The sequence below is a fragment of the Mauremys reevesii genome, linkage group 1 (genome assembly GCF_016161935.1).
Source record: "Mauremys reevesii isolate NIE-2019 linkage group 1, ASM1616193v1, whole genome shotgun sequence".
Classification (NCBI taxonomy): Eukaryota; Metazoa; Chordata; order Testudines; family Geoemydidae; genus Mauremys; species Mauremys reevesii.
The window spans coordinates 154383948-154522229 of record NC_052623.1 but is presented as its reverse complement, the minus strand read 5'-3'; the positions used below and the strand labels follow the sequence as shown (position 1 = coordinate 154522229).

The 138282-nt window shown below is 43.8% G+C and overlaps 2 protein-coding genes and 1 long non-coding RNA gene across 8 annotated transcripts; 2 read left to right on the top strand and 1 right to left on the bottom strand.

Annotated features, from left to right (window-relative positions):
* Positions 1 to 34113: 34113 nt before the first annotated feature.
* Positions 34114 to 135765, top strand: LOC120391992 (X-linked retinitis pigmentosa GTPase regulator-like). Of its 6 annotated transcripts, XM_039516271.1 has the most exons (18): positions 34159 to 34209; positions 42055 to 42180; positions 49712 to 49804; positions 59453 to 59515; positions 64154 to 64312; positions 65520 to 65669; positions 74219 to 74377; positions 81215 to 81370; positions 81887 to 82011; positions 83173 to 83271; positions 83305 to 83355; positions 90921 to 91107; positions 91953 to 92062; positions 96239 to 96304; positions 126881 to 127084; positions 127541 to 127580; positions 131283 to 131386; positions 135271 to 135765. In XM_039516271.1, the coding sequence occupies exons 1-18, from the start codon at positions 34182 to 34184 to the stop codon at positions 135496 to 135498; spliced, it is 2148 nt and encodes a 715-aa protein (XP_039372205.1). In that variant the 5' UTR covers positions 34159 to 34181; the 3' UTR covers positions 135499 to 135765. The 6 variants fall into 6 exon arrangements, with proteins under 6 accessions (XP_039372240.1, XP_039372205.1, XP_039372198.1 ...); XM_039516306.1 differs by lacking the exon at positions 34159 to 34209 and adding an exon at positions 34114 to 34129 and having other exon boundaries at positions 83173 to 83355; XM_039516264.1 differs by having other exon boundaries at positions 83173 to 83355.
* Positions 97697 to 99864, top strand: LOC120392019 (spore wall protein 2-like). The gene has a single exon (XM_039516322.1). The coding sequence runs from the start codon at positions 97932 to 97934 to the stop codon at positions 99252 to 99254; it is 1323 nt and encodes a 440-aa protein (XP_039372256.1). The 5' UTR covers positions 97697 to 97931; the 3' UTR covers positions 99255 to 99864.
* LOC120392026 lies at positions 109920 to 130130 on the bottom strand. Its single transcript, XR_005591547.1, has 4 exons — positions 130001 to 130130; positions 129558 to 129689; positions 116496 to 116635; positions 109920 to 110436 (listed from the first exon to the last, which is right to left on the bottom strand). It is a non-coding gene; the product is annotated as an uncharacterized LOC120392026 (long non-coding RNA).
* Positions 135766 to 138282: the final 2517 nt, after the last annotated feature.

Sequence of the window (138282 nt, the reverse complement as noted above, 5' to 3'; positions counted from 1 at the left end):
AGTTCAGGGCTCAGGTCCTTGGCGGGAGCTGAGCACACAGCAATAGTTCAGGGCTCAGGTCCTTGGCGGGAGCTGAGCACACAGCAATAGTTCAGGGCTCAGGTCCTTGGCGGGAGCTGAGCACACAGCAATAGTTCAGGGCTCAGGTCCTTGGCGGGAGCTGAGCGACAGCAATAGTTCAGGGCTCAGGTCCTTGGCGGGAGCTGAGCACACAGCAATAGTTCAGGGCTCAGGTCCTTGGCGGGAGCTGAGCACACAGCAATAGTTCAGGCTCAGGTCCTTGGCGGGAGCTGAGCACACAGCAATAGTTCAGGGCTCAGGTCCTTGGCGGGAGCTGAGCACACAGCAATAGTTCAGGGCTCAGGTCCTTGGCGGGAGCTGAGCGACAGCAATAGTTCAGGGCTCAGGTCCTTGGCGGGAGCTGAGCGACAGCAATAGTTCAGGGCTCAGGTCCTTGGCGGGAGCTGAGCACACAGCAATAGTTCAGGGCTCAGGTCCTTGGCGGGAGCTGAGCACACAGCAATAGTTCAGGGCTCAGGTCCTTGGCGGGAGCTGAGCGACAGCAATAGTTCAGGGCTCAGGTCCTTGGCGGGAGCTGAGCACACAGCAATAGTTCAGGGCTCAGGTCCTTGGCGGGAGCTGAGCACACAGCAATAGTTCAGGGCTCAGGTCCTTGGCGGGAGCTGAGCACACAGCAATAGTTCAGGGCTCAGGTCCTTGGCGGGAGCTGCGACAGCAATAGTTCAGGGCTCAGGTCCTTGGCGGGAGCTGAGCGACAGCAATAGTTCAGGGCTCAGGTCCTTGGCGGGAGCTGAGCACACAGCAATAGTTCAGGGCTCAGGTCCTTGGCGGGAGCTGAGCACACAGCAATAGTTCAGGGCTCAGGTCCTTGGCGGGAGCGGAGCACACAGCAATAGTTCAGGGCTCAGGTCCTTGGCGGGAGCTGAGCGACAGCAATAGTTCAGGGCTCAGGTCCTTGGCGGGAGCTGAGCACACAGCAATAGTTCAGGGCTCAGGTCCTTGGCGGGAGCTGAGCGACAGCAATAGTTCAGGGCTCAGGTCCTTGGCGGGAGCTGAGCACACAGCAATAGTTCAGGGCTCAGGTCCTTGGCGGGAGCTGAGCACACAGCAATAGTTCAGGGCTCAGGTCCTTGGCGGGAGCTGAGCACACAGCAATAGTTCAGGGCTCAGGTCCTTGGCGGGAGCTGAGCACACAGCAAGAGGTCAGGGCTCAGGTCCTTGGCGGGAGCTGAGCAGACAGCAATAGTTCAGGCTCAGGTCCTTGGCGGGAGCTGAGCGACAGCAATAGTTCAGGGCTCAGGTCCTTGGCGGAGCTGAGCACACAGCAATAGTTCAGGGCTCAGGTCCTTGGCGGAGCTGAGCACACAGCAATAGTTCAGGGCTCAGGTCCTTGGCGGGAGCTGAGCACACAGCAATAGTTCAGGGCTCAGGTCCTTGGCGGGAGCTGAGCACACAGCAATAGTTCAGGGCTCAGGTCCTTGGCGGGAGCTGAGCACACAGCAATAGTTCAGGGCTCAGGTGCTTGCCGGGAGCTGAGCACACAGAAATAGTACAGGGCTCAGGTCCTTGGCGGGAGCTGCGCACACCGCAATAGTTCCGGGCTCAGGTCCTTGGCGGGAGCTGAGCGACAGCAATAGTTCAGGGCTCAGGTCCTTGGCGGGAGCTGAGCGACAGCAATAGTTCAGGGCTCAGGTCCTTGGCGGGAGCTGAGCACACAGCAATAGTTCAGGGCTCAGGTCCTTGGCGGGAGCTGAGCACACAGCAATAGTTCAGGGATCAGGTCGGTGGCGGGAGCGGAGCACACAGCAATAGTTAAGGGCTCAGGTCCTTGGCGGGAGCTGAGCGACAGCAATAGTTCAGGGCTCAGGTCCTTGGCGGAGCTGAGCACACAGCAATAGTTCAGGCTCAGGTCTTTGGCGGGAGCTGAGCACACAGCAATAGTTCAGGGCTCAGGTCCTTGGCGGGAGCTGAGCACACAGCAATAGTTCAGGGCTCAGGTCCTTGGCGGGAGCTGAGCACACAGCAATAGTTCAGGGCTCAGGTCCTTGGCGGGAGCTGAGCGACAGCAATAGTTCAGGGCTCAGGTCCTTGGCGGGAGCTGAGCACACAGCAATAGTTCAGGGCTCAGGTCCTTGGCGGGAGCTGATCACACAGCAATATTTCTGGGCTCAGTTCGTTGGTGGAGCTGACCACACAGCAATAGTTCAGGGCTCAGGTCCTTGGCGGGAGCTGAGCACACAGCAATAGTTCAGGGCTCAGGTCCTTGGCGGGAGCTGAGCGACAGCAATAGTTCAGGGCTCAGGTCCTTGGCGGGAGCTGAGCACACAGCAATAGTTCAGGGCTGAGGTCCTTGGCGGAGCTGAGCACACAGCAATAGTTCAGGGCTCAGATCCTTGGCGGGAGTTGAGCACACAGCAATAGTTCAGGGCTCAGGTCCTTGGCGGGAGCTGAGCACACAGCAATAGTTCAGGGCTCAGGTCCTTGGCGGGAGCTGAGCGACAGCAATAGTTCAGGGCTCAGGTCCTTGGCGGGAGCTGAGCACACAGCAATAGTTCAGGGCTCAGGTCCTTGGCGGGAGCTGAGCACACAGCAATAGTTCAGGGCTCAGGACCTTGGCGGGAGATGAGCACACAGCAATAGTTCAGGGCTCAGGTCCTTGGCGGGAGCTGAGCACACAGCAATAGTTCAGGGCTCAGGTCCTTGGCGGGATCTGAGCACACAGCAATTGTTCAGGGCTCAGGTCCTTGGCGGGAGCTGAGCACACAGCAATAGTTCAGGGCTCAGGTCCTTGGCGGGAGCTGAGCGACAGCAATAGTTCAGGGCTCAGGTCCTTGGCGGGAGCTGAGCACACAGCAATAGTTCAGGGCTCAGGTCCTTGGCGGGAGCTGAGCACACAGCAATAGTTCAGGGCTCAGGTCCTTGGCGGGAGCTGAGCACACAGCAATAGTTCAGGGCTCAGGTCCTTGGCGGGAGCTGAGCACACAGCAATAGTTCAGGGCTCAGGTCCTTGGCGGGAGCTGAGCGACAGCAATAGTTCAGGCCTCAGGTCCTTGGCGGGAGCTGAGCGACAGCAATAGTTCAGGGCTCAGGTCCTTGGCGAGAGCTGAGCACACAGCAATAGTTCAGGGCTCAGGTCCTTGGCGGGAGCTGAGCACACAGCAATAGTTCAGGGCTCAGGTCCTTGGCGGGAGCTGAGCACAAAGCAATAGTTCAGGGCTCAGGTCCTTGGCGGGAGCTGAGCACACAGCAATAGTTCAGGGCTCAGGTCCTTGGCGTGAGCTGAGCACACAGCAATAGTTCAGGGCTGAGGTCCTTGGCGGGAGATGAGCACAGAGCCATAGTTCAGGGCTCATTTCCTTGGCGGGAGCTGAGCACAGAGCAATATTTCAGGGCTCAGGTCCTTGGCGGGAGCTGAGCACATAGCAATAGTTCAGGGCTCAGGTCCTTGGTGGGAGCTGAGCGACAGCAATAGTTCAGGGCTCAGGTCCTTGGCGGGAGCTGAGCACAAAGCAATAGTTCAGGGCTCAGGTCCTTGGCGGAAGCTGATCACACAGCAATCGTTCAGGGCTCAGGTGCTTGGCGGGAGCTGAGAGACAGCAATAGTTCAGGGCTCAGGTCCTTGGCGGAGCCGAGCACACAGCAATAGTTCAGGGCTCAGGTCCTTGGCCGGAGCCGAGCACACAGCAATAGTTCAGGGCTCAGGTCCTTGGCGGGAGCTGAGCACACAGCAATAGTTCAGGGCTCAGGTCCTTGGCGGGAGCTGAGCGACAGCAATAGTTCAGGGCTCAGGTCCTTGGCGGGAGCTGAGCACACAGCAATAGTTCAGGGCTCAGGTCCTTGGCGGAGCTGAGCACACAGCAATAGTTCAGGGCTCAGGACCTTGGCGGGAGCTGAGAACACAGCAATAGTTCAGGGCTCAGGTCCTTGGCGGAGCTGAGCACACAGCAATAGTTCAGGCTCAGGTCCTTGGCGGTAGCGTAGCGACAGCAATAGTTCAGGGCTCAGGTCCTGGGCGGGAGCTGAGCACACAGCAATAGTTCAGGGCTCAGGTCCTTGGCGGGAGCTGAGCGACAGCAATAGTTCAGGGCTCAGGTCCTTGGCGGGAGCTGAGCGACAGCAATAGTTCAGGGCTCAGGTGCTTGGCGGGAGCTGAGCGACAGCAATAGTTCAGGGCTCAGGTCCTTGGCGGGAGCTGAGCGACAGCAATAGTTCAGGGCTCAGGTCCTTGGCGGGAGCTGAGCACACAGCAATAGTTCAGGGCTCAGGTCCTTGGCGGGAGCTGAGCACACAGCAATAGTTCAGGGCTCAGGTCCTTGGCGGGAGCTGAGCACACAGCAATAGTTCAGGGCTCAGGTCCTTGGCGGGAGCTGAGCACACAGCAATAGTTCAGGGCTCAGGTCCTTGGCGGGAGCTGAGCGACAGCAATAGTTCAGGGCTCAGGTCCTTGGCGGGAGCTGAGCGACAGCAATAGTTCAGGGCTCAGGTCCTTGGCGGGAGCTGAGCGACAGCAATAGTTCAGGGCTCAGGTCCTTGGCGGGAGCTGAGCACACAGCAATAGTTCAGGGCTCAGGTCCTTGGCGGGAGCTGAGCACACAGCAATAGTTCAGGGCTCAGGTCCTTGGCAGGAGCTGAGCGACAGCAATAGTTCAGGGCTCAGGTCCTTGCGGGAGCTGAGCACACAGCAATAGTTCAGGGCTCAGGTCCTTGGCGGGAGCTGAGCGACAGCAATAGTTCAGGGCTCAGGTCCTTGGCAGGAGCTGTGCACAGAGCAATAGTTCAGGGCTCAGGTCCTTGGCGGGAGCTGAGCACACAGCAATAGTTCAGGGCTCAGGTCCTTGGCGGGAGCTGAGCACACAGCAATAGTTCAGGGCTCAGGTCCTTGGCGGGAGCTGAGCACACAGCAATAGTTCAGGGCTCAGGTCCTTGGCGGGAGCTGAGCGACAGCAATAGTTCAGGGCTCAGGTCCTTGGCGGGAGCTGAGCACACAGCAATAGTTCAGGGCTCAGGTCCTTGGCCGGAGCTGAGCACACAGCAATAGTTCAGGGCTCAGGTCCTTGGCGGGAGCTGAGCACACAGCAATAGTTCAGGGCTCACGTCCTTGGCGGGAGCTGAGCACACTGCAATAGTTCAGGGCTGAGGTCCTTGGCGGGAGCTGAGCGACAGCAATAGTTCATGGCTCAGGTCCTTGGCGGGAGCTGAGCACACAGCAATAGTTCAGGGCTCAGGTCCTTGGCGGGAGCTGAGCACACAGCAATAGTTCAGGGCTCAGGTCCTTGGCGGGAGCTGAGCACACAGCAATAGTTCAGGGCTCAGGTCCTTGGCGGGAGCTGAGCACACAGCAATACTTCAGGGCTCAGGTCCTTGGCGGGAGCTGAGCACACAGCAATAGTTCAGGGCTCAGGTCATTGGCGGGAGCTGAGCGACAGCAATAGTTCAGGGCTCAGGTCCTTGGCAGGAGCTGTGCACACAGCAATAGTTCAGGGCTCAGGTCCTTGGCGGGAGCTGAGTGACAGCAATAGTTCAGGGCTCAGGTCCTTGGCGGGAGCTGAGCACACAGCAATACTTCAGGGCTCAGGTCCTTGGCGGGAGCTGAGCACACAGCAATAGTTCAGGGCTCAGGTCCTTGGCGGGAGCTGAGCACACAGCAATAGTTCAGGGCTCAGGTCCTTGGCGGGAGCTGAGCACACAGCAATAGTTCAGGGCTCAGGTCCTTGGCGGGAGCTGAGCACACAGCAATAGTTCAGGGCTCAGGTCCTTGGCGGGAGCTGAGCACACAGCAATAGTTCAGGGCTCAGGTCCTTGGCGGGTGCTGAGCACACAGCAATAGTTCATGGCTCAGGTGCTTGGCGGGAGCTGAGCGACAGCAATAGTTCAGGGCTCAGGTCCTTGGCGGGTGCTGAGCACACAGCAATAGTTCAGGGCTCAGGTGCTTGGCGGGAGCTGAGCGACAGCAATAGTTCAGGGCTCAGGTCCTTGGCGGGAGCTGAGCGACACCAATAGTTCAGGGCTCAGGTCCTTGGCGGGAGCTGAGCGACAGCAATAGTTCAGGGCTCAGGTCCTTGGCGGGAGCTGGGCGACAGCAATAGTTCAGGGCTCAGGTCCTTGGCGGGAGCTGAGCGACAGCAATAGTTCAGGGCTCAGGTCCTTGGCAGGAGTTGAGCGACAGCAAAAGTTCAGGGCTCAGGTGCTTGGCGGGAGCTGAGCGACAGCAATAGTTCATGGCTCAGGTCCTTGGCGGGAGCTCAGCGACAGCAATAGTTTAGGGCTCAGGTCCTTGGCGGGAGCTGGGCGACAGCAGTAGTTCAGGGCTCAGGTCCTTGGCGGGAGCTGAGCGACAGCAATAGTTCAGGCTCAGGTCCTTGGCGGGAGCTGAGCGACAGCAATCGTTCAGGGCTCAGGTCCTTGGCGGGAGCTGAGCACACAGCAATCGTTCAGGGCTCAGGTCCTTGGCGGGAGCTGAGCACACAGCAATAGTTCAGGGCTCAGGTCCTTGGCGGGAGCTGAGCTACAGCAATAGTTCAGGGCTCAGGTCCTTGGCGGGATCTGAGCACACAGCAATAGTTCAGGGCTCAGGTCGTTGGCGGGAGCTGAGCGACAGCTATAGTTCAGGGCTCAGGTCCTTGGCGGGAGCTGAGCGACAGCAATAGTTCAGGGCTCAGGTCCTTGGCGGGAGCTGAGCGACAGCAATCGTTCAGGGCTCAGGTCCTTGGCGGGAGCTGAGCACACAGCAATAGTTCAGGGCTCAGGTCCTTGGCTGGAGCTGAGTTACAGCAATAGTTCAGGGCTCAGGTCCTTGGCGGGAGCTGAGCACACAGCAATAGTTCAGGGCTCAGGTCCTTGGCGGGAGCTGAGCACACAGCAATAGTTCAGGGCTCAGGTCCTTGGCCGGACCTGAGCACGCAGCAATCGTTCAGGGCTTAGGTCCTTGGCGGGAGCTGAGCACACAGCAATAGTTCAGGGCTCAGTTCCTTGGCGGGAGCTGATCAACCACAATAGTTCAGGGGCTCTGGTCCTTGGGCAGGAGCTGAGCAACAACAATAGTTCAGGGGCTCAGGTCCTTGGGCAGGAGCTGAGCAACAACAGTTAGTTCACAGGCTCAGACCCTCAGGCAGGGGCTGAGTCAACAGCAACAGTTCAGGGGCTCAGACCCTCAGTCAGGGGCTGAGCAAACAGCATGGTAAGTCCAGACTTCTCTGTCTGAGCGCTGGGGTGAGGGGGAGACTGCCACCCGTGAGTGGGGTGGCAGGGGGGACACAGGCCCACCCACTCCACTGTGTCCCAACCTGGGGCCCTAACAGCAGCAGTTAGTCTGCTGCTGGGTCGGTGGGGTCCTGACCGCAACACACCGACATTGGCTCAACGTCTGCTGTAGCCAGACTGGGGTCAGCTACCCCCGGGCTACTTTCCATTTCCCCCTCCATGGGTACCTGCTCAGTACCGGTGTCCGGCGCTGGGTCCCACACCATGGGCTCCTCGTCATGCTGAGTGTCGGCTAGCTCGGGCTGCTCCTCAGCACGCGGGTCCGGGTTACGCTCAGGTAGCTCCTCGGTGTACCGGGCCTGGGGAAGGCTCGGCCAGTCCTCCTCGGGGTACCGTGCCCGGGGAAGGCTCGGCCAGTCCACTTCAGGATACCGGGCTCGGGGAAGGCTCGGCCAGTCCACTTCAGGATACCGGGCTCGGGGCAGGCTCGGTCCAGCAGGAGCTCGGTCAGGAGCGTCTGTCCTCTCCGGCCGCCGGGCTGCAACTGAGCGCTGGGCCGGGGCTTTTATACTACCTGTCCCGCCCCTTGACTTCCGGGGGGCGGGTACAGGCGGCAATGGCTCCCCCCACTGTGGCGGCTGTTCTGGCTCCTCCCTCTCAGGTGCGGCCGGGAGCCAGACCGCCTCACTACAGGCCTGTCTACTGCAGCCAGGTGTTGAGTATGTGCAGGCACATCCGGAGCCAGAGTCCATATCTGCGCCGGAGGTCAAAGCTGGGTGGTCGAAATTGCCGGTGTTGGGGAAGTTCAGGAGGAGGAGGAGGCAGGTCTGGAGCGGGTGGCTGGAGGGCCTGGAGCGAGGCTAGAGAAAGGCAAGGAGAATACTGAGCCGGGTTCAGAACCCAAATCTGGAGCCAAGAAGGGTCACACCAAAGTCATAGCCAGAGACCGGAGTCAAGAGTCCAGCCAGAGTCAACAGTGAGAAACCGGAGGGCAGGGCAGGGCAGGGCAGGGGGTACATGTGGGCGGGAATGTGGATGACTTACTGGAGCCCTGGAGACCCCTCATCGGGGGACTCCCTTCCTAGCAATAACCGAAGGACAGCGGGATGACAAAGATGTCTCTGAGCCTGGGGTCCAAGACAAGGGGAGCTCCCATCCAGGCTGTGTGCCAGGACCCCGTCACCCTCCCTGTTCATTTCACACTCTCAGACCCCCTAGCTGGAGGGGAGAATAAAGGGGCAGAAGCGAAGGTGCCCCTGGGGGAAAGGCTCTTGGCCGGGACCCAGTCCACTTCCCACATCTACACCCAGGATTGTGTGACCAGGCCCACAGCCCTTCCTCTGCATCTCAGTTCCCACCTGCCAGATGGGGAGGCTGCTCCCCTGCCCCAGGGTGTTCGGGGGGAGTTTCCTTCCTGGCTGGGAAGGGCTCAGATACCGGGTGGGTGGATTGTGGCCCGGCTGGGGGATGGTCGGATGGGCACAGGGTGTTACTAGTCCCCACCGCCCCAGTCCTCCTCCCTTTCCCCTGGGTCTCCCCTCACCTCCAAAGAGGGAGCCTTGAAACACAGGGCTCCCAGACCCCACAGAGGAGCTGCTGGACCCGCAGGAGAATACAGAGCTGGTGCTGTCACTGAACTCCTGCTCTGGGCTGGGAGGAGGCGCCACAAGTGCCAGGCTGGGGCTGGCGGGAGGCTTCTGAGTTGCCAGGCTGGGGCTGGCAGGAGGCTCCTCCGTGGCCAGGCTGGGGCTGGCAGGAGGCTCCTCCGTGGCCAGGGTGGTGCCGGCGGGAGGCTCCTCCGTGGCCAGGGTAGTGCTGGCAGGAGGCTTCTCAGTCACCAGGATGGTGCCGGCAGGAGGCTTCTCCAGGGCTAGGGTGGTGCCGACGGGAGGCTCTTCCGTGGCCAGGGTGGTGCTGGCGGGAGGCTCTTCAGTGGCCAGGGTGGTGCCGGCGGGAGGCTCTTCCGTGGCCAGGGTGGTGCCGGCGGGAGGCTTTTCCGGGGCCAGAGTGGTGCCAGCGGGAGGCTCCTCTGGGCCCAGGGTCGGGCTGGCGCAGGGCCCCTCAGCTGCCACGATGGTTGGCGTCTCCTGCTGGGCCCTGGGGCACAGCTCCTGGATCCTTGGCTTCCTGAAAAGGAAGCCCCAGAGCTGCCGTCCCCGGCTCCTGCCATCCCCTGGCTCTCTGCTCCACGGCTGAACCCGGGGACACCTCCGTTTCGGCCCAGAAGGTGCCTCCGGGTCAGCTAGAGGAGCTGCTGTCTTCCGCCTCCTCCAGCAGGCGAAGCAGCTCCTCCCTTTCCCCTGGCCATGAGCCTCTTCCCCGCCTGCGGGGACAGAGGGGCCGCTCTCCACCTGGGCAGGCTGGCTGATGTCTTCTTCTGGCTGTGGAGCCACCTGCCCGGCCTTCCTCCTGAGCATCTGCCTGATTCACCTCATCCTGGAAGTGAGTGGGGAGCAGCCATGAGTCTGGCTTCAAAGCAGCCTCTCATTAACGAGCCTGCCTGCTCCCCTGCCCACCTCCCCTCTGCTGAGGCAATTTCTCCTCCCGACACATCCCACCGCAGGGCACAGGAACCCTTAACCTGGGGAACAAACCCTGACAAGGGACGGGCTGGGAGCCCTAGTGGTGGGATATTCCCACCACACTGGGGAGGCTCTGGAGAACTCCACTTACTTACTCTAGATCAGATGATGCTGAATGGCAGATGCTCGGGGTTGCTCCTCCCTTCACCCTCCTCGCTCTCCGCACCCAGGTGGCCGGCAACGGGTGCCGCTCAATGCCCTGCCAGCAGGGCAAGGGGTAGAAACCAGAGCTCTAAACTGGCTGTGAAAACAATACAATGCCACTAGCGGAACGCTCCTGGGACACTCCATAGCTGTACCCGGGGCCACCTCCATTTGGGCCCAGAAGGTGCCTCAGGGTCAGCTAGGGGAGCTGGGGGCTTCCTCCTCCTCCAGAAAGCCAGAGCTGGCAGTGCCAGCAGGACTCGATTCCCAGTCTCCCTGGCTCCGAGTGGGACCTGTTGTAGTGACTGACGGATTTGCTCCTTGTCCCCCATCCAAAGCCAATAACACATCTCTGGGTTGGCAGTCATGAGTTAGACCTTCTCAGCACCCCTCTGTCTCCTGCAGCCCTCAGCTGTTCCTTGGACTGCGGTGGCTTGGACGGTAACAGGAGTGAATATTGTTACTGGCTCACTGGGTGGTTCTAGCCAATGAGGGTCTCAGTCTAGCCTCAGAGGCCCACACCCCCAGACACTACAGGTCAGGGTGGATTGATTTCATTCCAAATGTTTTGTAGTTGTATTTTTGAGTTATTTTCCTAATGAGAGATTGATTCTCATGAAATTCTTAGTGGTGGCCGATGACAGAACACGGAGCAACGGTCTCAAGTTGCACTGTGGAAGGCTTAGCTTGGCTATTAGGAAACACTAGTTCACTAGGAGGGTGGTGAAGCCCTGGAATGGGTTCCCTAGGGAGGTGGTGGAATCTCCATCCTTACAAGTTTTTAAAGGTCAGCTTGACAAAGCCCTGGTTGGGATGATGAAGTTGGGGTTGGTCCTGCCTGCAGCAGGTGGGTTGGACTATATACCTCCTGAGGTCTGTTCCAGCCCTAGTCTTCTATGATGCTAGGAATAGGGATTCATTGAAACATGCTGACTTGCTGGTTTTGCAGGATACAGAAAAACAAAAAGGTTGACTGAACCATTTGTTTTCATTTCAAACAAACTGAGGTAAAGAAGTATCTCTAGTTCGTGCACTGAACTGATTGTTCCTGCTCATAACGTCCTTCCAGATTTTAGAAGTAGTAGCTCACACCTCCTCCTCTCTAGCCTTTATTCATATTTTACAAGGGGAAAAGAAGCCTTCATCCTTTTTCAACTCCCAATCAGTTTCTTACATTTGAATGAAGTAGCTGCATCAACTGGAATGAAGACAATATTCTTTCTGCACCCGCAGAAGAGGCTAGTGCTGCCAAAATCTGGCTGAGTGTTTCAATAACTTCTGGACCCCCAGGTGCTTAGGCAATGACTTCCAACAGTTCAGTGCTTTGACTTCCCCTGACACTTGGCAGCAAACATGGACTTCTTCATATATGTAGTTATTTAAGCAGCAAAGAATCCTGTGGCACCTTATAGACTAACAGATGTTTTGTAGCATGAGCTTTCGTGGGTGAACACCCACTTCTTCGGATGCAAGCAAGCTCATGCTACAAAACATCTGTTAGTCTATAAGGTGCCACAGGATTCTTTGCTGCTTCTATTCTTTGCTGCTTCTACAGAACCAGACTAACACGGCTACCCCTCTGGTAGTTATTTAAATTATTTTAATAGGCTGGAGCAACTAGAGTCCTTAACATCACTTGTCATCATTTCAAATTTTATACTGGATAAGTTTAAAAGAAAGCCTTTTCAATATAATTTTAAAAAACCCAGTTTAAATAAAAATAAAATCTCTTTTGGGGAGGGGGTTAGGTTGTGAAAAAGCCACTGACTGGTCTTGCCCTTGATTTTAGAAGAACTACTTCATCTGAGAGAATCAGAAACTGCTTGTATTCTAGTCAAGGAGAGGAGGCAGCAAAATTCATCCTAGCAGTAATTTGTTGGGCCTTATTTGCTCAGTCTCAAACAAACAAGTGTGCAAAACTCTAGCTAGTCTCTTTTATGTAGGCCCAGCTAAGAGGTGGTTGGAAGGGCAGGAATGCTGTCTCCATCCCAGATCCAGTAGCAATTGCACAGGATATTGCCACAAAACCTACATTTTACTGCCAAACTCTCTAAGCCAGTCCTCTCCTGCGCTTCCTGGTTTCTAAGTTTCAAATCCACAAAACCTTCCCCTTGACAGTCACTGCCCAGGTGGTGCAGCAGGCAGAGGAACCTGAGCAGTAACATTGTGACACCAGAGGTAACTCAGCCACCTGTCGCTCCCTGACTCCACTAACCCGGAGCGTAAACCCGAAGCCTGAGCCCAGCCTTGGGCATCGCTCCCACGGAAACCTGCAGGCTCATTTACTGACTTATGCAAATCACCTGTGGAGAGTTAGCACTGACTGGCTGAATTCATTCTCAAGTCACAATGCCCTTCAGCTTACAGCACGAATGGAAGGGGCACAGGGTGGAAATCAGGCTTTTCTGGTGGCCCGTTTTCCAGTTTAGAAGAAGGGACAAGAGGGAAGCAAAATGGCCATATTTCAAACGCTCCCAGCGAGTCACAGATTAATTCCAAGCCCAGAGGAAACCACTGTCGTCTGACTTTCTCTTTCACTTCGGCCATAGAATGTGCCTCAAAATAATTCCCATAGGAATTAGAGCAGGTTTTTAATAAAACACCCAAGCTTGATTTTAAAAGAGGCCAGTTGTGGAAAATCCAGCACAACCCTCAGTGAATTGCTCCAAACTCTAATGTTAAAAATGCTCCTCGCCTTCTTTCCAGTGTGTATTGGTCTAGCTTCAGCTTCCAGCCATTGTCTGCTCATAACCTTTCTCTGGTAAAGGGAAGATGGAGGCTTGCTGCAGCAGGGCTCCAGGGCTCTGCGAGGTTCCCCCTGCCCCACATCCCTGTCCTGCCTGGCTGTTGGCAAGGGAGCTCTGTGAGGTCACAGACGTCTCACTCATAGAATCATAGACTATCAGGGTTGGAAGGGACCTCAGGAGGTGTCTAGTCCAACCCCCTGCTCAAAGCAGGACCAATTCCCAACTAATTGTCTTTGCTCAATGGGCTGAGTTCCTGCCAAAAGCTTTTGTGAAGTCACTGCCACACCCATCTTTCCCTGGCAGGCCTGACCTCTGCCCCTGGCCAGCCCCGCTGGATGTTTGAGCTGCACCCCGGATCACCCCACTTGCTCATTATTGATTCTGGGGAGCAAGCAGGCTACCCAGTAAAACAGCAGAGTCTGTTCCGCACCCCACACTGAGTTTTTCATAGAGGCATCAGTTGTGAAACAATTCAGTCTCCTAATCTGGCCTCTATTTCACGGGCTATGAAATTTCACACTCTTAGCGCCTTATTGAGCCCAATTGCTTGTAATTCACTAAAAGGCACCTTCCCAACCAGTTATGATGGTAGGACCCCAGGAAACAGAGACTCCACCTCTCCCCTGGGTAATTTCTTCCAGTGGCTAGTCTCCCTCACTGTCATAATTATATTGGAAATTGACAACCTCTGATAAGGGCCCAATTTATGACAATCTTTTAAATAATTTAAATAGAAGAGAAAAAATAACATTCAGTAGAACATGTTCACTGCCAAGCTTTTCAGACAGTCGCACCACTGATGTGATAGCTAAGGCCCTGGAAGCAAAGCTAGCTGAAATGCTAACTCAACTTCGGGCATCAGTAGCTTCCTTGAAAGGTGCAGAAAATATTGTCTTCCTTTCAGTTTATTCAAATCGTTCATTTCAATCGACTAGTTTGCTGAAATTCAAGAAAGCCATTGGGAATTCACGAAACAGGCAAACTTGTTTTCCTCCCTCATCTATGGGTAAAAACTAAGGGGTAGATCTACTGGTTCGTCAGTCTAGAAACATGTGGAGACTAAAATGTATCATTTCAGTTCACGAACCACACATCAAATTGCCTTTGTTTAAGAAATCGGTTAGTTTGAAATGCAAAACATTTTGATACAACTTCTTTCTTATGCTTCTCTTTCTAGCTCTGGCATGGCCTTGCTGTGTGACCAAAGAGAGGTCACTTCTTTTCTCTTTCCCTCGGTATCATGGGGGATGGAGAAAATTCTCTCAGCCCTAGCAGGAGAGAGATTTGAGCAAGTCAGGCGCGTTAGGGCCCTCGTGCTCTAAAGGACAATGGGCGATTATTGTTTGGGGTAAGAATCCCGACAGATTTGTTACTTGTCCCCCAACCAAAGCCAATAACACATCTCTGTATTTTTAGTCATGAGTTAGACATTCTCAGCACCCCTCTGTCTCCCGCAGCTCTTAGGTGTTCCTTGGATTAGGGATGCCTGGATGCTAAGAGAACTGGAATTATTTTACTGGCTTCTTGGCTGTTACTAGCCCATGAGGGTCTCAGTCTGGTCCCCAAGGCCCGCACCGCAGACACTAAAGATCAGGAGGGGTTGATTTCACTCAAAGTGTTTTGTATTTGCATTTTTGAATTATTTTCCTAATGAAAGATTGATTCTCATGAAATCTTAGAGCTGGCAGATGACAGAACAAGGAGCAATGCTCTCAAGTTGCAGTGTGGAAGGCTCAGATATCAGGACAAACTTTTTCCCTAGGAGGGTGGTGATGCCTTTGAATCTGCTAGGATAGAGTCCCCTATCTTGTATCTATATCTAGAACCTATATTTTTTCTTACCTTCTACACAGATGACAACGTCTTTGAAACAAATGAATGTTTGGAATGAAAAACACACACACTGAATGTCCTGCACACCAACGTCTCTTGGTCCTGAGTGAGAGACCGCGAGCTGGAGGCTTGCTGCAGCAAGGCTACAGGGCTCTCCGAGGTTCCCCCTGCCCCGCATCCCTGTCCTGCCTGGCTGTTGGCAAGGGAGCTCTGTGAGGTCACATACGCCTCATCATCTTTGCCCAATAGGCTGAGTTCCTGCCAAAGGCCTTTGTGAAGTCACTGCCACACCCACCTTTCCCTGGCAGGCCTGATGTCTGCCCCTGGCCAGCCCAGCTGGATGTTTGAGCTGCACCCCAGATCACCCCACTTGCTCATTATTGATTCTGGGGAGCAAGCAGGCCACCCAGTAAAACAGCAGAGTCTGTTCCTCACTGAGCTTTTCATAGAGGTTATGAAACAATTTGATCTCCTAATCTGGCCTCTATTTCACAGGCTATGAAATTTCACACACTTTGCACCATATGAAGCCCAATTGCTTGTAAGTCACTAAAAGGCACCTTCCCAACCAGTTATGATGGTAGGACACCAGGAAACAGAGACTCCACCTCTCCCCTGGGTAATTTCTTCCAGTGGCTAGTCTCCCTCACTGTCAGAAATGTGTGCCTACGTCTCATTTGAATTTCTCGGGCTTCAGCTGGCAGCTGTTGGTTCTTGTTGTGCCTTTTTTGGCTAGATTGAATTAGCCCTGCCCCGTAAAATCCGATCTCCCCATCCTGCTGGACCCCCCAGCCAGGAGAACCCAGTAGGGGCCTCCTAGCTGTTTCTCTGCCCGGCTGGGGACAGGACTTCCTCTCCGTGGGGATATCAGACACACCTGCAGAGGAAATGCAGAAGTGAGCGCGCTGCATCAGCCTGGCATTGGGCTCAGGGCTTTGGCCTTGGCAGCTTCTGCTCCACTCACGTCTCTGGGTGCCCTGACTCAGAGCTTCTGACCCCCTGTGGCTGCAGCCAGTGCTGGGGCACTGGGCTCAGGACTTCCATGCCCCTCCCCACTCCTGCCGGCGCTCTGGGTGCCTGGGCTCGGAGCTTCTGCCCGGCATCTGCAGCGGCGGCTCAGGGCTTCCCTTGCAGGTCCTTCTGGGGCTCAGGGGTCCATTTCTCTGGATGCCCCGAAAATGGTAGGAGCCGAGGTGCTCCCAAGTAGTCGGTAGGAGCTGAGGTGCTCCCAACAGCAGGGACCCACCTGCACATCTGGGAACCTCCTCTAGCTTCAGAAAGGTTGCTGGCTGCTGCCCTTGCAGCCAGGTCTGAAGGCAGTACGGAAGTGAGGGTGGCAATGCTGTGACCCCCCCCCACAACAACCTCTGAACTCCCCCATTCTCCCAGGTTGGTGGGGACCCCCATGGTTACAATACCAGGAAATGTCAGGTGGAAACATCGAAATGATGACGTTGGTCAATTTCAAGGCCAGAGGGTTTGTAAATTAGTCAAAGTGAGCCCTGAATTTGGTAGGGACCTGGCTATTATGGAGGTCCGAGCAGGTTTGCACTCCCAGTTCTCTTGAAAGGCCATGGAGAATTCCTGCTGCCTGAGAAACTTCCCAGAATAAGCTACCAGGACTGGGGGGAAACGAAGGAAACCAACCAAAGCCTGAGCTAGGATGGAGAGCATTGATCCAAGCCGTGTTTGAACCCCTCCACCCCCACCTGCCTGCCTGCGGTGAAACGGACAGAGGGGCACTGATTTCTAGTCGTGAACTTGCTACGGACCGTGGGCTTCAGCAAAAGCCGTACAGCCCATACTCTGAACTCTTGGATAAACAGCAAAGCTGGCTTTTCCGAAACCTTTCCCTCCAGTGCCCTGCATCCACTTGGGATTGTGTCCAGCAGAGGCTGGTGGAGGGGAGGGGAAGGGAGAGGAGGCCATGCAAATGTTGTGGCGTCTGCACTACCTCCCAGACACACACTACAATGCAGGGCGTAATATCCAGGACAGTAAATTATTTGGCCATAACCTACCAAATCCTCAGTGTTGAAAGTCCAATTTCTCTAGAAAACAATGGGAGGGAGGGGTTAGAGAGCTGCAGTAACCACCTGGACTTCCAGTCTCTGGCCAGGCACAGCCCCCCTCTGCAGAGTTTTCACTGCTATCGTCTCCAAACTGGTCCTCCTGATCTAATGTGAGGTCACATCCTGGCCTTTAGGGACATTGGCAGGATCTTCCCTGTTCCCAGCTGCAGCATCACCCTCGTTATCCTGCCTGATAAGGATCCCACCAGGGCTCAGCTAAATGGCATGTGGCAGGACAGGCTCTTTGCTGGAGGCCCTTGGCAGCGCTCATTCGAGATCTGAATCGGACGGGCATGTGCAGCTGCATTTCCTGACTTTTTACTGGACTCCTGGACCCTCTCATGCTGCTGCTGCAAATGTTCCTTCTCGCTCAGCGCTGAGCAGCAGAATGCTCCTTGCCCTTTGGCTGAGCGACACACAGACGTCTAGTCCTGCTGCTCTGAAAGAAACCGTCTTCACAGCTTTAATCCTGGCAGATATTGATTAAAATCTTGCCGTGCTCCTCTAAGTGTATTTGTGATTGGATGTGCTTCTTGCTAGGGGGAATTTTTAGATACATGAACTGCATGAAACAGAGGGAAAGGCAAAGAGAAGCATCAACACGTCTAAGAACTTGAACAATATTTGAAGACCATATATTGGTGTATAACGACGCAACTAGTATTTTAATGAGACACATACCCCACCTGTGCCTGACCTGAGATTCAGCACCCTGAGGAGGAATAGCTCAGTGGTTTAAGAATTGGCCTGTTAAATCCAGGCTTCTGAGTTCAATCCTTGAGGAGGCCATCAAGGGAATTGGGGTAAAATTCTGTTTGGGGATGGGTCCTGCCTTGAGCAAGGATCTAGACTAGATACCTCCTCAGGTCCCTTCTAACCCTGCTATTCTGTCCTCTTGTGTTGGCAGAACAAATAAACCCCACCTCCAATTACCCCTTATACAATCCATTTGAGTTCAAGAAAGAGAGATCTGTCTTGCAACAAGTATTAACATTACAAGGCAAAGACTAAGGTGAGTGGTCTCTTTTCCTTTCAGTTCTAATACCTGATGAAAGCTTCAAAATCCATTCCGTCGACCAAGAGAAAAGATTGTTTTTCTGCTCTCAATGTGCTGATGCTTTTGACCCCAAAATGTTGTCTTCATTTTCTCTCACAAAATAACTTGCAGTGAAATGGGACCAACTGCCTAAACTATCCTGAACGCTGCATGTCAGAGTTTGGGAATATCAGGACATATCATCACCTGGCGTCAGTTGTCACGGATCCATCAGCATCAGCAGAGCTACGGTGATTTATACCAACTGAGTGTCTGGTCCATTGTGCTGTACTGAGTTAAAAGATTTTATACGCTGTGCGTATGGAGATGAAAATAGTCTGTTTAAAATTACCCCTTTGGATTCAAAGAATCTTGTTTAATTGAGGGTTTTTTTCTTTTTTTTTTTTCCTAAAAATGTGCTTCATTTATTTGCATATCAAACATTTTTTCATTTAAAATTTCCCAGAGTGGGTTTTGTGCTGGTGAAATATTCCCAGTTGACAGCCCTGGAGAGAGAAGCTTGTGAAAAAAGACAGTACAGTATGGAATGGGCTTCCCCAGTGCACCATTTTCTGCCCCCATGGAAGGTCTCATGGGTTCGGGGTGGATACACACCGACAATGGAATGAAATCTCTCTTGCATAGTTGAGTTTTCTTCTTAGTTTGAAGCGGGAGAAGGAACAGGAACTTCTGGACCCACGTAGCTTCCAAGGGAACCATCTTTCTTGATGCTGTTTGACCAGCAATTCATTGTGGCCCTTTAGGTGGAGATCAGTGGGTATTCTCTAGGAAGCTGCTTTATGACACTGCTAAAGTAATATCTTCTAAGGACAGGCTGGTCCTCCCACTGCCTCCACTCACTCACGATAAATTATAGAGATTTGTAGCCGTAGGTTGTACAGGATGATAAGATACTGCATGTGAGCACGGGAGAGAAGGAGATGTTTTACTTAGTATTCATTGGGGTCCTTTCCTTTGGAGGTGGAAGCTTTTCCAAACTCACTTGCTGCCTCTGCTTCCCCACTGCAGAACTCCAGTTGTAGGCTGTGCAATAAGCCAGAGCAGGCATGAGGGTCTCACCCATAGTTTTAATTCAGCTCTCGCTGCTTAACTTTGCTCTTCATTCATATCTCCTCAGTTAATATACAGTGAACCAGTGTGAACGTAATCTTATTGATTTCAACAAGAATGCTGGTTATTGAACTTATCAGAGTTTATTCCTACTTTGTGGTTTTAATTGACTTCTTATAAATAGCATAGCTCCGGGTTTAGTTATGGAAAGGTGCTAGAGTGCTACTATGAGGCTTAAATCTACCACTCCAAGCACCCCTCGCCATAGATCAGGTGGCTGTGGTGACACCTGGCCTTTTAGTTTCATAACAAGAAAGTTATATTGTTGACTTTGCATTGTTTGTGGTTGGCATTTCTAAAATGCTGACTTGGGGGGGGGACATTTGCAATTGTCAATTGCTTCGAAGCAAGCAGCCTTTGGAAATTCCACAATGCTCACCTCCTTCTTTTTAAAGTAATTCTTTTTCTCTGCCATTGTCATTCAGTTCACTTTCTCGAAATAGCAACAGTATTTGTGGGATTCACTTAGAGATTAAATATTTTAACTTTACTAGCAACTTTGGCTCTTTCTACCTGAAAATGATTCTTGAATCAATTTCTTTTCTATCCCACATTACATCACAGTTAGGAGGGAACACGGCATTTGAAAGTGTTCTTGATATTGTTTTGTTACAACAAGGTAAGAGTTGATGATGTTTTAGGAGCAGTTCTGAAACCTGGAAATGATAACGGATATAATAATATATTAATATTCCTTTTGGTGGAAAAAATCCTTTATTTTTCAATTGTCTGTTTAATATAATGTTTTTTTCTCTTGATGTTTTCTGATGGGTTCCTATTATGGTGAAACATGATTAGTCCCAACAGGACAATTGAAACGTGTGTGCGTGTGTGTGTGTGTGCGTGTGTGTGCGCGCTCACATGCGTTTTAATTTTTCACATTGATAAGATAAAGAATTGTAGAAATCTAGTACCAAAATAGCCCCCTTACTAGGAAATGGGGCTTCCAGATGAGTGTGACTTTATGCTTCCACTTCCATATGGAAATTTTGATTCCTATCTTTGGTGTTTCTTTGTCTCATGGAGAAATGCAAGAACTTTGTTACTGGTGACCTTGTTCATAACCATAGATGGGCAAATCTGAAAAAAACTAGGAGCTGTAATAAAAAGCAACGAAAGAAGACCAGTTTGTGCAGAAGATGCATATCTCAGGGAAATGACTGAATATTCATGCAAATATATTGTTCACCATGTTTTTATTTGCAAGACTTTAACCCAAAATGATCTCAAAGTATTAAAGAATCCTGTGGCACCTTATAGACTAACAGACGTTTTGCAGCATGAGCTTTCGTGGGTGAATACCCACTTACGTCTGTTAGTCTATAAGGTGCCACAGGATTCTTTGCTGCTTTTACAGAACCAGACTAACACGGCTACCCCTCTGATACTCAAAGTATTAAAGTGCTTGAATGAAAAGTCCACCAGCTATTCCAGTTTATAGCTACTCAGGATCGGGCTCCATAACTTTACCTTTAAAGAGATTTCAGGTAGGAGCCCACGTAGAGAGAGATGGTTGGGTGGGCCTGGCTGCATTTTGCATTGGCTGAGTTGGCCAGTGGACTGGTCATGCAATTTTGTTATGGATGTTGTTTCATTAATGATCTGGAGGATAGCACGGACTGCACTCTCAGCAAGTTTGCAGATGACACTAAACTGGGAGGAGTGGTAGATACGCTGGAGGGTAGGGATAGGATACAGAGGGACCTAGACAAATTAGAGGATTGGGCCAAAAGAAACCTGATGAGGTTCAACAAGGACAAGTGCAGAGTCCTGCACTTAGCACGGAAGAATCCCATTCACTGTTACAGACTAGGGACCGAATGGCTAGGAAGCAGTTCTGCAGAAAAGGACCTAGGGGTTACAGTGGACGAGAAGCTGGATATGAGTCAGCAGTGTGCCCTTGTTGCCAAGAAGGCTAATGGCATTTTGGACTATATAAGTAGGGGCATTGCCAGCAAATGGAGGGATGTGATCATTCCCCTCTATTCGACATTGGTGAGGCCTCATCTGGAGTACTGTGTCCAGTTTGGGGCCCCACACTACAAGAAGGATGTGGAAAAATTGGAAAGAGTCCAGCGGAGGGCAACCAAAATGATTAGGGGGCTGGAGCACATGACTTATGAGGAGAGGCTGAGGGAACTGGGATTGTTTAGTCTGCAGAAGAGAAGAATGAGGGGGGATTTGATAGCTGCTTCCAACTACCTGAAGGGAGGTTCCACTTCCCCTCCTCCCACAAAAACAAACAAATCTCTTTTGCATTGAACTTTTCCATGGAAATGTCAGTGTTTTTACAACAAATAAAATAAAATAATAATAATCAATACAAATATTGTTATTCAGGAGTCCTAGCAATGTAGGGTGGAAGGGACCTCATGGAGTCAAGTCAGGCTCCCCATGCTGGGGCAAGACCAAGTAACACCAAGGAAAGATCCCGATGGGTGTTTCTCTGACCTGTTTTCAAACACCTTCAGCACTGAGCTGTCCACATGCTGATCTGTCCAGCTGAAGCGCCTCAGGCTTCCATTCTCCTTTATAGGCCAGTCTTGTTGGTTCGACTACATCTCCCAGTTGCTCCATTTCAAAACCAAAATACTTCAGATTTCAGCCAAAATAGACCAGCCCCAAAATAGTTTGGATTTGGGGTTTTATTCATAAAAGCTCAACACTTTCCAAGGGGACAGGTGGGAATTTTGACCAGCTCGACATAAAAAGCTTCTCTTAACAGGGAGGGTAATTAACTCTTGGGATGATTTACCAAGGGTTGTGGTGGATACTCAGTTTACGGACGATTTTTAATTCAAGATTGGATGATTGTTTAAAAGACATGCTCTACTTTACAATGAAAACTATTGGAAAAAAATTAGGACCTGTGTTATACCAGCAATTGGACTAGACTGGGGGGGTTGAATTTATCGTCTGCGAACACCGTGGGATACACAGACTGTATCTAAGGGCTCCTCCAGAGGTGGTTGTTACCATAGCACAAGGCTTGTCAACCTGTGGGCCGTGGATTCCTAGGGCTCCACAGATTGTGTCTACAATTTCCACCTCCATTCAAAATTTTGGATTCATCCACAAATGAGAAAAAAATCCACTGGTCTAGATAATCAAAATGGGCTTTGGAATCTCTGATGAAATTGAATTTCCGTTGTTTCGGCATCTCTTAAGAGAGAACACGAGCCTCCACTGTACATCAGATTGATTGTTGTGGGACCCATTGCTTCTATCCCCTCCTCTGCCTCTTCTTTGGCACAGAGCACAGTGACAGGAGAAATGGCTCCCGGAAACTGCACCAGAGTGACTGGCTTCATTTTCCGGGGAATCACTGACAGTCTAAAGCTGCAAAACATCCTCTTTGTGTTCTTCTTTGCCATTTATTTCTGCAGGCTGGTGGGGAATGTCGGGATGATTGTGCTGATTAGCGTTGACTCCCAACTCCACAGCTCCATGTACTTTTTCCTCAGCAACTTGTCCCTCTTAGATGTTGTCTCCTCCTCTGTGATTGCCCCCAAGGCGATGCTCAGTTCCCTAGTGATGAGTAAAGACATTTCTTTCCCTGGGGGTGTGGTTCAGTTTTCCTCTTCTCCTTCTGTGCCAACAATGAGCTTTGCCTCCTGGCTGTGACGGCCTACAATCGCTTTGTGGCCATCTGACACCCATTGCTTTATTATGTCATCCTGTCCAAGAGAGTCTGCTTCCAGGTGGTGGCTGGCTCTTCCCTAAGCGCCTGTGTCAATGTATTCAGTCTGTCCTTTGGCCACTCCAATGTCCTCGATCATTTCTTCTGCAATATTCGCCCACTCCAAGAAATCTCCTGCTCTGACTTTCGTATCAATAAGCGAGTGCATTTCATCTTTGCAGCCATAGAAACAATAGGCACCATTTTCACCATCCTCATCTCCTACACTTACATCATCTTTGCTATCCTGAGGATCCGCTCCACGGCAGGAAGGCACAAAGCCTTCTCCACCTGCACCTCCCACCTGACTGTCGTTTCCTTCTTATATGGGACCCTGATCTTTACGACCCTCATCTGGCAGCTCAGTGGACTGGGAGAAAATGGTGGCCGTGTCCGATACCCTTGTGATCCCCCTGCTGAACCCCCTGATCTACAGCCTGAGGAACAAGGAGGTGAAGGACACCCTGAGGAGGACAATACACCAGAAAATTATTCCTCGCTGTATGTAAATATGGGGACTGGTTTTTCTGATCAGTACTGGAGTGCAGATATGAGCTAGTTCTCACTCATTAAGTCATTATGCAGAAATTTCTGCATATCATCATATGATTTACAGGACAAAACAATATGGAAATGGAACTTGAGCCCGATAATGAAGGAAGGCGCCATGTCACTTGAAAAACAGTGTCCAGTAACTGTGTTACAGCTTCTCCTTTATGCACTGATATGTGATTTCTGCAATATAGACACCTCCCCCTGCGTGTTCCACTACCTTCTGAACTACGTTGGTTAATTTAGCAGATGATATAAAGAGGAGATGCTCAGACTGTAATTATTTCCGTTTGCCAGCACTATTATCTCAGTTCCCACAGCCCCCACCTGAAATCCCTGTACAATTAAATAAAGGGAGGTGCACATGGAGAGGTGTTTTTATAGCTAGATAGTCAGACAGGTGGTTCTGTTGAAGGACAGACAGGTAGACACTAGACAGACGGATGTTTTTCTCTGGGGCTAGATAGACAGAGACATGGTTATGTCTGGGGTTAGATAGACAGAAACACGTCATTAGACACACGCAGGAGAAAGGAAGGATGCCAGAGGTTATTGCACTCGCCTAAGACTTGAGGGGTCTGAGTTTAAATTCCGCCCCCGCTGCAGACTTCCTTTGTGATCTTGAGCAAATCACTTTGGGCCCGATTTTTAAAGGGATTTCAGTTCCTAATTCCCATTGAAATCCATGGGATTTATGTGGCCTAAATACCTTTAAAACCCCTGGGTTTAGTCTTCCTTTCCTCTGTTTGCCACTTGTAATATGGAGGTAAGAGAAGGAGTGTTGTAAGCAGGCTTGCCATCTCCTTATGAACTTGCTGCCGCAATGTACCAGTTCTGTGGGATGCTTTGCTGGGTGCAGGTTGTGATCCCACAGTGTTCATTTTAGGCAACTTTTCTGAGTCAGGCCGGCCTGCTTGATCATACCTGCCAGTCACTTTGCAGACCAGCCATGACCTCTGTCTTTTCACTTAGGGTGACCCCTTCACACACCTCAATGCTCTCGAGTGGGATATCCCTATGGCATTCAGGCCTCAGATCAGGAACAGGGGCTGTCTTACAATCCTCTGCACAGAATAGCATCTTGACAATGGCTTCACTGTTGTGATGCACTTTTAAGCTGTTTATATGCACAGTCCGAGTTGCGTCCCTGCTGTGGGGCCTGTGTACATTGCAGGTAACAGCGTGATCCCTCCCTACCACCTCAGAAGGCCCCTCCCATCAGTTTTGCAATCTGTACTTTTCCACAAGGAATAACACCAGCAGCAGATCCCCTGCATCAAATGATCGCTCACAAGAAGAGCGGAACCCCCTTTATCCCATCAAGTTGGGACCAGGGCCAGATTGGTTAACCAAAACATCGATAATGGGATGAATGGGAACGTGCCAGGCTGCATCGCCATCTAGTGACCATAGGAGAGATTGCCCACTTCTGGACCGATGTGCGCTGGTTGTTGGGTTAATACGGAGAACCGGATAATGGAGGGTTAGATAAACAGGGTTCTACTATATTGCGATCATCCCATTCTTTCCGAGCTGCTTGGCTTCTAGTGAGGCTTTGCATCACTATTCCAATCATGGATTTAGGGAAACCTAATTTAGGCTCCTCCCTGTGAAAGGGAAAGGAAAAGTGAAGTGCTTCAGTAAGATCAACCTGACCAGAATGAAATGGTTCCATTTTTTGTTTCAAAAGGACATTTGGCTTCATAAGTGTATTTTATTTTGGATGAGATTGTGCCTTTCACGGTTTGTGGCACACAAGCAGACAAGTTAAAGAAAATATAAAATACTCTTGCTGGACGTTCGCAAAGTCTTGCTAATTTGTTTCTTAGGAGCCAGAACAACAACACGTAAGAACCCAAAACTCAGAGGAAGACAACGCAGGCTACTGCCTATAACAGAGAGGCACAACTCACTGGGTACCTGCTGACTGGCTGCTGCTACACTCCGATTGTGTGCTGCCCTATATATAGAGAGAGTTCTTTAAAGGGGTCAACAAACATGTGGACAAGGGGGATCCGGTGGACATAGTGTACTTAGATTTCCAGAACGCCTTTGACAAGGTCCCTCACCAAAGGTGGTGTTCCCCAAGGGCCAGTCCGAGGACCAATCCTATTCAATTTATTCATAAATGATCTGGAAAAAGGGGTAAACAGTGAGGTGGCAAAGTTTGCAGATGATACTAAACTGCTCAAGATAGTTAAGACCAAAGCAGATTGTGAAGAACTTCAAAAAGATCTCACAAAACTAAGTGATTGGGCAACAAAATGGCAAATGAAATTTAATGTGGATAAATGTAAAGTAATGCACATTGGAAAACATAACCCCAACTATACATACAACATGATGGGGGCTAATTTAGCTACAACGAGTCAGGAAAAAGATCTTGGAGTCATCGTGGATAGTTCTCTGAAGATGTCCACGCAGTGTGCAGAGGCGGTCAAAAAACCAACAGGATGTTAGGAATCATTAAAAAGGGGATAGAGAATAAGACGGAGAATATCTTATTGCCCTTATATAAATCCATGGTACGCCCACATCTCGAATACTGTGTACAGATGTGGTCTCCTCACCTCAAAAAAGATATTCTAGCACTAGAAAAGGTTCAGAAAAGGGCAACTAAAATGATTAGGGGTTTAGAGAGGGTCCCATACGAGGAAAGATTAAAGAGGCTAGGACTCTTCAGCATGGAAAAGAGGAGACTAAGGGGGGATACGATAGAGGTATATAAAATCATGAGTGATGTTGAGAAAGTGGATAAGGAAAAGTTATTTACTTATTCCCATAATACAAGAACTAGGGGTCACCAAATGAAATTAATGGGCAGCAGGTTTAAAACAAATAAAAGGAAGTTCTTCTTCACGCAGCGCACAGTCAACTTGTGGAACTCCTTACCTGAGGAGGTTGTGAGGCTAGGACTATAACAATGTTTAAAAGGGGACTGGATAAATTCATGGTGGCTAAGTCCATAAATGGCTATTATCTAGGATGGGTAAGAATGGTGTCCCTAGCCTCTGTTCGTCAGAGGATGGAGATGGATGGCAGGAGAGAGATGACTTGATCATTGCCTGTTAGGTTCACTCCCTCTGGGACACCTGGCATTGGCCACTGTCGGTAGACAGATACTAGGCTAGATGGACCTTTGGTCTGACCCGGTGCAGCCGTTCTTATGTTCTTATGCCCTACCGAGCTCCCTAGCATGCAAGTACGCCCAGGAACTCTGCCCAACATTTAAAGTTACAGTATTCAATTTTAACACAACCACAAATGCATCAGAGCATCAACATTTTCTGTTTAATGAGGTCTCTCCTTTTTTTGGAACCCTTGTTTCTAAACATGCCATGCGGGATTTGAATCAAATTTCAGCAACTAATTATCATGTGGGTGGAATCATCATTAATGTGTATTCTGGGTAGATATGTTGTTGGCTTCTTTAGGAAATGTTATAGCTGAGAACTTTCACTGACCCTGAAGTTGCATGAAATGAGTTTTGTTTTAATGCAGTTTAATTTAATGACTTTCAATACTCTGATCAGCACAGCACTGAGTGGTGAAACGGGGATTTTCACCAAGATAACAATGGCAATAAAATATAGACTGAAGCAACGCATGAGTAAGAGCGTCCTCGTTTAAACAGCCTGTAGAGGTGCAGACTCACCCCTGCAGCGCCTCCTGCTGGTGACTTCTGGGAATTAGCTCATTCCAGTTCCAGAGCACCCTCTGCAGGCCGGTGATCTACCTGTCCTCTGGTCCCCGTGCCCCTCCCTGGACCCGGTGCCCCTTTAGCTGGGGTGCTGCCCCCTGGCAGCAGGGGCGGCTCTAGGATTTCCGTCGCCCCAAGCAGGGCGGCGTGCCGCGGGGGGCGCTCTGGCAGTCAGTGGTTCCGCGGCGCCGGTGGACCTCCTGCAGACGTGCCTGTGGAGGGGCCGCTGGTCCCGCAGCCCCTCCGCAGGCACGTCTGCAGGAGGTCCACCGGCGCCGCGCGACCAGCGGACCTCCCGCAGGCATGCCTGTGGGAGGTCCGCCAGAGCTGCCTGCCGCTCTCCCGCGGGACCCCGCGCCAAGCGCGCGCTTGGCGCGCTGGGGTCTAGAGCCGGCCCTGCCTGCAACCCCGCTGTTCTGCTCCCCCGGCGGAGCCCATGGTCCCCGCGGACCCACTCTCCCAGCCGGAAGCCCTGCAACTCCGCAGTCCTGCTCTCCCAGCTGGAACCCCGCAACCCTACGGTACCGCTCCCCTGTCCGAGCGCTGCAAGTCCCGTGGCCCCGCTACCGCGGCCCGAGGCCCGCAACCCTGCTCTTCCAGGCGGAGCCCCGCAACCCCCCGGTCACAGTCTCCCGCCCAAGCGCCGCAACTCCCGCTGTCCCACTACCCCAGCCAGAACCCCGCAACCCGGCGGTCCCACTCCCCCAGTCGAACGCGGCAACACTCGCTGCCCCGCTCTCACGGCCGGACCCCCCGCAATCCCGTGGCCCCGCTCCTCTGGCCGGTGCCCCGCAACCCGCCGTCCCGCTTCCCCTGGCCGGAGCCCAGAGACCCCACGGTCCCTCTCCCTTGGCCGGAGCACCTCAACCCCATGGTCTCGCTCTCCCAGCCGGAGTTCCGCAACCCTGCGGTCGCACTTCCCCGGCCGAGCGCGGCAACTCCCGCAGCCCTGCCACCTCGGCCGGAGCCCTCCAGCCCTGCTTTTCCAGCTGGAGCCCCGCAAACCTGCGGTCCCGCTACCCCGGCCAGAACCCCACAACCTCGCAGCGCCGCTCTCCCGGCCGGAGCACCTTAACTCCGCGGTCCCGCTTTCCTGGCTGGAGCCCCGCAACTCCGCCCTCCCGCTTCCCCGGCCAGAGCCCAGGGACCCCGCGGTCCCACTCCCCATACTGGAGCACCGCATGTCCCACGGCCCCGCTACTCCGGCCGGAGCCCTGCAATCCCGCGGTCCCCCTCTCCCGGCCGGAGCACCGCAACCCCGCGGTCCAGTTCCCCCGGCGGAGCGCATCAAGTCCCGCGTCCCCGCTACCTCGGCCGGAACCCCGCAAATTCAAAGTGCCACCCGGAGAGTACATGCCCCAAGAATCGGGCCCCGCACTGGCTTAAGCCCGCCCTGACTGCAAAACTCCCATTGACTTCAGTGGCGCATGAATTGGCTTTATGGGTCTGCTCCAAAGCCCACTGAATCAAAGGGAATCTTTCCCTGGGCTTTGGATTCAGCTTTATGTGGGAAAGTGACCTCTAGAGTAATCACCACATCACACCAGCATTGGTCCTTTTTTTTGTTTTAATGTGACTGGTCTGATTTGGAGCTTATGTTGGCGAGAGCTTTTTCCCCTCACGCTAAGACTATGCCCCCATTTGTGTCACATACTCATGGCCAAGAACCCACCTATGCGTTGATGGAAACAGGTATAACACTGTGTACATGCATAGCCCTGTGGCCACACTGCCACTGTAAGTACACAGCAATAGCCCTGCCACTTCAGGGGTGGTATCTCAGGGCTCTGTGTGTCACAGGGAGATACTACAAGAACCGCTTTGCTGTGGGATATTGGTACTGTCCTCCACCTTCACATGCTTGCCTGTGGCAGTTCTTGATCATGTCACTCTCTGATTGTTACTCCCCACAGAACTGGGTAGAAGACATGGAGCAATTGGATGATGATCTGGTTTGTCTCCCATTCCTTACTGAGGGATAAATGGTTATGCAGTGAAGTGGGTGCTTAGCAAGCTGCTGGATGGAATTCTGCCCCAGCATTTTCTGACACATTGAAGATGGCTGACCCTGTGGGGCACTGACAAGTCAATTCTGCCCACACGGTAGAGTTATGTGAATGCCTGTATTGTCACGGTGCGTCCTTCTAGTGACTGTCACATCTGGTGAAGGAGAACCAGCACCCTATGGTAGGGTGTAAGTTGTGTGCCGAATGAGGCAATAGACCTACATGGAGCTCTGTGATGAGCTTGTGCCAACTCTCCAGCACCAGAACTCTTGATTCAGGGAAGCCGCACCAGTTCAGAAGTGGGTGGCTATTACCTTGTGTAAAAGCAGCAAAGAATCCTGTGGCACCTTATAGACTAACAGACGTTTTGCAGCATGAGCTTTCGTGGGTGAATACCCACTTCGTCGGATACCCACGAAAGCTCATGCTGCAAAATGTCTGTTAGTCTATAAGGTGCCACAGGATTCTTTGCTGCTCTTACAGATCCAGACTAACACGGCTACCCCTCTGATACTATTACCTTGTGGACGCTGGCTACACCAGACAGCTATAGGTCCATTGTAAACCACTTTGGGGTTGACCCATCCACTGTCGGGGTTGTGGCTGTGCAGGTTTGTGAGGCAGTGAACACTGATGTACCCACAGGTGGGTGTCATAAGAAAAGGTTCCAGCACTACTAATTGGTTTTCAGAGAATGGGGTTTCCGAACTGTGCAGGGCCATCGATGGCACCCATAGCCCAATACTTTGTCCCTCGCGCTGGGCAGGCGAGTCAGTGAACTGAAAAGTTTACTAGCCAATCGTCCTGCAAGGCCCAGTGGATCACATACTGCTGAATGGAGGGATTTGGTCATCTATGAAGGTGGAGGAAGCAGATTTGCACTGCCGGTGACCCTGAAGAACCAGCTGGAGTTTTTGCTGCAATAAGGAGGAAAAGTCAGCGCACAGTATTTTAAATGCCCTGGATCTTAAAACTGAGAATTAAGCACCAGAGCAAGAAGTGATATTGGTGAGGAGGCATTGTAGCTGACAAGCCTCAGATTCTGGTTCCTGACACAGCTCGGGGAGGTCTTCCTCAGTTTGTCATGGGGGGCAGTGGTTTCCCCAGGAATTGAAATTAGGGGGGGTGTTCGAATTTACAGGGTGGGGTGTCAGGACTAATGAGATATATAAAAGAGATATGAATAAAGTAAATGTTTTGTTAGGATTATGCAAATTTAACATAAGAATAATGCAAGTTACACCAAAACACATAACAGGTCTAGATTTCTAAAAAAATATACATTTAAAAAAAAGTATTTAATTTAAATTGACTTTTGAAAAGTAAGCCATCATGGGGTAAGAGGAAAGTCCTCTCATGGATCAGTAACTGGTTAAAAGATGGGAAACAAAGGATAGGAATAAATTACCAGTTTTCAGAATGGAGAGAGATAAATAGTGGTATCCCTGAGGGGTCGGTACTGGGACCAGTGCTGTTCAACATATTCTTAAATGATCTGGAAAAATGGGTAAACAGTGAGGTGGCAAAATTTGCAGATGATACAAATCTATTCAAGATAGTTAAGTCCCAGGCAGACTGTGAAGAATTACAAAGGGATCTCATAAAACTGGGTGACTGGGCAACAAAAATGGCAGATGAAATTTAATGTTGATAAATGCAAAGTAATGTACACTGGAAAACAATCTCAGCTATACATACAAAATGAAGGAGTCTGAATTAGCTGTTAACACTCAAGAAAGATCTTGCAGTCATTGTGGATAGTTCTCTGAAAACATCCACTCAGTGTACAGCCGCAGTCAGTGATTCCCAACATTCTATTTGCTTTTTTAAAAAGAACAGGAGCAGGGGTGAGCTGGAGCCGGTTCGCACCGGTTCGTGCGGACCCGTTGTTAAATTTAGAAGCGGTTTTAGAACCGCTTGTTAACTAGCTTCCCTGCGAGGGAAGCTTTGATGGGCTCTGCCTGGGAAGCCTGTAATTCCTCCTCCCGGCCGCCGGGGGGCGCTGCGCTGCTCTGAGGGAGCCATGTGAGCTGCCTCCTGGCCCTGTTGCTGCTCCTGCTCTTTGGACCTCTGGCCCTGGGGCTCCTGCTGCTGCCTGGTGAGTCCCCGGCTGCCTCCTGCTGCTCCCAGCCCCCCCCCGTGTGAGTGTCTGCGCCCCTCCCCCGCCTGCACCTCCCTGCCACAGCCACCCCCTGCCCCACCCCCTGCCCCCAGCCCACAGCCGCCCGCAGCCACCCCCTGCCCACAGCCACCCGCAGCCCGCCCGTCTGCATCACCTGCCCACAGCCAGCCCGTGTCACTCCCTGCCTCCAGCTAGCCCTGCCCCACGCCCCTATCTGCAGCCAGCCCCACATCCACTGGTGCCCTGCAGTTCCCAGGGCAGTAACCCTGCACACCTGCTTCAATGAGGGGGTGGGGGCAGGGAGCAGCTGGGACCCACACATGTGCACAGCCTAGAGTGACCAGACAGCAAGTGTGAAAAATCGGGACGGGGGTGAGGGGTAATAGGAGCCTATATAAGAAAAAGACCCAAAAATTGAGACTGTCCCTGATCACCACCCACACATGTGAAACGGAGCTCATTTCTAGTTCAGCCCCATCTTTTTAAAAAAGAACTTTAGGGTAGGGTTAAAATACATCTGTATTTTCCTGGACCTGTCAGGCTTTTCGGTTCTTAATCACCTCCTGGGAAAATATGGATGTATGGTAACCCTATTGGTACAAAAAATACATGCTGTCGCACATCCCTTAAATCAGAACTTTTTATAGGGAACCCGTTGTTAAATCAGAACTTTTTATAGGGAACCCGTTGTTAAGATTTTGGCAGCTCATCACTGTCTACAGCTGTCATACATGTCAGGGGGAAGCTGATGATTGAAGAATGTGGGCAACTCTGAAAGTGTTCAGAGACTCTTCTGATGCATGTGATGGAGCTATTTAACTAAAATCAAAAGTGGGAGAGAGTATTTGTTAAAAATGTAAGTGTGGAAAAAACCCCTATCATAACCTATTCTGCTACAAGTTGTCTCTAAAGTACCTTTCCATTTTGTTTTCACTCAATTTTTAGTGTTGCTGAGACTGAAAATTGACATCTTAACAGTTGGAAAAGTAAATCTTTCTCACTTAATGTACAAGCTTAATATTTGAGAATAACGGGAAAATAAAGCTTCAAATGAGCGATCTGGCTAGATTGGAAACACCTTTTATAAAATATGAGCTCAGAACCAATGGGCAAAACTAAGGCTACGTCTTCATTGTACACCTTACAGCAGCAGAGGAGAGCTCTAAATAAAACCATCCCCAATGAGGGGTAGTAGCTTTGTTGGCAGGAGAACGTCTCCCGCTGACATACCGCTGTCCACACCGATGCTTTTTGTCAGTAAAACTTCTGTCAGTCAGGAGTGTGTTTTTTCACACCCTTGACCGACAAAAGTTTTACTGACGAAAGTGCAGCGTAGACATAGCCTCAGATGCATCTAGCTACTACAACCTGAAAACATGTTTGGTTAGTGTTAGTGATTGGACTAGCAATTTATTATGATTTGGTAGTGCTTTGTGCTCACTTTGCATAAGGACGAAATAACTGCTCAGGCTGCAAAACTGTGGAGAATCAGGCCCAATGATTCCAAATTAAGCCATTGACCCAGCAATAACTTATATGCACATGAGCATTCAATTGAATTCAAAGGGTTTACTCATATGCGTAAAGAAGTTAAGCATGTGTGTAAACTTTACAGGGTTGGACCTATGACTGTGAAAAATACTTATTGTGAATCCAAAACCTATGGAAATCTGAAACATTTGTGAAATGTCAGGGAAGGAGAGGGGAGCGAAGCATTCTATAAATGTGACCAAAACCTGTCCTTGTGTTTGAGCAAAACCTTCACATTTGTGAAATTTCAAATGCTGAAATTTCCTCACAAAGAAGATCAAATGATTGGACAAAAGTGTGCAATTATGCATGTGCCAGAATGGCTATATTGCAAATGTTTTTTCAAAAAGGAACTTATGACATGCAACCCATAAATTTTACAAGTACTTTTTTGAAAGACTGAAAATCGTTGGCTATTTTCACTTAGCCCTCCTGTCTTCAAATTCTGTTTCTCCAGTACCAGGCCTTGAATTGGGCCAAGCCATGCAAGGTTGGCAACTGCATTTTTCCTTTTTGGGGGGTAACCTCTTACTTACTGTTTTTTATAAAATGAAAGCTGGAAAATGTTATTAGTCCATACGGTTGCAGAGAAATGATGCAGTGAAATCTGCCTACAGCTCCAGAGATACCGAAACACTAGCTATGAGAGTTGTAAACTACTAAATGAGATGTCAACTCAGGTGCCCAAGCTTGAAGACGTAAATGTCCACATGCTTAACTCTTCCACTGCTGTCCAAGCATACATGAAAGGAGAGGGAGGATCATATTATGAATCTACTATGGCTCAGTTTGGTGCCAAAAATGGTGGGTGTGTGGGAGAATACCACCAGCCTTTTTATACCAATCTGACTAGACGTGTGAAAAAAGCCATATGGGAAGGATAAAACCAAGGAGCGCATCCCATCAGTGTGAGATAATCTCTTAGGATTTGTCTACACAGCAAAGAAAAACCCAGAGCTGCCACGACTTGGGCTCAGGCTGTGGGGCTGTTTCATTGCTGTGTAGACTTCTTGACTGGTGGGAGAGTCCCAGAGCTCAGGACCCAGCCTGGAAATCTATACAGTAATGAAACTGCCCAAACCCTGTTAGCCCAAGTTGGCTGACACGGCATGGGCCAGCTGCGGGTTTTTCTTTGCTGCTCTGCACAGTTAATATGGGTGATGGTACCTGGGTCTGATCACCTGGTAACATGTGTTACTGTGCCATCCCTGTTTCTGCACTGCCCCAGTGTGTGGCTGGGGCCATGTGCCAGGGCTCTGTGTACAGAGATGTTCTGAGTGGGATTCTTTCCCAGTTGATAACCCCCCCTTTTTTTTTGCTCCGCCAGCAGATCCCTCCCTCCATGTGTCCCGATATTTGTGCCCTCTGATCTGGTCACCCTAATCAGCCCTGGCGTTATCCCCCGGCACGCATACAGCACAAGGGCAGGCCGCAGTCCCAGTTAAAGTGGAGCCCGGCTCCTAACTCCCCTGCGGGGTGACGGAGCCAGCCAGGGCTGCACCGCTGTAGCTCAGGGCCGGGGGCTGCTGTGTGCAGCCCGGAGCGAGGTTTGGGCAGGCACGTGGCTGGGAGCCGGGGCTCACGGGGCAGCCAAGACCTCCCCTCAGAGCCCAGCACGGCAGAAAACCCTGCAGCCGGCCCCGCCCCCAGCCCCCGGGCCGGTGCCAAAAGCCGGACAGGCCGGGAGCCCCCGGCCGGAGCCCAGCGCCGGCCGGCAGGGGGCGCGCGCGGCTCTCCGTGGCCGGGCCCCGCCTCCCGTTGCTAGTGGCAGGAGGTTTGTTTACTTCCGGGACCCCCCCCCCCCCAGCGCCGGAGCCCGAGCCGCCATGGGGGAGGCGGAGGAGCCGGTGCCCGGTGTGTCGCCCGGGTCCTCGCCCGCCCGCCCGCTCGCTGTGCCCCAGCCGGGGGGGGGGGCGCGGGCTGAGCGTGTCCCCCGGCGGGGCAGGGGCGAGCTGCCCCCCCCCCCCGAACACGGGCAGCCTCCGGCTGAACAAAGTGCCCGGGCCCCGGATTTCTCCTGCAGGCGGGGCTGCTCCGTCCCGTGCCCGGCGTGTGTGTCGCGCCCCTCCCGCCCGGCTGCCTGCGCCGCTGGGCTTCAACCTCCCCCCCAACCCCCCCCCCCGGCTTCCCCGGGGCTGCGGTGTCTGAGTATTTCCGCGGGAGGATCCCGACTCCCGTGTACGGGCTGCCCGGGGGCTGCGGGGCGGGTACAACAATGACACCCCCGGGGCGCTGCGGGGAGAGCCCGGCTCAGGCCCAGCTGTTCTCCCGCCCGGGGCGTTCGCGGGTGGAACGCTGGTACTTTTCTTTGGCCAGCCTGCTGCAGGCTGTTGTTAGAAGTTAGTGATACCTCATTGCTGCATGTTTGGTTTTTACCTTTTGCAATTTGGGCCATACAGTGTCGTCTTGAGAGCTAGTAAGAATTGCAGCCCCTATTATAGGTGGTTCATTTTTATCCTAACTAGTGATATCTGTCTAGGTTTATCGGTTTTCATGCTACAGATCCTAAGATAACTTCTGGCTGAGGTTACATGCAAGTGCCCCTTCCCCCATCATAGTAGCACACAATTATATGGATTTAGTTTTCTAATGCTTTTTTCTGAGATGCATCACACTCACCTCTGTTGAAGAAAAGTATCAGCCCCGGCTGACCATTGGGCCCTCCGGGTATGGTGTTCCTTATGTAATTCCATATAAAGCTGTTTATTCTATGGTTTTTTCCCCCCGGGTAAATAAAATAAAGTGTCTGTTGCAGAGCAACTGCTGTCCTACAAAATGTGTTTAGAAAAGAAAAACATAATTTAGGCAAAGAAAATGTTGTCCCTGGAAACTAATAAAACATATTTAAAATCTTATCATGGCAATTTTCCAGCTGGTAAAGAATGTGGCTTAGTCTATGACATTTTATAATAATGTCAATTGGAGCTAAAATATCTGAGTAATCTTGCTATGTGTTAAGAACATAAGAACGGCCGTACTGGGTCAGACCAATGGTCCATCTAGCCCAGTATCTGTCTACCGACAGTGTCCAATGCCAGGTGCCCCAGAGGGAATGAACAGAACAGGTGTGACAGAGCGATTCTGGCGGGACCAAACAGAGTGCCAAATCAGGACCAGTTGCTTAAACAGGGCAGTTACAGCCCTAGGCTGGGGTTTTTCCACCTCTAAGGCAAACCAAACAGAGAAAGAAAAAAGGACTTTCTCTCACCCCACTGGCACACCACAACACACACAAGCAATTTTAGACAGACCAGTCTCCTCCCAGTCACCACCACCACTCGTCGTCCTGGGGATGAATGGTTATGAAAAAAACACCCCCATAAAAAAAAAAGGTCGATCCCAAAGGAGCCCCAGCCCCCAGACCCAGGTCAATATACACATCAGATCTTACCCACAAATCACGCTGTTGCCAATCCATTTTAGAATAAAATCTAAAATTTAAGGTTTAAGGAAAAAGGTAGAGAAGAGAGGTAGAATTAAATAAATTAAATGGATTACACATACATACAGTAGTTCAGGCTTCTAGTTCAGCAGTGTGATGATGGAAGTAAACTGCAGGTCAATTTAAAGTCTCTGGAATGCATCCGGTGTCCTCGATCCCAGTCCAGTCCCTGTCAGTCAGTCAGTTTGTCCAGTTCCTCTCCAGAGAAAGAGGAAGAGAGACAGATGAGGATGGAGATGAGGCATTAGCTTTATATAGACTTCCAGGTGTAAGAATCTTCACTGTTCAAAAATTTAAAAAAAATGGCCTGGGAGCCTGAGTGGGCCAGTCCTGCATACTTTGCTGAGTCACAAGGCGTGTCTGCCTTCTCTCCATGGGTTCAGTGTGTGGCATGTAGCCCTGTAATGGGCAGCAGGCAGGGCAGGGGAGCTAACACCAGCTTGTCTGGGAGGACCCCTGGCCAAGCACAGCAACAACATACAAACAGCATAATACAGACATTCATAACAACATTCATAATTCAACTAAAATAATACAGACAACATATATATATATATATTCCATAATCTGGTCTTCATTACTTAGACACCTTACAAGACTTAGATAACCCCCTCTTTTGCTACCAGGGTTGCACATGTTGCCACCCATGTTATATAGTCCCAATATACAACAGGTAATCATCAATTGTTCCATCCCCTGTTGCCCATTCCCAGCTTCTGTCAAACACGTCAGAGCATAGTTTTGCATCCCTGCCCATGCTGCCTAATAGCCATTGATGGACTTATCCTCAATGAACTCATCTAGTTATTTCTGAACCCTGTTTTAGTATTACAAGTTGTATTGTTATCCTGGGACATATTATGAAGATATTTACTAAATTGCTAAATTTAGCATTGAATAAGTTTTCAAAGTATGTGTTTTATGATGCGATTACCTGATGCAGTGCAAATTGTGACTACCTCTGCTTTTTTTGTGTGTAGTGAATTGAGAATACAGTAAAAGCTGTTTTATCTGGTGCGATGCCTCCTTCAAGGAGCAGCCAGGACAGGTTGCCACTTGCGGGAAGCCGCCCGAGATGAGCACCCCCCTGGATCCAGCACCCTGCATCCTCTCCCGTATCCCAACCTGCTGTCCCGAGCCCCCTTCTGCACCCAAACTCCCTCCCAGAGCCTGTGCCCCGCACCCCCGCTTGCACCCAAACTCCCTTCCTCTTAGTTAACCATCATTTTTCACTTACTGGCACCACCCGTTCCCCCAAGATGCTGGGGAAAAAAAACCTTTTACTGTATATATATATTTTCAGCCATAGGGCTCTTAACAGAACAAAATATGCTACTATTCAGCTAGGCAAACACCTCTGCCCTGATATTAATGTCAAGGGAATCACTCTAAGCCAGGGGTGGCCAACCTGTGGTTCTTCAGATGTTAATATGCGTCTCCTTGTATAGGCACTGACTCTGGGGCTGGTGCTACAGGCACCAGCTTTCCAGTGTGCCGGGGAGTGCTCACTGCTCAACCCCTGGCTCTGCCACAGGCCCTGCCCCCACTCCACCCCTTCCCATCCCCTCTCCTGAGCCTGCCATGCCTTCTCTCCTCCCGAGTCCTGCACACAAGGAAACAGCTGACCGGGAGGTGCCGGGAGGGAGGGGGAGGCGCTAATTGGCAGGGCTGCTGGTGGGTGGGAGGCGCTGGGAGCGGGAGGGCAGGGAGCTGATGGGGGGGCTGCTGACATATTACTGTGGCTCTTTGGCAATGTACATTGGTAAATTCTGGCTCCTTCTCAGGCTTGGTTGGCCGCCCCTGGTCTAAGCATATCCAAATGACATGGAAAATGGACACCTCTCTGTAGGGGGACAAAGGCAAAAATTAAGACCACACTTTTGGTTAATATTTATTAGTTTAAGAGTAGCATTGTGGATATAGTAAAAAAAGACACTTTTAATAGATTCCAAGGCCAGAAGGGGCCATTGTGATCATCTCGTCTGACTTCCTGTATAACACACACTACAGAACTTTCCCAAAATAGTTCCTAGAGCAGGGGTCGGCAACCTTTCAGAAGTGGTGTGCCGAGTCTTCATTTATTCACTCTTTCTTTAAGGTTTCGCATGCCAGTAATACATTTTAACATTTTTAGAAGGTCTCTTTTTATAAGTCTATAATGTATAACTAACTATTGTTGTATGTAAAGTAAATATGGTTTTTAAAATGTTTAAGAAGCTTCATTTAAAATTAAATTAAAATGCAGAGCCCCCTGGACTGGTGGCCAGGACCCAGGCAGTGTGAGTGCCACTGAAAATCAACTTGTGTGCCACCTTTGGCACTCATGCCATAGGTTGCCTACCCCTGTCCTAGAGCATATCTTTTAGAAAAACATTCAGTCTTGATTTAAAAACGGCAAGTGATGGAGAGTCCACCAGGACCCTGGGTGAATTGTTTCAATGGTTAATTACTCTCACTGTTAAATTTATTCCAGTTTGAATTTGTCTAGCTTCGACTTCCAACCATTAATCATGTTATCCCTTTCTCTGCTAGATTGAAGAGCCCATTATAAAATGTTTATTCCCCAGGTAGATACTTATTGACTGTAATCAAATCACCCTTAGCCTTTTCTTTGTTAAGTTGAACAGAGTGAGCTCTTTGAGTCTATCACTATAAGGCATGATTTCTGATCCTTTAATCATTCTTGTGGTTCTTCTCAAAACCCTCTCCAATTCATCAACATCCTTCTTGAATTGTGGGCACCAGAAATGGATATACTATTCCAGCAGCAGTCGAACCAGTGCCAAATATAGAGGTAAAATAACCTCTCTGTTCCTACTCAAAATTCCCTTATTTATGCATTCTAAAATTGCATTAGCCATTTTGGACACATCATCACCCTGGGAGCTCACATTCTGCTGGTTGTCCACCAGAACCCCCCCATCTTTTTCAGAGTCATTGCTTCCCAGGATAGAGCCCCCCATTCTGTACCTGTGGCCTACATTCTTTGTTCCTGGGGATATACTTTAGTTGTATTAAAATGCTTATTGTTTGCTTGTCCCCAGTTGACCAAGCGCTCCAGATTGCTCAGAATCAGTGACCTGTCTTCTTCATTATTTACCATCCAATTGTTGTGTCATCTGTATACTTACCAGTGGTGATTTTATGGTTTCTTCCAGGTCATTGATACAAATGTTAAATAGCACAAGGCCAAGAACTGATCCCGCTAGAACCACACCCGCTCTATGATGATTCCCCGTTTACAATCAGATTTTGAGACCTAGTAGTTAGCCATTTTTAATCCATTTAATCTGTCTTGTTAATTTTATATCACTCTAGTTTTTTAATCAAAATTTTGTGTTGTACCAAGTCAAACACCTTACAGAAATCTGTCTGTTACACCAAAACTATGTTTATCAACCAAATTTGTAATCTCATAAAGAAAATCTCAAATTAGTCTGACAGGATCTGTTTTCCATAAACCTATATTGATTTGCATTAAGTATGTTACCCTCCTTATTTCTTTATTAGAGACTTGTATCAGCCATTTCACTGTCATGCCTGGGATTGATGTCATGTTGACAGGCCTATAATTACTTGGGTAATCCCGTTTATGTTTTTAAAATCTGACATATTAACTTTCTTCCAGTCTTCTGGAACTTCCCCAGAGCTCCAAGATGTATTAAAAATCAACATTAACAGTTCAGCAAGCTTCTCAGCCAACTCTTGGATACAAGTTATCTAGACCTGCTGTTTTAAAAATGTATGATTTTAGTAGGTTCTGGCTAACATCCTCCAGATATACTAGTGGAATGGGGAAAGTGTTGTCATGATACGATGAAACTATATCATCTGTTTTTTCCTCAAATACAGAGCAGAAATATTTATTGAACACTTCTGTCTTTTTTGCATTATTGATAATTCTACTGTTTCCATCTTGTAATGGACCAATACCATTGTCAGAATTCTTTTTGTTCCTAATATATTTAAAAAAAACCTCCTCCTTATTAGCCTTAACTCTGCAGGCCATAGATTTCTCCTTGTGTACCTTTGCTTCCCTTATCAGTTTTATGCAGTTCCTTACTTCTGATTTATATTTATTACCATCAGCTTCCCAGTTCTTCCATTTGATTTATACTTAAATCTTTTTTTTTATAGCTGTCTAAACCTGGTCATTTTTTAAATCAGTATGGCCCTCTTCCTCAATTGGTGGCTTTTTTGGGCCTCTTGTAAAGTGTTCTTAAATGATTCCCAATTATCATTCACATTTTTTTGATTAAATTCATCCTCCCAATTGATTTGGCTCATAATTGTTTTCAACTTTGTGAAACTGGCCCTATTAAAGCACCAAGTGTATATATTACTGGTCTGGACTTTATTCTGTTGGAACATTATCATTGTGATCAAGTCATGATCACTTGTATCTAAGCTACCATAAATTTTTAGTTCTGTGATCAGTTCCTCTTTATTCTATTTAGACAAAGTCTAATAAAGAATTCCCCCATGTTGGGTGCAACAGTTTTTGAATCAGGAAATTGTCATCTATAATTAAGGCTAAGATTATGTCACGGAAGTCAGGTATTCTGTGACATTTTCTGCTTCTGTCCCGGGGCGGTTGGGGCTGAAGATGTCAGCTGGTGGGGGCCCTGGCGCTCTGAGCCGCTATGGGTGGTGGTGGGGCCCCTGCAGATCCCAGCTGTCAGGGGACGGGACTCAGAGCTCCAATCTGCTGCAGGTAATGGGGCCACTGGAGCTCTGAGCTGCCAGCGGTGGTGGAGCTGTCAGTTGCAGTGGAGGTGGGTACTGGACCCCCTTCCCCCTTTTTTCATTCTCTGCACTAATGCTAGTTTTCAGTAGAGAAAGCTATGAAAATCTCAAAGCTCTGTGGGCAGCAGATGCAGTTCTGGAATGTATCCTGAACAAACTGATGTGTAAAATAAGCACATTCTTCCTAAATGCAGGGAAAACTTCTTTAAGAAGACTTTAAATGTTGAGCATTAGAAATTGAAGCTAAGAAACAAAGTTGGGAATGTTGGGGGGGAAATAGCACAATAGAAAGAAATGCAGCATTACAGTTGTTTATTAATTTTCAATGTAACCAATATCTCTAGAACTATATGACAGTATTTTACAGGAACAGTCATGAATATTACTTCATCCATTACTGTATGTATATGTGTGTATAGGCATGAGGGGTGTGTGGTTTTGTATGTATAGTGCTTTCACCTTTCAAATCAATGAAAATTCTTTTTGCGGAAGAATGGTATAATGGTTAAAGCACAGGACTCACAGTTAGGAGATCTGAGTTCTGGTCCTGGTTCTTGGCTTTGTCACAGTCTTCCTGCATGATGTTGGGCAAATCCTTCAATTTAAATGTCCATTTCCCCATCTGTACTATGAGGATAATGTATTTATTTCAAATTCAAAGGTTATGGTAAGAGCTTAATTCATAACTGTTTATAAAGCATTTTGAGATACTCTAATATATTGCACTTTGAGAGTGCCTTCTATTTATTTAAAAGGTTTAAAAAAGCTACATGATTTTAACACAATAAACTTGAGACTTTTGCTCTTCGAAGTGGGAAGAATTGTGAGTGTTAGAAATAAAGATATCTAGGGTTGGATTTTTTAAGATCATAATTTTAAAATGCAAGTGGGTTTTGGCAGCCCTTGTTTTCAAGGGCTGAGAGTCTTGCTTTTAGGGGGCAATTTTTAGAGCAAATGTATCTTTTCAGATGAGTGAGGAAGAGTGGTCAGATTTGGAGCCTGTCAACCTTTTCAGTCTCTCTGTCTAATCCAATTTGGAAAACCTGTTTGAATTCAAGTGTAAACGTAAGTGAGATTTTTTTTTGTTTTTTTTTTGGTCTCAACCTGCTTTCAGGATGAGCTTTTTGTGTTTTACTTTTTTGTGTCAAATTTTTCGTTTTTTTTAAGCCCTCTTACATGTGGCAATATTGCTGTATTTCTTAGAGGATAGTGGTAAAGGACAAAAGAACTTGGTTATAGTCTTAAAGCAAAATATATCTACATCTGTATCTAATCTATTAGCAAAGCCCATGAGACTAGGAAGGAATGGAGGGAAGAAAATGTGATCCTAAAAATGGTAGCCTTGAGGAAGCTGACTGAGAGAAACCACAAGAGCTTGAAGAGAATTAAAGAAATATAAAAAGACAGTGGAAAATAAAAAGGATGCTTAAATTAATGGGAAGTTACTATTTTGGATAAATGAGGTATAACTAATTTGCACTAATACTGAAACTGTCTTATTTATGTTTTAGAATCAGGTGCTGTTTTCACATTTGGAAAAAGCAAATTTGCAGAAAATATTCCTAGCAAGTTTTGGTTTAAAAATGACAAGCCTTTGTATATATCATGTGGAGATGAACATACTGCTATTGTTACAGGTTAGTATCAACACAGCTTAAAGAACATGTTTTGTAATACATGGCTTGCAAATGTATGGTTTAGTATCATGTCTGTGGTAGTATTATAAACAAACAATCCCCTCCTCCCGTTCTTTGAAGGAGTGCCTTCATTTCCATTGAAGTCACTGGGAATTAAATTCTGAGCACACTAAACAGGAGATGCCTGGTGCCCCATGTGAGTGCGTCTTTAGTGCAAAATGACAGCATTGGATCAAAATAAGAACATAAGAATGACCATACTGGGTCAGTCCAATGTTCCATCTAGCCTGGTATCCTGAGCAGATGTTTTCGGAGAACTATCCACAGTGGTCCCAAGATCTCTTTCATGGGCGGTAACAACTGATTTATACCCCCTTATTTTGTATGTATAGCTGGGATTATGTTTTCCAATATGCATTATTTTGCATTTATCAACATTGAATTTCATCTGCCATTTTGTTTCCCGGTCACCCATTTAATGAGATCTTTGTAACTCTTTGGTCAACTTTGGACTTAACTATCTTGAGTAATTCTGTATCGTCTGCAAACTTTGCCATCTCACTGTTTACCCCTTTTTCCAGATCAATTATGCATATGTTGAACAGCACAGGTCCCAGTATGTATCCTTGAGGGACCAGCTGTTTATCTCTCTCCACCATGAAAACATACCATTTATTCCGACCCTTTGTATCCTGACTTTTAACCAGTTACTGATCAGTGAGAAGACCTTCCCCCCAGCTATCAAAATGATTTTGATCAACTTGAAAAAGAACACTGAGACTGACAGTATCTAATAACTATTCTTAAATAGAGAAAATTTATGTAGTGGAAATAATCAGGACTTGAAATGAAAATGAACCTGGAGGGTTCTTATTTATTTGAGAAGCAATGCTGAATGCAACTAGCAAAGGTCAATAGGAATCCTTGTCTGAAACTTAATGTTCAAGATGCTATATGTCTAAAATTAAAACTTTTTGGATTTATAAATTGTGTGAATGAAAAATAGCCCTACAAATCAACTCCAAAACATTTTAATAAATGCTACTACTGTACAGTAAATTACAACAACCACACAGAAGAAGTTTTGATGAAGCATAGTAAACACACTTTTAATAAAAATCTCATTTTTGTTTCTTTGAAATGCTAGTAGCAGTAACCAAAAAAGAACTAGAGTCCTGTTTGAACTAATGCAAAAGAGACTAGTTTAGTTGGTGATCATGTCATTAAATATATTGGCAGTTCATCTCATGTAAATGCCAGCATTAAAAAAAATAGGAAATGGAATTTTGATACAAAAAGTCCATGATGTATTTTCAGAGTGGGTTTTTATTCTGAGGTAGAATTCTCCCCATCTGCCACTCTAGGACATTTGAAATAGGTGTTCCCCCTTTTTACTTCTGTGTTGCTTAAATGTTTACTTGTTATATAGGTCTTTGAGGATATCCTGTCTGTCCCCATGCTAGACTGCTTATAGTTTGCATGTGGGGAAATTGGGATTTGTGAAAAACAAGTGTTTTAACAATTAAAATGCTTTTATGCTTTTATAACAGACTGCAAAATGTGTTGTGGTGAAAAATAAAAGCGTTTACTGCACAGCAGGGTTTTTCCAGTCTAACTTGAGAGAAAGTGATACTGCAATTTAATTATACTTGACCAAAACTTCAAAGTATTTTTTCAGGTTGTGGAAGTTTTATTAAATAGTTTCTATTTACCACTTAACATTTCTGATAAGCTAAACTTTTATTTTTATTCTTCTCTAACTTTATTGGCAAGACATTACATTAGGAAAGGGTGGCCATTACCAAAAAAAAAATCCCTTCCCAACAGTTGTTTTTGGAGTTTGTATGTTAAGAATTATGTAGGTTTTAAAACTCTACAGTGATGTTACAAACATTTAGTTTTTTAAATTTTTTTAATATAGAATAAGTGCTTTTGCTATGGTATTTCAAAAATGAAAACTGACCGACTTATGCACTTTGAAATAGTCAGAGTTTCTGTAACCCGAACATAAGAATGGCCGTACCGGGTCAGACCAAAGGTCCATCTAGCCCAGTATCTGTCTACCGACAGTGGCCAATGCCAGGTGCCCCAGAGGGAGTGAACCTAACAGGCAATGATCAAGTGATCTCTCTCCTGCCATCCATCTCCATCCTCTGACGAACAGAGGCTAGGGACACCATTCTTACCCATCCTAGCTAATAGCCATTTATGGACTTAGCCATCATGAATTTATCCAGTCCCCTTTTAAACATTGTTATAGTCCTAGCCTTCACAACCTCCTCAGGTAAGGAGTTCCACAAATTGACTGTGCGCTGCGTGAAGAACTTCCTTTTATTTGTTTTAAACCTGTTGCCTATTAATTTCATTTGGTGACCCCTAGTTCTTGTATTGTGGGAATAAGTAAATAACTTTTCCTTATCCACTTTCTCAACATCACTCATGATTTTATATACCTCTATCATATCCCCCCTTAGTCTTCTCTTTTCCAAGCTGAAGAGTCCTAGCCTCTTTAATCTTTCCTTGTATGGGACCCTCTCCAAACCCCTAATCATTTTAGTTGCCCTTTTCTGAACCTTTTCTAGTGCTAGAATATCTTTTTTGAGGTGAGGAGACCACATCTGTACACAGTATTCGAGATGTGGGCGTACCATGGATTTATATAAGGGAAATAATATATTCTCAGTCTTATTTTCTATCCCCTTTTAATGATTCCTAACATCCTGTTTGCTTTTTTGACCGCCTCTGCACACTGTGTGGACATCTTCAGAGAACTATCCACGATGACTCCAAGATCTTTTTCCTGACTCGTTGTAGCTAAATTAGCCCCCATCATGTTGTATGTATAGTTGGGGTTATTTTTTCCAATGTGCATTACTTTACATTTATCCACATTAAATTTCATTTGCCATTTTGTTGCCCAATCACTTAGTTTTGTGAGATCTTTTTGAAGTTCTTCACAGTCTGCTTTGGTCTTAACTATCTTGAGCAGTTTAGTATCATCTGTAAACTTTGCCACCTCACTGTTTACCCCTTTCTCCAGATCATTTATGAATAAATTGAATAGGATTGGTCCTAGGACTGACTCCTGGGGAACACCGCTAGTTACCCCTCTCCATTCTGAGAATTTACCGTTAATTCCTACCCTTTGTTCCCTGTCTTTTAACCAGTTCTCAATCCATGAAAGGACCTTCCCTTTTATCCCATGACAGCTTAATTTACATAAGAGCCTTTGGTGAGGGACCTTGTCAAAGGCTTTCTGGAAATCTAAGTACACTATGTCCACCGGATCCCCCTTGTCCACATGTTTGTTGACCCCTTCAAAGAACTCTAATAGATTAGTAAGACACGATTTCCCTTTACAGAAACCATGTTGACTATTGCTCAACAGTTTGTTTTTCTACGTGTCTGACAATTTTATTCTTAACTATTGTTTCGAATAATTTGCCCGGTACCGACGTTAGACTTACCGGTCTGTAATTGCCGGGATCACCCCTAGAGCCCTTTTTAAATATTGGCGTTACATTAGCTAACTTCCAGTCATTGGGTACCGAAGCCGATTTAAAGGACAGGTTACAAACCTTAGTTAATAGTTCCGCAACTTCACATTTGAGTTCTTTCAGAACTCTTGGGTGAATGCCATCTGGTCCCGGTGACTTGTTAATGTTGAGTTTATCAATTAATTCCCAAACCTCCTCTAGTGACACTTCAATCTGTGACAGTTCCTCAGATCTGTCACCTACAAAAGACAGCTCAGGTTTGGGAATCTCCCTAACATCCTCAGCCGTGAAGACTGAAGCAAAGAATCCATTTAGTTTCTCCGCAATGACTTTATCGTCTTTAAGCGCTCCTTTTGTTTTTTGATCGTCAAGGGGCCCCATTGGTTGTTTAGCAGGCTTCCTGCTTCTGATGTACTTAAAAAACATTTTGTTATTACCTTTAGAGTTTTTGGCTAGTCATTCTTCAAACTCCTCTTTGGCTTTTCTTATTACACTCTTGCACTTAAGTTGGCAGCGTTTGTGTTCCTTTCTATTTGCCTCATTAGGATTTGACTTCCACCTTTTAAAGGAAGTCTTTTTATCTCTCACTGCTTCTTTTACATGGTTGTTAAGCCACGGTGGCTCTTTTTTAGTTCTTTTACTGTTTTTCTTAATTTGGGGTATACATTGAAGTTGGGCCTCTATTATGGTGTCTTTAAAAAGGGCCCATGCAATTTGCAGGGATTTCACTTTAGTCACTGTACCTTTTAACTTTTGCCTAACTAACCCCCTCATTTTTTTATAGTTCCCCCTTTTGAAATTAAATGCCACAGTGTTGGGCAGTTGAGGTGTTCTTCCCACCATAGGGATGTTGAATGTTATTGTATTATGGTCACTATTTCCAAGCGGTCCTGCTATAGTTACCTCTTGGACCAGCTCCTGCGCTTCACTCAGGATTAAATCTAGAGTTGCCTCTCCCCTTGTGGGTTCCCGTACCAGCTGCTCCATGAAGCAGTAATTTAAAGTATCGAGAAATTTTATCTCTGCATTTCGTCCTGAAGTGAAATGTTCCCAGTCAATATGGGGATAATTGAAATCCCCCACTTTTATTGGGTTCTTAATTTTGATAGCCTCTCTAATTTCCCTTAGCATTTCATCATCACTATTACTGCCCTGGTCAGGTGGTCGATAATAGATCCCTAATGTTATATTTTTACTAGAGCATGAAATTTCTATCCACAGAGATTCTATGGAACTTGTAGATTCGCTTAAGATTTTTACTTCATTTGAATCTACACTTTCTTTCACATATAGTGCCACTCCTCCCCCTGCACGACCTGTTCTGTCCTTCCGATATATTTTGTACCCCGGAATGATTGTGTTCCATTGATTGTTCTCAGTCCACCAGGTTTTTGTGATGCCTATTATATCAATATCCTCCTTTATCACAAGGCACTCTAGTTCACCCATCTTATTATTTAGACTTCTGGCATTTGTGTACAAGCACTTTAAAAACGTGTCCCTGTTTATTAGCCTGCCTTTTTCTGATGTGCCAGATTCTTTTTTATGTGACTGTTTATCATCTGATCCGGCCCTTACATTATAATTTTCAGTCCTCTGCTCCTGACTATAACCTGGAGATTCTCTATCATCAGACTCTCCCCTAAGAAAAGTCTGTGTCCGATCCACACGCTCCTCTGCAGCGGTCGGCTTTCCCCCATCTCCTAGTTTAAAAACTGCTCTACAACCTTCTTAATGTTTAGTGCCAGCAGTCTGGTTCCACTTTGGTTCTGGTGGAGCCCATCTCTCCTGTATAGGCTCCTCCCATCCCAGAAGTTTCCCCAGTTCCTAATGAACGTGAACCCCTCCTCTCTACACCATCGTCTCATCCACGCATTCAGACTCTGAAGCTCTGCCTGCCTACCTGGCCCTGCGCGTGGAACTGGGAGCATTTCTGAGAATGCCACCAAACTCAGAACCTTGACTGGGGAACCAGATTGTTGAAGCACAAAACAGCTACAAGTTAGGTGGGTGTACATGCGGGATCATGGGTGTGTGCAGTGCTGGTTTTAACAGTCAAGGCGGCTAAGGCAGCTGAAAAGTCAGTTGACCTGGCCATTCTCTGATGAACCCCCTGCTGTAAGAGCTTTGTGGAGCTTCAGCAGGGGAGTGCACTCTGCTCCTCCTATTGGGAAGTACTGTGAATGAGTTGTGGAAGCACTGCCTTTTCCTCATTGGAGTGAACTTCTTCTGGAGGGTATGTCTACACAGCAGCTAGAAGGTATGATTCGCAGCTCAAATAGACATACATTCACTAGCTCTGCTTGAGCCAGCATGCTAAAAATAGCACTGTGGCTGCAGTGGCAAGGGTAGCAGCTTGGTCTAGCCACCTGATTACAGTCCTCCCTGACCCCTGGATATGTACTCATGCAGCTAGCAAGAGCCACTGTCGGTGCCATCAGAGCCACGCTGCTATTCTAAGCATGCTAGCTCCAGCAGAGCTTGTACATGTATGTCCACTTGAGAGGACATACATGCTGTGTAAACATACCCTCGCAGCTCCTGTGTAGACATACCCTCGTATACAAGGAACTTTGCTAGAGCAGGTGTTGCAATTTACACCTTGCTATGCCAGCTTAGCTAAATTTGGTCGATGGTATTACACAAGATCACCATTTAAAAAAAATAAATGTTATAAGCACTGAGAAAACAGTCAAATGCAGCTGTTTGATCTTCTATGTGTCTGAAAAGGATGATGTTAGGTTTTTTCAAATTGTTGATCTGCTACACTTCTACCCTCAATCTATGGATCTCCTGTATGAAATCACTTGTGTATTTGTAATGATTGAGCCCATAAAGTTAATAAGAAACTCATTCTTGAAAAATGTGATTCTGGCATTACTTCTTAGCTAAGTTTTGTAGTATAGCTTTTACATTGTAGGCTTACAGAACTGTCTGAATGTATGAGGTTTTTAATGTATCCCACCGTAAATATTACATCCAGATGCTAAATCTAATTCACAGGAGAACGCACTCTTCTGGGAACAAGGTATACAGCAGACACATGTTCAAGGAGAAAGCCACACAATATGTGGCCATATTTATAGAAGTTAAATACAAACAATGTTCTGCAGAAGTTCACATTTGGAAAATCCCTCCCACAGGCCAAATTGTGCACATACATCTGTAGAAATCACAGGGAAAATTTTGACACACACACAAAACCAACCCAGACAAAACAAACAACCCTCCATCCCCAAACAACCTCTTCCAGTGCTTTAATAGGGCTAGAATCTGGACATTGTATAAAATATACAAAATGCAGGCATGCAAATGTGGAAGGAGTATATGCACCCTATTCTGACTTTTGTCAGTCACTTGCACAGATTACTCATTTTCCTATCTAGAATTATCTGCTTGTTCATGTGTCCATACTGTTGCTGTGTAAATAGATGCAGGGAGACCATGTTTCCTGATCCATAGGTCCTCTTATGTGCCCTCTTCTGAGTGCAGGGTTTCTGGCAGATCTCTGTGTACAGTGCCCTGTTAAAATTTGGCTGATATTACTGAAGAGATCTGCCAAAAAAAAATCATAAAAAGTGTAGAATATGGCCTTAAAAAATGCTTTCACAACTGCCAGTTTGTCTCAATTGTCCACATCCTAAAAAGTGTCTGAGACTGTTTTGTTATGGATGACAAAGCAAACTGTTTTGTTATGGAGAAAGCTGTTTTTTTTAAGCTATTCCCACTACTAGCCGTGGCTGACCAACTACAGAGCAAGCCTGTGATATTAATTTGTAGAAAAAAGTCAATTCCATCTATGTGTATTGTAATTGACTATATTTTTTAAAATAGTCTGTTAGTTAAATATTAAATAGTTTTAAACAATTTCATTGTAAAATAAAGAATATTTAACTTCTCTCATAATTTTCCTTACAGAAAGCTTTAATAATTGTGTGCCATGAGTTGATGGCCATCCTTAATTATGATCTGCTGTAAAGTTGCTGTATATTCAAACACGTTTATGCATTCCCACTGATGTCTTTATTTTGCAGGAAATGGTAAACTTTACATGTTTGGCAGCAATAACTGGGGCCAGTTAGGACTAGGAACAAAGAATACTATCAACAAGCCAACTTGTGTAAAAGGTTTGTCTAATTTTCTTCTTTGGCTTTTTGATAGATGGCTTGAATGAAAAAGTGATTTATAGTATCAATTTCCAAATTAAATACAAGGTCCCTATTTGATCTTCTGTCACCTCACGATTCTAGGTCTTGGGGAGTTTGAGGACTACTCAAGATACACAGAATCCGATCTTTTTGGATACCCATTAAGAATTCCCATTCAGTGTCATCTCTTTCTGACCAACTTCATTCCATATGCAGGGAAGTTATAGGACTGTTGATCGCTGAAGTGCTGTTTGGTGCTTAGACACCAAGAGAAAGTATCATTCTTCTTCGAGTGATTGCTCCTATGCATTCCAGTTAGGTGTGCGCGCCGTGCATGCACGGCATCTCGGAACTTTTTTACCCTAGCAACACCGGCGGGCCGGCTGGCGCCCCCTGGAGTGGCGCCGCTATGGCGCTAAATATATACCCCAGCCGGCCCGTCCGCTCCTCAGTTCCTTCTTACCGCCCGTGACGGCCAGTTGGAACTGTGGAGTGCTCTCTGTCCTCCACAACCCTAGCTCTCGCTACTTCTTCTTGTACATAGTTTGTTTAGTGTTAGTATAGTTAGTTCAGTAGTTAGTTAGTTAGTAATTTAGGTAAGGATACGGGGGGTATTTCCTCCCTTCCCTTCCCCGGTGCGGGTTCATGCCCAAGGCACCGGGCTTTAAGCCCTGCGCAGCGTGCCAGAGGCCTATGCCGGTTGGTGACCCTCACGGCTCCTGCCTCCGTTGCCTGGGCGAAGGACACCGCACGGACAAGTGTGCTATCTGTTCAGCATTCAAGCCGCGGACCCGTAAGGAGCGAGACATTCGCCTAAAACAGCTCCTTATGGAGGCGTCCCTCCAACCCCCGGCGCCGTCCGCGCCGGCACCGAGGGCTTCATCGGTGCAGAGTGCACCCGCGGCACCGAGCCGTTCCGGCACCGCGGCCCCGGTACCTAAGCCGGCGGCTAAGAAGACCCGGCACCGCTCGCTTTCGCCTTCCGACAATCAGCAGCTGGTGAAAGCAGTGGCAAAAGCCCGCACGGAGGACGCCGCGAGAGTGGCTGCGCGGCGTCGTGGCGTGCCCTGGGCCCTCGACTCCGGCTCCGCAAGCGCCGTCGAGTCCGGCATCGCCGCGCTCCCCGGCACCGACCGTGGTGGAGCCAAGGCTGCCATCGACGCCGGAGACGTTCTTCTCCGCGCGTGAGCTAATCCGGCTCATAGAGGCACCGAGCCTCCGGCCCCCGGCACCGCCGGTGCGGGCTGTCGCCTCAGTGGGGAAACCGGCCAGAATGACGCGGCCGCCCTCTCTGGACGAACGGCACGGAAGGCGCTCCCGGTCCCGTTCCCGGTCCCGGCGCAGGTTGCCATCCCGTCGTTCGGGATCTCGACGCCGCTCCTCATCCCGGCACCGAGCACCATCCCGACGCCGGTCTGAGTCCCGGTACCGCTCTCAATCTCGGTACCGGTCGCACTCCCGGCACCGATCCAGGTCCAGGTCACCGTACCGTCGGTACCGCCGGAGGTCTCCATCCCGGCACCGTTCACGGCACCGTGACTCTCGAAGTCATTCCCGGCACCGCAGATCCCGGTCCCGGTCGAGCTCCCGGCACCGGTCGAGCTCCCGGCACCGCGGTGGCCGACGGTCACGATCGCCGTCCAGCCGGCGCTACTCGTATCGACCCTCGGCTCCGTCGGCGGAGGGACTCCCGTCTTCAGCGGTTCAATCCCTCGGCGCCTCGGCACCGCCTTGGCCATCCCGCCCAGCATCGGTGGCCTCCGGTGCGGATGATACCGCCCACCAGTTGCCGACCCCGCAAGGACTCCATCATGAACAGTGGGGCTACTGGGTCCCCTGGGCGCATCATGAGGCGCAGGGCACCCCTTTTCCTTTGCGGGATGTGACCACCGGGACCAGGGTCCCCGAGGCGACAGTTAGCCGGCCGCCTCCCTCTCCTCCGCACGAGCCCTCCGCTCCTCCGGACCGCCAATCAGCCACACCGCACGACAAAGTGGAGGCTCAACCACCAGCCCCGGCGCCAGAGCCAATCGTGCAGGGCATATCTTCATCGTCCTCGCCGGACGAGGCGGTGGCAGGTGCTGCGGCCAACGAACCCCCGCCCATTGACCTTCGGGCCTTCCAGGACCTGCTTCGCCGAGTGGCGACGGCCATGGGTCTCCCCGTCGCGGAGGTCCAAGAGGACGAGGACCCGATCACCAATGTGGTGGGCGCGGACACTCCCGTCCGAGTGGCATTGCCCTTTGTACGGACAATTCAAAAAAACGCCACTACGCTCTGGCAGACCCCCGCTTCCATTCAACCCACAGCACGCGGGGTCGAGCGTAAGTACTCAGCCCCCCCAACGGGCTATGAGTACCTCTACTCCCACCCAACCCCGGACTCCCTGGTCGTTCAATCCGTCAACGACCGCGAGAGGCACGGCCAACCTGCCCCTGCGCCCAAGTCCAAGGACGCCCGACGCATGGACCTGCTCGGCCGTAAGGTCTACTCCGCAGGGGGCTTACAAATGCGGATTGCAAACATCATGGTCCTTCTCGCCAGGTACGTCTTTGACATCCTGACGTCCCTGGCGAAGTTCACGGAGCTCCTGCCATCAACATCTCGCCAGGAGTTCTCGGCCTTGTTGGACGAGGGAAAGAAGTCCTCCAGGTCCTCTATCACGGCCGCCCTCGACACCGCAGACTCCGGGGCTCGGACCTTGGCATCCGGCGTGACGATGAGGCGCATCTCCTGGCTGCAGTCCTCCACCCTGCCGCCGGAGGTGCAGTATACCCTCCAGGATCTCCCCTTTGACACCCAGGGTCTGTTTTCCGAAAAGACGGATTCTCGGATCCAGACCCTGAAGGACGGTCGCATCGCCATCCGTACGCTCGGGATGCACACGCCGGCGACGCAGCGCAGGCCCTTCCGGCCGCAACCCTCCCGCTACCAACAGCGCTATCGGCCGTATGTTAGCCGGCGACCGGCCCAGAACCGCCGTCGCCCGTCGGGCAATCGGCGGAACCAGGGGCAGGCCTCGTCCAAGGCTCCCCAGGGGGCCAAGCCTGCTTTTTGATGGGACGCTCGAGGACGGCCCATCTCTCTCCCTACCGGATCCTACCCCCTTATTTTACAACCGCCTTTCCCATTTCTTTTCGGCGTGGTCCCAATTAACAACGGACAACTGGGTGCTGCAAACAGTCCAGTCGGGATACCGCCTTCAATTTATTTCGCCCCCGCCTTCCCACCCACCCTCCCTGTCCCTCTTCAGGGACCCCTCTCACGAGCAAGTCCTCTTACAAGAGGTCCAGACTCTGTTGAGCGTGGGTGCCATAGAAGCAGTGCCTCAAGACAGGCGGGGCAGGGGATTCTACTCCCGTTATTTCCTTATCCCCAAAGCGAAAGGCGGGCTACGTCCTATCCTGGACCTTCGCGAGCTGAACAAGTACCTGCTCAAGCCCAAGTTTCGCATGGTCACCTTGGGGACCATCATTCCCTCTCTGGATCCGGGAGATTGGTTTGCCGCCCTCGACATGAAGGACGCTTACTTCCATGTCGCCATCTATCCTCCTCATCGACGTTACCTCCGATTTGTGGTCGGCAACACCCACTACCAGTTTGCTGTGTTGCCATTCGGTCTCTCCACCGCACCGAGGGTCTTTACCAAATGCATGGCGGTGGTCGCCGCAGCCCTCCGCCGTCGTCAGATCCACGTGTACCCGTATCTAGACGACTGGCTGGTTCGCGGACAATCTCGACAACTCGTGATGGGCCAGATGGCGGAGATCCGGTCCCTCTTCCGGCAGCTCGGCCTCCTCATCAACGTCGAGAAGTCCACTTTGATTCCTTCTCAGCGCGTGGAGTTCATCGGAGCGGTCCTCGACTCCACCATAGCCAGGGCCTGTCTCCCTCGCGCCCGCCACCAGACGATGGTCGCCCTCATCATGGACCTAGTCACCTTCCCGACCACGACGGTGCGCTCCTGCCTCCGCCTCCTGGGCCACATGGCGGCATGCACGTATGTGACCGCGTACGCGTGGCCCCACCTCCGCCCGTTCCAGTCCTGGCTCGCGTCGGTGTACCGGCCGCATCGAGACCCGATCGATATGGTGGTGACGGTCTCCAGAGCGACCCTCGAGTCCCTCCGATGGTGGCTCGACCCGGAGATCGTGTGTGCCGGGATCCCGTTCCACCCTCCGCGCCCGTCCGCCACGCTCACCACGGACGCCTCGGCACTCGGTTGGGGGGCTCACTTGGGCGATCTCCACACCCAAGGCCTCTGGTCGACCCAGGAGCTCGCCCTGCATATCAATGTCCGCGAGCTGCGAGCGATCCGTCTAGCCTGCCGAACTTTCTGCCCCCACCTGCAAGGCCGATGTGTGACAGTGTTCACGGACAATACAACAGCAATGTTCTACGTGAACAAGCAGGGCGGAGCACGCTCCTCCCCCCTCTGCAGGGAGGCGATGCTCCTGTGGGACTTCTGTGTGACCCACTCCATTCACCTGCAAGCGTCCTTTCTTCCGGGAGTGCAGAACACGCTGGCCGACCGTCTCAGCAGGTCGTTCCTCTCCCACGAGTGGTCCCTCCGTCCAGATGTCGTCCACACAATCTTCCGGAGGTGGGGGTTTCCCCAAATAGACCTATTCGCCTCCAGGGAGAACAGGAAGTGCCACCGGTTTTGTTCATTCCAGGGTCGCTCGCCAGGCTCCCTGTCCGATGCCTTCCTCTACCCCTGGACGGATCGCCTCTTCTACGCCTTCCCTCCATTTCCGCTCGTGCACCGAGTGCTCCTGAAGCTTCGGAGGGACAGAGCCCACGTCATACTCATAGCGCTGGCCTGGCCGAGGCAGCACTGGTACATCCTGCTGCTCGAGCTCTCCGTTCGGGATCCCATCCCCCTCCCGTCGTGGCCGGACCTCATCACCCAGGACTTCGGCAGACTCCACCATCCGAACCTGCAGTCCCTCCATCTTACAGCTTGGTACCTGAGTGGTTGACCCACGCGGAGAGGGACTGTTCCGCGGCAGTTCAGCAAGTCCTGCTTGAAAGTCGAAAGCCTTCCACTCGCTCCACTTACCTCGCGAAGTGGAAGAGATTCGCGCTTTGGTGCGATCAGCGAAGTCTGAATCCATTCGTAGTTCCGGTACCTACCATCCTCGACTACCTTTGGTACCTTAAGGAGCAAGGCCTTGCAGTCTCCTCATTGAAGGTTCACCTGGCAGCAGTGTCCGCCTTTCGTCCATCGCTGGAAGGTCGGTCCATCTTCTCCAACCAGATGGTTTCCCGCTTCCTTAAAGGCCTGGACCGCTTATACCCGCCGGTGCGGCGTCCTGCCCCGACCTAGGATTTGAACCTCGTCCTGGCCAAGCTGATGGGTCCCCCCTTCGAGCCCTTGGCCACGTGCTCCCTGCTGTACCTCTCCTGGAAGACAGCTTTCCTCGTCGCCATTACATCCGCGAGACGAGTCTCTGAGCTTCGCGCACTAACGGTGGGTCCACCTTACACCGTCTTCCATGCAGACAAGGTACAGCTTCGACCGCATCCGGCCTTCCTCCCCAAGGTGGTATTGGCCTTCTACCTCAACCAGGAGATCTTCCTCCCGGTCTTCTTCCCGAAGCCGCATACCTCGCCTCGGGAACAACAGCTTCACACCCTGGACGTCCGCAGGGCGCTTGCCTTTTACATCGAGCGGACGAAGCCTTTCAGGCGTTCGACCCAGCTGTTTGTGGCCATCGCCGACCGCATGAAGGGTGAGCCGGTCTCCTCCCAGAGAATTTCCTCCTGGGTCACTGCGTGCATTCGGACCTGCTACGAGCTTGCTCGCGTGCCGCCATGCCGCCTCACCGCTCACTCGACAAGGGCGCACGCCTCGTCGGCCGCCTTCCTGGCCAATGTTCCACTCCAGGACATCTGTCGAGCGGCCACCTGGTCTTCGGTCCACACCTTCGCCTCCCACTACGCGTTGGTACAGCAGTCTCGAGACGACGCAGCCTTCGGCTCCGCGGTATTACACTCTGCCACGTCTCACTCCGACCCCACCGCCTAGGTAAGGCTTGGGAATCACCTAACTGGAATGCATAGGAGCAATCACTCGAAGAAGAAAAGACGGTTACTCACCTGTAGTAACTGTTGTTCTTCGAGATGTGTTGCTCCTATCCATTCCAGACCCGCCCTCCTTCCCCACTGTCGGAGTTGCCGGCAAGAAGGAACTGAGGAGCGGACGGGCCGGCTGGGGTATATATTTAGCACCATAGCGGCGCCACTCCAGGGGGCGCCAGCCGGCCCGCCGGTGTTGCTAGAGTAAAAAAGTTCCGAGATGCCGTGCACGCGCGGCGCGCACACCTAACTGGAATGGATAGGAGCAACACATCTCGAAGAACAACAGTTACTACAGGTGAGAAACCGTCTTTTATATGTATGCATTGTTGTAGCCATGTTGGTCCCAGGATATTAGAGGGACAAGGCAAGTGAGGTAATATTTTTCATGGGACCAACTTCTGTTGGTGAGAGAGGCAAGCTTTCAACCTTACATAGAGCTCTTCCGCAGGTCTGAAGTTGGTCCAATAAAAGATACTACCTTACCCACCTTGTATCTCTAATATCATTTTGTGTAACCTTCTGCCAATGCAGCAAAGAGTCCTGTGGCACCTTATAGGCTAACAGATGTATTGGAGCATGAGCTTTCGTGGGTGAATACCCACTTCGTCAGATGCATGTAGTGGCAATGCAACCCCTAGCAGAGAGATTGTCTCACTATCCATCCTACTACTTTTTGAGTAAATATGAGAAATACCTGAAGGTGTCCCAAAAAAGCAGAGCCATTAATGGATTCACCCACATCCACTACACACATCATTAAATAAAGAAGGAATGAAATAAGTACCCATGCTTGATTACGGAATTTGTCATTCCATTACAAACTCTTACAGTTTCTCCCAGCCAGCTCTACCTTCTCTAACAGATCAATAATTCTTTCCCCATCAAAAAAATTATTCTCTCAATTCACCCCATTATTATCAGTACATCATTCTCAACCATCAAATGAATTAACTCTCTTGCTCTCTGTCATCAGATTTGTTCAGTTGCCCATCATCAAATACAAATTATTCAGCCTGTTCAAACCCATTTAATCCAGGAATAAATTAATTCTGCCCCAAACATCTTTCCAGAGCCCTTTGCTGCTTCTGTCCTCTCCTTCTACCTGTTTCAGGCTGATGACAGAGGGGAGAGCAGGATCACTGGGATCTTCACCTCCTTAGTCAACAGCCATGTGAGGATATGGGGTTGATTCTTGCCTTGGCTAAGATAGAGTGGGAGCTCTCCCGTTGCTTCTTCTCTCAGACTATGGCAGGCAATGGAGAGAGTGAGGAGATCCCAGAACACAGCTCCTTCTTTCAGGAAGGGCGGAGGGCTGGGAGTAGGGCTGGCCAGGACAGTTTTTTCACTCTCCTTGGTAGTGGCCAGCTGTGGAAAGGACAGGTGTGACTCCAACATGGTGATAGTTGGCTGTGGAATGGGATGACAACAATTCCCTGCTCAAGTCCTGCTTGGGGCCAAGCAGCAGTAGTAGCATGTTGCTGTTGCAATCCTGAGACAGTGCCTTCTTGGGCTTGCTGAGGAGCAGATGATCCTTGTGGGGCAGTGAGGGTAAACTCTATCAGTAATGCCAAAACCGTCAGCTATGTTATGCATCATGCATCTGATTAAATGGGTTCTAGCCCACAAAAGCTTATGCCCAGATAAATTTGTTAGTCTCTAAGGTGCCACAAGGACTCCTCATTGTTTTAGCTATGTTACAGGCACTGTATAGCAGAGCTGATATACTGTGAGGTGCCATACACCTGGTTGCCATGGGGATACTCCTGGCCTTACAGGCTATAGATGGCACGCAGCAGAGGGAGGCGGTACATATGGGGAGAATCCAGGCTTCTCAAGAGTTAATTCAGATAATCTCCATACCTAAAAGAGGCAGAATCTAGGGTTCTCTGCATATGCTCTGTGATCTCACAATACAGTACTTCCATTTTTTTCCAGGTGCAGCAGCAAGTAAAAGGGCTCGGAAGAGCATGGTGATTTTTGAGTACAGTAGAACCTCAGAGTTACGAGCACCTTGGGAATGGAGGTTGTTTGTAACTCTGAAATGTTCATAATTCTGAACAAAACATTGTTCTTTCAAAAGTTTACAACTGAACATTGACTTAATACAGCTTGAAACTTTACTAGGCAGATAAAAAATGCTGCTTTCCCTTTTTTATTAGTAGTTTATTTTGGACACAGTACTGTACTGTATTTGCATTTTTTAAATTTTTTTGGTCTCTGCTGCTGCCTGATTGTGTACTCCCAGTTCAAAATGAGGTTGTGTGGTTGACTGGTCAGTTCGTAACTCTGAGGTTCTACTGTATGGTGTCGGTGGGTGTTGGGCAGGATGGAAAAGGGTCCAGAGCAGGGAGGATTTGTTTGTGGGGGACAGTTCTAAACCTGGGTGTCTGGTGGGAGAGGGTTCCGAGTTGAGGGGGTAAGTCTGAGCGGTGGAGTGACTGGGTAGAAAGTGGAAGGGCTGTCAGTCTGGTAGGATGGGGATGTTTTGGAGCTGGTGGAGGTTGAGAAGGGTCTGAAAAAGGAGGGAGATATGCCCTAGGTTGGTAGGATTGAGGGCTGGGGGATATAAAATCAATTTGTGAATGGGTGTGTGGACAAGGTAGTGAGAAACAGTAAGAAGGATAGTAGGGTAAGTGGTAAATAGGTTGTAGGGGCAGAAATTGGGAAGTAGAGAGAAGGTGAAAGGTCACACAGGGATAAATATTTTTCTCTATTTCTGAAACAGGGAGAAGTTACTAAAGGAGAGTGAATGCCCCTTTTTCTTTCCTCTTTTCTACCAAAACGCTTCCCCATGGCAAGACCCCCCCCCCCCCGGTCCAGTTTTTCACTTCAAAAGCACTAGGGAGGGAGAGAGGGGGAATGTGGGTGTGCGTGGGCGCACACGGACGGTGGTGGGTGTAGAGGGAGGTTGCTACCTGCAGCCACACTGCTTATTCTGGGCAGTAGCCCACAGTATGCTTGCTACTAACAGCTGGTGATTACACTGGTTAATGTGACCAGTTGAGAGGGTGATGCAGAACATGACAGCCAGGGGGAGAAAAGAACAATAGAGAATTAGTATGTGGGGGTGAAAAGGTAGGGTAGTAGGAGGCAACAGAATTGGGTGATTATAAGGACACAAAATGGCGGGAGAAGGAAAATAGTGGGTTAGTAACATCATTTAAGTACTGAAAATTGGAGCAAGTGCCACCCATATTGTCGCCAGTTCAACTTGCTGCAGTCTACTGAGGGTTACCTTACCATGGTAAGATGTGGTATCTGGTTGACTGTGGTATATCAGTGCTCATGCAGTTAATATAAATGACAGCTACAAACATTTGAGGAATCTTTCTATTTTTGTTTACCCAGGGGTGATTTTGATTGACACATTCTTATGAAATAAAGAGAAATGTTAGGTTAGAGTGTTCAGTTTATATTGTAACTTTACCTGCTGCTGGTAAAAATATGAAAAGAGCAGATGACTATATGCAGATTGCAAAGTGTTGTTTAACAAATGTAACTATCAACTTGTTTGTAAACTTATTGTCTGACTTTAATTCATAGCTTTAAAACCAGAAAAAGTTAAACTTGCTGCTTGCGGGAGAAACCACACTTTAGTTTACACAGGTATGTAATCTACATTATTTACATATTAGGGAAATATTTAAGGCAAAATTCTGCCCTGGGTTTCATGCATAGTTCTAATTCTATAATGGGAGCCCCCTATGTACATCTAGGGGAAAAACATGGCAGTGAAAATTCAACCACCTGTCATGTATTCTGTGCTCTGAATTCCTGAAATAGCTTTTCCATGCCATGGTGTTTATAAAGGAATTGTATATAGGAATTGGCAAACAATAGCCGGCTTGAAGAATTACCTCCTGCCTGATTTTGATGTGAGGGTAACACTTTTGTATAACTTCAGAAAAGGTCTGGATATACAGCACATAACCTTTAGAGCCCTCTTCTAGTCTTCCTAAAAGGCAATATGCTCCGTCTCCCACTATTGGGTTTGAGAAATTAGTTTGCTAAGCTTTAGAAGTTGGCACTTTCATTTTACAGAGATAATATGCAAGGATTGATATGTTTTTAAAATTTGTAGAAAGGAACTACCCTCTATATGGCACCAGTGTTTGGAGCCTACAGTGATATGAAGAGAGTGGTTGATTTACTAAGGTTTTAATATATGTGTGAACTCAGGCTATAGTAAATTATTCTTACAATATAACACAACACTTTAATAAGGATTGACTATATCAAATTGAACAAGGTACAGATTTACAACTTGAAACAGGTATTGTGGCTGGATAATTTTTATGACCACCATTAACATTTGTCATTATGCATGTTAAAATAATATTAAGGGTAATTAAAATTCATGCTTCAGGGCTAATTAACCCTGGGTTAAGAAAGAAATTCTTTCCCCTGCCCTTTTTGTGGTGTTGTACACCTGGAAGCATCTATTTATCTATCTTGGGTACTTATATGGCCCCATCACCATAGTACCTGAGTACCTCACAAACTTTAATGTATTTATCCATCACAACACCCCTGTGAGATAGGGAAGTGCTGTTATCTCTGTTTGACAGCTGGGGAAATGAGACACTGCGAGGCTAAGTGACTTGCCCAAGGTGTCACAGGAAGTCATGGTAAAGCAGGGAATTGAACCCATGTTTCAAGTTCTAGCCTAGTGCCCTAACCACTAGACCATCCTCCCTCTTCTGGAGCTTCTTTGCCTTCTTCTGAAGTATAAGGTGCTGTCGATGTCCAGTGGGAAGATACTGAACTAGATGGACTATTGGTTCAGACTGGTATGACAGATCCTATATACTGTAATTGTTTTGTGATGTATTTGAAAGAAATGAGAACTATAATCTAAAACCTTCTTGTTACAATTCTCATTTGATAAAGTGTTAGAACATGTACAGTAATTGTACATGAGATTTTGTTTTTTTGAAATTTTACAATACAGAAAAAATTTGCAACACTAGAAACACGATACATACTGTAGCTATGACTATAGTAATTGATTAAAAGTGCTGTGTATGAGCTAAGTAGTATTAAAGCAAGAATATATCTATACAGTATTTTTTCCAAGGTAGTGGTGTAGTGAGGGGTAACTTAGAGGTTCCATCTCTCACCTCCTTCAGATCCACCTTCAAGATTCTCTTCAGCTGTGATGCTTACCAGAAATCAGCTAGATTGGCTAAATCAGAAACAAAATCAATGGGACTTGTGTTCCTAAGACACGTGGCTGCTTTTGAAAATTCCACGTATGCATACCTAAATTTGGGTTTAGGAACCTAACATTAGGGTCCAGATTTTTAAGAATTTTGGTCTCTAAATGCATAACAATTCATAATAACAAAACAAAAAGCCTCGCAAACCCCATCACCTATTACTTTTAAATTATTCAGATCCAGGGTAAAGCAATTAAAGAAAACACTTTTAAAAAATTATTAAATTGGATTGAATATTTGTACAACTAATTTGAAGAATTGTGCTATTGTAACTTTACATTAACATTTATAATGAACTAAATTAAGCTTTTTAAACAAAATACCACTACTAGTGGGCTCTCATTTGAATTTTACAAAATTGCTATATGCACACAAAAAAACCCTGACAAAAATTTCAAAATTTTAAGGCTTTGATCCTGCAAATCCTTAAGTGTGTATATTACTTTGCTTTATGAATTGTCCCTCTGATTTCATTTGGACTACTCATATGCTTCAAGTTAAGCACAGGCATAAATGTTGCAACATCAGGGGCTAAAACTGTATTTTGAATAATTTCTCTTAGTGGCATAAAATCTTTGTCACTTCAAGACAAAATTGCAACATTGTTAACCCTGGCACAAGTTATTTAGTCTTTCAGTACATTAATGGTGTTATTGTTAACTGTAATGTGCACAGAGATCAAAATTCTTAAAAAGTAGGAGCCTAATACTAGGTTCCTAAACCTACATGTAGGCACATATGTGTGGGATTTTCTAAAGCACCAAAGTGCCTTAGGAGCTCAAGTCATGTTGACTTCAAACAGCCTGGAAAAGCATTTCAGCTGTCTTGTCTTGTCTTGTGGAGGTTCAACATATTGGAAGAGGGTGCCTGGAAATATAGCCTGGGCTATTTGCTTGTCGATTTTGTGGTTTTCTTCCACTAAAAGTGGTAGTGAGGCCCTGGGCTAATAATCTCTTTCATCACACGTGAGCATTTTAAATATTAAACTCTTTAGTAGAAGAAACATAAAATCTGAAATTATTTTAATTAGGAAGCTAAAGAAACAAGTACACCTCTACCCCGCTATAACGCGACCTGATATAACACGGGTTCGTGTATAGCGTGGTAGCAGCGGGGCTCCGGCGGCTCTTTAAAGGGTCTGGGGTTCTGGCTGCTGCAAGGGGTCCCGGGCCCTTTAAATTACCGCTGGAACCCTGCCGCCCCTACCCCGGGGCTGTGGCAGCGGGGCTCCACCGGCGATTTAAAGGGCCTGGGGCTCCCCACAGCGGCTGGAGCCTGGAGTTCTTTAAATCATCGCCGGAGCCCTGCTGCCCCTACTCTGATATAACGGGGTTTCAGCTATAACTCAGTAGGGATTTTTGGCTCCCCATGACTGCATTATAGCGGGGTAGAGTTGTACAAAACATCAGCTTTGCCAATTTTAAAACTATATTGAGAAAAAAAAATACAGAACTAGCAACAAATAAATAAAAATTTGATTGAAATAATAGTACCTAGTCTTATAGCACTTTTCATCAGTATATGTCAAAGCACTTTAGAAGGAGATCAGTATAAAAAAATTAAGAATGATTTCAATAAAAAGATTTTTAAATTTAAGATATTATTTTTATCCACCCTGTTCAAAACCATCAAGCTATGTACATAACTAATTAGGTGATTTTAATATGGTTACCCTGGCCATGCCTCCCCCTTTGCCTCCAGTTTTGTCACACTTGCTTATTATGTTTTGTCTTAAAGTAGCTTGCAGGCTATTGAGGCAAAGACTGTGTTTCTATGTGTGCACATAGCACCTACTACAATGGACCCCCAAAACTGGAGTGTTTTGTTATCACAATGCAAATTAATAAGAAACCAGTCATACAACTTAATTCATTAACTAAATAGCATATATTTTGATAGCATATATTTTCCCAGTTATTTGTAAATGCACTGACCAATAGTCCATGGCTGTATACCAAGTGATATGTTAAACATCTTTGTAATGCTGCTTCTATATACAAACATAATTTTATTAAATTTTAAAATCCAATAAAAATTGCTTAGGTCAAGTTCAGCTGTAGGAAGAGTCCAGCATAAAGCCTGTGCACCACTTAAGCCCTTGAAATAGAGTTTATCTGGGACTTAAGGATGGCAAAGGTCTTGAATAGCTCTCTGCATAAAGCTGAATTTTACCTGTAGTGATTTGTAGTCTTCAAAGGAATTTGGGCTGCTGCAAAATTAGGGTAAAACATTTCTCTTGTATTACTCAGTTGGAATATTCCTTGGGATTCCTGTGTAACACCTGAGTTATTTTCATATACTTTGTAACATCTGAGTTTTTCAGTTTTTTTTCAGAGCAGATCAGATTCTCTTGATATCCTTCATGTGTTTTACATTTTTAATGTAGTGTGTCTTGAGGGAGAACTAAATTATAAACTCTCTTTTTTTAACCTTTATGTACAAGCAGCAGTCCAACTGGGAAATGTAAAACTCTCTTTTTATGTACATATATGATAGAGAAACAAAATCAGATTACCAGAATTGAAGAAAACATTCAGAGGTGACAAACTTCACCCTAATTTTAGCTAGTTACCAAAAGGCTTTTTTTTTTTTTTCAATTTTCCATTTATCTATAAGTTGCCTTTGGTTGCTGGACTTTCCAGCAATTACTCAGTCTGCAGACATTTTTAAGTCAAGGCTCTTCCAAGGTGCTTTCATGTCTCTTGAGCTCTAAAAGAACTACGGAGTATGTAGAGTTCCTTCACTTTTGACATCTCTCCCCAAGCAGAGGGAAAACCCAGCCTTCTCTAGATGCATGTGTATTCTAAAATGGAAAGGAAGACTGTTAGAACTTCCCCATCCAAAAATGCCCAGGAAAGCTTTCTCGGGACATACAGCAACAACTCATAATATCAATGTTAGAATATTTTAGGACAGCTTAGCACAGCTTTTTCTGCAATACTTTTTCTATAGAAAGAAATTGAGCTCAAACTTTGTGATTTGCTGTCACTTACTCTACATATTACATGTGCTTTTCTATGTGCAGAACGAGGACATGTATATGCTGCTGGAGGTAACAGTGAAGGGCAGTTGGGATTAGGTGACACAGAGGAAAGAAGCACGTTTCATCTAATTAGTTTTTTTACCAACCAGTACAAGATCAAACAGCTGGCAGCTGGATCTTACACATCAGCAGCACTAACCGGTGAGAGCAACAGCTAATAACAAATCCCTATACCGAGAAAAGGTACCAAACATGTTAACAACATAGTTTATCCTTTGACAGCCCCATTGACCCTAATGGAAGCCTTACACCATGATCATTCGCTTTTGAAAAGCAGTAATTAGCAGTGGAGACTTGATAAGTCCATGAGGTGGTAGAAAGGCTCTTCTCGGATTTGCAAAGCAGCCCTACGTAGTTTTAGTTCCAAATACTGCCTCCCAGGAACTGCTGCAGCTAGAGAGGTTTTATGTAGAGGTAGCTTCCCCCAACTTGGAATTGCTGTACAGAGAAGGCTGGATGGTGGCTGAAGATTATTGTATCGTTTCTTTGCCTCAGCCACTCCTTGTTGCTGACATGGGTCTCTGTGCAGATGAGACTGTGTCTGAGACAAATAGGAGAACAGCTTCTCTAGTCCGCATGAGGGAGACACATTCAGTTGGGGTGAGTGGGAGAGGGATAGGAGAAAGCAGGGGAAAAAGAAGAGAATCAATGGGGTGAGTGGAAAAGCTGGGATAGAGAATCAGTTTGGAGGAAGGAGAAATGGGAATCCTATTGATGAAGCAAGTGGAGACATGCCATCCTGAAGTTACTAATAGGATAGTGGTACGGGTTTTTGCACCCACTTTGCCAGTCTTTAAATCACGATTTGAGGACTTCAGTCGCTCTGACATAGGTCAGGGGGTTGATACAGGAGTGGGTGGATGAGATTCTGTGGCCTGCGTTGTGCAGGAGGTCAGACTAGACGATCACAACGGTCCCTTCTGACCTTAAAGTCTATGACTCTGATAGGAATAAGCCTAAAATCCATAACATTCCCCAGAATGTGTGTACACAGACCACCAGCAAGTTGGGAGTCTGCCATCCTCCAGTCGTATTGCTTACTGGAGAAACGTGTCTGGAAATAAATGTTAAATATTGCCATCTCTGGTCTAATATTACCTGGTCACTAAATATTCCATGGCACATTTCAGAAGATTGTGAGGGATGGGATGCCTTGGTATCTCTGGCCCCATGCTTTGCTATGTGTTGAGTGCAAGTTGATAGCTTCCTCATACTTCAGCAATGGCTATTTTTTAGCAGTGTCATATAGAGTGTGTGAACTGCCTCTGGTGGAAGCCACAAGTAAATGTAAATATTATTGTTAGCCCAGCTTTGCTTTTAAATCTGACTTTCTGCTACTTTATTTTAGAGGATGGACATCTTTTCGTGTGGGGTGACAATTCTGAAGGTCAGATTGGCCTGGCTGGTGAAGCCAGTGTGTGTGTACCTTGTCAAGTGGATGTTGGAAAGCCTGTTTCCTGGGTCTCCTGTGGATATTACCATTCTGCTTTGGTAACAAGTAAGATAATGATATATTGTGTAATAGAGCTAACTAAACCAATGGGCCTCAAATTGTGGTCCTTATTTTCATCTGCTAAATTGCATTAAAAATAGCTAACAACACATTAAATACTTCCCTAATGATATATGCCACGGGTACATTATATGATCACAAATATAAATGAAAATTGTCTGTACACTTGTGAATTAGAGGTAAGTCTCGCAGGGACAATCTCTCTAAAATTTGCTCCATGATGTGAAATGATTTGGGAAACTGATGTATTCTGTTCCATGATTCTTTATTGTAACTGAATTAATACTACAATGGGAAAACAAATTACAGTGAATGTTAGTGTGTGGACAGTGTTATGGAAAAGGGTATAATGCTGAATGAATGTCTTGTCACACTGATTTTGTTTTAGTGAGACATACGACAAATGCCTTAGGCGAATTCAATTTCTATTTTGTACCATAATCCAGCATCTCAGAGACTATTCATATTTGCTCATGTGAACTGACCCTCTTCTCTTCTGCCTTTGCCTCCCTTCCCCCCAAAATGCAAATCTTGAATAGGCACCTGTCACACATTTTTCAGGAAAATGCATCTTTCCTGCTAATTCGCTGCCTTAATTGTCAAGGTTTGATGCTATATATTTGAATTTCTGGGGCAAACTGAACATATGCTGTATAAAGTAGAAATGTCTTGAGGGAAAGAGTTCTATGTATGGCTGTTTACAGCTGTACAATTAAAAAAAAAGTTAAATATTTTTAGAAAGCATGCTGAAAATAGACATCTGGAATTTTGTCAAAGCACCATCAAAAGATTTAACATGGAGCATAATGTATTAAAAGCAATAATCCATCCATGAAAACCCATAACCTTGCAGAGAATTATGAAGACATGTGCAGCTCAAAGGAGGCAAAGAAGGGAGGAATCTGCAAAGACTGTTAAGATCTGTGTTTTCTTCAGGGAAATAATGACAGTTGATATACAGATAATTTTTACTGTGCAGGATTTGGGCTAGGAGGCACTCTGACATTTCTATAGCTCATTTCCCCTCTCCCCTCCCCTCCCCAAAATCAATTTCCTGATTTGAGTGAACAAAATTAAGATATTAAAGGCATGGGTAACTATTTATTCTCATCAAATGTGTGGACCCCAAATAATACTAAGTCTTTAATCTTACCTCAGTCCCAATAGAGTACTAAAGACTTCAATAGATCAATAATTTTGGATTACAGAGCTTTTAACAGGCATCCAGAAACTACATCTGGTGCTTTACTCAACCTGCTTGATAAACGACAGATTTCTACAGATAACATCTGTGTGCGTCCCTGAGAGTATGCCACAAACAGAATGAAAGCATTCAGTGACTATAAAGTATATGTAGTAGGGTGTTCTGCCTATAGTATGCAACTTTGTATTAATGATGCTTTCTTAAAATAAATAGGTTAAATGCTTATTATTGACCAAGAAGTTTAGCAGCCATTAAATATTCTTCAGCTTCTGAGCACCACAATCTACAAGTAGATGTGTACGTTAAAAAAACCCAGCTCTTCCGGGCCATAGCGAGAAGGTAGTATACTAAAAACTTGATGAACAAATGGTTTTTGATAGCTTACTATGATATGGAGCCAAAAATTGAATTTCTAATTTGGCCACAGTAGAATTTAGTAGCAACTATAATCCAAACTTTTTAGCCTTGTGACAATTTAACCCAGGAGAGAGGTTTGAGAGATACTTGCACATACTTAATAGTCCTAGCTGTCAGACTTCATAGACTTTCTCAGCGTGGAAGTACTAGATCAAGGTGTTGGGCCCATGGAAAAATATGTAACTTTTTTTTTTATTTGAGTGTTTTAGCAATTACACTATATCCCTCTTCAGATATCTATCTGGTGTCAAAGAAGGTTCATGTTAACTTAATGGATTAAATTCTACCATGTGGGTAAGTGGGCCCTACTGAGGTCAAGAAGAGCTTTGTGCACATTTGTGAGAGCAGAATATGGCCAAAAGTGTGTAGTAATAAATCTTTTTAGCTTTGGTCTAGCCACTAGCACTGATAGGTCTTCTCCATATGCAGATCAGGCAGAAAGATGGCCAGTTACTTTCTTTGTAGTCTTTGGTCATTGGCTGCTCTTCTTTTCTCCCACTCTCAATTTTTTCTCTTGTTTCACTGAGGAGAAGCAGCAAAGATGGCTTTTAGTCCTATTTGGACTTTTTCTGTAGTGTGTTTGCTGGCTTTTCTTTTTCTTTCTTTCTGCCCTTTCAGCAGTAGGACTAAAATTTCATATATATTTTTGTGATGACACTGTTCAGGGTTATATCTATTAGGTTCTCTTGCCAAATCTATAACCAGGCCTTTTGTCAAGGAGGTGCTTCTGGGAATAGATGGAAGACATGGCCTACCTCTGCAGTGCAGATACCCCCTCTGCACAAGAATGGGCTGAGGGGAATGATGTGCCTGCCCACTGCCCTGGTCCCCCGTGCAGAAATGGATCCTCTGAGTCAAATGAGAATTTGAATGATGTTTTGGATTATAACTCTCCTTGTGCTTTTCCCTTGCTAGAAGCAGGTAAGCCAGACTCAAGCCCCCACAATGGCATCCTTGCTACAAATGATTCTTTGATTGACATAGATAGAAACCTTTGGAGAAGCCCCTCTAAAGAGTGCTTTGCAGGTTCCCATGGGTCCCTTTCATGTGTGTTCCTTATTTTCATGGAACTGTTTTCAGCGACGCTTGGAAGCCCTCACTTCACCAAGCTCCTTCATAGCCTTCTGCTGTGTGAGAGGTGCTATTATTTGATCCAGAGGTACAGCCTTCAGAATCACTTAGGAAGTTCAGAGGAAAGGAATGTTCATGTCATGTCACATATCCCTTAAAGTTGTGCCAATAGTGGAAGTAGAAGTGGAGACTGTGCTCTCTCTTCTCAAATGATTCCAAAAAGGAAAAGTATTCTTAACTGCAAATGATACAGGAGATAAATTCCTGAAGGGAGTCCTCAGGTACATCCCTGGCTAGGTCCGTGAGCACTATCTTGGCTACAGAAATGTAGGAAGCCTGACCGTGGTTGCTCTCTCCCCCTGTCCCTGCTCCATGAATGTCTCTAGCAGCATGCACCAAATCTTTTTCTGTTCCATTAGGGCCACTAACTTCCCAAAAGCTTGTTGTGGGGAAGAGTCAAGACATGTCATCAGTTTCCCCCCCCCCAGTTATTATCCAAATGTTGGAATTTGAGAAGTTTTGACCAGCTCTGTTTGAATAAAAATATAGAAGGGTCATTAGTATGTGGACTGCCTCCTCTACTTCCAGACCATGCATGGAATGGCTCTCCGCATAAGAATATTCCCTGTGTAGAAGCTCAGCTTCCCAAAGAATTCTGAAACTTCACTAACAATTTTCTGGTTGCTCTTGGGCACATAGGGTTTGCTTATGCTCACAGCAAATGTTGTTGATTCCTCTGTCATACTGCAAGAGACCTCTCTAGCCACATCAGAGCCTTAGGACATACCTCAAGGTCCATCCTTTCCAAATACACTTTCAGATACCGAGTTCCTTTCCATCTAGCTATTTCAGCTGATTTGGGCTGCAGTAAATGCTTCAGCTCCTCTGGATCAACATGTGTGGAATCCTGGGGGTACTGGCTCTGTAAACATAATTCCTATGTTGTCTTCCCTGGCCTACCTTCCTGGTGCCTATTCTCTATTGGCTTATGTGGGTTGGCATGAAGATCCCCCTCCTAACCTCTCTCAGTGAGAGAGAGAGAAGTTTTCCCTTTTCATTTCTATGATAGGCCCCTCTGGGCCAGGGTTTAGTAGGTCAGAGGGCCCTTCACATTAGGGAGAATTTTACCTTTTGGGGAAAAACTGAGAGATATTGGAAAAGCTGAGTAAATAATCATATTAGATGGAAGCATTATGGATCGGACTTGCCGAATATCTAAACTTAATATGTTTGTAAAACTGTACTCAAATCACCTGACTTTGGAGCCTTGTAGGACTTCTTATGTTTATTTGAAAGTTATGCTTCAGCATTTCCTAAACTGTTTTTTCTCAAGAGGGTCTCCTTAATGTATTCACAAATTTACTGTAGTAATTGGGGCTATCTTTCTTAGCTGGATTATGACGTTTAGAAAAGAAATTGAATAAGATTGGTTAGTTTGGGAAGTCAATGGAAGACCTACCACTTGAATCCATAAGCCCATTAATTAGGATTGTGAGCAGGTTAATAGATATGGTGCACTGATATTTTTCCAGATTTATGAAAAATGGATGCTGAATTTTAAAGAGAATGCTTTAGCTTCTTTTGAGAGAGAATCTCATGTGCAGCTCTAACAGTCAGTAGCTCACTGACTTGATTGTAGAAATAAATGAGAGACGCTTAAATATATATGCATAAAAATGATGACTCTTGTTTTGCAACATTTGCAGCCATTGATGTACTCTTTTCTTTCTCTTCTTTCACCCCAAAATACTGGGGCCTCTCTGAGAATCCTTAACAGAATCCCAAAGTAAGAGCCGGGTGCTGCAGCCTCTTTTGTATCAGTCTGACCTGTTGCAAAAAGTGTTAGATTATCTAATGGATGTACAGAAACTTTAGGAATGGTCTGCTATCAAGGTGACAGTTTTCACATTATCTTCATTACGGAGGCACTGGTTGTGATTCCATAGTTAAGGTAGTAATCCATTTTGCACTTAACGCAGGGATTCAACTCTGTTTTACATGTGTTCTCCTCAAACTTACAACACTTACTTTTTGAGTACCGAATTTTCTGAGGATATACAAATAAATCCATTAGTTTTTTTTATTCAGATTAATTAAACTGGGTTCTTTATGAAATGTAGCATCTGGCCCTGTCTTTTTTGTCCCAAAGGATCTTAGCAACAGAATAACACACACTTCAAACTTTTCGTATAGTTAAAATTAATTGATATCTTGTGCATAGGCTGTATTTGAAGAAATTAGATTGTAATTAAGTTATTAATGATAGGCTACAGACAGTCCCAAGTCAACAGCCCAGGTAACTCTTAAGTGGAGCTGTTGTGACATCAATGGTAACTCAACCAGTTGCCACCCTTCCTCTACAGCTAATTTACATTCAGCATTTTTACTGGTGGTAATTACTCAGTAGTGTGAAGGAGGCTGAGAGAGTTGTATAAAATTGGCAGATTTAGTCCAGTGATCATTGCTCTTTAAAGGTTCTGTAGCTGCCAGCTGGCTTATACGTCAGTTGGTTGACCTGATAGCACTGCTGCCTTGTTTCCACTGCACGTTGAGGAAGCATCGCTGAGGAAGCGGGAGGCAGGAGTGTAGGAGAAGCCATTAAAGCAGAGTGTCATCGGGAATTGATCTAGCACTGATTTTTTGTTAACACAGCCTTCTAAATACCTAAATCAGTTGCACATTAAGGGCCAGATTCACCAGAACACTTCAGCTGCATTGTGCTGCTCTGGGGAGACAAACATAACTGGTCAGTGCACTCTGGCTGCTTTGCTGTACCAATGAATGTGTCCTAAGTTAAAACTTAAATGATTTAAGGTTAATACTACATATGTTCAGATCATTAGAAATATTGAATATTAGCATTGTTTGGGGATTTCTTTTTTAGTATTCGTGCGGACACTCTTCAGGGAAATTGCCAGACAAAAAACTGCTTTAAAATGGAATGAAGATTGAGAAGAAATATCAGTAATTTAGGGGTAAACAGTGTTTCAGTATGTTGTAATTATCCCTTAAATCAGCAATATAAACCAGGAATTTCAGTGTTAACTGTATTTTTTTTAAGTGCACCCTTATGTTAAAGTAAGAAATTCCCAGTTAAGGCATGCAAACAACCTTATATTTGCCCTGTACCAGCACTATAAAGGAGGAAAAAAGTGAAGAAAAAAACATGCCTTGAAAAACCATTTGTGTATCCTGTGCAAGATCCAGGCAGATTTGCAGTTGGCGGAGTGCATGGACTGTTCCCCAATTACTTCCTCCAAGGAGGTGGTGGCAGGAAGAAATGCTGCATATTGTACGAGCTTCTGGTGACATTCAGCTTCTCTGACTAATCTACTCCTTCTCCTGGGATAGGAGGCTCTGTGCTACCCTTTGCCATCCACTAACTGCTGTTGACACAATCTAGCCCCAAATAACTAAAAACCAGAATTCCACAAAATTAAACATTGGCTCAGCAGAAAAACAGAATGGGCCAAATTCAGCCCTGGGCAATTCAGATGATTTAAATAGAATTACCTCAGCAATTAATTTGAGCCACAGCTCTATACACTCAGTGCGTGTTTTACCGGAGTAAAAGCTGAATAAGGATTTGATAAAGGGAAGAGGGAAATGGAATGCATGCAACACAAATTCCTTGCTTTTGCCTATTCTGCCCATTTAGGTTTCATTGACTTCAGTAGGCTTTGAAACTGGTTTGATTTTATTTACCTTGCTTTTTAATGATTTTATTCACACCCATTTGCTTTGTACAAGTGTGTGTGTAGGCTTAACTACCTGTTTCTATTTTGAGTTTGAGTATGTGATTATTTTTAATTCCTTCTTATTTTCAATTTCTGTCCTCTAGACTTATTTGGTTTTGGCATGGTTGTTGCCCTTAGGACCTCAAAATCCAAATGACAGAGATGGGGAAAGGGATAAACATGAAGGAAGGATTCTAATGTAAAATTACTTGGGCCATATAAGGAAATATAGTGTTATATACTATGCAGTTACTTATGGGCTCACATTTTGGAGTCTGATTTGTGTGTATCAAGAGCGTTTAAAATGTAGTTTTAGGAAAGTGTGTTTGAATTCATAGCATTTGGATATGATCCTTTAAACATTTGCTGTGTGTATTAGTACTGCCTCTTAATTCTATAAATGTGGTTTGTTAATGCTTAAGTTTATTGGGCTATAATTATGCAAAATTAGTATATCTCAGAAATGTACTCTAGATATATATCTATAATTATGCTTCAATAATGGGACAGTTGCCCAGTGTTTTAAATAATGGCTACAGCCACATAATTAACACGTTTCCCTGAGCACCCAGCTCTTAGTCTAAACATTTTTTGTCTTGGATTTGTTTCATATGAGAGATTTACTTATCCTTTTGCTTTGGTAAATCCAGCTGTGATTAAAAAACAAAATCAAATTGTTTCTTAGAGGATGTATGGAGATGTAAGTAATTCTTTCTTTCTGCTTCATTGGAAAGTTTCCTTTTGACTTAAATAGGTTTTGGGTCAAACCCCTAGTCAGTAAACTTTCATAATACTTAGCTGTTTATATAGCATTTTTATCCATAGAAATCCATAGAAATGCTTTAAAAAGGGGAAAGGAAGTTTCATTGTCCTCACTTTACGGTTGCAGAAACAGCCACAGAGTGCTGAATAACCCAGCTGGTCAGTGCAGAGCTGGGAATAGAACCCAGGCCTCTTGATTCCTGTTATTTACAACTGACTTAATGCCTATTGCTTTTACAGTTTGCCAGAGCACCATCATGGAGTAATTCTAACTGTGGCTTTAAAAAAAAAAATTTACTGCATTCAGCTGCTTCAGGTATAGAGGGAGTTTCAATGTGAACATCAGTTCTAAGGAGCAACTCAAGTACTATGGAAAATGTTTCTACAGACCTCTTTCAGGCTTGGTGGAGACCCATAGCTATGTCCTTGGAGCTTCACCCAGAAACCAAAGTTCTCTCCTATTTGACCTAGCTTTTATCTAGGATAGCAGAATGCTAACAGAGCTTTAGGAACAGAAAATCAGATCGGAATTTAAAGTCTGGCACATCAGTAGACAGTAACTTGAAATGTTTAACTCTTCTATCTATATAATAGAAGGGTAAACAGATGGCCAGATTAGATAACTCAGACTGACATAAAAAAAAACCGAAGGTGGAAACTGAAAAGTGTTAAAACAAAGGAAAGTCTTTTATAAAAGAATGGATTGCTGTATTTAGGATTGAACAGATTGAGAACCTGGTGCCCATAAAACTGAGTCTGGGTGCCTGGGAAGGATTTTCTTTTATTTAACTGCTGGGCTGACCTGAAAGCTGTTATGTAATACTGAGGTGGAGAAATCTCTTCTGATGGAGATAATGCCATGGTGAACCTTGGAGCACTTGATATAGTGCCATGTATTTCTAGTTTTCAGAACAATGGTTCTTTTCTTGTTATGTAGCTCATTAACAAACCTTTTTACAATACTTGCACTGCTTTCCTATTTTTTCCCCTCACTCTCCATCGGAGGAGAGCATGGACTTTCAAACAAAACATGTATCCCATTAGTAGGGCCAGTCTTTATTAAGACCCCTGCAAGCAACTCCAGTTGACTTAAATAGTGACTAGAATGGGAATTGTGATGCATTGACACCTCTCAGAATCAAGTATTGTTTTGGTTTTCTTTTTGACAGGCTCCTTATATAGGGAAATGTTAAAACTCTCATTTTGTTTGATTTATAATTTAAAACAAAAGTCCAAAAAGCAATGGGTACTTTGCAAATCATGAAAGAATGAGAAAATAACTTGGCCCAGCTCTGCCTTTTAGTGAGGTACTATGAATCCTGCTCTGTTTTGTATTTCCACAGGAGATGGTGAGCTCTACACTTTTGGAGAGCCTGAGAATGGGAAGCTAGGTTTGTCGCCTGAACAACTGAAAAACAGTAGGGTTCCACAGCTTGTTCCTGGAATTTTGGAAAGGGTTAATAAGGTAGCTTGTGGTGGAGGACATACAGTGGCACTTACAGGTATGAAAACGAGTTGGCTTTTCTCAGATCCTGTAATTAAAAGAATCGCTTTGCTTGAGAAAGCAAACACTCTTCTGAAATGTCAGACAATGCTTAGAGAAACTTTTCTTCTATCTTATTACATTGAAAATGAAATTTGTTTTTTTCCATGAGTTCTACAAGAAAGCCTCCCCTTGTGAAATTTTAAATGACCTTGAATATGTGTTAATTAGTGAGTCACTTTTCTGACGATAACCACTCTTTAATGGCTATAAAGAAAAATGTATGATCTATTGGGGAAAAATACAGGACTGGGATCCACGAACTGATTATTTCTAATCTACTCCTGCAGGAATTCTGCACATCTGCAGATATTCAGAATTCACATATCCTGCAGAATTTTTTTTCCTGCAGAAAATACGTCTGCCAAAGTGCTGCAGTTCCACCTTTCACCCACCAGAGGCCATTGTGGTGCCACAACAGCTAGCAGCATAAACACAGCTGGCTGTTGTGGCACCACAGAGGCCTCTGGTGGAAAAAAGGTGGAACTGCAGCACTTCTTTGGCAGAAAAAAATTTCTTCAGGATACACAAATTCTGAATATCTGCAGATGTGCAGAATTCCTGCAGGAGTAGATTAGAAATAATCAGTTCATGGATCCCAGTTCTGTATTTTTGCCAATAGATTATACATTTTTCTTTATAGCCATTAAAGAGTGATTATAGTCAGAAAAGTGACTTGCCCAGAACTGCAGCACTTCTGGGGCAGAATTCTGTGCATGCCCAGTATTGCAGAATTCACCCAGTAGTAGTAGTTCATCACAGCACCCTGCCCGCAGAACCAGGTTAGGACAGAGTGAGGGACACGGGCCTGCTGGGGAGGGTCTGTGGGTCACAGACTGGGGTTCAGAATAGCTAGTGGGGGGGGGGAAAGACTGGAGACTTAGTGGGCTGACAGAATTGAGCCTGGCGACAGGCAGGGGGGCTGCAGGGACAAATGAGGATAGGGGAAGGCTGCAGAGACCCATGCAGATTTGCCTGCCTGAATGGGAGAGGCTTGGGTTCAGCCAGGGTCTCATGGGAGAGGCTGCCCAACTCCCTAACAATCCCGCCCCACCCCAAAAAAACCCTGTTCCATATTTTTTTCACCCATACCCAGCAATCCTTCAGGTTCACTCCAGACTCCTTCCCTTTCCCTCAGCTCCTCCGTTATCCCTGACTCCCCCAAGCCTTTGCACTGCTTCTGACAGTTCTATATTGTAATTTAAATTAATTACTCAAAGTTCTATATTAATATGCCTAGTAAGGAATCTATTTGTCAAAAAAAAAATTATCAGAATCTTTTTTGGTCTGTATTGTTACAGACATACTTGATGACATATATTTTGAAATAAATTACCAAAATAATTGAAACTGGCATGATTATATTGTGTTGTTTTGACAAAATGTGCAGAATTTTAAAATTTTGGGCACAGAATTCCCCCAGGAATACCAATCCTAGCTCCAATACTGTGGCTTTAGGCAAGGTACTTAATGTGTCTGCCTCCATATATCTGATACTATTATATAATACCTCATAGGAATTTTGTGAGAATGTATTAGTTGTTTGTACAGTGCTATATAGTCTAATAAACTATTAGAGTGGGCTATTGCTAAGCTAGCTTTTCAAAGAGAAAAATGAAACTACTAGCTCTTCACTTTCATATTTCTAACTTGGCATTTTTATTATTTTTGTTTACTGGGTTTATCTCTCTTTATTACTGATCTTTTAAATTAGATTGGTTAATGATTCTTCTATTTATACTTTAGCTCAATCCTGCAGATATTCCATCACCTGGGTGGAGCAGGAAGCTTCTTGAGTGAATAGGACCAATGCCATCAGTTTACGCAGAATCTAAGCTTTTAGCTAAAACAAAAGAAAAGTAATATTCTGTCTCACAAACTCATCGACTTTAAGGTCAGATGGGACCATTGTGATCTAGTCTAACCCACCCATTCCTGTAATAGATCTCTATCCTCTGGCTGAGTTACTGAAGTCCTCAAATCATGGTTTGACTTCAGGTTACAGAGAATCCACCATTTACACTAGTTTAAACCTGCAAGTGACTCATGCCCCATGCCGCAGAGGAAGGCTAAACCCCCCCAGGGTCTCTGCCAATTTGACCCGGGGGAAATTCCTTTCCAACCCCAAATATGGCAGCTAGTTAGATACTGAGCACATGGGCAAAACCCATCAGACAGATACTTGGGAAAGAATTGTCTGTAGTAACTCAGAGCTCTCCCCATCTAGTGTCCCATCACCAGCCACTGGTAGCAGTTGCAGATGGGCTACATGTACTTGTAGGCAGTCTCATCATACCATCCCCTCCATATATTTATCAAGCTCAGTCTTGAAGCCGGTTAGGTTTTTTGTTCTCACTGCTTCCCTTGGAAGGCTGTTTCAGAACTTCACTTCTCTGATGGTTAGAAACCTTCGCCTAATTTCGAGCCTAAGCTTGTTGATAGCCAGTTTATATCCATTTGTTCTTGTGTCCATATTGATGCTTGACTTAAATAACTCTTCTCCCTCCCTCTTATTTATCCCTCTGATGTATTTATAGAGAGCAATCATATCTCCCCTTAACCTTCTTTTGGTTAGGCTAAACAAGCCAAGCTGTTTGAGTCTCCTCTAATAAGGTAGGTTTTCCATTCCTTGGATCATCCTAGTAGCCCTTCTCTGCACCTTTTCCAGTTTGAATTCATCTTTCCTAAATGATCTGGGAAACCTGGAATATTGTGTGCAATTCTGATGAGGTCTCACCAGTGCCTTGTACAATGGTACTAACACTTCCCCGTCTCTACTGGAAGTACCTCACCTGATGCATCCTAAGACTGCATTAGCCTTTTTCATGGCCGCATCACATTGATGGCTCATAGTCATCCTGTGATCAACCAGTAACCCAGGTCTTTCTCCTCTGTCGCTTCTAATTGATACGCCCCCAGCTTATAACAAAAATTTCTGTTGCTTAGTCTCCAAAGGCAGGATGTTGCACTTTGCACTATTAAATTTCATCCCATTTCTGTTAGTTCAGTTTACAAGGTCATCCAGATCTTCTTGTATAACTCATCTTGTCTCTAAGGATTGTGATAAAAAAGCTTTAAGAACATGAAGCAAGAATGACAGGCACAGCAGCTGTGAAGCTGTGTGTGAGCAGATACTATTGGTGCACTGTTTAGCATGAAGGGACAGATCCTGTTATCTCACCCCACTGGTAGGCTAAGTAAGGCCCAGATCACTCCTGATACTCCATGAATGCAGATAACTGCCTTCTACTACCTGTTTCTGAGGCCTGCCTCCTCAGGCTCAGGATGGGGAGAGCAGAAGTGACCAAACTCCTTATTCTCTACTCTTATTGTCAACTGTGATGCTGTTCTTTTTAGAAGTTGAGCAAATAGAACAGATTTTATTGAAGTTCTTACTGCCTATAGATGATACCCAGTCAAGCAAACAAAACATTCTGTGAAGCCAGAATATACTATGGTGCAAGAAGCAAGCAAGGAAAAAGGGAATTGGGCAATATAATTAACTGAAGTTAGCTGCCCAAAATGATCTGGGAAAAATTAGTTTTCCTGAGGAAAGGAGAAAATTAAGGCAATATGCAGAGCTCATTTTCAAAGATCTCCTGAAATTCAAAGATGAGGAGGCAAATGGGAATTATAGGCTAATCTGGATAGGGAAGGGATATTTGTAATATTTGAGCTCTCTCATTATGTAAACACACTGTTGGAATGTGCCTGCATGCTTCACACCAAACCTGGATCCTTCTAGAAATCTCTAGCCATCCGGGAATGCTTGGATCTCATCTTGAGCCACGGAGCACTCCTATAAGGAATCATGTTCCCCCTACACCGTTATTTCCTCTATTCACCATCACATCAAATCAAAAATCTGAAATCTATCTGGACTCTTTGGCTACAGCTGCTTCATCTGTAATCGCAGCTACCACTTTGAGGTGAGACTTGGAGGAAGTGTTCTGCTAAATCTATTGAAATATATACAAAGGTGGAGATATCATGAATAAGGTGATAGAGAAGAAGAAAGATTGAAGTCCTTGGTTATTTACCAAACCGCCCCCCTTTTTAAAGAAAAATATTTCATATATCACAAATCCTCTCAACTTGCTCCAAAGCCAGACTGACAAGAAGAAATCTTAAACCTTATTTTGGCTCAAAAAAATCTAAAACCCTATTGTTAGAAGCACAGTTATGCTGCTTGTACCTTTTGGGCCTTTTTCTGCTGTCAAAGAGAATGCTTGAGTCCTAACTCAAATTATCTTGAACTTATCCTATTTTACTAAGTTTTGGAGGGGGCCATCTTTATTCTGTTGTGGTGGCATGGAATGAAATCATGTCCAACAGTAAGTGCTCAAGATAGTTTGGAACAGTTTTGCTATGCCTTTGCACTCTTGCCACCAAAACTTCCTCCCTTTCTCATCCTTTTACAGGGAGCCCTTTCATGAGAAACTGCTGAGAGGGATGTAGTCATAACCCTTCTCTATCTCGAGTAGAGTAACAGAAGTGGTTCCTCAGTAGTATCAGAGACAGAGATGCTGTTCCCAATACTTCCTGAGCCCTAATGGTTTTAGTTTGGTTGGGGTTTTTGGGAAGTATCTTCTATTATAGGCTCAAGCACTCTGAAAATTCAAAATAGTGGCCTTGGCCTCAATAATTGCATTACAAATCTAAGGGATGGTTTGCCTGACCCTCTTGTTTCTATGTATTCCATAAAGACGGCTCACTGAAAATGGCTTCTTTTCTTTTCTGTGTTGGAGAGGATCTTTACTTGTATTTGATTTTTCTTTTGCATCCTTAGTCTTTAGCAAATGTCTTACTGTGTTGGCAACTCACTTGAGAAAGCTGTGCATTCTTTTTTTCTCATTCCATGTCAACTGACTACTGAAAGTACAGATGTTCAGAGAGGCTTAAAATGCCTTAGAGAAGAGTATGTTCCATACCTTGGTTTAGACTTAGCAAACAATATGATAAACATCCAACTTCACTTAAACGCGTTATGCTCATCAGAGCAAGGATGCCAAAGGTCTGTTTGTCTCCAGAGAAATTTCAAGACATATTTGAATGTTCCTAAGGCTATTAGAATTTATGGCATCATGCATCCTGGGAAATCCATTTGCCAAATTGAGGGTGAGACTTCAGTTCTGGCTAAAGAAAGTATCTGCTTCAAGAACAATCTGTATTCATATCTGGGAAGTCTAGGTATCTGTCAGTTATTCTTCTGTTAATTGGAATTAAGGGATCTCTTTCTGATTTCTTATTTTACTTTCCTTGTTAGCAATCCCTTTCTGGATATTTTTCCTAGCACTGAATCTTCCAGCAGAGGGAGCTTTAATATTAAATTTAGTAGGAAGATAATTTTACAAAATATTTTGCATACTTAAAAATAAGTCTTGCTCTTTATATTTCACGGTCTTTTGATTTTGCAGAAGTGACCCTTAAAACTGTTTTAAAAGAGCGATGATGGGAAAAGATATCCTGTAAGCAGAAATACTTTTTTTTTTCAGCTTTGTGTTACAAGGCCTGATCCTGTATTTTTTGTTGATCTGAAGTTGCAATTAAAGTCAATGAATATGTTGGGCTAGTAATGCCAGGTCTGCTCCACCTCTATTTTCTTCCCATCCCTTTTCTTCTCCCACAAGAGAGACAAGATAAAGGTGGGAGAGTGGTTGGGAGATAGCGCTGGAGTAAATGTAATATGTGATTTGTGTTTAAATGTGTACCAGTTTATTGCTCTTCAGAGAATGCATACAAAAAGCATTCAGTTACTGTACATAGATGGCTGGTGTGACGGCCTGGCATCCTCCCCAGGGGTGGGAGGAGCTTGTGCTTCTCCTGCTTTTGGTGCTATGGCGTGGTGTCTACCTCCATGGGTAGGAGGCATTCCTGCCCTGGTGCTGCAGTCTGGCTTCTACCCCACAAGTGGGAGGAGCACCTACTCCTCCTGCTGGTATACAGTGTGACTTCTACTTAAGTTTGATTTCCTGTGGGAGTACAATGTACATTCAGACATATTCACTTCTATTCAGAAGTCTTGAGTTCTCTCTTCCTTTTGGTAGCGAGATGTGGAGCTCCTTTACTTCCACTTAAAAAATCGTCAGATATTTTCAACATATGCAAACATAAAAGTATTTAAAAATACTTTTATTTAGCTGCTGAATGTAACCTTGCCATCTGAATGACCTTGATTCTTGAACAGAGAGAAACGTTCTAAAAGCAAATGTTCCTGACACCTGCTGGTGGTTGTATGGATATTGACTATGAAGAGGAAAATTAAGCTTGGAGTTTCCAGATACATTGCAATAACAACATTGTCAGTGTTTTTAATATTTCAGCAATACCAGACCTGCAAAGATTTGGATCATCATACATAATAGATTTTTATATGTGGCAAGAAGTTCAAGACTAGTTTATTGAAGAAGAAAATATACATAATGTATTTTTTTAATAATTGTGGGCTTGTGTTGATCTCAGCTGTAACATATAACATTGTATAATTTTCATTGGCTGATTTTCACATGTGCATTTAGTCAATAGGTTATTTTGTAAATACGCCATGAAACAAAATATGTTGCAGCTTGTACCAGTTTATTTTCTGTATGTTTAGTTAAATCTTTCGGAGGGAGGGTGGTTTTTCATTTCATGTTCCTTTTGATTTTTCTCTTTCGTTGTGATTGCGCTTTATGAATTGATAAAACATAAAACTTTTTTCATAAAGTTGGAATGTGATTTTATTTCTGTTTTGCCAGTAGTGGGGAGATTATAATTATAACTAACTGTTTGTTTACTTTCCATGTACAATTTTCAGAAACAGATGTATACACCTTTGGCCTTGGACAATATGGGCAACTTGGACATGGTACATTTATTTTTGAAACCTCGGTACCAAAGGCAGTGGAACATCTGAAGAGGCATAAAATATGTAACATTGCATGTGGGGAAAATCATACAGCTGTAATAGCAGGTATGTATGCTGAAACTTCTGAAATATACTTAAAATTATAATGTATTATCATTTATTATATGGATTTTTTTATTATAAAATGAGCACAGTGAGGAACAAACATGCAGATTTAATATAAGGTTAAGTGACTGCCCAAGGCCATCCAGCGGTCAGCGGAAGAGCCAGATTAGAATTTAGGAATTCTGTTTTTGACTTTCCCTATATACTTATTCCTGTAGACCACACCACTTCTTAAGGAAGTTGTAGCATGAGTCTCAGTTTTGCTATAATTGTATTTTTTCTTAGTATTTTATTTTTTGGTTACCTCGACTAACAATCCCAGTCAATACTTTTGTCTGAAAATGTATTTATCTTCTGGACCATATTCAGCAGTTTAAAAATCATACAAGTCTTTGTTCAGATTTGATTTTTGAAAATGAAATATACCTTGCTTTCAAAATATATTTAATTCTACTCTTATAACAATTTTGTCATGTGCTTTTAATGCACCTTCTACATGTTTCTTTTTCTATGTAGACAATGGCCTTATGTTTACTTTTGGAGATGGACGACATGGCAAGTTAGGACTTGGAGAAGAGAATTTTACTAATCAATTCATACCCACCTTATGTTCTAATTTCTTGAAGTTTGCAGTCTATTTGGTAAGGCTTTGCTTTGGTCTCTTTTTTTCAAATGTTGAAATGCTTATACTTTATAAACATATCTTATTAAGGGAAATCTGACAGTTTAAAACCATATTTATAATATTTCCTTATAGTATTTTATTAACACTGTAGATTAATACTGAAAGAATGTTAAAATGTTTTGTTTTATTTACTGCTTCCCATTCTGCTGCTTCACTTCCTGCTCTGTGATCAGTTTGGACCATAAAAATAGACTAGTCAGTTTTTCTTTCAGATTGTTGTGCACTTCCACAACACTGCAATGTTTAGGTTGCAGACACTTCAAAGGAATCTATACATTTCAAACAAAAAACTTTTTAACGTTTTGGTAGTTTTAGTTTTAGGAATAGCCTTCCGTTCCAATGTGTGGACCTAAACCACCTGGTGTATATTGCTTTAATATCAAAGATTATTTATAATGTAGGTTATTTACAAAAGTTGAATAAAATGAAAATGTATTAGTTTTTTAATCCAAACATGATGAGAAAAGAGAGGCAATATTGTTCTTTTAGGTTATTTGTTTTAGTCTTCCTGCTGGTATTGAAGAAAATTGCAGTAATGCTAGCTCCAAACATTCAGAAATTGAGTCAGGCCCCAAAAGATCAATTAAACAAAACACAACAAAAAAACCCATTTTGGGTTCTTTTTATTTGCTTCTGTTTTTAACTTGGGTCATATTTTCAAGCTTTGCTCTACAACCATGAGGGATAGAAACTTCTTTTAAAAAAAGAAAGCTGAGATTCTCATGTAATAACTTGTCTCCCAGACTGGCTAGGGCTCTAGATAAAACATCTGATATTATGAGACTTGTGGTAGTTTGCAAGAGATGGTAACATTGTGTATATGTCATATTGGCTAACATCAAAATGATTTACTAAACTCCTTTGAAAATTGATGCAGAATTTGTTGCTTGCTTCTAGAGAGTTGGCTAGTTTTATTCTGTTTTACAATATATTGTACTTAAAAAGTTTCAATCCATTATATATTTTATAAACATCAGTGATTACAGTTTGTACTTTAACATATTGAAGTCTGTAACTAAGTGTGGAGCAAAGCATTTGGAGCTTCTAACATGTTTCTTAGTCCGTGGTCCAGAAGATGAATGCAGGTCAATGAGATCCTTTTGTGTTTACACTGTAGGTTGCTTGTGGTGGCTGTCACATGCTCGTTTTTGCCACTCCAAGGCCTAAAGGGTCTGAAGAAATACATGAAGATTTACGTGAAAACTGTTTGGCTGCTACTATCTCTAAACTGGGTGGTGATTCATTAGTAACTAACACCTTGCAGAGAACGTTCTCGGCTCGAATGCGACGGAGAGAGAGGGTAAATTCAGAGCTAACTATTTCTGACATTTATAAAGTTTCCATGATTTTTTACAGGAAAAGAGACTTTTAAAAAAAATTTAAATGATAGCTTACACTCACCAGATAAATATCCCTCTTTGAAATAAATGTTTGTATTTCAAGGTTCTTCTTTGAGTAATGTTCCTGTGAGTGCTCCACTTCAGGTGTGCCTGCACCCTGTACCTTTAATTGGAGATTTTCGTAACAGTGCCTATTCAGGTGCCCCACACATCCTTGTGCCTTGCAGCAAGGCTATATGGGGCTGTGCAGACAAACTGCCCTCAGTTCCTTCTCAACTGCCTTCAGCCTAAGACAGTGTCTACTGTGTGCCTGTTCTCTTTATTATTCAGCAGTTAGTTAGTATGTAGTTAATTATTTTATAGTGTTTGTAGTTCCCTTTTTTCTTTTCCTTTCTCTTAAAAAAAAATTGATGTAAAATCTTTCCCTATTTAGGGGTCATTTTTTTTGTTATTTTGCTTGGGTAATCCAGGTTCCACAGGATTTAAAAGGTGACTCTCTTGCTGCGAGGCTGTCCCAATCAGGCATTCTCAGTGCCTTTGTTGTTTGTGAGATACCCATATTCCCAGTAAGTGCATAATCTAAACTTCCTTCAACAATAGATCCTGAAAAAATAGGGAGATCAAGTTTAAGCTCCTGATGATGGAGCAAGCCTTAAAACTGGCTTCAGATCCAGGGCGGAAGACCACCCTGTATACAGATCTCCCAGAACAGCTTGTGCCCCATCCACATCAATATCCTGGTCACTGGAGGTCGATAGAGATGGAGGCATTATCATTGCACTGATTGCATCTATGGCACCAAAGACCTCAGCAAAGGTAGCTTTGACATCTGCCTCTGTTCAGAAAGAGATAAAGAGTAAATGTCTGAGAGAGCCTTCTTGTGCACCAGTGACCGAGACTATGTAGACTTCAGGTCCCCAGGAGAGTATCATGCGGGGTCCAAGTGATTCTGGTACTGCAAAGACAGGGCAGACATCTTCAAGGAGTCAGTCCTCAAAGACAGACTCAGTACCGAAATCAGGTATCATACCCAGAGCTATAGACACTCTTCCGAGAAGAATTTTAGTCTCATCCTTGAACATCAGTTGGTACTGGCCACTTGGAAGTCTGTGGTACTAAAGACGGCTTGACTGGTGTAATTAGAGTCTACTCATTCCCATGCCAAGCACTTGGTGCCAGCTACATCAGTACCAAAGCCATCCTCCACAGGTTCTTGCTTGTGCCTGTCGTTGATGCCATAGGTACCTCAAGAATTTAGATACTCCAAGGATCTTCTCATATCTTCAGAGTCAGAATCTCCTCTGCTAACTGGTACCGGGGGTTTACCCTCATCAAGATTTACTTGGTCACTGACCCCATCCATCATCTAGAATATCATACTCACCCTCATTTACAATACAAGCAGAACAGTTATTTTCCCTCCTCCCCCGCTTGGATATGTTGAAGAGGACTCCTCAGACTCTCTAATTTCATAACAGGCTTCCCCCATCTACTCTAGAACACATTGCTGCCTCTTCTCCACTGAGGCATTGGAGGAGGATAGACCTCAAAGGACACCCATGTGGCAAGAAGAGAGATGGTTGCCTCCACCTATCCCTTGTTGGGAGCTATGGGCATTCTGTCAACAATTTTGTGATGAAGTTATCACACCACCGAAGGAAGCAAAGAAGAGTACATTCCTCAACCACCTGTGGCACCATGAATGCCAGAGGAGGGAACCTTCATGGAGTTGGAATCAAGGGCAGACAAGGAGGTAACACCTCTTACAAATATTTTCTTCTCATCATCTGAAGAAGTTGTGATGCCTCCACCATCTTCTCTGGCAGATGACTTCAGGTAGTTACAGGAACTGATGAAATTGCTGAGACACAGTTCAGGAGTCACACCTTAAACTCCTACATATTTTACCTATGTCAAAATTCTTGAAGATTGCCATTCCGGTCAACAAAGCTCTTATGGAACCCGTGAAGACCGTTTGGCAAACACCAGCTACCGCACTGCTTATCCGCAAGAAGGTGGATTAAAAAGTATTATGTCTCTTCCAGGAAATCATAATTTCTATTTTCTCACCTAGTGCCAAATTCTCTGGTAATGAAGTCTGTTAATGAATGGGGCAAACAATATATCTCAAAGTCCACCCCATACAGCAAGGACTACAAGAAGCGCTATCTTTTTGGCCATAAATCTTGAGCCACACTTCATTTTAGAATAGTGAACCATCAGGTGCTCATGGCCTATTTGAATTACAACAAATTTAATTCCTTTATTGATCATCTGCCAAAGAAACATCATGACGAATTTAAGGTTATTATTCAAGAGGTTCAGCTCCTGGCAAAGACATTGCTCCAGGTCTCCTTGGATGCTTCAGATACTGCAGCACAGTCTGAGAAAAGTGTCTTTGGCTGCAGCTGTTGTAAGGCTTCCCAAGAGAGGTCCAGAGTACCATTGAGGACCTTCCCTTTGATATTCACAAGCTCTTTTCAGACATAATGGATACATCTTTCCACATTTTAAAGGACTCAAAAGCCATGCTGAGATCCTGATTTATTCACCTGTAAATAAGAGGAGATTTAGTTAGGTCTCAGAGGGCACAAAGATCATTCCCAGCCCCCAATTCAACTTACCATAGATCATCTGAGCCCTTGTCCAGGAGACCAAGATTTTTTACTCTTGACCTACAAGACACGTTTTCTTGTCACTATTCACCTTTCATACAAGAAGTTTCTTCATTTTCTAATCAACAACAAACACTTACCAATATCACATGCTCCCTTTCACGCTATCTTCTGCTTAAGGGTATTCTCAAAGATTCTGGTGGTAGTTGCCACCCACCTACGTCGTCTGGGTATAATCATTTCCCGGTATCTGGACGATTTGTTGATTTGAGGCAGATCTTATCAGGAAGTGTTGGTGGCTGTAAAAATGATGTGTTCTCTGTTCCACAGCCTGGGCCTTCAGCTCAACCTCAAAGTCTTTTTTGACTCCAGTACAGTATCTAGACATCACAGGCGCTTGCCTGGATGCAGTGACAGGCAGAACATGCATCTCTTCCAGCAGATATCTCGTGCTGAGTCTTATCTCAAGGATTCACAGCAGTCCTCAAGTAACAGTAAGAGATTGTCATCAACTGCTGGGGCACACATCAGTTTGCGTCTTTGTAATGCAACATGCCAGATTACATTTCCGAGGTCTCTCTGGATGGCTTTGAATGGTTTACAAATCAAGCAAGCACATTCTAGGCAGGTTAGTGTCTGTTCCCCAATCGGTTCTATGGTCACTCAACTGATTGAAGGACCTGACCAAAACCTGCACAGGTCTTGCATTCTTTCAGCACCCTCCTACCATAATGATAATGTCAGATGATTCAGTGTTGGGTAAGGGGATACATCTGGGACCTCAGAAGATACAGGGCAAATGGTCACTACACGAGCAGCTCCTCCTCATCAATTGTCTGGAATTGAGTGGTCAAAATTTACACCTCTAATCAGAGCCAAGTCAGTAAAGATAATGACAGACAGTGTGGAATACGTGTACTATATCAACCGTCAGGGAGGAGCACATTTCCCATCTCTGTGTTGAAGTGATCAAAACTCTGGCATTGGTGCATAGCCAACAAGATAGTCATTGCAGTTTCTTTCCTCCCTGGTACTCAGAATACCATGGTAGATGACCTCAGCAGAGATTTCTTCCTAAATTACCATTAGTAACTGGACTCTTGAGTCCTTGACACAGCATTCATAGCTTGAGTGTTCCCAGAGGTTCATCTGTTTGCAACAGCAGCCAATGCAAAATGCATCAAGTATTGCTCCAGAGGGGTCTCAGTCCCCAGTCCATAGGAGACACTTTTTTCATTTCAACGACAAGGGGTCTTCTCTACGCTTATCCACGGACACTGTTGTTGTTGTTGTTGTTGTTGAAGGTTCTCAACAAGGTCACACAAGATCAGGCCAGGTTAATAGTGCTTGCACCAGCGTTATTGAGACAAGTTTGGGATCCCTGTCTAATTAGACTCAGCTCTGGCGCTCCATAGCATCTTCTAGTCAGTTCTCATCTGCTGACTCAGCATGCCAGTTAAACACTTCACCCCAACCTGCAGATTCTGAGGCTCCAAGTATGGTTCCTCAAAGGTTCTCTGAGGTAGAGATATCCTGTTCATCATAAGTACAACATGTTTGATTAGATCAGTGTTCTTCATTGCAAGGCCTGTGAGCCAGTGGTGGCTCCCATCAACCCTAAGTGCAGCTTGCTAAATTCCTCTAAGCTGCACGGCTGCGCAGCAGGCTATAAATAGCCATGCAGCAGCTCTAAAGGGCAATGCAGCAGGGACCTGGAGAGGAGAGAGCTGGGGGTGGGCAGGAACTGGGGAGGGGAGCAAGTTGGGGCTTGCAGGGCTGCTGTGGGCCTCTCCCCCGGCCCCAGAGCTCCCTGCTGCCAGAGGAGAGAGAGGGGCCCCTCCCCCAGAGCTCTGGGCTGCCTGCCGGCAGGGGGAGAGAGACCCCCTCCCCTGGAGCTCTGTGCTGCCTGCTGGCAGGGGGGAGAGAGGCCCCTTCCCTGGAGCTAGGTGTTGTCAGAAGGGAGAGGGCTGGGGGGGAGTCCTCTTTCCTCAGTTCCAGGGCAGCCTACCCACGCCTCAAACTCCTCATCCCCGGCCCCACCTCAGAGCCCGCACCCCCAGCCAGAGCCCTCAGACCCCCAGCCATCTGCCCCAGCCCTGAGCCCCCTCCTGCACTTTGAACCCCTTATCTCCAGCCCCACCCTGCAGCCCTCACCCCCAGCCAGAGGGGTGAAAAGAAAACAGAGGAATAAATTGACCAACGAACATTTGGACTGCCTTACTAGGATTGCGATGACAGTTTACAAATACTGCATAAACAAAGTCAAGGAGGAACAGGCACACTTTCGCTCATCCAGTTTTTAAAGTAAGTTTTGCATTATTCTGCTCTTAAAAAGTTTACTCGAGTGGCTCTGTAAGATTACATCATCAAGGAGTAGGAAGCAATGTGTTAATTTAGTAGTTGATGTGGTTCTCACATTGAAGGTTTTTTGCCAAAGTGGCCCCCACTTCAAAAATAGTGAGGAGCATAGTAGTAGAAAAAAATCTACAAGAAATACTTACCTCCTGAAATGAAAATAGCATCTTTGGTGTAACATTAAGATCTCACTGACTCACTCTTCTCTTCCCATGGTATTGGATTTCCTGTTTGAATTGAAAACATCAGGATTTTCTGTGAATTCCATTAGGGTTCACTTAGCTTCAATAACAGCTTTTCACTTTATCCATAGCGTTTTTTTTCAGTCTTCACTCATGCAATCATGGCAAGATTCCTAGGAGGTCTATCGGATCTCTCTCCCTTAAATCAGAGATATTAGTCCCAGCTGGGACCTGAATCTAGTTCTTAATTGCCTCATGAAACATCCTTTTGAGCCACTAGCTGTGTGTTCTTTATTAAATTTATCAATTAAAGTAGCTTTTCTGGTGGCCATCATGTCTGCCTTCAGGGTTGGAGAATTGAGGGCTTTAATGGCAGACTCCCCATTTATGGTATTCACCAGAGACAAAGTGTGCTGTGGCACTTTCCAAGATTTTTACCAAAGGTGTCATCAGAATTTCATATAAAACTATTTATCTCCTGTTTCTCCCCCCCCCCCCCCAAACCACATCAGAGTCAGGAAGCTATACTCTATATCCTAAATGTTAGGGGGATATTAGCCTTTTATCTAGCTAGGACCGGGCTGTTTTAGATCTAGATTGTTTGTATCCACGGCAGACAGAAACAGGGCATTGGTAATTTTGAAACAGAAGGTTATCAAAGTGGATCTCCGGCTGTATTAAGGTCTGTTACAACCAAACTCAGGTTCAGCCTCCATCGAGAGTGATAGCACATTCCATAAGAGCACTATATAAAATCTATAGCCTTACTTAGTCATACCAGTTGCAGAGATCTGTAGAACATCAACATAGTCCTTTATTCATACTTTTTCTAACCATTATGCCTTCATTCCTGCTGCAAGATCAGATGCTGCAGTAAACAATGCAGTTCTTTCCTCTGCTGTTAAGCTCCCGCCTCCTTACGGGGTGCTGCTTGGGAGTCACCCGAAGTGGAGCATTCACAGGAACACTAATTGAAGGAGGAGAGGTTATTCACCCTGTGTAGTAACTGGAGTTCTTTGAGATGTGTGTCCCTGTAAGTGCTCCACTAGCTGCCCTCCTTCCCTTCTGCTTCGGCGTCTCCCTGATGGTAGAGAAGGAACTGAGGGTGATTCACTTGTGCAGCCCCATATATCCTGCATGTGGGGCAGAAGGATGTGTAGGATGCATGTGCAGGCTGAACGGGCATTGCAACCAAAATCTCTAGTCAAAGGTGCAGGATGCAGGCACACCTGACATGGAGCACCCACAGTGACACACATCTGGAAGAACTCCAGTTACTGCACAAGATGAGTAACTTCTCCTTACTTGATGATGGGGAAAAAATGGGTAATTGTCCTGTTTTGCTTTTTTATGATCTGTAGAGGCCTGAAATTTAACAATGTGTAAGAGCCTGCTGCTTTTTGTTCCTCTCTTTAGAGTTATCAGGAATGTCAAATCTCACCTCCCTGTTTTTCCAGAGGCTTCCTTTGGAGGCCCCTGAGAAGTAAATTAGGAGATCTTGGCTGTTTATCTAATGTGTGAGTTAAATTGGTGTTTGGTTTTTGGTTTGTTCCTCTTAAGTAATAAGGTTTTGCTTCCTTGATATCTGTGGAGTTATAAAACCACCAGTTCTCCAGTTGTCCACAGTGTCTTATGGGGTGGGTGGGGAAACAGTGTAGAGAACATTTGAATTTATAATGTAAAAACCAGGAAAAGAAAAAGGGGATGACTTTAGCATTGGGGAAGAGAAACTTTTCAGGCCTTCTTTATACATCATGAAGAAACAGGAAATCACACAAGCCCATTTTTCTTCAGAAACCAGCTTCCAAGCTTTGTTTATGCTAAGCTCTGATGCTATTATTATGTATCATGTAATGAAACGTACTATAATATTTCTACAGATTCTTACATTTGAAATGAGTGTAGAAATGTGTGAACTTTGGAATTTTGACCTGTTCAAATAACCGTTAGTTTAATATTCAAAAGATATATCCCTTGAAGGCCATCGTGCCCTTTTGATACCTTCTACATTTTGAAATCTAGTTTCCATTCTACAGAATGTAGATAAATACAAAATAAAGGGGAAATATTCTATGTACCTAAATTGTGGATTAAATAAACTCTCATTCTTTTAAAATCGTAATAGAAGCTCTTTTTTATTGTTGCTTATTTTAAGATATTGAACAATTATTTGAATATTGTGTGGAAAGCATCAGCTTACTATACCTGTTCATTTTTTAGGACTGTAAATAATTGAAGAGTACAAACAGCTTTTATCATACTTAATTACTGTATTTTCCTCTAGCAAATACTGTAATTAAAGTCTGAGAAGGTGATTTTCTCTTATCGGTGTCAGAATGTGCTCAACACTTTCTTTAAAAAAATTTTCTTAAGGAAAAATCTCCAGAACAGTTTTGTCGAATGGTGCGAACGTTACCTCCGTTGGGAGAAGGCTCCCTAAAACCTTCTTTACGTGCTGCCAGCAACACTGTCCCACTCAGTTTACTAACAACAAACCACCCTGATGTAACGGAAGTGAATACAAATAAAGTGATTGAATCTACTGTGGACTGTAAAACAGGTGAAACATAATGTTTCTGTTTGTTGCTGTCTTCCAAGCGCTACATATATACTGTTTGTACTTATGTGAGAGAACCACTCATTTGAAGATTGAGGACCTTCACAACTTGCAACTGAGCACTACACCTGGGTCTCAACCCAGTGTTTGCTGGCCAGACTCTGAGAGAGCACAAAAACAAAGGCTGGAAAGTAGCGCTGGAGAATCTGTTCCTCCCCAGCCCTTTTGTGGAAAAGATGTTTAAGGATTTTGCAAGGAGGGTTAATGGAAAGAAAAAACAACTGCTATTGTTTACCTATAGTTCCTGCTATCTAAAGACCTCAAACGTGCATGCATTTAGCCTCACAACAGCCCTGTAAAGTAGGTAATTGTTATCTTCATTTTATAAATAAGGAAACTGCCGCACAGAATGATTAAGTGACACTACAAGTGTCCGTGGCAGAACTAGGAAGAGAACCTGGGTCTTTCCCAATTCTGTACCTTAACCACAAGACTGTTTCTTCCTTGGAAATTAAAAAGTACAATATTACTAAAAGGCTTAACCAAAAGGAACTTTGCTCCAGATGACTCTTTTGCATTGAAAATCTGCAAATACGAGCTGAGACCTGCAATGCCCTAGGATGCATTGTTCTGCTAGACTTCATCCTGGTCTTAACCTAAACTAATGTGGAGGAGCTGCCACCTGGGGTTAGGGGATGGGGCATGTCAGAGAGCTAAGGCACCATCTGTATAAGGAGAATAATACTTCCCTACCACATAAGGGTGATGTTTGGCTTACTATATATCACCTGCTCCAATTTATTGTACTTATTGTTTATATTTTATATTTTCTTGTTTTTATTTTTAAGAGGATCGGAAGCAGGAAAAAAATAAACCTGAAGAAAGTACCACGGAGGAAGATTCAGATAAGGAAAGTGATGACAGAAACCTTGGAAACACAACTGATGTTCTAAATATGGTAAAATACCCACTACTAAAATTGTGGCTTAGCAATCATTTTGAGGGAAAACATAGCAATAACATTTTTTTGTGATATGGCTGTAATAAAAGTAGTCACCATACCTTGGTACCCCCAAGTTCTAGGGGCTCCCTTTATGCCAGCACAGACCCCAGTCTGGGGCATCTGTTATTACAAGGACCTTTTGAGTAAGTGGACCCCGCCTCAGAGAATAGGACTTTTCATGTTTCCCAGGATGGACAATAGGTATTTTTTTCTTGAATATTAATAATCACAATCCAAATTATAATTGTGTTTAAACCAGATATCATTAATTCAAGAAAGAGAGAGAAGAAATAGATAAAAACAAAAAATAAAATGGTAGAATGAATTTTATTCTCATCTAAGCAAGAACTGCACAGAGTCCTGTTAAAATGTACTAGCCATCTTAGTTGCAAAGGTTGAAGGTTGGTAGTGATAACCATACTCACTGATGTCTGTACGTGCACCTCTTGCTTTTTCTTTGTTTCCTAATTGATTCATCATAGGAGCCTGTCACGGGGCGCGGCCCTCATAGCTAGACTGCTGCCTCCTCCTGGTCATGCTGGGGATTAGCTCAAGGCCAACACCCACGTCCCCACCCAGGTCTGCACACTGGCAATCTGTCTCTGCTCCTGCCTACGGCTCCTTTCTTAGCTTCCAGACCTGCAGCGTCCTCTTTGCAACTCAGCCCTCCAGCCATGTCATCCCCTTTCACGTGGGGGGTGGGTTGGGTATCTCTGTCCAATAGTCCAGCCACTTCCCCAGTGGCAAGTGAGGGGGACAGAAGCCTGTCCGCTACTCCAGGAACCCGGTGAATAGCAGCCTCCTGCTGCTCCTCTGTAACCTCTGTCAATGCTGCTCTATTTCCCTGGTCAGTTTCCCAGTGGCCCCAGCACTTTCTTCGCCCTCATGTCTGGGCACTCAGCTGCTCAGTCCCAGTAGCCAGCCACTGCTCTCTGTCCAAGGTGCTTACAGTTCTCTCAGCCTTCCAGGGATGCAGTCCTTACTCCCTGGGCTCCCAGCAAAAACTGCCCCTATTCTGTCCTGCAGCTCCTTTTTAATCTGAGCCTGCCAGGCCTGGATTGGTTGCACCTGGCAACTCCTCCCTGATTGGCCTTGCTTCATGCAGTCTCTCTGGGCCACTCGGAGGACCCCTCCATTGCTCCGCCCCAGGCGGGGCCTGATTAACCCCTTCTATGCCTGTGTGGGGTAGGCACCCCATCATAGCGCCCATAAGGCTGTTGCTTTTGCATATATCTGAAAAATTTTGTGACCCTGATGACAGGAAGAAACTGTTTTATAGTCAGCTCATCATTCTTCCTGTTCAAACACTCCCACCTTGTCAAGACACGTAACCATCCCTCTTTTACCAGGACAGTCTTGGTTTTTTATATGAAGTCCCTTAATCCTGAGGACTACTGTAGAGATGCTTGAAATGTGCTGATCTCTCATTTCATCATTGAAAATATTTGGATATTTTTATTACAAAAAGTTTGTTCAAGTGGTATTGGTATAAAATATTTTGTGTACCACTAATTCTCATCACACAGTGAGTGTTTCATGCTGCCATTGTTCAAGGCTACAGCTTGTCATAATTTGTCATGTGACAACATTACTATGCAGAGGGAAGACTCAGAGGATTCTACCTTTTTTATTTTATATATATATATATATATATATATGCGCTCCTGGCACAGCTGTTTTGATACAGGTGGAGGAGATTAAAGAAAGGATCCCAAATATGGAGCATTTGAGTATTTCACAACCCTAAAATGTTGCTATAATTTTTTTGGGGGGGAGGGGAAGGGGTTTTAAACAATTTTTAATATATCACCGACATATCTTTCCTATCCTATCCTGGCATGGTACAGCATTTCTCAGCCCCATCCATTGTTTAGGAACTGGTGAATTCAGATCAGCATTATGGAGAGGCAATAGTGTAGTTTTTTTACTTCAGTGGGACTTAAGCACATGTTTAAGTGCTGTGTTGAATTGGTGCCATAGTGAACATAATGTATCTATGTTCCCAAATGTGCTTTGGTTGATGCAGTGTTTTGCAGGAGCCATCATTAGTTTGGCCAGAGTTCCTTGCTAATTTAATCATTTACATTTTTTAAAAAGTGTCATTTTTTCTTTTTTGTATGTAAATGATATTTAAAAAATAAAATAAAAAATGTTCCCCAAAGTGATCCACAGATAATATTTTGGGAATTTCTTCTGTAAAAGCAAATTAGATATAGTAGCAATGGAATAAGAGAGAGAGCTTTATTTTTTTTTAAATGAAACAAAAAACTTCCCTGAAATATACCATATTTGTAAAAGAATGGTGAAAATACTCCATACATATTTGGTGTAAAAATTGCCAAATATACAAATTAAAATAGGTCTTGAAGAATTTACTAACACATGAAGAAATCTGTTTTTAATATCTTGCATTCATCATGTACTGTCTGTATGCCAGGCATATTTTCACTTTTTTTGTGTTTTTTGTTTTTGTTTTTTGCATACTGGGTTATGACAAATTCAGAAGTGCCTTTCTGTTAATAGACTGATATAGAAATAGTAGAAATATATTTTTAAATAGCTGTTTGAAAAGATATCTGTTTCAGGAAAATGTATCAAGATGGAAATAGAAGTGATTATTCTTCCTGGCGCTAAATTATCTGTTAACAGAACAGCGACTCCAATTCGAAATGGCAGCAATGACTGTTTTTTGTAGGCTTTGGTGGTGATTTTTTGATGGTGTTAGTAGAAGGAATATGTGGGTATTTATATTTTTAAAAAACTCTCTTAGAAACTAAAATGTTGTTGGTTCAGGGGAAAATCAGAAGTTCTGTACATAGTTCTGATCATGGGATTAGGTGTTAGTTACTGCCATTCAATTGGAAATTGATCTTGTTGCAGCGGTGACAGATTTTCTTTCTAAAAGAGAATTGATTGTGACCATGGGAGAAACTGAGGATCCCCCTCCCCCCACTTTCATATTTAAGTGAAAAAGGCACTACACTAGTAGTCAGAACTCTGTGATGCATGGAGCGGGGCTTCAAAGTGTACTTGTAGATGGTTACAGAATGGCGAACTGTTGGCTCATTAAAAGCTGAATTGGACGGTTTGCTAAAAATGGTAATTTTACAGTCTTTTTCCTCAAGCCGTGTGCGTAGTGGTAGTAAGATGTTCACATATTTCATGATATCATGCTGTAGCTGTTTTGGACCCTGACACTGCCTCAGTTTCCCCTCTGTGGTGTTCTCAAAACTGCATTGTGACTCTTGGAAATCAAATAAACGTGTGGGTTAATTTAGTAAAACATCACAGTTGAAATTGCAGCTTTCATCTTAAATGAAAACATGTCTTTCTCTGACTCAACTGTTTCTCCAGATCCTTGTTAGTCTCAACAGTTCTTTAGCAAAACCCAGGTCTTGCTGCCTGGCATTTCCTCACACCTTTTATTATTATTATTTTTTTATTATTATTTTATTATTCTTATTATCTCAGAAAGTGCTATCTTACTACTGTCTGCAAGACGGTGTGGTGGTATAAGCTCCCATAGATCAATCTTTGTTCTTCTTTTAGCTGCATAAGAATTTTGAATGATTGCGAAATTAATATCCTATTCTGTAGTTTCTTAGATGTATAGGACTTGAGTGTTTCCTGGCCGAGATTTTAAAAAGTGTATGTCTGAAATTAGCCTCCTAAGTCGATGGCCTGAATTTTCAAATACGTTTAGCATCCAGGAATTCACGGTGAAAAACAGTGGGAGCTGTGGAGTGCTCAAGTCATTTAAAATTAAGCTACTAATTTGGAAGCCTAACTTTAGGCACCCTTTTTTTTTTCTTTCATACAAAAGGTGTCCCCTCGATCCTAGGATCACTTGAATGAGCCCAGTGTGAATATACTGGAGACCTGTTAAATATCATCTTGTAGCTTATTATTTTTAAATGGTCTGAAGAATTTAATTTACATAATTGAACAATAGAATACATTTCTTCACAGCATTTTCAATTACAATTTAATTGACAGGCTTAATGTTTGGGAAATATTTTTAGATCCTCTGAAGAAACCTATTAAATGTAAATAAGGTATCATTCTTATTTAACTCACGTTTATTAATTAGCTTACATTTCATTCTTTAATTTGTATCCCCATTCTTTTCAGACACATATGATGAGACTGAATCCCAGTGACCAATCCTTAAAATTATCACCAGTTCAAAAACAAAAGGTACTGTCATTAATCATGTTTGAAATGTAGAAAATGTATAACTCTTTTCATAGGGCATCTTTCTTTCCTTTCTCTTTTTTGCTCCTAATTCTCATAAAGTAAACTTCAATTTCTATAGACTACTTCCTACATAAAACTTTTAGGCCTGGATCCTGCAAACGGCTCCACTGGGTAGATCTCTGCGTTTACAAGGAAATCACTGGGGCTCTTTGCAGATGCAAGTGTCTGTCTGCTTGGAGCAGTTTGAGATGAGACATTATAATAATACTGCAATTGAAGGGGCAGTATACTGTAACTTGCATTATACATTTTGTAACGCATAGTAATGATAACTTGCCATTTACTTGATTGCTGATACTAGAATATTTGGATTAAAATCCAGGTCAATATATATGTAAAGTAACCATGTTTACAAAATGCTGGATGTAATTTTACAGTAAAATGTAATGAATCACTGGGCAATAATACGTTTATCCCGTTATAAAGTTGAGACTTCTGTCTTACCATCCTGTATTAATTTTAAAGGGATAACAGAATTTTGATATTAGGGGTACATTAATATCAGATCATAATCTTATTTCAAAATTGATTACACAGAATATGATTGATAAATGGAGTATATAAAAAGAAAATGTTAAATTTAAGCCAAAAAAGACAAAGTAGCTTTAGATCAGTAGTAAATGCACTGACCCCAGAATCAGGAGAGTGCATTTAGCCTGCTCAATAAGTGTTTCATTCTTTAAACAGTTATGTATTATTTACATTAATTTTATTTGGAATATTCCGTATTTTATGCCATTTTTTAGTCCTATCATACAAATCTTTTCTTACTCAGATGTGTCTGTAGTCTTTTCCGTTTGTTCTCATTTAATTTGTTCTTAATGCTTTCCTTCTTTCTTTTTAATTTTCTGCTTCTCATGTGGAATAGAAGAACAATAAAAATGTGAAACTGAAAAGTGATGGTAAGGGTGGGTTGAAAAAGACTGATCTTAATTTCATGCAGGAGGGTTCAAAATCAACTGATGGTTCTTTGCAAAAGCAGTCTTTAAATTCAGTGTCTCTTGGAAATGGTTCAGATCTAGAATGCAGTGATTATGATGCCTTTGTGGGGAAAATTAAGGCTAATAAAAAGCATATAAAAGATAAACTAGAACAGGCATACACTATTAGCAGACTGAAGTCTGATGTTCAGCAAACTGTTAAACATCAGCTCAGATTAGTGAAAAGGAAGAAAGACTATGCAGAAAATCTTAAACCTAGAAAACAAGACACATCTTACAGTCTTTCCAGTGATAAGACTAAAGAATTATGTTTTTCCACTGAAAAGTTAAAAAAAGCTATTAAATCTAAGCAGTCCCCTGCTGCAGCCAGGAACAAACCAGTGACCATTTCAGTAACTGCACAAAAACAAAAACCTGTTAAACAAGAAAGTAAAGATGCAGTGGATGAAGTTAGGACATCTGACAAATATGGAGAAATATATGTCCGGGGGGAAGAAAGTAATGAAGAACAGACAGAACTTAAGAAAAAGGAGAGATTCATTAAACAAATAGCAGTATCTGTGTCGTCATCTTCAAGTGAGGAAGGCAGTAATGATTTTGCAAAATATGTACTCCAGAGGAGAAAAATGCACAAGGATCGTTATAAAGACACAGGAAAACAGAAGCAAATAGAAGTAGTAGAAAATGTGAATGATTTAGAAGAAAGAGATACTGAGACAGAAGAAGAGCAGGATACAAATAAACAAAGAGAGAGTGCAGAAGAGACCAATATAAAAAGCCCAAGTGAAGAGGAAACAAAAGTGAAGAGGTTTGATGATAAACCTGATGAGGCCCCACAGCGAGATGCTAAGTATAAAAAATTTAATCAGGCAGAGAAGAGTGAAGAAAGTGAAATGGGAGTGAAAGAGGATGAAAGTGAAAAGGAGAACCTGGATGAAAAAATTAATAGTGAAGTAGAATCTGGAGAGGAGGAAGATGAAAACGAGGTTAGAAAAGATGATGATGATACTTCAATAGTAAGAGATGGAGATGAAGAGGAGAAAGGTCATGGAGAAGAAAGTGAAAAAGCTGCATCACAGTATGAAGTGGAAGGTGATCATGAGAGAAAGGCAAAGGCTGAAGAGAATCATCACAGAAGAGGCGCAGAAGAGAGAAGTCAAGAGGGTAATTTTAAAGAGGAAGAAACAATGAGCCAGGGAGAAGTGGAGAAGAAAGATGAAGAGATGGTAGAAGGAGGAAAGGAGGGTAAATGTAAGGAGGAGCGGAGTGAAGACACAGAAATGGGGGCTGAGAGTGAGGGTGGAGAGGAGGATGAAGAGGAAGAGGATGAAGACAATGAAAGGGAGGAAGAGGGTGGTGAAGGGGAGGGAGAAGAGGAAGAAGAGGCAGAGGAGGATGAAGAAGAGAGGGAAGTAGAATGGGAAGATGAGGATGAAGATGAGGGGGAGGATGAAGATGAGGGGGAGGATGAAGATGAGGGAGAGGATGAAGAAGAACAACAGGGGGAGGATGAGGGGGAAGATGAAGAAGAAGAACAGGGGGAGGATGAAGAAGAGGGAGAACAACAACAGGGGGAGGATGAGGGGGAAGATGAAGAAGAAGAACAGGGGGAGGATGAAGAAGAAGAACAGGGGGAGGATGAAGAAGAGGGGGAAGAAGAGGGGGAGGATGATGAAGAAGAAGAGGGCGAGGATGAGGGGGAGGAGGAAAATGAAGAAGAGAGGGAGGATGAGGGGGAAGAAGGGGAGGAAGAAGAGAATGTTGGAGAAAAAAGAAAAGAAAATAAACATCTGCAAAGGCATAATAAAAACAGAAAGCAGGAGAAGAAAGGAAGTGCTGTACAGAGCTCTAAACTGAAAGTAAAGACAAAACAACATGTAGTGAATGGATTACACAATTCAGAACAATTTTGGAACAATGTGCTACCTCATTATTTGACACTAAAATAGTACAGAATTCTGGAGATTTACTTCAAACAGATTCATTCAGGATATTGCTGTGCCATACCAAGTTTATTTAGCTATAATCCTTTTTTTTTAAGTGATTTTAAAAAAATAAATCATACAATAAATGTATTATACTAACACCAAGTGCCAGTTTCCTAAACGGCTACAGAAAACATTAAGAGTTTGGTGACTTTTATCAGACCAAATTATCAGATGTAAATTCTGGTGAAATCTTTCATCTTTACTGTGTACAATACTATTAAAGTTGCAGAAAGTGATTCCCTGGGAGACAAAGCATTTGCTTGACACAAATTTTGTCATAATTTTAGGATGATGGCACAAATTATGTGTTGTAACAATGTAATTTTAATTGCCTTTTTAATCAGATTTCTGGAGCTGAAACATTTAGTTTTGATTATGGGGTAACTAACATGTTGATGTGCCTTTATATGAATGGAATATCAATAAATCATAAAAATTCAGTTTTGAGAACTATATCACCACTGTGTTCTTTTCCTCTTAATTTCTACTAGGCCAATGTATTAATTTGTTCTTATAGACGAATAGTTTGTTAGAAAATGCCAGATAAGTCTAAGAAAGGACAGTGTGCCAGTATGTGGTCAGTACTTAGTTTCTGTAAACTGAGGCCTTGATGTTTCAAAAGGACTTCAGCTTAGTCTCTGATTCTGGTGCCAACATGCAATTGTGTGCTAAAAAATATGAACACAAAATCAGGGGCCTCTGAAAATCTGGCCCCAAATGTATTGTCGTTAGAGTACATTCAGTTAGTGACTATTTAATTAGAGGCAATTCACCTCAGATCCATACAGAGCCATGAAATGTTTCTTCATTCTTATTTACTTGTTGAGCATTGTTAATGTACTCTGGGCCATACAATACAGAGAAAACATAGTCCCTGCCTCACAGAGCTCATCAGATAGGCACCCAGTACCCCTAGGTAACAAAAGGACTGGGAATTTGGATCACAAAGGTCTTGATCCTGAAAACACACACATGCTTAATTTTACTGCCATGAGTAATTCCAAGTGGAACTTCTCACAGTACTAAAGTTAAGCATGTGTGTAACTGTTTGCAGGTTCGGGGCCTAAGTGATGAATGGAAGATGTAGTAAGTCAAGAATCTAGATGAAATAGAATGGAAATTGGCATAAAAGATCTAAATGGCTGAAAAGACAATTTTTTGGAATTTCTAAAAGATTTGGTGTTCCCCTAAACTCTTAATAACCAAAGTTCCCCCTTTTTCAATTTTTAAAACTCTTAGCAAAGAATTTTTAAAGGATTTGCACTATGTTTGTCATGGTGTGTCTGGTGAGGGGAAGGGGAAAATGGGTGATTTTTGTCATCCAGCATTTTTGTTAGTACTTGCATACCATATTGGTGGCTGCTATAGGAAACCCTAAAGTAGACAAATCTCTGTTGACCAACCTGTGGAGTGGTCTTGACAGTCTCTGAAGAGAGTTCCTTCAACCTCTCTTTCAAAATAAGAACAAGAGGAAAAAGAGGAAATTAGGGAGAGGGATAGTTCAGTGGTTTGAGCATTGGCCTGCTAAACCCAAGGTTGTGAGTTCAATCCTTGAGAGGGCCACTTAGGGATCTGGGGCAAAATCAGTACTTGGTCCTGCTAGTGAAGGCAGGGGGCTGGACTCAATGACCAGTTCTAGGAGATAGGATATCTCCATTAATTTGTTTATTATTATTATTTATAAAATGTGCAGGGAGAAATTAACTGATGTCAAGCAGTAAAAATGTTAATTAGTACTTGTATTGAGGTTATGAAACTTTTTTTAAAAAAAATGTTGTTTTGTAACATCTTGGTATTAAAATATTTTAATTCATTGTCTCCAGAATTTATTTCCAAAAAAGGCTGTAGTAAGTTAGTAATAAGAACATAAGAACGGCCATACTGGGTCAGACCAAAGGTCCATCTAGCCCAGTATCCTGTCTTCTGACAGTGGCCAATGCCAGGTGCCCCAGAGGGAATGAACAGAACAGGTAATCATCAAGTGATCCATTCCCTGTTGCCCATTCCCAGCTTCTGGCAAACAGGGACTAGGGATACCATCCCTGCCATTCTGACTAATAGCCATTGATTGACCTGTCCTTCATGAAAATCACCAAACACCATAGATCTTAATCAGCTATACTATTTGTTATCGTGTTTTTCAGTCAGTCGTTCATTCCTTTTCACAAGCTTCAGAAGATATTTTCACTAGCAATAATGTGAGTTTGTCCAATGACTTTCACAACCTAATTAGTTTTATGGCTTAGACTTTTGCCTCTGAAAACATAATCCTTGTACATTTCTGAATTTTCTAGATTGTGCTGTTCAAGGTAATCCTCAAAATGAAATGAACTTCAAATGCAACTGTTTCTAGCTTAGGTGCATACATAATGTTGATTTGTAGACCTTATTGGTTTGATATCAGTGTGTGTAAATCTTGGAAAAGGGGTGCATGTATTCATTCTGACACCAAAGCAGAGTGGCCTGTGTAAACAGTATGTATATTGCACAACAGAACTGGTTGAGGAACTGAAAACAGACTTTTCTAATGATGGAGTTTAATTTATATGGCTTAAGTGCTGCAAAAGAACTGAACTGTTATGAAAATACTTAGATACATTACTAAGTTGATCTCAAGTGATGCATTATCAGTCCTAGGGCTCCTGGAGTATTGCTGTGATTTAATTTAGGGTAATGCTGAAAAGAGATTTGTATAGGACTGAAACTGTTGTCCTTAGACTGAACACCTGGCATAGTTATGACAAACCCTAATCGTTTCCTTTCAGGCCGCTAACTATATGTGCTGTTTCTGGTGATAGATACAAGTCTTCTTTAGTTTAGGCGACGAGCTATTGCTTTTGAGACCAATGATCTCTCGTCCAAATCCAAGCAGGGACTGATTCTTCACTGACAGCTAGAACATTGCTTTCAAGCCACAGCCTGTGTAAGTGGAGTCCCCTTGTTGAAGTGGGGAGCACAGTTCTCTACATCCATTAGGAAGGAGTAGTGCTTGGCCCCGCCCCTTCCCAAGGCTTCCAGGGGGAGAAGGGAAGCTAAGTCTTGGCCTCATCTCCTCCCTGGTTTGGGGAACTGCAAGAGCAAACAGTCTCTTCTCCTTGGAGTGCAGGGATTACTATTGTGAATGGCCTTTGTACAGCCATGCGGTGGGAGGGGGAGCTTCTTTCTGACCAACCGTCATCTGGGCCTGATAGAGCGAAGAGACTGATTTAATATTGCTGTGTGGATCACTCCTTTTGTAGGGGGATAAGCACATTACAGCTGCAGCACTACTAAGGGTCTTCCAAGGAATTGTTTCATAAACTGCATAATACACCAACATTACTGGCTCTTGTGGGACATCTAACTTCATTAACATAACTGGAACTGACACCTATTCAGCCCTGCTCAAATTTTCCTACCATCATTCAGTTGTATAGTACTTCCCTGGCAATACTATGCTAGTTCAGTCTGGGTTAAATATTCCTTAGCAGATGCACAAAGATTTATGCGTGGGACTTAAGCAGCACTGGAACAGTACTTCTGAAATCCTCTTTAGTAGACTGAACATTTTGAAATAAATGTCACCCCTTCATACTTCCAAACTTCTTTGAATGCAACGAAAGTAAGTTTTGGCATGACTTTATCTGAAAATGCCAATATACATAAACATAGTCATTTATTCAGAAAGTTCTACCTTTTAGTAAACTTTACAGTCAATGCTGATTACCAAAAACATGGAGAATGTCTTACAGACTAGAGAAGATGTTTATATATTTTATTCATTTCAGCTTTTCTCATTTATGGAGGCAAATCGCTATCCCTTAGGAAAGCGGTTCTCAACCAGGGGCCCACTGGCGGGGCTGCAAGCAGGTTTAACCAGTGAGCAGGACCAGCATTAGACTCAGGGTAGAAAGCTGAGGTCCAAGACACGTGGGGCTGAAGCCAAAGCCCAAGCAACTCAGCTTTGCAGGGCCCCTGTGGTGTGGGGCCACAAACAGTTGCCCTGCTTGCTACCCCTTAACGCCAGCCCTGGCTTTTAATCTACTGGATGGGCAGAAAAACAGCTGTTGTGGCACAGGTGGGCCGTGGAGGTTTTTATAGCATGTTGGGGGGGCCTCAGAAAGAAAAAGGTTGAGAACCCCTGCCATAGAAGGCATTTTAAAATATCAGCTTCCCCGTTTTTGGTGGCTGTAGAATGCCATATTGGGGCCTTCTGTGCTGCTGTCCTTTTCAACATAGACACCATGGTCCAGTTTATGTGCTGCGCCAGGCAATGGGGCTGTCTTGGGTTTGTCTACACTGCAGCGGGGAGTGAGTCTCCCAGCCTGGGTAGATGGGCTCATGCTAGTGGGGCTCTAGCTAGCATGCTAAAAGTAGCAGTGTGGGCATTGCCACGCGGGCTCTCAAGACTGAGATTGAGCCCCACCCTTAACAGCCACATTGCCATTTTTAATGTGCTAGCTCAGCTCATACATTAGGCTGGGGAGGTGTGCTTCCAACTCCAATGTGGACATACCCTAACTACAACCCCTCCACCAGGTCTGAGGGGAATTCATAGGAACTGGCTATACCAGCTGTGTGTCAACTGAGAGCTCCCACATGACTAGGGAATTCTTAGCTGGCCAGATCTGATTGCTCTCTGGCCTTTTCACATTGTTTAGGTAGTGCAAATGAGCAAGAACACAACCAAGTTGCTAGCTCCTTAAGTCCACCCAGACCCCTTTTTTATATTCCCAGACAAAAATCTACATTAACATAGAGTTGAGGTGCGGAGTACATATCAGTAACTTAAGGGTAAAAAGATTACAGGGATGTTTTTAATTCGCTGCAAATCAAGCATTGCAAATCCAGAAAATTCAGAGTTTAATATAAACTTAAAAGAAATCCAACCTTCCTATAGAATGGTAATGCACAGTTAAGGAATCCAGGCGGGGTTAACTTTGCCCTGTGTTGATGCCATGAAGTAACCATAGAGTTATGATTAGTGTATAATAGAGTTTGTAGTCCTAGACTAGATTAAATTGTTTTTTAATGAGACAGTAAATTTTTTCCTCATGGCATCCCTTCAGGGTGGAATTAAAAAGACATAAGGTGCTAAACTTTTTAAAGGAACCATTTTAAAATTAATTTTAACTCATGAACTAATAGATTAACTTGCAAATTCTTAAAAAAATGATTTTGTGCCCAAAGAGTAAATGTTGTAATTTTGAAGAGGATATGCTGTATTTTTCATATGTAACAAAGTAGTTTAATTCCCATTCTTAAGAGAAAAACTCACCCTTTACTATGGAATCATGAGCAGTGCTTCTGTGATGTGTCACTTGGACAACTGTCACTGACACAGGATAGACTCCACTGAGTATGCTCAAGGTATTGTTTATTGAGGAACATAAACAAGTTTGTGTGTAAAATTGTTAGTAAATGGCCCAAGAAGGTTCTTAACTTTTTCTCTTTTCTCTATTAATTTAGCAAAAAAAGAAAAATTGGTCATGAATGGGCCTTTAAAAATAATCTTTTTAAAACAGAAAATTGTTTTTCTGGTTTTTTTTTAGTTTCTTTCTTTTAAAAAAAATCGCTCTTGGCTGAAAAATTGTAGCTAGCTTTAGTTTCTGTTTCAATCACGAATTTAAAATAACTCTTTGGGCTCCTCAGCCCACATAACACAACATTCCTCACCCTCAGAATTGCCAACAGTTTATACATTTATAAACTTCTAATTTTTAAATTAAACAGAACTTTATTTTTGTTGGTTCAACATGTGAATAAAACTTAGTTATTCTTGGATAAGCACATAAGAATAGTAAGTACAGTTTGTACTTTGTTTTTCCTACTGCAAGAATATTTTGAGAACCATTATTTAAATACAAAAGAGAGAGAACAAAGGCTGAGCATCTTATTGACTCACTTTGCTTTTTTTCTAGGGCTGTCAAGTAATTACAAAAATTAAACAGGATCAATCGCGCGATTAAAAAAAAATTAATCGTGAGATTAATTGCACTGTTAATAGAAAACCATTTATTTCAATATTTTGGATGTTTTTACATTTTCAAATATATTGATTTGAGTTATAACACGAATGCAAAGTGTACAGTGCTCACGTTATATTTATTTTTATTACAAATATTTGCACTGTAAAAACAAATATTTTTCAATTCACTTAATAAAAGTGCTGTAGTGCAATTTCTTTATCATGAAAGTTGAACTTACAAATGTAGAATTATGTTTTATTTTTGAATGCAGGTTTTTTGCTACAATGTAAAACTTTAGAGCCTACAAGTCTACACAGTCCTATTTCTTATTCAGCCAATTTCTCGGGCAAACAAGTTTGTTTACATTTGGGGGAGATAATACTGCGCACTTCTTGTTCACAATGTCCCCTGAAAATGAGAATAAGTGTTCTCATGGCACTGTTGTAGCCGGCACTGCAAGATATTTCCATGCCAGATGTGCTAAAGATTCGTATATCCCTTCATGCTTCAACCATCATTTCAGAAGATTTGTGTCCATGCTGATGACAGGTTCTGCTCGATAACAATCCAAAGCAGTGCAGAGCGATGCATGTTCATTTTTATCATCTGAGACAGATGCCACCAGCAGATTTTCTTTTTGGTGGTTCAGGTTCTGTAGTTTCTGCATCGGAGTGTTGCTCTTTTAAGACTTCTGAAAGCATGCTCCACATCTCATCCCTCTCAGATTTTGGAAGGCACTTCAGATTTTTAAACCTTGGGTTGAGTGCTGTAGCTATCTTTAGAAATCTCACATTGGTACTTTCTTTGCATTTTTGTCAAATTTGCAGTGAAAGTGTTCTTAAAACGAACAGCACGTGCTGGGTCATCATCCGAGACTGCTATAACATGAAATATATGGCAAAATGAGGGTAAAACACAGAGCAGGAGACATGCAATTCTCCCTCAGGAGTTCAGTCACAAATGTATTTAATGCATTATTTTTTTAACGAGCATCATCAGCATGGAAGCATGTCCTCTGGAATGGTGGCTGAAGCATGAAGGGGCATATGACTGTTTAGCATATCTGGCATGTAAATACCTTGCAATACTGGCTACAAAAATCCCATGCTAATGCCTGTTCTCACTTTCAGGTGACATTGTAAATAAGAAGTGGGCAGCATTATCTCCCATAAATGTAAACATACTTGTTTGTGTTAGTGATTGGCTGAACAAGAAGCAGGACTGAGTGGACTTGTAGGAGCTAAAGTTTTTTATTGTTTTTTGAGTGCAGTTATGTACCAAAAAAACCCCTACATTTACACGATAAAGAGATTGCACTACAATACTTGTATGAGGTGAATTGAAAAATAGTTTCTTTTGTTTATCATTTTTACAGTGCAAATATTTGTAATAAAAAAATAAGACGAGCAGTGTTAACTTTGTATTCTGTGTTGTAATTGAAAACAATATATTTGAAAATGTAGAAAAACATCTAAAATATTTAGTAAATTTCAGTTGGTATTCTATTGTTTAACAATGTGATTAAAACTGATTAATTTTTTAATTGTGATCAATTTTTTTGAGTTAATCACATGAGTTAACTGTGATTGACAGTTGTACTTTTTTCATTACTTTAATTTTCATAAACAAGCCAGATAATTGTCTTATGATGGCCTTACATCTCTCTTTTAAAGTTATCGTGATATCCCACTTCTTAGCCTTGTATAGTCTACTCCAACCTCTTTCTGGGTTGCTTTACTCATGAGAAGTCTGTAGATAAAGTTGCTTTTTCTTTTAAAGAAAGAAATCAGTCAAAGACTGGGTAATTTTCACAGTAAATGACACTGTTAACCAATGACAGACAAACCCACAATAAAAACTTCTAAAATGGCATATGCAAGTATTTATATGTATCAAGGTTAATGTGACTGATAGTGATAGATAGCTTTAGTTAGATTAAAGTTGGGATTTCCAAAGGAGCCCAACCCCCATTAACGCTCATTGAAGCTCCTTTGAAATCCCAGTCTGAATAAGCTTCACTTTCCATAGAGATTTTTACTTGAAATCACAACCTGCATTTGGGAGGTTTGAAGAACATGCTGCTTCAAAATCCTCTGGAGGTACAGTGACTGACTCTCCCAGAATTCTTCATGTGGCTTTAGGGAGAGTACATGATGGAATGGCAGCTTGATCACCTTTTGCAAGCATTCCATGTATACGGTCCCCCTGACTTTGTGTCAGGTCAACTCCACGGGCCAGAACTATCCTGGAGCACTATCTTTATGGCTGATTACTGTCACTTTCTTCCCTTCCTAACTTATGTAGGCCCATACTCTGGCCCACAATCTTCTCCTGTGGTGCAATATGAGAACTTCAAATGATGTAATGTTACATGCGAAGTATTCTATTTCCGTGATGCAACAAGAAAGAATTTCAGCATTTCTTTTGGCTTTGTGCCAAGATTTAAGATGTCAGCACTAAAATGGTGTTTTATCATGTATAGCTTGATGTTTGCTGTATATTGATGGTTATATATAGGAAACCTAAATAAGAAGAGACTGTGGTAATATGAAAATATGTAATTTGAAGCTGTAAATATGTTCTGAACTATTCATTCTGATTTTAACAGAATTTGTGGCATTATTTCTAATTTTAGGATAAAATATCAAAGAAAAGCATCCTGACATCTGTTTACCATACTGCTGGTACACTGGAAATGCACCTAGAGTCTCATTCTGCATCCACTGAAGTCAATGACAACATTGCCATTGACTTAATTTGGTACAGGATCGACCCCCATATATAGCAAATCACATGAACATCTAACAATCTGGTCAGTTGTGAGATCTGCACAGAAGCTGATGTACACTAAGAGACTCTCTTTTGAAACTCATTTCTGGCAGTGCAGTGCAAATATATGAACGTTTGGGATCGTGGCAGTATGTAAGCAACTGAGCCAAATGTTTTGATTGTGCAATTTGGAAATCTCCAGTGTCATCCTGAGTTACATTTTGCAATATGTTCTTGATTTGGAGAAGCTCGCTGAGCCCAGAATATGATTGTACACTTAAACCTAGGCTTTTGTATGTGAAAATATTTGGATGAGGTATGGGTATTTTTGTTTCAGAAAAACTAATTTGTACTGCTGAGAACTTCATAGACTATCATTAATCTATATAGCAAAAAGACAAAAGTATTCTTGATCACTGTTTCATTTAGAGATTTGTAACTGTGCCCATTGCATCCTTATTTAGGAAGCTTATGCTCAGGATCCCAAGGCTGAGTCCATCATCTTTTATATCCCTGCAACTGTTTAGAGTAAAGAACCCTTAGGTACAATCCAGGGATCTGGAGTGGAATTTTCAAACACACCTCAGATACTTAACAACAAAAATTTCAAGAACCCATTCCTTGTGGTTGGAGATCTAGATATCAGATTTCTGAATAACCAGAATCTTATACTGAACCCTGAAGATCGGCATACTCTGTCATGGAGAAAGATTAGGCATGTTTGCCCTCAATTGTGATTGCTTTCCCACCTATGAGCCCTCCACTGCCATACTGTGTCCCAGCTTATGTAAGGCTTTATAGACTAGCCAATATCCTGAACTGCACCTGGAAATGGACAAGTAGCAAATGCAGAGCATAGAGTATTCATTACATACTCAATATGTAACTGCTACCCTACTAAAGTGATGATCCTCTGTGGTCCACACTTCTAGCTTCCAGGTGCTTATCAAAGGTAGCTTCAAATAGGACACATTGAATTAATCCAAAAAATCCTGTGGTTGGAAGGGCATGGATCTCTATGACGTTGGAGAGGAATGTTCACCACTTCCAGATCAACTGTGGATAATAAAAGGCACTTTGTAATAGTGTCACGTGGCAATCCAGGAGCAGGCATGGATCCCGTATGAGCTCAGAATTGTGAACCACTGTGGCAGAGGTTGGATATATTTTTTTAAAAAAATTATTAGAGGTTTAAAGAATGTATTTGGGTTTTATCAAGCAGCTGCCTAAGGCTCGACTCATCTGACACATCTTAAAACAACAGAATTTAAAATCGGATATATTTATTGTCCTCTCTGCAATAAAATCGGAGTATATCCCGGATGGCAGAGTGCAGAGGGAAGGCAAACTAGATTTTAGAGTAGTCCATTTAAACATCCAAGGCAGAATTTTTAAAGGTGCCCGTGTGACTTAGGAACTTGCATCCAGTTGGAAGTCAATAGGACTTGTGCTCCTAAGTATGTGAGGTGTGTTTGAAAATTCCACTCCAGATCCCTGGATTTTACCTAAGAGTTCTTTACTCTAAACGGTTCCCAGGATATAAAAGACAATGGACTCAGCCTTGGGATCCTGAGCCTTCAGTGGTTTGGGAGGAATCCTTCCTTTTGTGTCACAGTAATATCAAACGAGGAATCATCTCCAAGAAAGTCAGCCTGGTGGGAAGGATGTTTAGGAGTGATCTGAAGGAACTGTGGCATCCCTTCTGCTGTGTGTGGAGGTCTGTGAGTCTGTAGAATCTGCATTTGGAAGAAGGGCCCTCTTAAAGGATAGAGGCAAAAGTTGCCCAGATCATATCTTTGCGCTCAGACAAGGTAGCACCTGCACAGCTTGTGGGGTGGAAGGATGACACTAGAAAGAGGAAACTAGGGCAATGGCTACAAAGGCCAAACAAGGTGGATGTCTGAGAATGCGGGGGGACTTGGAAGGTACCATGTGACTGGTACTATGTGAGCTGTTCAGTGGGATCCCACAAAGCACAACGTGAGAACAGGCACAATTCAAGTTTATTTAAAAATGCCAGCAGGAGTGTAGAAAGAAATCACCAATAGAGAAGAACTGTTTGTGCGCACGCGCATGTGCCACAAAAGGTATAGCAATGAAGTAGTTCAGCAGGAGGACAGGCTCACTATAATAGGGCTCACTGCTTGGGGAATCCACACTATAGGCTGGCTGGAGGAGGAAATGTGGCTGCGGCAGGAATTGAGTTGAAAGCACAGAGTCTTGAGGGGCTTGCAGTATTCCAGGTAGGGAAGGAAAAGAGTCCCAGCCTTATCTCCGTGACAGATTGGAGGGGATGCTACTAGACTACTGGTTGTTGGGGTCTCTACTTGAAGCAAGGATTTATTGGGAGAGCTTACATCTCTGCTGCCTGTTCTCTTCTCCTTTTCCTTTCAGCGTGGCTCTTTCATCCTTCTTGTCTTCCTTGTCTATTGTTGGAGAGTTGGAATAAAAGAAAGACAAAGAAAAATGAGAGAGCTGGATATGACTAATGCGGCAAAATGTCTGTTTCCAGGCCCAAAGAGCAGGGAGGGAGAAAACGGGGGGAAAACGCATGGACTGGAGTTTACATACAGAGCTGCCGGATCTTTCGCCCAGTTTCTTGGTGGGCAAAATCATGAAGGAGTTTGTCCTATACTGGCAGTCTCTGTCTATAGGATAGAAGATGAGGGATGTACAATAATATTATCACCATCTTCAAGCAATTCACAGGACTCATCATAATTTACTGCAAAAATTGCAATGATTGCATTGTTGGAGGTAAAGGCTGCTCAATCTTGCTCTGAATTACTGTAAAAAGAATGGGAAGTGCTTGGATACAGATCCAGGCACACAACCAGAAAGAAAAACTCCCACATAGCCAGGTCCCTTACAGGGTTGCTCAGAAGATTTAATCTCATCTCCAGAAGCAGATATAGAAACTAAAACCCTAAAGGTTTTTAACTACACTGAATGGGTTGATAGGTTCATTTTTAAAACATCTGACCTCTAGTAGCCAGCTGAAAGAATAACTGATTATTTGCTTTGGCCACTCAGCACTTGAAACACCATAAAGAGGCCTCACGTTCATAAAGTGTTGAGCACTCATCCATTGAAAATCAGACCTTTAAGAGGTTTCATCTTAGATACAAAAAAAATGGAGGCACCCAAAATCACTAATCACTTTGAAAATTTAGTCCAGAATATCTAATGTTTAGAAAAAGGTGAAAGGAATAATAATTTCTCTGTTTCCAAGGCATGATACCACTGAAAACATTTCATCTGTCCACACTCAGTTGAGAAATTTGTGGAAGCTGCACGGCATACACTTGTTGTTAAAAGCTTCCTCCTTTAAGCATTTGGAAAAGGTATACAAATTACAGCCAGAAACCTGGGCTAATGTTCCTAAGATAGTCTCTCCAGAGACTATTAGCATTCATAATTAATTTCCTTTGCATCATATTTTTCAGAGATTCACTAAGTGGTTGATATCATAAGTGTACTATGATAGTCAAACTCAGATAGACTATCTATTTATTTTTGTGTCTGGGGCTGCTTTTGGTATGACTTCCCAAATGACTGAAGATTAAAAGATATTTACATTACTACCTAACATGGTCTGGAAGAAGTGAGAGTGTTAAGTTTGTTGTATGATGCTTTGCAAAACTCCTTAAAACTGACTTTAGATTCTACAGTTTTCCATTGTAGGGAGAAGATTAGTTAAGCCTGAGCCCATCTAAATTGAATCTGATTGCTTTTTCCAAACAGTCTGCTTCCTTTCAGAAGATGCAGTTTTGTATATTAAGGGCATAGCCTACCTGACCTATTTCTGATGCTAACTTGCCCTGGGAATATGTAAATAAAAATCTTTCAGATTTGATGGTAATCCTCTGGATCCACTGTTGGCAGAAAAGATGTTAATGTTTACTTAGATTGCTTGTAAAATAAGAGATTAGGCAGATACTGAAAACAAACACTAATATGAACAACTATAGTTATTAAACAATTATAAAAGTACAGTAGTAGTTTAATCTTTGCTTGGGCAAGATGGCAAAGACTTGGCCTTCCTTGTGGAGAGTCACAGTAGCAATCGTCATAGGACGAACTGTATTACCATATAGCAACAGCTTGGTCCAATACATATGTCCCTGCTCCCCACCCAGAGTAAAAGCTCAAGACAAAGCACTGATATAAGGAACAAGTACCCATTTCAGATTTGTCAATCAGTTCCAAAGGTTACTTTAATCTGAGACCCACGGTAAAAGAAGAGACACTGCAGGATAAATGTTTCCAGAGACTAAAAAAAACCTGATGTTAGAAGGAAGTAAAAAGTAGATGGATAGGTATTGTAAAACACAAATGTACAATTAAAATGTAGATAGAATAGTGCTGGATTATTTATCAAATTAGTATTTAGTGTTAAGTATAATATGTGTTAAAGGAGTTAGTTTCCAATAAGGGAGGTGAATAGTAGATGATGCTTATGAATTTACTGTATCCTTAGCTGTACCTGTGAGGGGACAGCAGACAGGTTAATATACTTTGTAATTAGCATGATTTGTGTTTCTCCATGTATTAATGTTATGGGTAAAATTTTCAGAAGTGCCTAAGATTTAAGATCCTAAGTTCCATATTCAGAAGTGACATAGGAACATAAATCCCACTAAGTGACTTTTGAAAATGGGATTTATGTTCCTATGTCTCTTAGGCAGTTTTGGAATTTTACCCTATGGCGAGTATATGTTTGTATGTAACAGATGCCATCTATGCCAGGCAGCCTTGACTGGTGGTCTGACAACTTTTCTGTCTCCTTTACCCCAGTTGTCCTGGGCTCTGCAACTGTAAGTCTGCCAAACTGGATTAGCACCCAGATGCCCCAAACAAATCAAAGCTCCAGTGTGCTGCCCACTGTAGAAACACATAAGGAGAAATATGCCTTGAAGAGTTTATACTATAATGTTGGACAAGTTGTGATAAGTGGGCATTCCAAACAGTTGGAGGGAATGGAGAAAGAATAACAGAGATTACAGAGATCGGAACATGTAGTTTGGACTGTGGGGGCATGAATAGCAGTGTGCACCCAAAGTGCTGTGGTGTAATTGCCCTTTGTGGATGCTCTGGGCATGAATGAAAAGGTTCCTAGTTTGCATTAATGTAGTCCTGTTTGAAGAGGACTGTGTTAATGTGAACTAGGAACCTTTTCATTCACGCCCGCAGTGTTCACCTGAGGGAGTTACAGCACAGCACTTGGGTGCAACACTGCTGCCCCCATAGTCCAAACTGCATGGGAATGTAAACATAGCATTTAATAAAACATTGCGAGCACAATCAGCAGGTTTCAGATAATGATTTATATAATCTTTCAGTAAAATAAAACGAATCATTTGAATAAAAGTGATTAATTTTACTCAAAGTTTCTCTCAAGCAAGAATTAGTAATTGTTCCCTAAATTTTACTATCAGAACTCTCTTTAAAGTACTCAGTAGGGCTTTTGCATCCATAAAAACATAGAAGGAAGTCCTAGCCTGACAGCTATCTTAATAACTTATAGCTGAAAGAATAAGCTGTTAAATCCATCAGAGTGCTTAACTCATGCTTTTATATAGTTTTGTCATCAAACTCTGTGGACAGCTTTTTCTGTGATGGATGCTGAAACTGTGGTGAAACTAACTAATAGCTGAAACTAACAAAGTTACTATATTAATAGTTAGAAATTTAAATTAGGCTCTCAGTTTTAAGATGTTAAGCTTGCACTGTTGCTCAGTAAGAGATTACCAGACGTATTTATTAGCACTGCGTAGAGCTTAGGAAAGCAGTACCTCCAGTCATCACATTAAGTAATCCAAGATCAGAGCAATGAGCACAATAGTATTCAAGAAATGTTTTACAGATCAAGACATCCACACATATCTAACCCCCTCAGGGTTAACCGTGGTCATATAAATATTTTTTAAATGGCTGTCCTTGTCCACACTCAAGGCAAAGTCATATTTAATTACTCTTGGAAGGATTAGATTTTTATGTGTATATGTCAGTAAATGTTAATTTCACCATACTTACACAAACTGATGAAAAAATACTTCCATCAATAATAATAGAAATTTACAAATAGGCAAAGTAAGAAGAATGCTGCTTGAGAACTTACCAGCGTTTGAGTTAAGGATATTTACTTTGTATATTTTGACATGATATTTGTTTTGACAGTTATAAAGCTGTCACTTTTTGAATCTCAACATCTCCATAATTTCCCACAACTGTGAAAATTTCAACTGATAAAAATAAAAAGTGAAACCTATAATTTTGCACAACTATGAAAATTTAAATGGATAAAAATTAAAAATGTTTAAAAATAAACATTGATATTATCCGTCAAAATTATTTTTAAAATGAATTCTACCAAACTTCTATTTAATATTCTTAGAACAAGTGTTATCATATTTTAATTAGCATGATGCATTTTCCCCATAGAGACAAGCCCCCAGAGGGCAAAATCCTGTCCTTGCCATCTCTGAGGTGCACTGGAGAGAACAATAAAATGTTCGCGAAGTGGAAGATTCCTGTGAAGTCCTGCCTCAGCAGGGTCAGATGGTCTATGGCAGGGGTCCCCAACACGGTGCCCACGGGTGCCATGGCATCTAAATGTGCCCGCGGACGAGCATCCGCCGAAATGCTGCCAAATTTCGGCGGCATTTCGGTGCCAGACGAAAAAGGTTGGGGACCACTGGTCTATGGCAATGCACTTTGTAGCACCCCTCACCCCTGCTCATAAAACGATTAGTGTTCATTTTCCTTCATACCTTATGATGAAGGCAGCATTCACCCTGGCTGTGCGTCCATGTCAGCTTGTATGCATGGGGCCTATCAGCTGCTCTGTCTGGGTACCCCACCAAGTACTTAGGGTCTTACTAGGTATATATTCTGCCCAGCTGCTGCATGAGAGTGCTGTGGGTGTCTCTAAAACTCTCAACCTGTCCACGCTCAACCCACAATGCACCTGTGCAAGAGGCCATGACTTCTCAGTATTTATGAAGCTTTAAAAGAGGTTTATTGCCCTGCAAATCTGTGGGGAGGGGGGATCTGACCTGTAAAATCTCTCAAGAACCATGAGCCTATTGGCCACATCCTAACTAGAGTATAGCATAAGCCCAAATCCTTCAGTTTGCTTGAGCTGTACTCTGCACAGGACCCAAGGTGTGTGTGTTAGGGGGTGGAAAGAGCAACGGTAGCTTTATAACACCACTCACCTCCCCTGTCCCCGGGGCTGCTGGGTTGGTTTGGCTCCTTGATGCTCCTTTAGAGCAGCCAGCTTTAAATATGCTGCTCGTAAAGACCTATTGCGGTCTGTTACACTGGACTGTGAATGCCAGATTGTTGGGGATGTTCTGGCTGCATCCCCTCCTACCACACACTCTTGGAAGACAGAGAGGAGCTCTGCCAGCTCTACATTCACCCACAGTTAGGTAATCTCCAACCAATTAAGGGAAACTTTCTGGCCCTTTTTGCACCCCCCCCCCCAGGTAGCTCACAGGGGAGCCCTATTGCAAGGCAGGGTCTGACTCATTGTATCTAGCTTCTGATTTCTTTAAAAGGTGAAACCTTAAGTTAAAAGCCTGATATTAAAAAGGTGACATTTAAGTTTGCAGATCATTCTTAATAAACTGGAGGTAAACAATGACTAATTTTTCTGCTATGTGAAATTGTAAAACAAATACAGCTGCATAAACATCTCTAAAGAACAATCTTTAAAACTGCAGAGTAGCCAAAACATTTAGAACTAGACTACTTTTCAAACATTTCATATCACCCAGGGATAGTGTGCATGACAAAGCAGAATCCACTGTATACTTCTGCCTTTTAGAAATTTTGCAGGCACAGATGATTTTCTGTCTGCAAAGCCTTTTGCTTCCTATAATGCTGGGAATCTGTATCCACAAATATACTTGCTTTTCCTTCGATTGACTTGTGTCTTTAAGTGTGAAATAGCACAGTAATTGGTAAACTTTTCTGAATTGTTGACTTTGAAGGTAATGTTGTTGGAGATTGTTGGGACTGAGCCTGTACAGCACAGGCAGAGTGTTGCACACCTTAGGTGATGAGCTGGACAGTAGTGAGGGAACCTGTACCTCCATTATTGAGAGGGCGGCTGAGTAGCTGCCAACTTATTCCTGCTTATTAGGAGGAGCGGTGCCATAGAAAGAGCACATAGCTAAGTGCCTCATTCTCAATCTCCTTTGTCAGTCTTCTCCATGGTAATTGTGAAGAGACCAGATCTTTGCTCTGAGCCTAAGCTTAGGACCTGCCCTCAGGAAGAAATCCCCAGAATTCTCTGCTTCTAGGTGGCACACAAAACAAACTTCAGGGCCCCTCTGTAGCAGAGCTTTCACAGGATTTTAAAAAGATTTTCAACTAAATGTCTCAGTTTCCTCATTGATTTCAAAGTTTTTCTTCTTAAAACTGTAAACTTAAAAAAAAAATCTTGACTTTCTGAGGAGGATTTGAAGGATAGTACCTCTCCTCCTGCTTCAGAAATGGTAGGCACATACAGCAGGTCCCAGGAACTGAGCTCTCAGCTGGTGTATGGCAAAGGCCATGTGGAGACAGTTCAGCAGGCTGCATTAAAACGGCTTCTAGTCAATGTGTGGTTGAGGCCTATGTAAAAAGAGAGAAACAACCACATGAAAATTCCCTTCACAGAGACCAAACCAGAATGAGTGGCATGGAACTGGGGCTAAATTTTATTTCAAAGTCCCTCTGCATTTTCTCTAGGCATGAGACCCCATTCCCACAACTTTTAGAGCAGGCAGGATAGTTTCACCTGAGCCTCCTGAATCTTGGCAGAAGGCAAAAGTTCTCCCTGTAGGGAGCAGGATAAAGAAATTCCTGCTCCCAGCCTGGCAAGGTCCACACTGAGGTGGTTGAGAAGGCCCTTCCCACATTTTCCCTTCCCACAAGCTGTTTTACCAGTATGACCTTAGCTGCTCTGAAAGGTGCTGAAGAGTCATTTGTCACCAGGAGATCCAGATCACTCCCCACTTAGCCTAGATCCTGCAACAGGGAATATAGAGTGAAGCATTTTAGATCACCTTTCCTGGAAGATGGACCTACCGCCTTTCCTTCCAGCCTCCAGGGGTGTGACATGAGGTCATAAAGTGGCTACTCTTTTCCTTTAGGGAGACATGCAGGATATATGCCTGCAGACTGTCCTTTCAATCTCCTTGATAACTCTTCTCCTCACACCCACCCGCCCCTTTTCATGGTTTTGGCTCAGGGTCTGGTGAAGAATGTTGTTCACAGTCTTAAAACCTCCCATGAGAGAGTCTGCCCTCTAGAGCCTCTAAAGAGAAGGACACATCTCTAGAGTTGGGGTTATGAACAAGATATCTGTGTCTTAACTAAGCTTCCCAGAAGTAAGCATGAATGGGAGGCCTAACTTTGTAGGTTAAACCAAATTAAATTAAAACACAAAAATTAAAAAACCCACTTTGCAAAGTTGAAGAACAGTGTAATTCTTCACTTGGTTTATGAGGGTGTCATTGAGATCTACTTATAGGTAAGGATGAAGAGGTCTTCATTAATCTGCCTAAGATTAAGCCTGCTGCAGCCTTCTTAGTAAAGGGCATGGTCATACCAGCCAAGAGAGTACTTCTGTCAAACCCACAGACAGGAGAATAAGATCATCACTCAGGCTAAACGTGGATACAGTAGCCTGAGAATATTGGCTGTAGTGTCTTATTGTGGAGGTCTGTGCTCAACTGGAAGGCCGTTGTGTGCGTGCATAAACACCTGCCTCCCATCCCAACCTTTCCAAAACCCACCACAAAGAATGTGCTTTAAACTAGGCTTCCCTAGCAGCTTTTTCAGTGCATGGTGTCTCACCTGATTCTGAGTTGCTGTATATTCGGAACTTCCAAAGATGTGTCTCAGGAACAACTGTGGCTCCACTTGCTGAAATTGGAATTGTGTGCTAGCATCTAGTATCCTTTCAAATATTTTGTTGGTAAGCTCTTTGGGAAGCACTGAGATGAAGCAGTCCCTGGGGCTTTAGAGAAGGGGGAAAGTCTCTCCTTTCTTCCAGTGAGAGAATCTTCAAACTATCTTTTTTCAACAGGTTTTCCCTTTGAGACTGCTGTCATTCTAGGTTCTAGCATAGAGATTACAAAATAGGAGGAGGTCACTGCTGCTTTTCCTGAGAGTTGGAAGACCCTATCTGGGATTCTCTGGAAAACCATCCAATCCCAACAGCTTCTCTTGGTTTTTTGGTTTCCCATGTTTGGGTAGACCCCCCATCTGAGGGGCACCTCCCTGTAAGCCCTCATCTGGGAATGAACTGCCTCAGAAAATGGAGGTTGAGATAATCAGGGAAGGCTATTCAATTGAACTCACTCAATGTCCTACAGACAAGTTTATTCTTTTCCCCACAGTAAATTAAAATAAACCAACACTATCAACAAGACCCTTCATGACATCAGAAGATGAAGGATGCAGTGATTCATCTCCTAGCTGTGGAACAATGGAATCAATTTGGTGGAGGGACAGATATTTTGGAAAGGGCACAAGATTCTTTGTGGTACAAAGAGAAACAGAGACATGCAGACCACTTTAGATCTCAGGTCTCCCAATGAGTCCATAAGGAGAGTAATATTCTAGGTGGAAATACTAAAATTAATTATACATTATTTTCCCAAAACCTCAGAATATGAAAATAAACCTCCTGGAGAGATACTGGAGATACTTCAGCATCTGCTATAAGAAGTATTTTCAATAGAGTACTCCCTTTTGGTTTGTAACTTCTACATGGGTATTCATAAATACCATATCATCCCTCTCTTCAAGTGAAAGGAATATCCTTGTCTGGACTGCCTTTTCATCATGTTACACAGAGCTCAGCAGCCATCACTAAAAGCCTTCAGAAACATTCCTTTGCACGAACAAGTGGAAGGGCCAATTATGGCCTTTACAGAACTCTAGTATCTAAGTTGTTGTCCAAAGCAATAGTTATTTCAAAAGAGAGAGGGAGGAAGATAGTGTCTGATTTGCAAACATGAGCATACCCTCTCCTCAGAGAAAATCTCTGACTTGGCTCCTGAGCTAGTTGGTCTCATATGTATACCCAGCACAATTCTTGCAATTCTTACTATTACTTAACAGCTGTGTGGTATTAGGTCCAGAGAAACATAGAAGCAAAGTATAGATACCAGACTCCATGTAGGGGGAACATATCTGGACACTTATATGACTTGGAGGGTTGGGATGTGGCTCAAGGAGGTGACATGGAGTATAACTTTTCTCATGCTATGGACCATCAAGCACCATCTCCATTTTCAGCTGATGATTCTTCAGAAACATAGTGTGTACTTGCCTGCTAAGAAGGCAGAAAACCTTCAGGACTGCTGAGAGAAGTAGTCTAGTTCATCTCCTATGCAGAAGCTGTGGCTCTACTACTCAAGATTCTACACCAAGAAGGAAAGTCATGGTCAGTTGGCTCAGGAAGCCAAGCTTAGAACCTTTCGGTGCATCATATGCCAGGTTGGAAGCCTACTGATGAACCTATTTGCCTGCTAAAACCAAAAAAGGTAATACATGAAGAAGAGACACTCAAAAGTAGAGGCTATGGTTCCCTTATCTCAGAGGAGTGAAGTTCTAGAACAGGCTTCAAGACTGAGATTGATACGTTTATGGAGGCAGTGGTATGATGAGACTGCGTACAATAGCATGTAGCTGATCTGCGACTGCTAGCAGCAAATATCTCCAGTGGCTGGTGACAGGGCACTAACTGGGGAGGGCTCTGAGTTACTACAGATAATTCTTTTCTAGGTGTCTGGATGGTGGGTCTTGTCCACATGCTCAGGGTCTAACTGATAGCCATATTTGGGGTTGGGAAGGAATTTCCCCCCAGTCAGATTGGCAGAGACCCTTTGGGGTTTTTGCCTTTCTCTGCAGCATGGGGGCACAGGTCACTTGCAGGTTTAAACTAGTGTAAATGGAGGATTCTCTGTAACTTGAAGTCTTTAAATCATGATTTGAGCACTTCAGTAACTCAGCCAGAAGCTAGGGGTCTATTACAGAAGTGGATGGGTGAGGTTCAGTGACCTGTAATGTGCAGGAGACCAGACTAGATAAATGATCATGATGGTCCCTTCTGACCTTAAAGTCTATGATCTATAAGTCTATGGCATAGACTCTATGCCATCCCCCCTCTACCCCCTACTGAGAGTAATGATTTTAAAGAAGTTTGTGAAGGAACAGACCTTGGTGATCATAATCACCTTCCCATTAACTTTCAGGTCTTGGTTCACAGACCTGATTTAGATGCAACTGGAATCTCCTCTCAGATTCCTAACACAGACATAAGAACATAAGAACGGCTGTACTGTGTCAGACCAAAGGTCCATCCAGCCCAGCATCCTGTCTACCGACAGTGGGCAATGCCAGGTGCCCCAGAGGGAGCGAACCCAACAGGCAATGATCAAGTGATCTCAAAGCATAGTGCAACAGGGACCTATCCTGAAACTTAGAGGAAAGAATTACAGTCACTCATTCTAAGAAGGTGAATAAACACCCTCCTAGCCATTTGGAGGAAATTCTGAAATGATGTCTATGTCTCACTTGAGGTTTAGATGTTGGAGTTATAAGGAGTATACATCAGAGCAAAGTCAGCTGAAGCAAAGAATGTTCTGGTGTTGTTACAAGATGGCCTGACCATGGGGTTCAAGGCCAACACATTTTGGAAAGACAGGTCACTGACTGCAGGAATGTTGCACTGTAATAAACCCATGAGAATCTCTCATCACCGTCACATAACAGAGCTCTGAGGACCATTACTCTTATCAGTCCTCTGGCAATATGCAGATTCTGGTCTTGATCTGTGGGCTACAAGTCCTAATAAAACCACTTTTCAGCTTCACAGTTGGTAGGTCTCTTCCTCTTCTCAGTGAAAGTATTTTGCCTACTGCATTGCCACCTTCTTGTCCAAGTGGGTTTTGGAGGTTGGCATGCTGTCAATGAAACCCCAGTTACATGTTCTGCCAAAGGCAATAGTCCTGTGAACTAACCAGGCATCCATCCCCAAGACCACACCAATCTTTTGCATTCAATAGGAAGTGGTATTGTTGCCTTTCTGATTGAATACAAACATCCTGAGGAAGTAGAAATGCATAAGTTAGATGTGAACAGAGCCTACAGAGGAATAAAGGTATATATAGCAAAGGCATTCAAAGCATCAGGTACAGCTCCTCTCATTACTATGCCCTCTGAAAAAAGCGGCAATTTTGTGGGCAAAGAGATTACACATTTTATGAGAAGGAGAGTCCATAAGGCTACTGCAGGGTCATCTGTTCACAATTGCTCCAACACTCTAGGGCTGACATCCTCACCTGTGCTGGTGCAGTGTTTGGTAGAAGGGTGTTACTGAATGGGATGCCCCAACAATCTTGGAAGTTTCTTCTCAGTTCTGTATGGGTAAATTGAATTCTTCCTTCCTTACTACGGATGATTTACTGCTTTCTGCGTCCCGTTGTGAAGAGTGTCTGACATGGAGGGGAGTGAGAAAGGGAAAATTCTGCCATACCTGTGAATTTTTGTCCTAGGACCCTTTATGGGAGATAGTCTGACCCTCACTCAGAGGATTGTACTGTGTCTGGGGTTGCACCCTCCTCCCCTCTGGCTATTGCTCAATTGTTAAGTAGTTTGAAAGGAAAGGGGGTTCCCCCAGGAAATCTCTCAATTTCATGTCAAGGCTGACATGTTGAGCTAAATAATAATTTTAAACTTTTACATAATTTAGTATTTGGAAGTTATGAGTCTGGAGAGTTCTTCCTGAGGGCTGGTCCTAAGCCTAGACACAGAGCAAGGTCTGGCCTGCCTCTGGTTTCCATGGAGACTGGGAACACCCCAGTGTGAAATCTGGCTGACATGGAGCGTCCTAGAATGAAAATTCAGAGGTAAGACAGAATTTCCCCGTTTGAGTGCTGAGGATCACACTGTGACACTCCCCGGGGTGCCCAGGGTTTTGAGGCACCTCAGCACCACCTGCCCTTAGCATGAGGGCATCTTGTCTGTGCCTGCTGTGTGGCTCAGCTCCCTGAAACCACAAGCCTGTGGTGGCTTCTGCAATGCGCTCTCTCTCTCTCTCTGTGGACAGGTTAGCGAAAGGCACACGTCAGCTCCCGAGCCCTCCGAGCATTCCTGGTAGTGTCCAGCCCCTTGTCCACTGGACACTCACAGTATTACCTGTCCCACTGCTCGCAAAGGAACAGTATGCAGCAGCTCATAAGATTCAACTCAACCACTTTGTTTAACACCACAGCACTTTGACATATTCAGTATGAAAACAAGGATGTTTATTGTCAAAGAACAAAGATTCAAGTGGTAGCAAGTAAGAATATTGGAAACAAACAGTTACATATAAAACAAAATCATAACATGCTTCCTGGAGACTAACCTTAACTAACAGGTTTCCCTCCTGTCTAAAGAAGCTATGTCACCCGCAGTTACTATCCAACGTTTTCATCCAAGCTTATTTGAAGCCCCTCTTTCATTAAGAGAACGTGCTGTCCGTTTATTTCCTAGATGAAGGATTATAGGGTGTCTTTTTTTGTACTTTAAAGAGAGTTCCACAACCTTCAATGTGCACTTCAAGATAGGGTTCCGTCCCCAGCTGTTTGCTTCTTGTTACTTGTCTTTCTTTGAAGTTCTTACAATCTTCCATTAGCATTCTGTTCAGACTGGTGGGAGGGAACCCATTCTGAACTATACAATACTTAATTTACATGTAAACAGCTACTAGATAAATTTTGCTTGTCTGACAGCAAACTTGTTTTTCACCTTTGCTGGTGGCCAGTCCCTAGACACAGAGTTTAAGAACATAATTTTCTGAATGTGTAGATGATTCCTTACTCAACATCCACACATGCATTTTGCAATTATATTGATGATCAGTGTGACACTGACTTTTATTTGAGATTTCACATGACAAACTTTGGTGAACTAGAATGTACTTGCCAGACCCAAGATATCCCCATAACCCTTGTGCACCCTCTTGCTAGTTTGGAATTAAGAGGTTGGTGGGTCACACACACTTAATGCAAAAGCAGCAAAGAGTCTTGTGGCACCTTATAGGCTAACAGACGTATTGGAGCATGAGCTTTCCTGGGTGAATACCCACTTCGTCGGATGCATGCATGTTACTTAATGCAGTAACTCCTGAGACATGCCCATTTTCCACCTATGACCCACCCTCCTCTTTTTTAAAAAAAGCTTTGTGCTCTGGAAAACCAAGGGAGTAGGCCTATCAGGGCTTTAATCTTCTATGCAGTTTGGAGAGGACTAGGTTTATGGGAAGAAATTTACCCTTGTGAAATGGACCAGCACAAGACCTATGAACCACTTAATTCCTCAAAATAGCACTAAAGTGGGACTTAAGTGCTGCACAGACCTTTTGCTGGCCCATTGCACAGTGATGTATTTCACCCTTACTGATGTATAGATTCATAGATTTTTAAGGCCAAAAGAGACCATTATGACCATCTAGTCATACCTTCCACACAAGGCATGGAATTTCACCCATTGCATTCTGCATCAAGTCCATAACATCTAGTTGAGGTGGAGCATATCCTTTAGAAAACCATCTAGTCTTGTGCATATGTATAATCTCCTCTCTCATATGCACTGGAGTACAATCACCTTATGCAATGTACAAGCACTTGCAGATTCAGGCCTGCATGTGTACCATACTAAAGATAAATAACATAGCAATTTTACAGAACTGTGAGATGAAAACATTTCCAGTATTCTATCTGTAAATTCTTCCCCCCCAGAGCTGGCCTGAAAAAGGCAGTTTTTGCTGAACCCTTAGTATTTTTTTCCCGTTGCTTTATAGATGCTTGAATAAATAATGATATAGAAATTAAGCTGGTGTGTAAGAGACTGTTATTTGTAACTTGATGATTAATAAAAAGCAACAAAGAGTCCCGGGGCACCTTATAGACTAACAGATGTATTGGAGCATAAGTTTTCATGGGTGAATACCCACTTCATCAGACGCACGTTCCTCAGTAAAGACAAAAAAATTCAACAACAAAATCATACCCTTCTGAAACCTCTTGTCACTCTTCCCATATTTGTTCCAAAAGCCAGCAGGCATGATTCTTGCTGGCAGCGTGTCAACATTCTCAAACTGATGACTGCCCACTATGTAAGTCTCCTGTGGAATTCACAGTTGGCTCTCCATTTGCAATCTGCACAGGAAACCTGACAATGATATACGAGTTTGCAAGACCCAATAGTAATATAAAATATTACTTGGGGTCGGTCCTGCTTTGAGTAGGGGGTTGGACTAGGTGACCTCCTGAGGTCTCTTCCAACCCTAATCTTATATGATTTTATATAATTTAGGCAAAACAAAGTATTGCATCTGTGGGCAATGGCTTTCACAGTACTTGATGGATAGGTGAACTAGAGCAAATCACTTGAGTTGCTTGTGATTCCTTTTCTCTTTTCAAGGTTGTGTATGGGGATGTTTTTTCATTGCTTGCAATTAAGACTGTTCTTATAGAACTAAATAAAACTGCAGTGAAATCGGTTGGAGGGAGCAAACGGGGAGGGAATCTCAGTAAAGGCAACACTGCAGATTTTATGTTGGCAGAGTGAGCTGCAGTGCCCATTACAGACTCCATAGATCCCCAAAGGTCAGGTCCATCCACATCAGCAAATGCTCCCTTGCATTTCCCCTGTCTTCCTAGTAGTACGCTTACAGTACTGCTGTACTACCAAGGATTCTTCCTGGCCATGACTTCCCATGACCACTGCTTAAATTTCATTCCTCAACAGAGATGGGGCTCAGCAGGAAAGTTAATACACTCCAAAGCTGCATTTCCCTTTCCAGCTAATCTCTGTGGGATCAGTGTGGGGATGATGTGTGTCCATACAGTCCAGCTTCCACCCTATACTCTCTCCCTGCTCAGAAGGCAAAGTGCCATCTGCAGGGTCTAGAGAGTGAGGGGGCTGCTGCTACAGAAGTGACTCTTGCCCCTCCCACCCCCTCGATCTGAAAGTGGAGAGATCCATGTGTGGATCATGGGGGCACAGTCTAGGCCATAGACATTAAGCTGACAAGCTCTGTCAGGTCATGACCACCACCACTTTAAAAAAGGTGGAATTATGCTGCTGGAAACTTACATTTGCTCTGCTTTGAAATAGTGAAACATAGAATTAGATAACATGTAAACTTGGCATATCCAAGCTTGGGATTTTATCATTGTTTAAAGGGAGCTAGCCTGATTCTGCCCTTAGATACATAAGCATGCATTGACTTAAGTGCAAGCTGCATATGTGTATGGAAGGTAGTGTTTTCAGCCTGGAGACAAGTCTCTGGGGGCAGGAGGGCACTAGACTAGCCCATAAAAAGTGAAGCAGTGGAAGTGTGGAAAGCTGCATGAAGTTGGATCCACTCTGATTGCTCTCTGCAAACATGCTGCTGTGGGTAAAGTGGTGGGCAGCTTCCTGAAATCTACCTACCCTTCCTGCTCCTGCAGCAGCCTCAAATACACCTGCTCATAAGAGCAACTCATCCAGGAAGGCGCTCATCAGCTCAAGCATTTGTGTCCACCTTCATGAAATACAGCATGGCTGCAAGATCCCGTGCCCCAGCCCCACAGAACCACCGATGAATGGCCTTTGCTCTGAGCAGCAAGTATCCTGAGTGGGCACATTGAGCTACTACCAGTGTGTAGCCAAAAAGGAGAGGAGGAAAAAACCAGAGAGAATGGACAGAAAATAGGAGAGACAGCAACTATGCCTAAGCATGAAATGAGGGGCTACCAGGTGAGGAGTGCCCATCCACCAACCAATCAAAACAGGGCATCAAAATAAAAACCATAATAAAAGCTTGGAACCACTGATTTGAGTTACAACTGGGATTGTTGTGTTATGTTCAATAGCTCAGTGAATGTTTCTGTGAAATGTTGCTTGGAATATCTAAATGTACTATAACAATGGTAGCTAAACAACCGTGCAGTGCAAGGATGTAATACCATCTATGTTCTCTGGTGCAATGATAAACTGAGAGCAGAGCTCCACTGATCTGTCATTAGAAGTCCAAGCTAGAATTTTAGATTAGGCTGTTATATGTTCATTGTAGATTTGCAATAGGAGAGACAAAGTTACATTTCATGTTACCAAAACTGCATAACTAGCACAGCAAAGGTGATTGCATGATTTACATGACATAATTTAGTCCAATTTACTCGTTGCTTTCTTTGTAACAATTTTCACAGAGACGTGTTCTTTGATGCAAATTGATTTTTCATAATACTCCATGGTTATCGCAAAAATAAAAATGGTATTTGTAGAAAAGCCTAGATATATTAAGGTGCTATACTGGGTTGAGATCAAACATGCTGTGAATGATCAGAGCATTCCATTTGCTATGACTTTAGTATTTGAATCAACTCTCTGAAAAATAAACCTGGTATTTAACAAGTTCCTTTAGTTAAAGTGTTGGAAGCATTACCGATGTCATTATTCACACAGATATCAAATTAAAAAAATTAACCAGGCTTTCCAAAAAAGCATTCACATTCATTGTTTTTCTGTTATAAGGGGACATGTTGTTCGTTAGAAAAAGGCTTTACTGGCCACAGCTCCAGAATTAAGGCTGAGTTGAGTTTGTACTTAAAGCAGGTATTAAAATAAGACTCCAAGGTCAGAGCCTAAATAAGAAGTCATAATACTCTGAAATAAAATGCTTTTGTCTTTTCATATTTTCAGCTGCCTGTGAAGGGAACAGTTAGAGCCAGAGTATCTGAATCCATTCCAGTATGAAGCATAGAGCTGTTGTAGGGTACTGGTTACTAGTGCTGAAGAAAATGGTTTTAATTTTTTTCCATTTTGTCACAGGATCAAAAAACTTCTGAAGATGAAGAGACTGATGATGATGATGATGATGATGATGATGAAGAAATAACAGACAAAGAAGAGGAGGAGGAGGGGGAAGAGGAGGGAGGCAGCAATGATGATGGGAAAGTGCATGAAAAGGAGGAGCATGACAGTAAAACACCTGAGGGAGAAAGAAGCAATAACACCACTGCAGAAACTACAGAGGTAAAGCATGCACTTCTTTTAAATTGTTGTAGTGTGAAGAAATTGACTGGATAATTCCTTATAACATGCATGCTGTTAAATTGAAAACTTACCCCTATGTTTGAGTCCAAGTTAGTTTTTCATTCGTATGTGGTTTTAATAGCAATAGGGGTGCAGTTATTTTATTTTGTAGCCAAAAGAAATATTCTGGAATGCTTTGTCTAAATAAATATATTTCCTATTTTTTTAAGATTAGTTACTTAGATGAACAGGCATGTTATTTTTTTATCTTATTTCATATTTTACCAATTAAGTAATACCTACAATGGTACTATATTTTTTCAGGAATTATACTAATATAATAATGCATTATTTTTTAAAAAAATACGATGAATTTCACATACTGCAGTTAAATATAGTTTTTTTAAAGGCTTTGGAAGTACAGTATACAGATTTAATTTTATGTATTATTTATAGGAAGAGAAGACCACCCAAGAAGAGAAAATACTTCAGCAAGGTACAAAAACCATTACAGCTCTTCTAAATACAAACTACACATTTTACCTGGCAACATTTATATATGTATCTAGGTTATATAAATGTTAAATGATGCAGACACTTTGTAAGACATACAAAGCAATGCTCTAAAGCCAGCAACACAGCAAAGTTATCAATTTTATTTGACTCCAAGAATGAAATCTTTTCCCCCCCAAGATATTTTCGGGTGTGTAGAAGGGGAAGCTTATCATAGTGGCATGCTCCTTGCAGGAATATTCTGTGTTTTTTTACATGCTTGTTGCCACAGGCAGACCATTAAAAGGAGAAATCATCAAAGTTCTGGCTCACAGGTGGCAAACTCATTGTAGTGGCTCTAGTGGTATCTGTGCTGACTGTTTGGCACAGGGAACTTGTTGCCATGTGTTTTCTTGTCTCACCTTGTGGGGATGCTGTGTCACTCCCTTAGCTGACTGTATACTTTTGATGGGAGGGAGCACTAGAGAGCTTCACACACTGCCTTCTTCAGGTGCCCTTCTAGTAACTAGTATGCATGAAACTGTATGGGGAATACTCGGAAACAAAGGAAGAAATGAAATCTATATGATTATGAAAACTGTAGGGTCTGATTAGCTGCCTGCCTTCATTACCACACTAGGGAAAAAGCCTGGCTGCCAGTCATGGATTAATTAAAATGTTATTTCAAAATTCTTGAAAAGATTATGGGTAACATTTTCAAAAGCACCTGAATGACCTAGGAACCTGAGTTCCACTTTCAAGAGTAAAATTTTTCAAAAGCCCCTGTATGCTTTTGCACTCATAAGTCTAGCATACCATCAGTTTCCTCATCTGAGGGGAGTTATTCCACTCCTACTGTCTGCTGAAATATAGTAACTGAACACTGCCAATTTTACGTCTGCAAGAGACATTACTGAAGCCAAATCTATTAGTTGTGCAGTGTTCTGGCCCAACTACAGGGAACTGATTGCAGATATAGCAGTTAGGACTGGGGGTTGCTGCACTGTTGTAATGATTCTGCTGGAAAAAAGCAACAGGGAGGAAATTACAGTTCCGCTCGACATTTTGCTCATCTCTGGGAATTCTGGGAAATTCCACTTGCAGTGGTGCCCACCTCCACTTTACAATAGTAGTGAAGAGAGAATCCATGATTAGTCCAGAAGACTGACCAGTGTAAGTTTATTACCCAGTCCCTCAGTGTGGAGAGGACAACACAGATGTTCCTGAGCAGATTTCCCTTTACACTTCAAAGAACATACTGTTTAGATAAAAACTGTAAAACAGATTTATTAACCACAGAAAGATAGATTTTAAGTGTTTATAAGTAATAGCATACAGATCAAAGTTGGTAACCTAAGAAATAAAACAAATTTGCAATCTGAGTTCTATTAACTAGACAGGATTTCTAGCAGTGTCTCACCCTGATAGTACAAGCAGTTTACAGATATTCCATACATAGGTTAGAACGCCTTTCCAGCCTGGGACAACCCTCCCCCATTCAAAGTCTTTTTCTTCCCGACCTGCTTCCAGGTGTTGAGTTGTGGGGGAATGAAGCCAAATGATGATGTCACTCCCCCCTTTTATGGCTTCTTCCAGCTTGCTGGAAAGATCCTTTGCTGTGATGGGAGTCAAACAGTCTCCATTGTGTATATGCCATCTCAGAGAGGTTTCCATTGTATAGTTCTTGGGGTAATCCTTAAGAGTGCATGTATTCCCCTTAATGGGCCATCAACACTATCTGGCTTCTTCATTGCTGTACCTGAAAGGCTGCTTGTGGGTGTTCACAACCTCACAACATATTTCAGTAGCACATACATAGTAAACTTCACATACAATGATAGCACATGCAATGCAACAGGATATTAATGCCCAGCAGATCAAGACTTTTAAAATGATACCCCACAAGGCATACTTTGTGCAAAACACATCATAAGTATATCACCATGGTAGATGGCGGGTGCTAGGGTGTTAAGCACAATACCTTGAGTGAAGGGATCCTTATCTCCTGATTGCTTAGCATCATATTTGAATCATCAGGCTCCCCTTCCAGCTGGTTCTCAGGCTCCGAGACACACTCCTTTAAGTTCTTGGTGCGTGGGCTGTTCTCACCTTCCTGCAGACATTAATAAACCAAGAAACTGACTTAATTGGTATACCTCATCAGGTGAAATCCTAGCCCCATTTAAGTAAATGGCAAAACTCCCATTGACTTCAGTGGGACCAGGATTTCCCCTAAGTCTTCAAGAAAGGGGCAGACAATGCTGCAGCATTCCAGATGCACTTTTCCTGCACCTTATTGTACCAGACCACCTGCCCTTTCATCACCAGCCCCTAGCATTGCATGGCATTTTGCAAAAGGGCCAATTCATAAGCCTTTTCACCACTTGGATGTAGCCCACTGTAAGTAGGAATCTATTTTTCTACCATCACCACTGAAAGAGATAACCATCTCAGATGAAATTTGGAATTGTTGGTTAGTATGCAGCAACGTTGATATAGTGAGCTGTGGCAAACCCGGGACAAATGGCTACAAAGAGAGGAGTAGTAATTAGTCCTGGGGGTTAAAAGGCCTCTCCCAATCCACTGAGGAGAGATAACCAGGGGGAAATAAGGTTCAGCTGGAACAGGGGTTACCAGGGAATTAATTAGGTTCAGCTGGCTCCAACTGCTGGAGACCTTTTTAAACCCTCCCTGGCATAGAAGGGTGGAGGGAAGCTGCTAGCAAGTTAGGTGTAGTAAGGAAGGCTGTGCTCTGTCCCCAGAAGGGGAGAAAACAAGCACAAGGGATTGACTGAGGGAAGGATTAGCCAGACCCTGTGCTACCTAGAAGGGTCTGCTTTGCCCAAGCCTGTATCTCCAAGGCTAAAAAGGACTGAGCCTGCTGAGGAGAAGGTACTTTGCCACAGAGCCTAAAGCTTTCTTACAGGTTTGAGAACATCAGGGAAGATTATGCTGTTCTTTGGAAAGATACTAGAATGTACAAGTTGGAATGCAAAAAAGGTGAGCCTGCCCTCAACTTCTGGAATAAAAAATGATTATTGCCTTGATGGAAATCAGTGATACATCATTAAGTAACACATCACTCCATCTAATTACAAAGAAGCTAGGGCATCTCTGTCCAATATTGTGGACAGTAGGTAGCCCAGAACAGATCTTTAAATATTTTCCCAACCCCCAATAAATCTGGGGTTCTTTGATTCTAGCAGGGGGATTTATATCATTAAGGCTGGCACTAGAGGGCAATTTGGACATAGAATTCATCTTGATTTTTGTATCTCTTTCTGTGTTGTTGCTACAGAACAAAGACTCATGCTGAAATACAACTCTTGCACGAGGAATCACTCTGTGCTGGTTAGGATATGTTTTCTAAATTCATGTGCAATACACTCTGTCTTCTGTTAACCATACGCAGTTGTAGGTGGATTAGTCAAAATATTTTACATATTTACCAATGCCCTTGGTATTAATTCTGCTTTTGAAAATCAAACATCTGGGGTATGGTAAACCGATATAAATGGAAATGAGAAAAATAAAAACAGAATTGTTCAGGTTTGGCTGGGCATCAAGTTGAACTGAATATTTTATTCTGTCTGTTCCATTTTAGATGCAGAACTAATTTGTGTGTCTGAGTGTTAAAAATAATTAAAAGCACAGATCTCTTTTTGCAGTGGTGAAAAAAAGTTTAATATGTCTTGTGTTGTTTTAGAGAGAGAAAATACCCCTGACACTCATCCTGAGAACAATTCTTCAGGGGCAATTTTGGAAAGTGGTGATAGAATATCTGGAGGAATACTTGGAAGGACTAAAAAGGTAAACCACCTGAGTTTTCAGTTCTGTGTAATATGACTAAGAATAATAATAGTGGTGAGCAGTTACTGAAATTTTTGATCCTTGTCCACACAAGTGAGCCCCATCTCCATAACTGACTGAAAAGCCCCAGTTAACATCCCTTTGTATGTGCCAGCTACTGTTGTTGAAGAGTATCCATTATTGTGGATCATTCTTGGAATTGCAGAGGGCCTGAGAACCTTACTCACATTCAACAGTAACTTATTGCATGAGTGATTCCATTGACTCCAATATGCAGATAGAGAGGATAAGACACCATGTGAAAGCATTATGAACCACGGCACCATAATGGAAGCAAGGCAAGAGGTTGAGACAGGGGAAATATCCAAACTTGGACTACTGATGTCTGGCTTATCTCTTAAGTGTCCTACATTTCCTGTACATCTCACTTGTTTAGACAGTTCCCTTTTTGTGTCATACCATCTTGTCATGTTTCTATATGTCCCATAGTGTGTCAGTGGTTTATGCTGCTTTCACACCAGGTTTTCTCTCTTCCTCTAGTTATTCCCTACTGTGACCATATTTTTAGTAGAGCAAGGAGTGAACCAGAGGCTAATCAGAGGAAGAGTGGACCTGATGGCATGTGAACAGCCTTAGGAATACTCAGGGTGGAGGTGGGGGTTCAGCACAATACGACTGGTGAAGAGCTTCTGGGTACGTCTACGTGTGAGCCTCCCAACCCGGGTTCAATAGATTCGGACTTGCAGGGCTCATGTTACTGCACTAAAAATAGCTGTGTAGACTGTGCTTGAAGTTGCGGCTTAGGCTGGATCTTGAGCTCTGAAGCCTAGGGAGGGGCCCATGCTCCAACCCAAGACATAACTTCAAAGGGCTGTCTACACAGTTGTTTTTAGTGCAGTAGCATAAGTCGGAGTGTCTGCACCCCAGGCTGGGACTCTGACTGCCACGGGCTACGTAGACACAATCTGTAGGGGAAAGGACAAGCAAAGGGAAAAGAGCTAAGAGACCAAAGAAGGAAGACAAACATGGTTTAGAGGGTGCAGAGAGAATACTGTCCCCCATTTCAAAGGCCTGTGTCCTATTTGAAGTGTTGGAAATGTAAAGAAGTCTTAGAAGAAGTAGCCAACACATTTGACATACAATACCTGTTGCTATGGAAACACCCAGGTGAAATCCTGACCCCACTGAACTCAAATGATGGACAAACACCCATTGACTTAAATGGAGCCAGGATTTTATCCCCCATGTTCAAAAATCTTCTCCAAATTAGAAGATCGTAGAAAACAAGATAATATTATAACCCAGAAATCACACCCTAAAAAGCAGGTATAAAGAAGCATTCTGTTAAAATGTTATTTGAATAAATGTTGTAGTGTTTTCATCAATTTCAACAGCTAGTTTAAATCAGATATAGGATTGTTTTCCTGTACAACTGACAATTAATAAATTTAGAGAACCTGTCTAGGATTTTTAGATTACCTTTTTTTTTAAAAGGTGCAAATGACGAGCCTGATCCTGCAAACTTTCTTACATGATTACTCGTATTGACATGAATGAGACTGTTCTTTGCATAATTAAGAGCTAATCTTTTTCATGGTTTGCGGGGTCTATCACAGATTTAGGATCCGATTCAACTCCTGTTAGTCATTGGAAGTCTTTATGATGACTTCAGTGAAAGGCCCATAATTCTTATCTGATCTTATACAACGTACCTCAAGAAGGAAATAATTCACCACTTTGAGTTTTACTGAGATGAAAACATACGGAGTGGATATCCATAGAGTTCTTTACAGAGGGGACCACCTTACATGGAGCCTTGTAGGGTTGGAATTCAAATGCTCAGTCATTCAAGGTACTGAGCACTCTGTCCCCAATCCAGCAAAGCATTTAAATACGCACTTAAAATTAAGCACATGAGTAGTCCCATTAACTTCAAAGTCTGTTGTCATTGACTTCATTAGGACTACACACATACTTAAAATTAAGTATATAACTAAATGGTTTGCCTTTGTTCATGACATGTTTGCAGGATCTGGTTTTAAATTCTTAATAGGGCTGTCAAGTAATTAAAAAAATTAATCGCAATTAATAACACTGTTAAACAATAATAGAATACCATTTATTTAAATATTTTTGGATGTTTTCCACATTTTCAAATACATTGATTTCAATTACAACACAGAATGCAAAGTGTACAGTGCTCACTTTATATTTTTATTACCAATATTTGCACTGTAAAAACAAAAGTAGTAGTATTTTTCAGTTCACCTAATACAAGTACTGTAGTGCAATCTCTTTATCACAAAAGTTGAACTTACAAGTATAGAATTATGTACAAAAAAAACTGGATTAAAAAATAACACAATGTAAAACTTTAGAGCCTACGAGTCCAGTCAGTCCTACTTCTTGTTCAGCCACTCGCTCAGACAAACAAGTTTGTTTACATTTGCAGGAGATAATGCTCCTTGTTTACAATGTCACCTGAAAGTGAGAACAGGCATTCACATGGCAGTGTTGTAGCCAGTGTTGCAAGATATTTACGTGCCAGATGCGCTAAAGATTCATATGTCCCTCGTGCTTCAACCACCATTCCAGAGGACTTGCATCCATGCTGATGATGGGTTATGCTCAATAATGGTCCAAAGCAATGCGGACCGACGCATGTTCATTTTCATCATCTGAGTCAGATACCACCAGCAGAAGGTTGCTTTTCTTTTTTGATGGTTTAGGTTCTGTAGTTTTGGTATTAGTGTTGCTCTTTTAAGACTTCTGAAAGCATGCTCCGCACCTCATTCCTCTCAGATTCTTAAGCCTTGAGTCGAGTGCTGTAGCTATCTTTAGAAATTTCACATTGGTACCTTCTTTGTGTGTTGTCAAATCTGCAATGAAAGTGTTCTTAAAATGAACAGCATCTGCTGGGTCATCGTCCAAGACTGCAATAACATGAAATATATGGCAGAATGCAGGTAAAACAGAGCAGGAGACGTACAGTTCTCCCTCAAGGAGTTCAGTCACAAATTTAATTAAGGCATTATTTTTTTAACGAGCATCGTCAGCCTGGAAGCATGTCCTCTGGAATGGTGGCTGAAGTGTGAGGGGGCATATGAATGTTTAGCGTATCTGGCACATAAATACCTTGTAATGCCTGCTACAATAGTTCCATGCGAACGCCTGTTCTCACTTTCAGGTGACATTGTAAATAAGAAGCGGGAAGCATTATCTCCCATAAAGGTAAATAAACTTGTTTGTCTTAGCAATTGACTGAACAAGAAGTAGGACTGAGTGGACATGTAGGATCTAAAGTTTTACATTGTTTTGTTCTTGAGTGCAGTTATGTAACAAAAAAAAAATCTATATTTATACGTTGCACTTTCACCATAAAGAGATTGCACTACAGTACTTGTATGAGGTGAATTGAAAAAAATAATATGAAGTAAGCACTGTACACTTTGTATTCTGTGTTGTAATTGAAATCAATATATTTGAAAATGTAGAAAAACATCCAAAAATATTTAATAAATTTCAATTGTTTAACAGTGCGATTAAAACTGATAGCAATTTTTTTTAATCGTGATTAATTTTTTGAGCTCTAATTCTTAAAACTGAAAAAATATTACACATTTAATTTATTTTTCATCATTTATGCTATTTGTTTACTTCTTGCAATTTTCTGAGTTTGGTCTCCGTAAACAAATTTGTGTTATTCATCAGTGTAAGCTCAGTTTCACTTTCTGATGTGTTTTTTATTGTTTGTTTTTACCAAACAACTGTGTGGCCTAAGATCATTTGAGAGTGCAACTTTTAACTTGTGTGCAGGCTTTTTTGTACATCTTGAAAATCACTATTAATTGTCTAGGGGGGTAATATATCATCTTTTATTTTAGTTTTCTCTGTTTAAGCGAAAGTCGTTGACGAGTCAGAAAAATGTACATAACAGCAATGAAGGTAAATCTGAAAAGCCACTCCAAAGTGAAAAGGATAAAGGAAAGGAAGCAGGTTTATCTGGCGGTGACAGGAAAGACGAAAACCAAAATCACACGAGGGAGAATCCTAAGGAAACCACAACTAACCAGGGCAGAAAGACCAAGTCCTCTACTTGTGTAATACTGTAATGCTGTCAGAATATATATTTGACAGGCTGCAAGCACATGTTGCAATTTATACTTGAAAACAATTATGACTTATTACTGGTGACAGATTTTTTAAAAATAATTAAGTTGTTTGCCTTGGTTTTGGACTTGAAGACCAGGGTTTTGGTATTTATTTCTTTTGATAATTTTAGTAATTGAAACTGAGCTTATCAGAATGTTACTGAAGTGTTGTGGCCTTAACTGTTCAATGTTGTAATAAAAATATATTTTTGTATGTGAAAAGTTGGATTCGGGCATTTTAATAATTTTTGCTAAATTGTATTCTATGCTTCAATCTACATGGTACCGATATGGTGCAAAGCTGTAAATAGCTACTGTAGTGTATTTGGTTCAGCAAAATAGCTAGGAATATTTAGAAATGAACATTAAGAAGGGTATTGAGCCACTTAGAAATCATCTGTCTTGTTCCATTTTGAAATAGAAAAATAGCAATAAAACTCAAAAGTATTTAAAAATATAGGCCCTGATTCAGCAAGGTACTGTAAGCATGTGCCTAGCTTTATGAATATGTACAGTTCCAGTGAAGTCAATGAGATGCCTAACTGCAAGTAATGTGTAATGTGCTTATGTACCTGGCCAAATCAGGGCCTGCAGAAACACCACTCATTTTTGAGATGCTGAGTGCCTTCAACTCTTGTTGAAATCAGTGAGAGTTGTTGAGGGAATTGCCTCTACATAGAATCAAGCCAACAGCAGGGCAGAATGAAATCAATTGTCAATATTCTCATTTTATCATTTCACTGGGAGCCTATTCCTGCATGCTTGAGCACCCAAATCTTCACTGTACTTTAGTGGAGGTTTTGTTAACATACAAGCTACAGCATCTGAGACCCTTAATTATGATCACATATGGTGGACATCTTGAAGTAAGCAAGACTTTCAATTTAGTAAAATAAATAAATTGATCATATAGACAAAGCTACGAAGATATTCATCCTTATAGAGCAGCTGATGCCTTGTGGAAAAACTTTGAAAAGCATTCTGTAGTAGTAAGAAATCATTTGAGTTTATGTATAATTTTCTGTATTTTTCTTCCTTTTCATTTTATGAAGGACATTTGCAGGAAAACATTTTCATCATTAACAGTTCATGTGTTGCAGCTGCCTGCTTTCCACCTGGAGTTAATATCCTCTGTTTGGGACATCTGAATGAATTACTATGGGAAATATTGATGTTGCAAACAGATCATTATAGGCTAAATCCCTCTTGTTTTTCTCAGGCAAGTACTTTCAGGAGCTTCAGTGGCTCTGCTCTAAGGGAGGAGAAGGGATTTGGCCCTCTCTCAGGTGGGGATTATGCAGAAGGAGCAAGTGAATGCTTCAGCCAATTTCCAGACCCATGAGTGGGATGCAAATGTGTTTTTCTTTCAGAATTTGTCATTTTTATTTGTTTACATTTCTTATATTTAACACAGTTCTAATTACCAAATTCATAAAAAGACAAGATTCCTTAAAATTCAGCTGCAAATAAATAAGAAATAAGGATGTATTTTATTAATAAATGTTAAAACACATCCTGTCCTGTGATTAATCTGATCCCAGGATTGTGTTTTCGTGTTCAAAAGTTGTTAGTTATTAAACAAAGATAAACATATAAAGTACAATATGTATTATAAAACCAGAATTGTGGCCAAATTGAATCCTTTTCAAAATATTTCATAAGAGACGAGCTGATCTTTAAAAAACAACTAGGAAAAAGTTATTTAATTTCACTGACTTGTGCACACTTTTGAATCTGCCTTTGGCCCAACGTCACCTCTGATTTATCTATTTTTCCTAGTTTCAGGGCTGCTTAGGCTTTATATAACCCTGTCACAAGTAACTAGGGCTGTTCTTAACCTAGAAATTGGTCCAACTGAATGCTTCGTCCATATAAATATGGCAAATACCCAAATACTTTAATGGAGCCTCCTCTGGACTGCAGTAAGTAGCATCATATTAAAAGCCTGCATTGTGTGTCATCCTTTTCCAGAGTTAATTAAGATCCTGACCTTTTTGTTCTGCTATTTTTCCATGTGACAGGTTTGAGTTCTACAGATGTACATTAAAAGTTATTTTCTTTCTAGCAAAATACATGGTATTTACTGTTTTCCTCTTTTTCTCAGTGGACATTTGACTTCTGTTCTGCTTGGATCCTAGTCTGAATAGGAAAAAATCTTGGAAGAGGAGTGATAAACTAAATGGTTTCCTTCAGTGAGTTGAAATTAGTTTTACATTTTTAAAGGGGGCTGGAATTGATCCCAAAGGAAGGTACCCTAAAAAAAAAAAACAGTCCTTAAAGTGTGAGTTCAGTTAGTGAAGAGTAATTCTCTTAAATATGATCTTACTCTAGAAGGGGAGCTATTGACACAGCAAAACACACTTGGAAGAACATTCTACTGTGATCCAATTACTTTGTATAGCATATTTTTTCTGTTCCCTTTTGCCCTTCCAAGTACAGTTACATGAAAATGGGATGTTTGCTGCCACAAAAGTCAAGACTCTAACAGGCAGTGTGCACTGATTAAAAATAAATGATTTTTCATCTTTAATAATACCACATTGAATAGTTTACTGCACGATAAAAAGACTATTGTTCATTAAAAGGTATTTTGTCAGCTAAATAATAGCAGAAGGTTCCATCATAGAAATGATTTGGAGCACTGCTTTTGTTTTTTACCATTTACCCTTATTTTCCAAAGCTAAGTATTTCAGCATAAATCACTATTCCTGGATTACATAGTCCTGGTTCATGCCAGTGGGATGG

Excerpts from the sequence above, each read along its gene's own strand:
- LOC120391992 (XM_039516264.1), top strand. The coding sequence starts at position 34,182 with ATGGGGGAGGCGGAGGAGCCGGTGCCCG. Across the intron at positions 65,670-74,218 it reads CCATTCTGCTTTGGTAACAA|GAGATGGTGAGCTCTACACT; the intron begins GTAAGATAATGA and ends GTATTTCCACAG. Across the intron at positions 127,581-131,282 it reads AGAGAAAATACTTCAGCAAG|AGAGAGAAAATACCCCTGAC; the intron begins GTACAAAAACCA and ends GTGTTGTTTTAG.
- LOC120392019 (XM_039516322.1), top strand. The coding sequence starts at position 97,932 with ATGCACAAGGATCGTTATAAAGACACAGGAAAACAGAAGCAAATAGAA.